The sequence below is a fragment of the Gracilinanus agilis genome, chromosome 2 (assembly GCF_016433145.1).
Source record: "Gracilinanus agilis isolate LMUSP501 chromosome 2, AgileGrace, whole genome shotgun sequence".
Lineage (NCBI taxonomy): Eukaryota > Metazoa > Chordata > Mammalia > Didelphimorphia > Didelphidae > Gracilinanus > Gracilinanus agilis.
In genome coordinates, this window is record NC_058131.1 from 277833973 (window position 1) to 277936128 (window position 102156).

The 102156-nt window shown below is 41.2% G+C and overlaps 3 protein-coding genes across 5 annotated transcripts in view; 1 reads left to right on the plus strand and 2 right to left on the minus strand.

The window, feature by feature from the left end:
• Positions 1–9942, plus strand: part of SLC2A6 (solute carrier family 2 member 6) — a 13765-nt gene extending 3823 nt beyond the window's left edge. The window contains exons 2-10 of one of the 2 annotated variants that reach the window (XM_044661290.1): positions 1225–1417; positions 2262–2468; positions 4183–4282; positions 5338–5549; positions 7047–7199; positions 7794–7902; positions 8007–8177; positions 8628–8773; positions 9787–9942. In XM_044661290.1, the coding sequence (XP_044517225.1) occupies positions 1225–1417; positions 2262–2468; positions 4183–4282; positions 5338–5549; positions 7047–7199; positions 7794–7902; positions 8007–8177; positions 8628–8773; positions 9787–9942 (1447 nt within the window). The remainder of the gene's footprint in view (positions 1–1224; positions 1418–2261; positions 2469–4182; positions 4283–5337; positions 5550–7046; positions 7200–7793; positions 7903–8006; positions 8178–8627; positions 8774–9786) is intronic. The other variant, XM_044661291.1, reaches the window with a different exon arrangement.
• A 7060-nt stretch (positions 9943–17002) lies between these two features.
• Positions 17003–34620, minus strand: CACFD1 (calcium channel flower domain containing 1). 2 transcript variants are annotated; one of them, XM_044661293.1, is made up of 5 exons: positions 34500–34620; positions 23584–23656; positions 21082–21207; positions 19903–20010; positions 17003–17093 (listed from the first exon to the last, which is right to left on the minus strand). In XM_044661293.1, the coding sequence occupies exons 1-5, from the start codon at positions 34618–34620 to the stop codon at positions 17003–17005; spliced, it is 519 nt and encodes a 172-aa protein (XP_044517228.1). The 2 variants fall into 2 exon arrangements, with proteins under 2 accessions (XP_044517228.1, XP_044517229.1); XM_044661294.1 differs by lacking the exon at positions 21082–21207.
• A 2993-nt stretch (positions 34621–37613) lies between these two features.
• ADAMTS13 (ADAM metallopeptidase with thrombospondin type 1 motif 13) lies at positions 37614–95130 on the minus strand. Its single transcript, XM_044661295.1, has 32 exons — positions 95056–95130; positions 94516–94582; positions 92373–92656; positions 90112–90253; positions 87116–87255; positions 84608–84691; positions 84353–84477; positions 83972–84118; positions 83342–83479; positions 82922–83072; positions 82304–82408; positions 77719–77870; positions 77518–77581; positions 76600–76726; positions 74861–75009; positions 74562–74682; positions 74323–74403; positions 73335–73516; positions 66227–66362; positions 65956–66085; positions 65180–65359; positions 63516–63705; positions 61996–62116; positions 58657–58786; positions 52537–52716; positions 50689–50868; positions 49033–49237; positions 47837–48158; positions 43719–43865; positions 43080–43256; positions 40596–40780; positions 37614–38488 (listed from the first exon to the last, which is right to left on the minus strand). Exons 1-32 carry the CDS (start codon positions 95128–95130, stop codon positions 38336–38338), a joined length of 4770 nt encoding a protein of 1589 aa, XP_044517230.1. The 3' UTR covers positions 37614–38335.
• Positions 95131–102156: the final 7026 nt, after the last annotated feature.

Here is a 102156-nt window from a genome sequence, read left to right on the forward strand (position 1 = left end):
GAAGGAAGGAAGGAAGGAAGGAAGGAAGGAAGGAAGGAAGGAAGGAAGGAAGGAAGGAAGGAACAAAGGAACAAAGGAAGGAACAAAGGAAGGAAGGAAAGAAAAAGAGAGAGGGGAGAAAGAGAGGAAGTAAATGGAGAGATTAGAAACCTTATCCCAAGCTTCTTTTTCAGCCTTTCCCCTCCTATAAAACTTTATCTGATGCATTTTCTGAATGAATAAGAATAGACATCTCTTTATGATAAATCTGTGATCTTTGTTGGCCTAAAAGTTGTTAAGAGAATTTCAGAATGGGGAGGAATGTCAGAGAGCATTCAACTTCTCTCCCAAAGTAAGAATGCCCCCCTTCAGCATCTCTGACAAGCTAGCCTTTGCTTGAACATTCCCAGGGACAAGGACCTCTCTATCTTATGAAGTATACCATCCCATTATTTAATTGTTTAAAAAAAAAGAAAGAAAGAAAAGAAAGTGCTTCCTTACATTGAACATTGAACTCTGCTTCTCAGCCAGAGAAGTGCCAACAAATATTTAATAACCAGCTCTCGAAAAAAGAAAAGTTCACCTTTTTAAATCTAATCTACATCAGTAACATTTTTCTCCATCGCTTTCTTAAATCTAGACAAAAACCCAAACAATAATAGCATTTGCCAATTTCCAGAGTGTAAATGTGCACACTGAAAATTTAACAATCAGCTCAGTCAGCAGTACAAGCTGAGTCCAGCTCATCCCAACAATGGTTCCAGTTCTATCCGTGCAGTAATAGTCTATTCCCTCTTCCTTATGACAACCGTTCAAATATTTGCAGACAGGGTCTATTGCCCTTCTCCCAGTCTTCTCTTCTCAAAACTAAACATCACCAATTCCTTCACCTGTTCTTTACATAAATCATTATACCAAGAACCATTATCACTTTGATCAACTTCTTTCCTCTGGACACATTCCAATTTGTTACAGTTTCTGTTAAACTGTGGTGGCCAGAACTGAAGCTGTGTGCCTTTGTCCAAGTCATTAACTTCTCTGAACCTCAGCTTTTCCATCTATAAAATGAAGGGATTAATCCAGAAGTTCTCAAAGATCCCTTCCAAGTCCAACATTCTGTGCCATGTTCTATATGTGAGCTATAAGTGTGGGAGGAGATGTTCAGAAAAGAATGAAACAGATAACTGGTTGGGGACACTGGGAGGAAGTGAAGTGGGAGGAAGTGAAGTGGGACTTTACAGGTAGCCCTCCTCCCACCCTTTCTTCCTTCCCTAGAACCCTGAAGAATAAGCGGCTGTTTCTGGCCACCTTTGCAGCAGTACTGGGAAATTTCAGCTTTGGCTATGCCCTGGTCTACACATCCCCAGTCATCCCAGCTCTTGAGAGATCCCCCAATCCAGCTTTAAGAATGAACAAGACGGAGTCTTCCTGGTTCGGGGTAAGGTTTCTGGAGGTCTGGTTCAGGATTTCTAAAGATAACCTCTTTTTTCCCCCAGCCCAGGGTTAACTGGTATGCTGAAGAGCCCAGGCAAACCTTACTCTTTACCCTTCAATACCTCCTTGCCCCAGAAAAGTCCCTGAGCTCTTGGGTTTTCCAGGACTTTCTTTGTACCCTACCCTTCGGGCCCCAACATATCTCTCAGAAAATTTTTGCAAAGAAATGAAAGTAGGAAATTTAAGCAAGCTGATTTACTGCTACTCTGTCCTGGATCATGCATGGTCAAGATCTAAAGGGGATAAATTTATTCTATTCCCACACCTTGGAGACTGGAGCCCAGGACAGAGCAGACACCCTCCCAGGGAAAGAGGAAGTCTTTGGGGCACCCATAGAGCCCAGGCTTGGGGGAGAGAGCCTTCCAAAGGGTAAGGACTTGCCCAGAAACTGTTCAAGTATATATGCCTGGCACACCTTGGGAAAGGGAGCATTGGGTATCCCAGCAGCTCTGTCCAATGACTACATCCCTTAGAGCAATGATGGGCAAACTATGACCCCCGGAGTCATAGCAGCCCTTCTTCATAATCTTTCAGTCATAAATAGGGCTTAGTATCACAAAAAATACAAGAATTTTGTAAAATATATCATTGTTATTTTTTAATAAATTATATTGGCCCATCTAAAGTTTTTTTTTCCTTTCCTTTCCTTTGGCCCCCTCTTTAAAAAGTTTGTCCATCACTGCCCTAGAGGAAAAGCATCTCTCCAGCCTCAGATGGGAGGAGTGGGTCCCTGTCCAAGGAAGTTAGGTCTGGATGTGGTCACCCTACCAGATCTCCTTTTTCCACAGTCTGTATTCACGTTGGGAGCAGCTGCTGGCGGCCTCAGTGCTATGGTACTCAACGACCTCCTGGGCAGGAAGCTCAGTATCATGTTCTCTGCTGTACCCTCAGTAATCGGCTACGCCCTCATGGCCGGCGCTCAGGGTCTGTGGATGCTCTTACTGGGAAGGACTTTGACCGGCTTTGCAGGAGGTCTCACCGCTGCCTGTATCCCAGTAAGGACAATTCCTAGAGTGATCCTTATATCTCCTTGGGATTTTGGGGGGAAGGAGGGGAAGAAGAATCAGCAACCACATGAATTGGGGTCCTATTTTCCCTTTTGTTGTCAAGGCTAATTACTGATTTGTTGCACTTCATAGCCAAGAGTATGTCAATGATAGCTTCTCTATTCCATTAACTTGCTATAGGGGGCAGATGGGTTGCTCAGTGGATTGACAGCCAGGCCTAGAAACGGGAGGCCCTAGGTTCAAATCTGGCCTCAGACACATCCCAGCTGTGTGACCCTGGGCAAGTCACTTGACCCCCCCCCCATTGCCTTCCCTTACCACTCTTCCACAAAGGAGCCAATACACAGTATTGACTCCAAGATGGAAAGTAAAGGTTTTAAAAAAAAACAAACTTGCTATATATGCCTTTGGATCCGATTTCCCATCTCTGAGCATCAGTTTCTCCATTCATAAAGTCGGTGGTTGAATTAGAGCACTAAAATCAGACTCGGAGAAGTTAGATTTAACAGCTTAGGTGAGTCACATACTAGAACTAGGTTTTTGTTCTCTCCTCTAAAAAATGAAAGGGTCAGAATAAATGATCTCTAAAGAGCTTCCCAGATCGAATAGGCCACAAATCGACTAATTTCTCAGAAAGATGTCTTCTAGGCACAGGGGTAAGGACTGCCCACCAACCTGGGTGACTCTCACAGCCTGGACACCATCTACTATCCAGGCCTGGCCAGTTCTCAACCAAAAATGGCTCCTGACCTCAAGGGTATTGCTCAATCAAAGAAAATCCACATTGAGCAAGGAGAGGAAGGAGAGAAGGTCCTCCCCTCCTCCCACAGCCCCGTCCCTAATCACTCTCCAGTAGGGCCTGCCTTTTGCTCCCTATGGGGCCTTCTCAGCTTCTCTGTCGCTCAGCACATCCTGACAGCTGCTAAAGAGACCCTTAAAGGTACTAGTGGAAGGCCAAGGGAGCAGTGATATCAGGAGAATCAGCATGGCTGACCAGACATCCCTCAGTAGCCTCTAAGCAGGCCTCTTTCGTAGACTTTCTCCACAAGGACAGCCCCTAACAAGTCTGAAACAGGCCCCAGGTATCTCCCAGGTGGGGAAAAAGAGGGGCAGGCGAGTCATCGGTCACCCAGAGTGAGTTCATGTCGAGTCAGTCCAACCAACATTTATTTGAAAGGCAAAGCAGAATGGCGGATTGACCTCTGGATTTGGAGTCAGGGAGAACTGAATCAAAATCCCAAATCCAATACTGACTAGTAGTATGACCCTGGGAAAGTCCCTTAACTAATCTGAGCCCTGGTTTCCTATAAAATGAAGGAATTATGGCCAGGGTCTCAAAGGACCTATCTAGTTCCAAATCCACAATCTTATTTGGTTTGAGAGTCTCGATGACTCTTGGTGACTCTCACAGCCTGGGACCCCCACTCCCATTCATGGGGAGCCCAAACTGGGGACCCAGCATTTCTCTGCCTCGAGGCCTAGACCCATTGTGGACTTGGAGTGACAGCAACAGAGACTCTTAGAGATGAAAGGGATTGGAGGACCGTCTAGCACAACCCCCTCACTTTGCAGAGGAGGAAAGAGAGACTCAGAAGGAAATCACTTACTCAATATCCTGTAGCCAATTAGTGGCGGGACCAAGACTAGAGCCGAGGTGCCCTGCCTTCTGCTTCTTTCCCCCATACCCTGATTTGTCTTACAGGTCTATGTGTCCGAGATCTCCCATCCTGGAGTTCGAGGGGCTCTAGGGGCTACGCCCCAGATCATGGCCGTCTTTGGGTCCCTCTTGCTTTATGCTCTGGGCAAGTATCTTTTCTGGAGCGGGGGGGTTGGATAAATCAATCAATCCTGACCCCCAGAACTTTTACTGAGTACAAAATACCTTCCAAGCCCTGTTCACTGCTGTGATTGCTTCGATGGGTCTCTAGCTTAACTGAACAAAGTGTTTGCTTTGTGAGCTCAGGGAGCTCATAGCTTAGTGGGGAGACGGGAAACACGAGAAGATAACTAATAATGCAGACTGGACTCAGAGTTCACCACCTGGGGTTATATGGTACCCCCAGGGGCAGCTAGAAGGCTGAACTTAAGAGTCAAGAAGACCTGGGTTCAAATTCTGCCTCAAATACTTTTTTGGTAAGTCGCTTAATCTCTCAGCCTCAGTTTTGTCATCTGTAAAATGAGGATAATAGCCCCTACCTCACAGCATTCTGAGGATTTAGGTGCTTTATAAGTTTTTAGGTTCTATATAAATGCTAGCTATTATTCTCATCAATAGGTATGGGAATATTTGGTCAATAGTTATATTCTGCTGAAATTTCCTAGGATTTATTTACTTTCATATTAAATGGGGGAACAGAAAAGTATAAGGAAAGCTAAGAGTACAGGGAACAGAAATTGTTGCTGATAGTGTATACAGTGATTTCCAAAGTGGGCGCCACCGCCCCCTGGTGGGTGCTACAGTGATCCAGGAAAGCTGTGATGGCCACAGGTGCATTTATCTTTCCTATTAATTGCTATAAAATTTTTTTTAATTAATTTCCAGAGGGCTAAGTAATATTTTTTCTGGAAAGGGGGCGGTAGGCCAAAAAAGTTTGGGAACCACTGGTGTATAATTAGGGCCATATGAGGAGTGCGAGCAGCAAGCACCAGAGAAGGAGAGGTCCCTGTGGCCTGAAGTGGTCAAAGAAGGCTTCTCCGAGGATTCTGCCTTGGAATCCCCAGCCTGGCGTTCCTGGGACCCCAGGGAGGTGTGGAGAGGGATAACACGGGCTGTGACTAGCGCCTCCTGTTCCCCCACACAAACCCCCCAGGCTTGTCCCAGCACCTCCTCTCACTTTCTTCTGCCCTCGCTCCCTAGGCTTGAAAGTGCCCTGGCGCTGGCTGGCAGTGGCTGGAGAGGTGCCCGTATTCGTCATGATGGTACTTCTGTGCTTTATGCCCAACTCCCCTCGATTCCTCCTCTCCCAGGGCAAGGAGGAGGAGGCCCTGGAAGCCCTGGCCTGGCTCCGAGGAAGGGACACAGACTTCCACAGAGAATTCCAGCAGATCCAGAACAGTGTCCAGCAGCAGGTAAGAAAACTAAGCACCAGCAGGAGGATCACGTGGGAAAGACCCGAATCCAAGCACTCTTTTTTTTAAGCCCTTCCCTTTCATCTCAGAATCAATACTAAGTATTGCTTCCTAGGCAGAAGAGTGGTCAGGGCTAGGCAATGGGGTTAATGACTTGCCCAGGGTCACATAGTAAGTTTTTGGTGTTAAATCTGAACCCAAGACCTCCTGCCTAGAGGCCTGGTTCTCTATCCACTGAGTCATATAGCTGCCCTAGTCCATGTGCTTTTTTTTTTTTTTTTAAACCTTTACCTTCCATCTTAGAATCAATACTTATAGTATATATTGGTTCCAAGGCAGAAGAGCAGTAAGGGCTAGGCATTGGGGGTCAAGTGACTTGCCCAGGGTCACACTGCTAGGACGTGTCTGAGTCCAGATTTGAACCTAGGACCTCCCATCTCTAGGCCTGGCTCTCAACCCACTGAGCTACCCAGATGCCCTCTCCCTGTCCTTTCAAAAAAAAATAATTTGATAACTATATTGCTATATAAATGGTTTTCCTTGTAGTCTTATGTATTTTATTCATTTAAAAACAATTCTATGGAAAGAAGTTTTGAATGATAACATGCATAACCCAGTGGAAAAGCTTGTCAGCTTTGGGAGGGGACAGGAAAGGGGGAAGGATCATGTAACCATGGAAAAATATCTTTAAAATAAAATAAAATAAACAAAAGCATAATTCTGAGAAAGGGTCCTCAGGTTTCCCCAAGCAGATGAAAAGTTGAGAAGCCCTAGACTAGAAGGACCAGGGGCTCCTGCTTCAATGGAAGCTACCAGCTGACCCATCTGAAGCCTTCTAAAATCTTGGTGTGGGGGCAGCTGTGGTAGCTAAGTGGATTGCGAATCAGGCCCAGAGACAGGAGGTCCTGGATATTTCTTAGCTGTGTGACCCTGGGCAAGTCATTTAACCCCATTGCCTAGCCCAGTGATTCCCAAAGTGGGTGCTACTGCCCCCCTGGTGGGTGCTGCAGCGATCCAGGGGGAGTGGTGATGGCCACAGGTGCATTTATCTTTCCTATTAATTCCTATTAAAATTTTAAAAAATTAATTTCCAGGGACACTAAGTAATATTTTTTCTGGAAAGGGGGCAGTAAGCCAAAAAAGTCTGGGAACCACTGATCTAGTCCTTACCACTCTTCTGCCTTGGAACCAATACTTAGTATTGAGTCTAAGGCAGAAGGTAAGGGTTTAATAAATAAAATAAAACCTCAGAGCTCCTCCTCATGGGCCTTCTTTCATCGGGCTGCCTGATTTGCACCTCAGTAGTATTTCCAATGCTCCCGTTCATCCCCCTTCGGAGAGGATGGCCAGAACTATAACTCACAATTCTGTGGGGTCGGGGGAGAGGGGGAGAAGGTAAGGACAGAGAGATGAGACGCTGGGACAGCCCGAGCGCGGTGCTGCGGGGGCTGCTGTTAGGGAAGAGAGCGCGCCTCAGCCCCTGCCCAATGTCTCCAGAGCAGCGGACTGTCGTGGGCGGAGCTGCGGGACCCTTTCATCTACAAGCCCATCGCCATCGCAGTCCTGATGCGGTTCCTGCAGCAGCTCACGGGGGTCACGCCCATCCTGGTGTACCTGCAGTCTATCTTCCACAGCACGGCAGTCCTGCTGGTGAGAGCGGTCCTGGCCCTGCCCCGTGCCACCTGCCCAGCATCCACCTATCCCTATGGCTAGAAGCCTGGGGGGAGGCTTGAAGGGGGCCACCAGGGCCTGAAACCCCACCACTGGAGGGGCTCCTCTGGGTTAAGGCTCTGTTTCCAGAAGGCCCCTGTGACCCTAAAGCCATTTCTTGGACGACAGGCACACTCACCCCCCAAACCAAGCAGCCTAGATTGAACCAGCGGCTGGGCTAGCAGAAGGAGAGCCCAAGGAAACGGGGCGTGGATCGGGATGGTTTGACGGGCAGGGGTCAGGCCAAGTGTAGCGCTTCCCCTTCTTCACAATTTGGCTGGGGAAGCCTGAATGCCCAGGCTCCGTCTCGGGCCACTCCACTGAAGCGGAGGATCCCAGATCAGAAATCCCCGAACAGCCCGAGTCCCCTCCCTGATCCCAGCGTTCCCTCGTCTCATCCTCCATGAGATTCGGAAGCCACGGACAGGCCGATGGCCTCCCTTAAATCCTGGGAAGCCCTAGCCTGGATCCTGAAAAGGCAGGAGAGGAGGCGGGGTCTGTGAGCTCCCATAACCCCGCTCCCGTGTGTCCCAGCCCCCAGAGGAGGACGCTGCCATTGTGGGGGCCGTGAGGCTTGTCTCGGTGCTCATCGCAGCCACCACCATGGACAAAGCAGGCCGGAAGATTCTTCTCTTTGTCTCAGGTATGACCACAGCTCCATTCCCTCCCTCCTGCCCCAGATAAGGGCACTCCCCTCTCCCACCCTCGTCCCCGGCTTTCACACCTCCTTGTCCTCTCGGTTTACAGCCTCCATTATGTTCGTGGCCAACCTGGTCCTGGGACTCTACGTCCACTTCAGTCCACAGCCGCCAGCCCCCAACACCACCGTGGATCTGAGCCATGGAGCCCTTGAGGCCTCGGGGTCAGGAAGCTACCTTATGCTGATTCCCCTCTTGGCCACCATGCTCTTCATCATGGGTATGGGCTTCCTAAACGTCCATGGCCGGGGAAGGGGCAGGAAGGAGGGGTGTCGAGGGTGGGAGCTCATCTCTCAGGACATCCCCTGGGCCTGGGGCAGTTCTGTGCTTAATGCCCTGCCTGGCACCCAAAAAAGTGAGTCTGGCATGAAAGCCCTATTTTGGAAGGCCCTGTGGTTGTGTAGATGCTGTGCATTTCTAAAGTGCACGTGTGAGTTTGTGAATGTCTACGTGGAACAGGGGCCTGGGGGCCTGGTCTGTGCATGCACACCTGTGGGGGGAGCTGGTACACATGGCATGGAGCCAGAAGGTAATAAGAAACCCTGCAGCTGGGGACCATGCGCTGACAGTACCAGGAGACCCGTCTGACTAGAAGGTTCCCAAGATGGAGGATAGGGAGCAGGGGGGGTTCTTTTCACAGAACTGGTCTCGCTCCCTCTCTTTCCATCAGGCTATGCCATGGGCTGGGGCCCCATCACATGGCTCCTCATGTCTGAGATCCTCCCACTGAAGGCCCGAGGGGTGGCCTCTGGGCTCTGTGTGTTGGTCAGCTGGCTCACGGCCTTCGTGCTCACCAAGTCCTTCCTCCTGGTGGTGGTGAGTCCCTCTGGCCTCAGTCACAAGCACAGAAATGGGAGGGAGAGGGAGAGAGCTCTTCAAAGGGATTCCATCCTGTTCTGTCAGGGGCTCCAGCCCCTAGTCAGACAGGTGAAACTTGTTCATTCATTCGTTCATTAGTACATTTGATCAAATAGCATTTGTTAAGGACTTGATATCCATAAGGCACTCTGCAGGGTGTTGGGGACCCAGTCTGCTCTTGTGGAGTTGAGTATCTTAAAAGCAGAGGGAAAGAGTTAAACAAATATAAGGCAAAATGTGATGCAGCAAAAGCACAAGTAAGGAGGGCAGCAATTTAGGAGTCACTCACTACTAGCCTCTCACTGCTAGCTGCCAGGGTAGATGGGAACTGAGGAATTTGCTCCCTCCAACCCAAATATCAAGTCTGAAGGACTTGCTGGTAAAGTGATGATCCCCTGGGCCTCTGTTCACCTGTGGTGGAGAAGGAACAATGTATGGTGAAGAAGGAAGAGTCCCTTATTGGTGGCAAGTGTCAGAGAAGCCACTTTTAGGAAGGAAGCAGCATTCAGGCCAGGCCTCAAAGAGAAGACTGCCTAGGTTACATGCTAAAAAGGGGAAAGTCAGGAGCAGTCAGAGAGGTAAGGAAACCTTGCTTGTAATAAACCTATGAAATGTTTATGAACTTGGGGAGTAAAAGTTTGTGGCAAATTGTATGAGCCATTTCACTGGTGCAGAGGGTCAAGTGAAATAGTGTGAGATAAGGTCAGAAAGGCAGGTTGGGCCTTGAAGGGCCAGGCTGAGCAGATGAGGTCTTGCCCATTAGGCAAGGGGGAGCCCGGGAATGTTTCTGTGTGAGGCCAGAATGTAAGGAAGGCAACCCTAAGCCTGCTTGTGAAGCAACAATTTCCGTACACTTTCATGACTAGTGCTTCCTGTGGTGGTAGGGAGGAAAGTCTGGCTCTACATGCAACAAATTGATACTATCTGGGCTCTTCTCATCCATTCCTTTTTCTGTCCCCTCTATTCTACAGAATGCTTTTGGCCTTCAGGTCCCATTTTACTTCTTTGCTGCCATCTGTCTGGTGAATCTGGTCTTCACAGGCTGCTGCGTGCCAGAAACCAGGCGGCGGTCCTTGGAACAAATCGAATCATTCTTCCGGACAGGGCAAAGGTCATTCCTGAGATAGGCAGGTGCTTCAGCCTCCCAGGCCAGGAGAAGGGATCAGGCTCTGGGACACGAGGGGTTCCTCAGAAGCAGGACTCGGGAGGTATTAGCAATGCCAGGTGGAATTGGGAAATACAGAGAGATCTACTACATTCTGGCCAAGAAGTGGTTCCCAGCTCTAAGTCACCAGAGATTCCTGGTCTTGGCCTCGTGTTACATATGGCAGATTTGAATGTGGTCCTTCCCCTCTACCTGGAGACCACAATGCCCCCAAATGGCTAGATTCTGTGGACCAAACAAGCATATCCCAGGAAGAAGTCCAGAGACAAGGGGCTAGCTCTTAACCAATCGGGATTAAGGAATCGAGATCAGAGAGAACATTGGAAAAGGAGTGAGAAGTACCAGATCGTAATCCTGGCTCTGCCACTGACCTTGGACAAGTAGCTTCACCCCTTTCTTACCCTGTACAATGGGCATCCTAATTCCTCCCTTGCCTGCTCCATTCACAACAGAGCAAGCCTGAGGATCAAAGAAAATAATGAATTTGGCTGTATTTTGGAAACCATGGAGACTTGCAATGCCACAAGAAATTTTTGTTAACGATTGGTATGTAACTTTAGGGGAATGAGTTCTGGGGGCTGGTGAAGCACGGACCTACTCACCAATACGTGGTCCATGAATGTTACCTGGGACGTTTCTCAAAGACCCCAGAGACCCAAAGGGGAAGCAGAACATGTTCAATACCTCCATCTAGAAACAGGCCCTATGAGCTTACAGTGGAGCTGTTGAACTTAAACCCGAGAATGGGTGGAAAGCTGTGTCCTAGCTCTATGAGTTTTTCCCCACTGACCTCACATTGGGAAGTAGAGGAGCTGGCCAGTCCACAGTCTCATTAGAGGGAACAAAGAGAATGAAAACACCCTCCCTGCTGCTCAAAACTCACACAAATTCCATAAGAAGTCCATGTCTAAAATCTTTTATAAATGATGTATTTTATGCATATTTTCACTGGGGTTGTGTCACAGTAAGGCTGAATTGTCCCAAGTCATCCACATCCATTTGCCCAAATGTCTCATGATTAATAAATTTTCAAAATAATTGTCTGGGATCAGAGTTCAATCTGTAGTCACAGAACAAAGCAAACTGCCTTTTCCTACTATGTAAAATTTCAGGATAACTTTGGACTAGATAATCCCTAAGGTCACTCCCAATCCTGACATGCTATGACTCTGGGAGTAAAGCTCCCTGGCCCACAAGATAGACTGAATCCATAACTTGATTTGTTTTGTACAGAATTGCATAACTAGCTGATTTGTCTACTTTGAAATGAAAACCAAAATAAAACTTTTCAGAGGGGACAGGTCAAATCACTGGAGAAAACTGGATTCCTCACAGATATCCTCGTCTAGTTCAGGCTTGGTTCACAGCATTTGTCAGTCTTGGAAGGACAATGATCATAAGAGTGGTCTAGTCTGGAAAACTTTCTTGTCTTTTTTTTTTAAAACCCTCATCTTCTATCTTGTAATCAAATCTAAGACATTAGACTGGCAAGGACAGAGTTAAGTGACTTGCTCAGGGTCACACAGCTACAAAGTGTATGAGGCCAGATTTAAAACCAGGTCCTCCCAACACTAGGCCTGGCACTATCCATTGTGCTACAGATTGCCATCCCCTCACTTAATATCACTATTAGAGATAGTTCCTCACTCCTACTCAGGAAAGTTAGGTTTTGGCAAATTTTGAAGCTTCTTTAGTAGCCTAGAAAAAGATTTGAAGGGGATGAGGAGAGGTGGTAGAGTTAGAGGATGCAACCATGGTTTCAAATATCTGAAGAGGGATTCGATTTGTTAAGCTGGTTCTAGAACTCAGGGCTAAACCAAATTACCAAGTGAAGGTTTAGCTCAACATAAAAATGAACTTTCACACAGAAATGAAACATAGAACAAGTGACACCAATTTGGTATGGTCACTGTCAATGGAAGTCCTCAGAGCCAGGTTAGTCATCTGTCAAATTTGCTACAGAAGTGATTCCTGGATGGGAAATGAAGTTGGACTAAAGAGCCATTAAGTTCCCATCCAACTCTAAAATTCTGTAACCTCTGAGCCCTGAATCATCCCTAAGATACTAGGATTCTGTAGGAGCCTAAGGCCCTAAGATTGCTCCCATGCTTCTACCATCAGGAAGAAATGAACATTTTGGTGTGTAAGGTACTAAAGTTTTGTGACAGCTCTCCCAGAATGCTTTACATTTTAAGAAAAGACTGAAAAGAGTGGGCTATGGTTAAAAAAAAAAGAATAGAACTTCAAGCTAGGTGGGCCTGAGTGATGAAACTATTTGGAAAGCTAAAAGTCTTTCTGGAGTCCTCTGATCTCCTTACTGCACATAGCAAGGCCCCTCTATGAAAGTCCTGCTTCTGAGATCTAATCTATTGATCTAATGGGGAAGAACTCTTGAGTTTCTTCATTTGTTTCATCTAAAAGCCTCTCAAGTCTTTATAAGGATTTTTTTAATATCTTAAGCTTGTAGGTCATCTCCAAAGGCAAAAACCTTGGTAGTCTCTATGATATGGTTAATGTAAGCCATCCCTGCTCCAAAATGAATGGTGGACAACCCATCTTACTTGCTTTCAGGCTCAGGAAATGAAAAGGAAAGCTTAAAAAAAAGTGATACTGACAAATGCCACATTTTATTGCTCAAAAATGCAGATTACGCTGGAAATCCAAGCAAGGAAAATCTAGATTAAGAAAATGTTCTAGAAGAGGAAATATTCTAGTTCAGAGGAAAACCCTCTGTAGCTCAAGAAAGATCTTCCTCCAACTCCTTCTGCTCCTTAGATTCCGGCTACTCTGTGATGCAATAGGAAGAATCAATACTGACCTGGGAGTCAGGAAACCCGGATCTTGTCTCTGTCAAGAGCTCTTTGTAACCTTTCCCCTCTCTAATGAGAATCATCTTCCCTGTCCAGGTCCCAGTTTCCTCATCTGTAAAAAAAAGTTCTGACTAGACGACCTCTACGGTTCCTTCTAATTCTATCATTTTGATTCTAAGCACCAATAAGCCAAAATCTCCTTCTGTCTGAAAAACAAACAGCCTTCCTTTCTAGGTTTAGGTCTGACACTCTCAGCAGCCCCAGAGGATGGTGTCTGCTCACTTTATGAAGGTTGCTTTCTCAGGGATTTTGGTATACACTAGCAAACCAGAACAAAGCACAGGAAAAAGGTGTCACTAACATCCAATCTAAACTTCACCTGAATTCCCTAAGTAACTGCCTGAGCTACAGTAAATATAGGTAGGTGAACAAGACAAGAGGCAAATGTAAGCCTGATGGGGGGAATTGCCACCACCAGATTCCTCTGTATACTGCAACTTTCCATAGCAGGTGGGGGTCCCTGCTGCTTAGGTTTTATTTGATTTTTTTAAAGCAAAAATAAATGTTTTTTTCAAAAGGTGAAAGACTGAGAAATCTCCACTTCACTCTAGGAGGTAGAATGGTCTTTTATTCACTGCATATACAAAAAGATGGGAAAATATTGCAAACACAGGAAAGTATTTGTTGTCCTGAACAAACGTAGCATTTTCAACACGTTCTTCCGATCCTGTGTGAGCCACTTATGGCTGAGAGTCACTGTAGTAATCGGTGAATTGAAAAATGGCCTCTCTAAGAGGAATAGGGCCTACTACCTCCTTGAAGCCACATCTGCCTTTCTCCAAAAAGTCAAATTCCATTTTATCCTTAAATACCTTACTGAGACTAAGCTTGTCTTGGCTCTACATACAATGATTGCTCCATACAAAAAAGCATGCCTGTTTCTGCAAAGTTAACCACACCATGACTATGATACTTGGGAGGTCTGGTGCCTCCTTCTAGAAAAGTATTAATGCCTCACTGAAAATAGTTTTCCACCTCTAGTGATACTATCCAGGATGCCTATAGCCCAATGAGGAGAGTTTGATATCAGTCCACTGCTTGGCCCCTCCTGGCGACATGGCTCCTGTGATTATGGCTAGTGTTATATCTAAGACAACATTACTCTTTATTGCTTGAGATGCACCAGTTCAGTAGTGTTCTTACTTATACAATCAATAGTGGGGCCTCTGAGAGCAGGCATAAAATATTACATAGGGATTAATCAATCAATCCCTTTGCACCCAGAGAGGGATAAGGCCTGGACCCCTGCAAGGACCTACATGAGTTCTTCTGAAATTTTTAACAGTGATAGGTCCTTGTTTCCCATAGAGACTAATAATGCTGATCAACTATTGCCACTATTGCCATCAGTGGCCTGGATGTCAGTTAAGGACACTGATGAGTGACAGTAAGGAGCCAACTAGGCCACAGGACACAAAGAGGCAGGGAGGTCAGTTAGATCATTGTTTTTAAAAAAATTACAAAACTGCAACATCAGCAACAAATCCCCAAAGGTTCCAAATGGTCAAAAACCCACAGGACAAGGTGAATTCAAGTGAGCAATGACCTTGCAAGTGGGGAAGTTTAGGGTACAAATTCTCCTAGAAACACACACACAATGGCTTAGTTTGAGAGTCCAGCTCCCAATGAGTTTATATTCTTACATGTTAAGTCCAAAGCCCTTGAGAGATGGAAGATGGCAGAGATAATCTGTTCTCAGCACATAACTCCCAGATCTACCTGGACTCAATAAGTAATTAAAATTGCAGCAAGGAGGAAGATAAACACCTTCCCACAAGGTAAAATCTTCTGAAATATTAGCAGAGGACTCAATAAAGAACCCATATCCTCACTCCCACCAAGCTCATCCAGTACAATTTACTGCATAAGTCTATCTTACACTTTGGTTGGGCTGGCCTCTAGCATGCTCCATGAACTCAGCAGCAACCCCAAAGTTTTTCAGGGCTACAAAGGCAGACCAGAGGGGGTTAGTCTTGTCCCAGCATAGGATAGGATCAAGTAAAACTCTTGCATCAGCTAAGATCAGACCACTGCATAAGATTGAATGATTGCTGTGGGTGATGTGTAGTTTGGAGATAGGTCTGAGAAGGAAAGGTGGTCAATGAGATTAGTGAGTAATCTAGGTAAACAGTTTGTGAGAGAAGAAATGTTTCTAGTCTGGTGTGTGCTTCCTCTCCCTGCTCAGATTTCAATCTGGGACAGATGTTAACGCCCCAATGCAGAGAGGCCTCAACCAGGCCAAAGCAAAGCATATCTGTCCTAAATTTGGGGCAGTACACCAACCACTGACCCATCTCACCCTGGAATCACTGCCAGACAGTAGCATCTCTCAGAAGATGATGCACCAGGTTTGAGGGCTTGGAGGAAGAGAAGATAGAGTAGGGGAAGTACTATTTGAATATGAGAAAGAAGAGCAAGTACACACATTTGAGAAAGAGTAGAAGTAGGGACTTTGGGTTTCAGAGATGGCTGGTGTGATTTCTACTCACATTCCCATAAGTCTGGCTGATAACAGTCATCTTGCTGAGGAATTATGTACTACCAAAGCCATAGCCAAAGAGTCCATTGGGAAAAGTTCAATTTTAGTCAGTTCTAAATTGACCTGAAATACCGTCCACAGAAATGGGTCTTGGGTCACTGAGGGAGCTGTGGGTTCTCCTATAGGAAGGCTCAGGAGTGCTTATCCTCTGTACATCTTAGCATCATGCACCTCCTGCTGACTGAAGGGTCTTGGCTACTCCCTGGCCCTGGAAGGCCAATGAGGGATCACCAAGTGACAGGTGGGATGGCATGGAGAGTGATTTGCATGAAATCTCATGGAAATCCAGAGGTAAGTACAGGGAATATTGCCGGGGCTGCTCCTCCTCCATCACTCCTGCAATGATTTCAGTTTACCCTCCCTCTTGTGTGAAACCTCTTGAGCTCATAGCACAGTGAGATCTGTGGGGAGCACAGTGGCATAACCAGTCATCCTATCCTTGAGCTCCAGCTGACCCCAGTACTACCAGGGTAGAGTCAAAGGAGCTTTTGGGAGGAGAGACATCTTAGATGTTAGTAAGACCTCAAGAATATCTTTTCACTCCAAAGCCTTTCATATCCCAACTGAGATATAAAGAAGAGATTGGAGAAATTGGAAGGTTTTTCCCAATAGCTTATAAGGATCCAGAGCTTTCCAAGTTCTATAACTTGATGCAGGGAATGGGGGAAATCAAAGGATAATAGGCAAAGAGGAAGAAATAGGATATTAAGCTATGCCCAAGACCAAGAAAAGTCCTCATTCCCACAGACAGTTCTGGCCCTGACCTCCTGGATCTGACTCCTAGCAAAGGGAGATCAAATTTAAACCCTGGCCACCTTAAAATGTAGCCCTTGCCATCACTGAACCTATACTTTGTGCCTGGTTCATAAATGGCCTTGAATGTCAGTTTGATAGCCATAATAGATGTTATGAGGTTGTTTTGCCCTGTCCTGTATAGCAAGGACAGAATCTAAGGTATCTCTCCTAAAGAACAGGGATGAAAACTTGTTTCAGGCTGGTAGTAGAAGGAAGTAGGTTTTACTTCCATGTCCCTCTACTGGGTCATTATATACTTTTCAAAATATATTAAGTATGAAAGTCAATCTGGCATCCAGCTACAACCAGTCTATGGATGCAGGAAACATGAAAGAAACCACCTGCTCTGCTCCATTTCCAACTGAAGAACTCACGGCCCAGAGATGCCAGGCAGCCATACTTCCGCCATAGGTCACTGTCTTCCAGACCTGTCTTGTGGTTCATGATTTCTGCTCCAATTCGCTGGAGTGCCTGCCTGCCACAGGCCTTGTCATCTCATCTTTAGCTGACCTGCAGGTCTGGTGGAAGTATGTCTTCAAGGGATAGGGTGAGAAAGATAGAGAGGCAGGAATACCTGTGTTGGTGTTTCCCAAGCACTCGCATCTTAGATGCTAGGCACTGTGCAAGAGTTCCTACTTCAATATTCTTCTCAACATTGCCATGTGCTGAAGCACAGTCCTTTGTCCACTCCAATCCACTGGGACCCAAGTGCCTGTCCTCCCACAGAAAGAGAAGGTGTGAGGGCCAGGCACTGGAATTAGAGAAGAAAGGGTCATTTTAAGGCGATAGGAGGAAGGCCCCGATCCTGGACCAGATGCTCACAGCTCCCCTTCAAGGGTTCCTGTCAGTTTTTCCTCATCTGCCTGCTGCTTCTGCTGCTGGATCCTTGCATAGGAAATTGCATCACCCCTACAAGGGGAAAAAGGAATCATGAAACCAATAGAGCAATGAGTAAGAAGCAAGAAGTAAACCACAGGTTTCCTTCTGTAGATTGAGGCTGAAGTCAGGACTGACTGAGCTCTAACAAAATTCTATAAGCATTTTTTGGTTCCAAGGAACTTGGTCTCTCACATCAATTTTGTTGGGGACATGTAGGGAGATGCTAACTATTCCTATCATAGGCTGTATTACCTGATTAAGTTTAAACCAAAAACAGATTGACTGACCCTATGCCCAACCTCTCCCATACATTGTTATATTCAAACTCTGTGAATCTCACCTTGATTGACAAGGGAGACAGCTGGAAGACTTTGGAATGTTCCCAGATGCCGTGAGGACAGGAGCAAAGGCAGTTGGCCTGAGGATAAAAATACCCTAACAGTAATCTGGGAAGGGTCTTTGGTTTTTGAGGCTCAGGTCTTAGGTCTTTGAGCTTTGACCACTGATCCTCTCTGAATCTCCCTAGATCTTTAGGCATTTGAATCATCATTAGCTATTAGGTATCTGGGCCTGGGAGGTGAAGAGAGGAAGGGAGATATAAGAAGAAGAAGAGGGTGGGGCTGACATCACAAATTGATACTAAGAAAGCTGAGAGAGGTCATTGGTATCCGTACCAACTGAGCAGATTGCCCTCTGGTTTGGCAGTGGCCAAGCTGAACCAGAGGAGTGTGAAACCACTAGCTCCAGCTTACTGAAACAACAGCCTACAGTCCTGAGGGATTATTGATCATAGCTATTAGTGACAGGGTCTCCTATCCCCAATCCATTCCTGTTTATTCCTTTCTCTATTTAACATCAATAGATAAAAGTTTTATTAAGTACCTTCCTGAGTGGTCATTATATCATGACCCTTGGGGAGGGAGCAACTCAGTCAGATATCCATCCACCAGACCACAAGGGTCCTGCCTGGGCACTGTTATATTTAGAAAGGGACTTATATCATCAAACTAAGGTGACTGTGTGGGTGTTCCCAGTCACCAGCTACCTAGGGGAATACAAGGCACAGCTTCCCAAACCAATATCCCCTAGGAGCATAGCAGCAGTATCACAAGAGTCCTATTTTTTCTTTATAACAGTTTTTGGCAAGCCAGCCAGGATGGTCTGGTGGATGGGTAACCCTTTCAGGTCCCACCTGGGATTGGATTAATTATTAATATTGGGCTCTAATTAGCCTTGGATCATGCTCCATCTGACTGAGTTGCTCCCTCCCCAAGGGTCATGACATAATGACCACTCAGGAAGGTACTTAATAAAACTTTCATCTATTGATGTTAAATAGAGAAAGGAATAAACAGGAACGGATTGGGGATAGGAGACCCTGTCACTAATAGCTATGATCAATAATCCCTCAGGACTGTAGGCTGTTGTTTCAGTAAGCTGGAGCTAGTGGTTTCACACTCCTCTGGTTCAGCTTGGCCACTGCCAAACCAGAGGGCAATCTGCTCAGTTGGTACGGATACCGATGACCTCTCTCAGCTTTCTTAGTATCAATTTGTGATGTCAGCCCCACCCTCTTCTTCTTCTATCTCTCTTCCTCCCTTCACTTCCCAGGCCCAGAATCCTAATAGCTAATGATGATTCAAATGAGCCTCAAAAACCAAAGACCCCCCCCAGATGACTGTTAGGGTATTTTTATCCTCAGGCCAACTGCCTTTGCTCCTGTCCTCACGGCATCTGGGAACATTCCAAAGTCTTCCAACTGTCTTTCTTGTCAATCAAGATGAAACTCAGACTTTGAATATAACAATTGTGATACTCCTATTGTGAAATGGGCCATTTGGATATCAGCTGTTCTATCTCACTGTTGACTCTCATTACTGTCCTTAGTCCCACGTAGCACCAATTCTTATCAAGACTAACCAGCTCAATGGATACAAAACCAGGCCTGAAGGCTAGAGGTCCTAGGTTCAAATCTAGCCTCAGACACTTCTTAGCTATGTGGCCCTGGGCAAGTCACTTAACCCCCATTGCCTAGCCTCTATAACTCTTCTCCCTTGGAACCAATACTTAGTATTGATTCTAAGATAGAAGGCAAGAGTTAAAAAAAAAAAAAAAAAAAAAAAAAAAGATTAACCACGCACTGATTTCCCACCAGTGGGGAGCTGGAAGGGATTTTAGATATCATCTAGTCCGACTCCCTCATTTTAAAGAGGTGGAAATGGAGGCCCAGAAAATGGAAGGGATTTCTTAAGATTCCTCATCTAGTTAGTGGCAGACCAAATCACAGGTCTGGTACTCTCTTTATAACACTGGAGCTTCCTGGTCTCATCTGGACTCTATACCTAAGCTCTAGGAGTTAGTAAAAAATACTCTGACAGTGAGTCAGAAAACCAGAGAGATCATCAGCCTCAGTGTTGCTGGTGCCCCATTTCCTACTCATACCTATTCTTTGGTTCTAGAATGTTGTCATACTCTTCCACTATAAAGAATTCCAAGATTCTTTGCACTTGACCCTCAACTGATCTAGTGACTAATCCTGCTCAGCCCTTTGGTTTTCCTGAGAAAGTTTCCAGTAGACTATTAGAGAAACCCAATGGAACTCTCCAGGTAGAGCATGACATGCAGGGAGCCCAGGGCATGTTTATCCTTGGAACCTTAAAGAGGATAGCAAGCCATTAGAAAAGTTGAACTTTTGATCTTGCTCAGCCATGGCATTCCTACACAGTCTCAAGTGCAAAATGGGAAGAACCTACAGATTTTCCTTAGTTATAGGTATCAGGACACTCAACAACAATAAATAGCTTTGCAATATCAAAATAAGCCAAAGATGCAGACATACTTTTTGCCAAGTGCAGAAAGTCCATAAAGCACACCAGTGGAGAAGGCAATGGCATTTCCCAGGAGGGTAGTCAGGGTCAGGCTGATGACAATGGGGAAAACTGCCATCCTATGGAGAAGCAGATAAGAGAACTAGAAATTGGGGGGGGGGGGAATGGTCCTTGGAGGTAGGCTCCTCTACGATATTTGCTGGCACAGCTGCCCTACTTTATTTCCAGACCAACTCCACCTCATTCTGATCTTCCATTTGGAGATCATCTAGTCCAACCCTCCCATGGGGAAATCAAGACCCAGGAAGAAAATATGAATCACCTAAAATTACATAGCAAATTAGTGGCAAATCTAAGTCCTGTACCTGGATCTCTTGATTCCCAGATCAATCCTCTTTCTACAATGAAGGATCTATTCCTGCCTGTATCCTATACCTAATCATAGTGATAATTTCAGGGTTTCATACTTTTCTGTACACCTCATAGCACTTAGCACAGAGTTAAACACCCCAAAGTCCTTCATTAAATATGCAATGGAACAGAGCAGCTAGGCAGCACAGTGGATGGAGTACCAAGCCCAGAGACAGGAGGTCGTGGGTTCAAATGTAGACTAAGATACTCCCTGAGCAAGTCACTTAACTTCCATTACCTAGCCCTTACTACTCTTCTGCCTTCAAATCAATACTTAGTATCAATTTTAAGGGCTTAAAAAAATGTAATAGAGCTACTGCTGGTAAGGCCTGTACTTGATCCTCTCAGCACTGAGGCACTCATCTGATTCTGTGCTTGGCCATAGTGTATCTCCATGGTTCTACATCATGGATACATTTTACATGTCTACCATGATTGTAAGCTTGAAAGTAGAGCCTATATCTCATATTCCTCCAACTCTCCACCCCCACCCACCTCCTGCCAGAGTACCTGGCACAGGCTGATCTAGGGCTGAGTTAAGTGCTTAGTGAATACTTAGTGAAGTAATTTCTGCAGAGCATGTATAGGCAAGGGTTAAACTCTTTAGTGAATTAGGGCAAATACTGTTTCAAAGTCACCCTTTAGTCTTCTCCTCTCCAGATTGATCAATCTCAGTTCCTATTCTCCTAGCAGGTAATTGTTTTAAATGGGAAAACTATGGATTTGAAAAAATGGATTTGAAAAGGGAAAAATGAAATTTTTATGGTCAAGCCTCTTACAGACAGTAGAAGATGGCCTTATGCCAAGGCCTCAACCGGTCAGCCTTGTCAGCAATTGTATTTGCAAACTCAATGAACTGGCAGCAGAAAGGTGCTTCACACAAAAAAAGAATGAAGGCATTTAACCTGGAGGAGAAAGAAAAGAAATCATGAAAGCTGAGTGGTAAGCCAATTAGACAGGTCAAAAAAACCCCACTCAATGACTGTCCCAAATTGATTAATCACTCACTCAAATCATAAATGTAAAGGTCTCTGGGAAGGATATGTATCCTCTTCAAAGTCTCTCAGCCATATATCTAATCCTACCTGACTGGCAAAGTGTAGTTCAAGTTTGGATTCCTCTGTGAAGTCTTCCTTGGCCATAAGATCACAAAGACCCCATCCTTCTCTAAATGCCTACTGCACAAAGCAACCCACAATTTAATGCTTATCTTTTAATTATTTTCTAGATTTCATTTTCTTTTCCCAACTGCCATGTAAATTTTTTGGGAAGAGACCCTGAAGCTTATACTTCTCCTATACTGTCTCCTTATTTCTCTCACAGTAACAAGTGTTTTACAGAAATTATCTGATTATTAAGAATGTGCCCTCTGACCAAGATGGTAGCTGGAAGGGGAAAAAGACAATTTCTATTAAGAGAAAAAAAATTTTTTTAAACAGGTTAGACTCAAGACCCTTGGTGTTGGAGGGGGCCCTAAAAGATCATATTATCCAGTCCACTCTGTCTCAGCAGGTTGTTCCACTGTTAACTCACCACATAATCTAGGCCAAAACACTGCCTTTCTGAGTTTTCAGCTGTTATACCCTTTAAAACGAGGAATCAATTACAGTTTCCAAAATCCCTTATAGAATCCCTGATAATTCTGCAATTCCATGAATATAAAAGCCAGTAGTAACAAACAGCTAGCTTTAAAATTCTCCAGGCATAAACTACTATTTCCCAACTCTTAGTTTTTAACAGGTTTATAACCTACGGCAATCGAGTTCTTATTCATGTCTAACCAAATTCCCTTTGCATGCAATTTAAAAAACTCCCCGAGATAGCCAAATCTAGTTAGCAACTCCCCACTTTCTCTTGTTTGATTTTCAGCGGAACTGCTCAATCTATTCCTTGCACTTACTTCTCAGCCACATGAGGAACATCGACCTTCTTCTTTTTTCCAGCTCTTGAAAAATGGTCTGTTTTCTATCTCTGTTGGAGTTCTTCTGGACCTTCTCCAGGGTTAGTATCTAGCTTTACCCAAAATCTCTGCCTCCCCCTGCAAGCCACATACCATCACTGACCTGCTTCTCCCACCCATGACCTCAGATCATCTATGATTAGGTACTAGTTTCCACTCCAGCAGGAATTATTATAAGCAGTGGGAAACAGAGGAGTAAGAAGTGGGAAAAAGGTCCAATTCTTCAGTATTCCTCTCAAAAACACCAAAAAGAAAAGTAATCACCAGAAACTCTGGAAAAATTACTTTTAAGAAAAAAAATTCAAAAACAAATAAAGAAGAGTTCCAACACAGTTAAGAGTAGATGAATTAATAGAAACAGAGGCAGAAACACCAGTAGGAAATATCTAAAAATCATCTGATTGAGACAGACCTTGCCTCAATATGAGGCAGACCCCAGGGTAATGATAGTTGGTACCTTGTACAGAACTTCCAATTTTCCTACCCCAACTTTATGCATCCCATTGATACATGCATATCCCTTTACTGCAGCCTGGTTCTCAGAGTCCTGGCATCCATCTGACATTCACAACTCTGCTGATGCCCACAGTTCCAACAAGTTATTTAGTTCTTCCAAAATCCTTTTACACTGTGAAAACTGAAGTCATGCATAATGCTCCAATAATAGTCTTGAGTATGAATCTCCCTATTTGAGTCTAGGGAAAGAGGAAAGGAGGAGGAAGGAAGAAAGGAAGTAAAGAAGAAAGGAAGGAAGGAAAAAAGGAAGGAAGGAAGGATTTATTAAGAACTTAGTAGGTGATGGCAGCTAGGTGGCTTAGGCGATAGAAAGTCAGGCTTGGAAACAGGAGTACTGGGTTCAAATCTGACACTTCTTAGCTGTGTGACCCTAGGCAAGTCATTTAACCCCACTGTCTAGCCGTTATTACTCTTCTGCCTTGGAACTAATACATGGTATTGATTCTAAGACAGAAGGTAAAAGTTAAAGAAAAGGAATCTATAGTAGTGGCCAGACACTGTGCTAAGCATTTCATAAATATTATCTCATTTTATCTTCACAACAACCTTGGAAGACAAGTACTATTATTATGCCCATTCTATAGTTGAAGAAACCAAGGCAAAAAGAGGTTAAGTGATTTGTCCAGGATCACAGTGGTAGTGTCTAAAGTCATATTTAAATTCAGGTCTTCCTAACTCTAGGCCCAGTGCACCACTACCCTCCCTCAACAGGAGGAGTAGAATATATGATGGTAAGAAAGAGAGTCCTGACCTGGAACCCACATCCACCCAATAGAGACAATATCTCTGGTGTTAATTTACTTACATCATCCACACACCGGCTGCAATGTTGAGTGGGTGAATGGTGATACAGTTGAAGAGGCCAGAAATTGCACAAGCTAGAAAACAAAAGACATTGACTAGAATCAGCAGCAAAAAAAGGGAACAAAGCCATGCAGAAAACCTGGCTGGAAATCTGCATCATTAAAAAAACCATAAACCCTTGGGTTTATCTTATAATTTATCCTTTTCAAAGTACTTTTATACAAATTCACTTATTTTAAGAAACAAGCTCAGAGAGGCAAGGTCCCACAGGGAATCTGAGGACAAGGTCAAGTTCAGTTCTCTTTACCCAACTCCATGCTGATACCACTACTGTCCAAGAAATTGGACTCCATGGTGGGCAGGAATATGTTCTATTAGTGTTCTCCCTGGAGTTTAGACCAGGGCTCTGAAATCAATGAGCTCTCAATACCAGACAGGGACAGAACAAGAAGAAAATCGGTCAATGCACATTTATTAAGTATTATGTGCTGACCTTTCACTACTACATCCTGGGGATTTTTATCCTCATTCTTTTGAGGAATACATGCAGATTTCTGAATACAACTAACAAGAGACAAAAGTGAAAAAGTGCCTATCCTCAAGAAACTTTCATTCTTGTTTTGCTCTGATAAATACATATATAACTCAACTTAGGGAGAGGGGAAGGGAAGGGAGAAAGGAGATATTTTGGAAAACTTAGTTGGAAATTTATTATTAAAAGAAATTGTTAAAAAATAAAGAGAAGATTTCATTCTATAGGGAGAGACGATACATATCCAGATAAGTAGATACTAGGTAATGTAAGGAGGAAGTGGGGAACTAACAGTGCAGGGTGATCAGGAAAGGCTCCACAAAGATGATGATGCTCGGCTTAGCTTGGAAAGAAACTAAATCTCTAAGAGGTGGAAGAAAGAAGGGCACACATTCCAGGTCTGGGGGACAAAGGCATGGAGATAGGTGATGCAGTACTGTATACAAGGAACAGCAAAAAGGCCAGTCCAGCTGGGCCACAGTGTATGAAGGGAAAAGAGGCATCAAAAGGCTAGAAAGGTAAGGTGAAGCCAGGCTGGGTATCACTTTAAATCTCAAATAGAGGAGCTAGTATTTTATTCTAAAGGTAAAGGGGAGCCATTAGAATTTACTGAGCAGGGGATGAAGAGTCCAGAACTTGTGCTTTGGGAAAGATGTGGTTAAAGAAGATGAATGAAACTGTAGCCAAATTTGCTTGACCATTCAAGGCCCAGAGAAGCTCTCTATGCAGAGAGAAAGGAAGATTCTGTCAGATACTAAGCCCAATTATGACAAGTAAGCAAAGAAAGAAGCCTGAAGCCTTCCAGCAAGGTTGGGGCAGTTATCAAACAGTTCATTAAACTTGCACCAGCTTCTCTGCACCTGATCTCCTGATCTGACTAACATGAACTGGATTTCTCCAGTGACATTTTATCTGGATGACAAGAGATAGGGGAAGAAAACGAATGAACCAAAGCCAAACCTAGCCATCCAGCTCCTCAGGAAAATGCCAGGATATAATCTTCCTTCTGGTGCTGATTTGGTATTGCTGCCTAAATTCTGTTAATTCAATTCAAGGAACATTTATTATTAAATGCCTCTTATACACAAGGCATTGTGCAGGATGTGGGGGGACAAAAAAAATCACAGAATTTCTACACTCAAGAAGTTGTCATTATATGTGGAGTATTAAACATGAGCTAATTTGAGGAAGGAGAATAAACTAACAATTCAGGAGGGGAATCTATCATCACAGAATTCTACAACTTTCCAGGTAGAAGGGACATCACAGACCAAACTCCTCATTTTATACAGAAGTCCAGCAAGAGGCAGTGACTTAGTCCAGGTAACAAAATAATGTGATGGCAGGAATAATGACTAAAACTAAACTTCTGACCCCCAGACCACTGTTCTTCCTAAGTGAAGGATTTGCTAACAAGTCAGTCAAGATAGGGAATACAAACAAAATGGAGAGCCTGAGAGAAAGGAATTTATTTGGAACTTATAGGAAGGAAAATAAGTGTTTTTTTCTAATGTTTTCTTTCCTTGTGAAAATTTAAAAGGTTTTTTGTTTTCTTTAATTGGGTTATATGGTAAAGAAAATACCAGTTGAAGACTTTATGCTTCAAAGAATTTTGCTAAGTGGACCTCAACATTGCCCACATTCCACTACTTTCTAGATTATTAAGGGGGGCGGGGAACAGGCTTGATACTGTGCAGACCTTCTTATGTCTCTACAGATTCACTACTCTTCATTGTTTCTTCATCTTTATCTCCTATTGAAATCCTACTGATCCATATTAAAATGTGAGCTCCCTTAGGGCAGGGCTGCTGATCTTGTCTTTTTTGTATCCTCCATGTTCAGCACAGAGCATGGCACAAAGCAAGAACTTAAATGTTTGTTTTTTGTTTAACTCAAGGCCCAGGTACCTCTTTTTTTTTTTTTAAACCCTTACCTCCCATCTTAGAATCAATACCATGTATTGGTTCAAAGGCAGAAGAGTGGTAAGGGATAGACAATGGGGGTTAAGTGACTTGCCCAGGGTCCCACAGCTAGTAAGTGTCTGAGGCCACATTTGAACCCAGGACCTCCTGTCTCTAAGGCTGGCTCTCTATCTCCTGAAACACCTGGCTGCCCTCCTCCATTCCCCATTTAATCATGAAGTCTTTGCTAAATCTTCCTGGTCAAAGATCAATTCATTCCTTTTCCCAAGTCCCCTAGCACTGTGTTACCTCTTTTAAATGCTTCTGGCAGGCATTCCAACTGGCATTAGACATCTTTATGTATATGTTTGATTTCCCCCTTTTAGACTGTCTTTTGTAACCTGAGTGTTTATTGACCTTAGCCTCAGGACTAAGCCCCTGAACATCTTGGCAGAGAGTGAGAAAAGCACTGGTTTTGGAGTCAGAAGAACTGGCTTTCAATTCTGCCTCTGAAACTTAACTACTCCAGTGACTCTAGACAAGCTGATTAATTTCTCTGGACCTCATTTTCCTCAAATGTAAAGTGAGAGGGTTGAACCAGATCACCTCTATCCCTCCAGCTCAAGACCTATGATCCTATGTCCAGTGCTTAACATGTACTTACAGAATTATATTGAATTCTAGGCTCCCTTGATTATTTCAAGGCCAGGGATAAGCAGGAACCCTGAAATTGCAGTGAAACTGCACTTAACTGTCATGGAAGAAAGAGCTATTCTCCACAAATATTCCAAATAACTGATGATTATTCCATATGAATAACAACAACAATAAAAATAATAGCTAACACTTATGTAGCACTTGGTATATGCCATATTGCTAAGCACCTGATAATAAGTATTTCATTTGATCTTCACCACAATCCTGTAAGATGGGTGCAAATATTTCCCCCATTTTACAAATGAGGAGATTGAGAATGACTCCTAGGGTCATGAAACTGCTAAGTGTCTGAGGTCAAATTTGAACTCTGGTCTTCCTGACTTCAAGCTAAGTACAATAAGCCACCTAGAAATTAGTCTTTTTAAAAAAATTTATTTTTACATGTTGATAATTTTTTTAAGCCCTTACCTTCCATCTTAGAATTAATACCGTGTATTGATTGCCCAGGGTCACACAGCTAAGAAGTGTCTGAGGCTACATTTGAACCTAGTACCTCCCAGTCTCTAGACATGGCTCTCAATCCACTGAGCCACCTACAATGTTTAATAATCATTTTCTGCCTTTTTGCAATGCATGTTCTCTCCCTCCCTCTCTTTCCTCCTCTCTCCCTGAGATGGCAAGTAATATGATATTAGTTATACATATGCCATCATCCAATACATATTTCCATATTAGTCATGTTGTGAAAGAAGACACATACTGCTCATACCAGAAAAATACTAACGAAGGAGACAAAGTGAAAAATCGGATGCTTCGATCTATATTCAGACTCCATTGATTCCTTCTATGATGGTGGATTAGCTATAAATCTTTTTAATGGCCAACCTCTGGTTCAGGACACTACCCTAATTTAAGCCCTCATCAACCCTGAACTGCCCCATAACAACAACCTCCTGATTGGTCTCTGTTTACAGTAGTTCCAGTCCCTAATCCATCCTCCACAAAACTGCCAAAAGTACATTCTCCTTCTCATCATTCCCCAGCTCAAAAGAACCTTTCGTGCTTCCCTTACTGTCTCCAAGATAAAATACAAACTTCTCAATTTAGTATTAAAGACTTTCAGCTTGGCTACAGCCTATCTTTCCAGGCTAATTTCACATGACTATCCTTTTCATTCAAATTGATCTATATTCTGTTCCTTTAACTCAGCATTCTACCTCTGGCATCAGATCGTGTGGCTTGCACATGTCTGAAATGTACCAGCCTCCCCCTTTTCTAAAGCTTTTATCATTTGTTTTTGTTATTCTGAATTTTAGAAACACCAATAAACAGAATCATTTCTATTGCAGTCAGGCAAAAAGCATTTATTAAGAGTTTATTATATGCTAAACACTGTGTTAAAGTGCTGAGAATTTAAAGAAAGACAAAAACAAAAAATCTGAGCTCCTCTAAGGGCTCAAATTCTAATGATGGAGACAATTTGCAAAATATCCTGTAGATAGGATAAATAGGCTATAAATGTAAAATAATCTCAGAGGGAAAACACTAGTAGTGGGGAGGGTCAGGAAAGGCTTACTGCAAAAGAGAAGATTTTAACAGTTTTAAAGTCAGGGAAGTAAAGAAACAAAAATTATCTACGAAACCACAGAACTCCATTACACATCATGTAAAAAAAAAAATCCTTACTTTCTATCTTAGAATGGATACGAAGGCAAAAGAGCAAGAAGGGCTAGGCAACTGGAGTTAAGTGACTTGCCCAAGGTCACACAACTAATACATGTCTGGGGTCAAATTTGAACCCAGGTCCTCCCAACTCCAGGCCTGGCACTCTATTCACTGTGCCACCCAGTTGCCCCTACACATCCCTTTTAAAAAACATAATAAATATAAGGATTTCAAAGCTATCCTATTGTCTGTGCCACTCTCTGAACTTCTTTCTGTTCCCTTTTATGCATTTTTTTTAAAAATGCTTCAATGACTCTACTTTCTTTTTTTGGTGGGGAAAGAATATCATTACTGGTCCCTTCTTACCAAATTTTTTTTAACCCTTACTTCCTCCTTAGAATCAATACTATGTATTGCTTCTAAGGGAAAAGAGTGGTAAGGGCTAGGCAATGGGGGTTAAGTGACTTTCCCAGAGTCACACAGCTAGGAAGTATCTAAGGCTAGATTGAACCTAGAACCTTCCATCTCTAGGCCTGACTCAATCCATTAAGCTGCCCCCTCCCAAATTGTTTTTTAACTCCCCCATGTTACAAATAAGCATTGTCAAACAAAACAAATGTAGATATTGGCAATCATCAAAAATGTCTGTCTGTCACCTTCTGTGTACCTCTAGTCTATCATTTCTGAGGAATTGGGCAGCATGCCTTACTTAGCCTTAAAGCTCTGAAGTCATGGCTGATCAGAGCTTAATTCATACCATCTTCACCTCCTCTCTTAGAAACTTTAGTTTTCTTCAAGACTCGAGTTAAGTTTAAGAATTTTTAATGAAAGAAATTCAAACTATCTATAACCATATGCTCCAAATCACTACTAATTAGAGAATTACAAATTAAAGTGATTCAGAGATTCCACCTTATACCCATCAAATTAGCAAACTGACAAAAAAAAGAAAAATAACAAATGTTGGAAGGGCTACAAGAAAACAGGAACATAGTTGGTGGAACTATAAACTGATTCGACTGTTATGGAAAGCAATTTGAAACTATGCCCCAAAATGACTAAACTGTGCAAATCCTTTGACCCATTACAACCTCTTCTTGGCCTATACCCCCCCCCCAAAATCAAAGAAAGTGGAGAAGTTCCAATATCTATAAAAATATTTATAGCTGTTCTTTTTATAGAGGCAAAGAACTAGAAGCTAATGGGGTGCCCATCCAGTGGGGGAATGGTTGAACAAATTATGACATATGAATGTAATAGAATTCCATTGTACAGTAAGAAAGAGATGGTTTTGTGGAAACTTGAGAAGAGTTGTATAAAATGATGCAGAATTAAGTAAATAAAACCTGAAGAACAATTTCTACTATAACATCATGATTACAAAAACAGTTTTGAATTCTGACCAACATAATGATCAATCATGATACTAGAGAACTTATGATGAAAAGTTACCCACTCATGACAGAGATGATAAGACTATTATGCAGAATGATACATATTTTTAAACACTGCCAACATGGGAATTCATTTTGCTTGACTATGCTTGTTATAAGGTTTTTGTTTTCTTTTGGGTGGGAGGAATAGATAAATGCTTGATAACTGGGGAGAAAAATTAATTTAAAAAAAAGACAATTCAGATGCTACTGAACAAAATAAACATGTGTTAAATTGAATTTAATGTATAACATACTCTTCTTGCCTCTTTAAAATTCAGATAAGTTAAAATTTTACTTAATGGAACAGTTATCATTAAAAATATCCATCACTGGACTAGAATGTCATCAAGGCCTGCTAAGATATATGGGACCCTTTGCCTCTACCCTGAACAAACCTAAGTGGCTGGACTTTTTTTGTCTCCTATATAACAACTATTTTAGGTACCCAGAGATTTCAGTCACTTCCCCAAATCCCTTCCCCCGATCCCTTTCTCTCTCTCTCTCTCTCNATTCATTTTGCTTGACTATGCTTGTTATAAGGTTTTTGTTTTCTTTTGGGTGGGAGGAATAGATAAATGCTTGATAACTGGGGAGAAAAATTAATTTAAAAAAAAGACAATTCAGATGCTACTGAACAAAATAAACATGTGTTAAATTGAATTTAATGTATAACATACTCTTCTTGCCTCTTTAAAATTCAGATAAGTTAAAATTTTACTTAATGGAACAGTTATCATTAAAAATATCCATCACTGGACTAGAATGTCATCAAGGCCTGCTAAGATATATGGGACCCTTTGCCTCTACCCTGAACAAACCTAAGTGGCTGGACTTTTTTTGTCTCCTATATAACAACTATTTTAGGTACCCAGAGATTTCAGTCACTTCCCCAAATCCCTTCCCCCGATCTCTCTCTCTCTCTCTCTCTCTCTCTCTCTCTCTCTCTCTCATTCATAATGCTTAGTACCAAAAAGAAAAACAGAAGAATGGCTAAGCAGATTATTATATACCCATATACATAAATATATGTATACACATACATGTAAATAAATATATGTGTATACACATACACATGTATAGTAGGCTTTGGAAAGCATTGATTGCTATTTTTAAAATATCATTTTCCTTCCTTTCTATATTTTCTCTTATATACCCCCACTACTCACTAGTCACATAGGACTCAGTATTACTTAACTCTCCATTTCTACCATCACTCAACAAATTTTCTTTCTCTGAGGTTCACACTATTAAATAACTAGTATTTAAAAATCACACTATAAATAACTCTAGATTCTAGTGGTCTTTATCAACCTCCGGAACAATTTCCTTTCCTCAATGAGTTCCATGTCCAACTCCTGCCCTCAAAATAGGAGACTTTGGTATACAAATTAATACTTCCTCAAATACCTAACTTCCTCATTCCTCAATTTACTTCTGACCTGCATTGGTAAAAGGGAGTATCCTCAAGTGGGAGCTTCCTAAAGCACTGAAATCCCAGGTCCACTCCCTATATCCCTAACCTTAACCAAGCACATACAACCAAATATAAGGAAGAACTAAAAGTGGTTAGGGTGACAAAAAGTCAACTGGGATCAAGCATTTATCAAAGAGCTGGGAGTTGAGAAAATTCTTGCCCAAGTATGTCAGGTCTGGCTGCCAAGGAAGAGGGTCCTACCTGACATTGACTTTCATCATCTCCTTCCCACCTGACCAAGAATGTTTAATATTTCTATAAATATCTGTTGTAGCTGTATTCTGTGATATCAGATCACCAGCCTTTTCTTTCCTAGCCATATCTTGGAGCCATGGTGGCAAACCTATGGCAAGCATTCTACAGATGGCACACAGAGCCCACTCTGTGGGCACATGTGCCACCACCTGCCAGAATTCATTACTAGAAAGGCAGAGGGATTCAGAGCTGAGCTGCTCCCTTCCCCCTCTCTACTGGGCCTGAGGACATTCCTTACTTCACCTGTTCCTCTGCCCAGTAGCCTAATGGGAGCACTACCTCCCTCTGCTGGGGGTGGGCATGGCATGGTACATGGTCTATAAAAAGTTACCCATCCAAAGAACTGGAAAAGGAGGGTATGCCCTTCAATTGGGGAATGGCTGAACAAACTGTGGTATATGCTGGTGATGGAATACTATTGTGCTAAAAGGAATAATAAACTAGAGGAGTTCCAGGTGAACTGGAAAGACCTCCAGGAATTGATGCAGAGTGAAAGGAGCAGAGCCAAAAGAACATTGTACACGGAGACTGATATACTGTGGTAAAATCGAATGTAATGGACTTCTGTACTAGCAGCAATGCAATGACACAGGACAATTCTGAGGGATTTATGGTAAAGAACGCTACCCACATTCAGAGGAAGAACTGCAGGAGTGGAAACACAGAAGAAAAACAACTGCTTGAACGCATGGGTTGAGGTGGACATGATTGGGGATGTAGACTCGAAACTACCACACCAATGCAACTATCAACAATTTGGAAATAGGTCTTGATCAATGACACATGTTAAAACCAGTGGAAATGTGCGTTAGCCATGGGTGGGGGGAGAGCAGGGAGGTGAAGGGGAAAGTAGGAGCATGAATCATGTAACCATGTTAAAAATGAATATTAATAAATGTTTAAAAAATTTAAAAAAAAAGTTAGCCATCACTGTCTTAGAAGTTCAGAACCCTCCAGACTAGAAAACAGTTGCTTAGCAACTCTTAAGCTGCAATGTTGGGCAAATGTTAGGAGTTCTACCGATATCACCCCCTATCCCCCCAGGCTTATCATACTTTTTCATCTAGATCCTATCTAGTAACATTTTCCTAGGGTGCCTATGTGGAACCTACATGCCTAAATCAAAAGCATCACTCTGGGAAACCCTACTAGAGAAAATATGTCCATTTATCTGCTAAGGTAGAAAAGGGCAAAAATGGGAATACCAAAACCTAGATGCTGTCTAATCTTGGTTCTTCCATTAACTTTGCATATGACCCTGGAAAAATTCCATCCTCTCAGAGCCAGGTTCCTCCTCTGTAGAATGACGAAGTTGTATTGGTAGGTTTCTAAGGTCCCTTCTAGTTCTGAGTTTCTTCATTTTCAAACTGACCTGTGATGAAAACCAAGAACCAGAGGGGAAAAAAAGGAAAGAAAATGCTCAGACACCAACACTAAGAGGCTTCAAAAGAGAAGAGAAATCTTCCATTTGGCCAGTGAAAGAACCCAATCCAGCTGCCCTCATCTAAGCCCACTAGCATCATATCTCTCAAAGTAACCCTCCTTTCCTTTCCTTTCCTTTCCTTTTTGGAAGCTAATAATTGGGCTGAAGAACGAAATAAAAATGGAAAATGTATCTTTTTTTCACATTGCATGAGAGATGGAGATTTTGAAAAGGCACTGGTCAGGGGACTTGGGGTCTGGCCCTGCCACTAACCCATTCTGAATTCTTTGGATTTCAAGTGTCTTCATTTTTAAAATGCTGAGTTTGGTCCTGATGATCTCTAGGACTGCTTCCAGCCCTGATATGCTTTGAGGGAATATGGTGCAGGTCACAATCAATGTTAACTTCAGAATCAAAGTCAGAGGCCTTAGGTTTAAATGCCACTTCTGCAAACCCTACAACCTGTATGAGCTTGGGTAACTTCCTTAATAATGTTTCCTCACCTTTAAGATGAGAAGGTTGATCTAGATCTGGGGTTCTTTTTTGTGTCCTGGACCCTTTTAGCAGTCTGGTGAAAACTATGGATCCCTTCTAAAAATATTTTTAAATACAGGGAATAAAAACACAGCATCACAAAGGAAACCAATTATACTGAAGTGCAGTCAGTATCAAACTATGTTTTAAAAAAAAGGTTCTAAGACCCCAGGTTAATCCTTGAAGTAAGAAGATCTGAATTCAAATCCAAAACTAGAACAAATCCAACACTAGAACTGGAACCCTGAACAAGTCACATCTGCCTCAGTTTCCTCATTTGCAGAATGACGATGATAATAGATTTTACAACCTCCCAGGGTTGTTAAGAAGATTAATTGAGATAACTCTAAATTTCTTAGTTCAGTGCCTGGCACACTGTAAGTGCAATATATGTGTTAACTATTATTATTAAAGTATCTCTATGCTCCCTTCCAGCTCAAATCTATGCTTCCATAATCTATGTGCTGGCATCTCTGAGGGCAGGATCAATTCTTCTGTTTTTGATTTGCACCATACACAGAACCTTGAACATAGATATTTAAATACTGAAATATCCCTCTAGAAAACCTTTCCTCCTTCCCTTGGCCCTGACATTCTGCTCAGGGTCAGGACAAATTTTTACAAGATTTTTTATTTACTTGTGTTTGTGTGTGACAGGGGAAGGGGAGCTGGTGATAAAAGGCAAAGCCAGTCTTTAGCTCGACAAAAGGCCTTTTCCAACAAACTGCTGCTGGGAATAAGGACAACGCTGTTGGGAGATTGGCAGAGAGGTGATGTCGGGATGGAAGATATGAATACTGTGCTTTTCTATAAGCCACATCTGCAGAACCAAGAGCCCCGCCAGTCCGGGCTCTGTCCCGGAAACTGGCATTTCACCGCAAGAAAGACTGGGGAGATGAAGGCAGATAGGGATGATTTACAAGAGGAGTGTAAATGAAGGGAGGGGGTAGCGCAGGACGACTCGCATGGGAAGCGCGCATGCGCGAGTCGAGCCGACGGGGTGGGGGGAAAAGATACCAGTGGGGGCGGGGAATACTCACAGATGCCCCCCATGACCCCTGCCAACCGGCACAGCCAACGGTACCACCACATCATGCCGTCGTCCTGCGGGGGCGGAGAGGAGGCGTCGCCCGACGAGGTCTCCCCTCCCAGAGAGCTCATTGTGCGTTCCTGGAGGGAGAAACGCTTCTCCGCCGATCCCGGGTCCCCTTCCTTGCCCGAGCTGTCACAATAGAGTACCCCCTCCCGCAAACGCCCTCCGCTCCACGTCGGCCGAAGACGCACTGCATTATGGGAGATGCAGCTCGGTAGTTAAGGAGCCACCCACCTCATTAGCATACTTGGGTGTGGCTTGTGGGGGCGGGAAAGGCGCAGGTGTGAGCCGCTTCGGGATCCGCCCGCCTAATTAACATGGGGAGGAGCTTTTTGAGGGCCGGGCCAATACTGTCTAAGTGCGGGATGAATTATCTTCTGTCTCTTGTAGTTAGTCTTTTGGAGATGCAAGTGGAACGTAGGCATTACAGACATTTAAAAAATGGGGAAACCAACACTAAGGTGAAGTGACTCCCCAAGATGACTCTGCAGATTAGTGATGGAAAGAGCATTAGACTTGAAGGCAAGGACAAGTGGTTGGGGCCCTGGCTCTGACCTTGGGCAAACCATCCATCTCTTAACTAGTCTACGAAATGATCTGACCCAGGGGAACCCGAAATCACATTACCACCAAGAATGACTCAGGTTTTGATACTCGATTCTTTCTCTACTCATTAAACTCTTCCCAATACTCTCTTTTATAAAAGTTCTTTGTAACTCCATTTTCCCACCAGCAGCAAAGCTTGGTATTTTTTGTTGTTCAGTGGAATCAGACTCTTCTTGCCAATAGGGATCGTAGCACACCAAGCCTTTCTGCCTTCTGAAGACTGTCCAAGCTCATATTCATTGTTTGTGTGACACTATCTACCATCTCATCCTCAGCCATCCCCTTCTCCTTTTGCCTCAATCTTTCCCAATATCGGGGTCTTTTCCAATGAGTCCTGTCTTTTTTTGTGTATCCAAAATTATTTTAGCTTCAGCTTCAGTATTTGTGCTTCCAATTGAATATTCTAAATTGCTTTAAGTATTGATTGACTTGATCTCCTTGCTGTCCAAGACTCTCAAGTCTTCTACAACACTACAATTTGAGAAAACATTGATTCTGGGGACTCAGCTTTCCTTATTGTTCAACTCTCAGTCATACATTACTACTGGAAAAAACATAGCTTTGACTGTATTGTGGACCTTTGTCGTCAAGGTAATATGCTTGTTAGCATGCTTTCCAGATTTGAAGTATCTTTCCTTCCAAGAAACAAGGATCGATCTTTTACTTCTGCAGTGATCTTTGAGCCCAAGAATATGAAATCTGGTAATGCTTCCATTTCTTCTTCCTCTCTTTGTCAGGAAGTGATGGGACCAGTTGCCATGATCTTAGTTTTTGTTTTTTATGTTAAGCTTCAAGCCAGCTTTTATACTCTCCTCTTTCACCCTCATCAAGAGGCTTCTTAATTCTTCTTCACTTTCTGCCATTAGAGTGGTATTGTCTGCACATCTGAGAGTGCTGATATTTCTCACAGAAATCTTAATTCTGGCTTTTGATTTATCCAGCCACCATTTCATAGAATGTGCTCTGCATGTGTTAGATAAATAGGGTGATGGTACATAGACTTATACTCCTTTCCCATTCTTAAACCAATCAATTGTTCCATGTTTGGTGCTAACTGTTGTTTCTTGACCCACATACAGGTTCCTCAAGAGACAAATAAGATGATCTGGTACTCTTATTTCTCTGAGGACATGTCACATTTTGTTGTGATCCACACAAAGTCTTTGGTGTAGTCAATGAAACAGAGGTAGATTTTTTTCTGGAACTTTCTTGCCTTCTTCCTAATCCAACAAATGTTGGCAATTTTATCTAGTTCCTCTACCTCTTTGAAAAGCTATCTGCACTTCTTGGCAATTCTCTGTTCACATATTTGTAGCTTTAGCCTCTTTGGCATCTGTGGTTGGAGCATAGATATGTATTACTGCAGTGTTGAATTGACTTTGCCTTGGTTTCACACAGATATTATTCTGTCATTTTTGAGATTAAATCCTAGTCCTACTTTTCACCCTCCTTTATTGAGTATGAGGATTACTCCATTTCCTCTAAGGCAGTGATGGGCAAACTATTCCCCGCGGGCCAGATCTAGGTTGTAGTTTGCCCATCACTGCTCTAAGGGATTCTTGCCTACAGCAGTATATATTACAATAACCTGAATTAAATTCACCCATTCCTGTCCATTTAAGTTCACTGACACCCAAAATGTCAACATTTAAGCTTAAACTTTACATCTACTGTTTGACCATATCCAGCTTACCTTGGTTCATAGATCTTATATTCCAGGTTTCTAAGTAATATTGATCTTTGCAACACTAGACTTTCCTTTTCCTAAACACATCCACAGCTAAACTTCCTTTCAGCTCTGGCCCAGCCACTTCATTCTTTCTGGAGTTACTTGTAGTTGGCCTTCACTCTTCCCCAATAATGAATTGAACACCTTCCAACCTGAGGGACTCATATTCCAATCTTATATCTTTTATCATTTTGATAATGTCCATGGAGTTTTCTGGGCAAAGATATTGGAGGTATTTGTCATTTCCTTCTCCTATGTATCACTTTTTGTCATAGTTCTCCACTATGCCCTATCCATCTTGGGTAAACCTGCATAGCATTTCCCATAGTTTCATTGAACTAGACAAAGCTGTCCACCATGGCAAGGAAGTGATCCAGAAGGGGGCTTGATTATTATTCCATGGAATAATATTTCTTGGCCTCTCCTGGCCTCTGGGTTTCCCTAGCAGCTTTTCAGCTTCTTTTTGCATAGTGTCCTCCTCCACTGGATTGTAAGTTCTGGGAGGCAATAACTATATTTTCTTTTTCTTATTTGTATCCCTAACACTAATTATACTACCTGCTTAACAGAACTGTTATGAGAAAAGCACTTAATAACCTAAGTAATGCACCCACGCTCATGAGTTGTTATTAATAGTTCTTCCAGCTCCTTAGACTTGCTTTTCTCCCTAAAGAGGAAATACTTTAGAAAGATAGTTTAGACAGAACTAAATGAAAGACTCCAAACTGAAGCTATTTTGCATATTTATTGATGTAGGTGGAGTGAGGTGGTACCTTGTATCTGTGCAAAGTCTCTTCTCAATTACTCAGATATCTCCCTGACTCATCCTTATCCCAGACACTATGAGAATCTAAAAAAGTATAGCCCTAGAATGTCAGTTAAAATGGGATTTCAGAGATCTAGTTGGACTCCCTCATTTTATAAAATGGAAATTTGAGGTTCAGAGAGACCAAAGGACACACAATAAGTGAGTGGTAGAATCAGAAACAGAGCCCAAGTCGTCTTGATTTTCAGTCTACTTCCCTCAGGAAAAGTGAGCCCCATCTACCTAAGGGCAGAAAAATTGGAGTACTTCCACCCCTAAACCACCTGTAAAAGGATCACCTATTAGCTTCTTAAAAAGCAGCTTCTCCAGACATTTCAGCCTTCCCCTCTAGGCATGTGATCCAGACAGGGAAGGAGATATGAATGATACCTGATAGTGGCAAAGATAGAAATAAGTTTAAAAAGTGAATAGCTTCTTTCAGGCCCATAATCTCAGAAGCCCTCCTTATATTTAATTCCTTAGTCTATTTCAGGGATTAGATTATTATCCCTAAAAAGCTGAGGTTCAGACATGAGATATGATTGGCAGAAAAGTCAAGAGCAAAGTTAAGAATAAGCTCTCAAAGGGGGTCAGAAGCCTATCTCATTCTAGATCATCTCCAGATGAAGATTTTCCCTTCATTCTATTTAAGGATCCAGTATTGACCCCGAAAATTAATGTTGTCCTCTTGGAAGCTTTCACTGAACTCAATTTCAGCCCGGCTACCCTCAGACTCCCAGTAAAATAATTGTTGTCCATGGAATGTTATCATCTTCATGTTGTGCATGTCACGGATCTAGAAGGAAAAAAGAATATGAATGTGTCAGCCCACATTGAAGCAGCTTTTAGTCAAGATCTCTTTATTCTGTAATCCATTTTAAAAAACCAATGTAACCAAGCTGTTGTGGGGCTACAAAGAATTCAAATCAAAGAGTTATAATAAAAATTCAAGGGTTTTTTTTTTTTACTTTTTCTCATGTTTAGAAAAGAGATGCTATGGTGTAGTGCTAGAGCAGCTAGGTGGCACAATGAATAGAATGCAAGGCTTAAAGTTAGGAAGACCTGAGTTCAAATTTTATCTCAAACACTTCATAGCTGTTGACCCTGGGCAAACCACTTAATCCAGTTTGGCTCAGTTTCCTCATCTGCAAAATGATCTAGAGAAGGAAATAGCAAACCACCCCAGTATCTTTGCTAAGAAAATCCCCAAAATGGCTAAACAAATTATAGTATATGATGGTGATGGAATACTACTATACTATAAGAAATGACGAACTGGAGGATTTCTATATGAACTGGAAGAACCTCCAGGAACTGATGCAGAGTGAAATGAGCAGAACCAGAAGAACATTATACACAGAAAGTGAAACATTGCGGAGCAATCCAATGTAATGGTCTTTGCTACTACAAGACAATCCAAAGGGACTTATGAGAAAGAACACTATCCATGTTGAGAGAAAGAACTGTGGGAGTAGAACCACAGAAGAAAAACAAATGACTTATCATGTGTTTATGTGGCTATATGATTTGGGTTTTTGGTTTTAAAAGATTGCTTTATTGCACAAATGAATACTATGGAAATAGGTATAAGTGATGAAATTTGTGTAACCCAGTAGAAGGGCTTATTGGCTCTGGGAGGAGGAAGGGAAAAGAGGAGGGAAAGAAAATGAATCATGTAAACATGGAAAGATATTTTTTAAATCAAAAAAATATATCCCCCAAAAGGTCACAAAGATTCAGATATAACTGAATGACTAAATAACATGATATAGTGCTAAAGAGCCAACCTCAAAGCTAAGACTATCTCAGTTAAGTCTTGCTTCTGACCCAATGGCGACTTTAGGAAAGTTATTTAACTTTTTAGTGCCTAGGCAATCTCTAAGACTACAAATTGCAGAGAAGTTATCAACCTACTTTGGTACAAGAAATTTCCTCACCTGTGAAATCACAGGTTCAGTCCCTCGTTCCTTAAATGTTAATTTGGAAATATATCCTAAAGCAGAAAGAGAAGTCCCTGGTCCCAAGAACAGCATTGCCAAACATAAACAAATTACTCCTTAATTTAAAAAAAAAAATACTTTGGGGGCAGCCAGGTGGCTCAGTAGTTTGAAAGCCAGGCTTAGAGACAAGAGGTCCCAGGTTCAAATCTGACCTCAGATACTAGCTAGCTGTATGACCCTGAACAAGTCATTTGCCTAGACCTTCTGCTCTTCTTCCTTAGAACCAATATGCAGTACTGATTCTAAGACAGAAGGTAAGAATTTAAAAAAAAAAAAAACACTTGCAAAGTTTACAAAATACCCCATTACAAAAAAATTCATAGTATCATGGGTATGAGTCAGACAATGTTCCTCTGAACAATCACATCTATCTCATAATAACAGAAAATGAAAAGTGTTTATGTTATCTTCATCCATTGATACAAAGTTAAACTAGGTTCAAATGTCTTTAAATTTTGCTAAAAACTGATTCTGATTTTTAAAAAAACATTTTCTATTTAACTCCTGTCTGAAATTCCTATCTTTCACTGTTCCATTGACTAGAATCAGTGCCCACAAGTGTTGAGCAAATAGTAAGCCTGTTGAATGAAGGATATTCATAGAATTTTAACACTATAAGTGACCTTAGAGATCATCTTCTCTAACCCTCTACTTTTGCAGTAAGAGAAAGTGCAATTATGGAGTTGGAATACCAAAGGAAGCTTTCCTAAGTGAGTAGGAGCTCTTTCAGTTTTTGTCTTTGTATCCCCAGTCCCTAACACAATGCCTGACATAGGATGCACTTAATAAATGCTTGTGGATTGATTGACTGATCTAGTCCAGCTTTTTAGACATAATACACTGGCTAAAACACTGAGGAGGATCAGAATTCACCCAGTCCTCCCCTCTTTCTCAGTTCCTCACCGAGATGTAGCTGTCAGAAGTCTGATTAGCGTCTGTCTCCAGATCAATGGCCAGAGCATGGATGGCTATCCGGGCTCCTGGAGCCACATTAATGAAGACTCGACATCCTCCTTGGTTCCTCATATTCTGGTCCCATGGAGGACTCACTATTTCCCCTCGAGGACCAAAGAGTTGCACATCACATTCTAGGAAAGAAAAAGTTGTGGGAGAGTAAACTAAGTATAGACAAACAAGTGCCTTAAGAATATGAAAGACACAATAGAAGGGGCTACTGTGGCCTGCAAAGTGGTGAGCTATATGACTTGTTCTGGTCCAACCTAACTTCTAGAGCCATTCTTTAAAAACAAAACAAAAAAACAAAAAAAAAACTTGCTTTTTCCAGAAAAAGAACTGTTGGAGTCATCTTTCATATCAGTGTATCTTTGGTTTTATTTGGGGGTTTTGGTTATGTAAGAGTATTCTCTGACAACAATGACCAATATAGAAGTGTGTTTTGCATGACAATAAAAAATGTGGAAAAAAACCCTTTGCTTTCTGTTTTTCCTAGGGTCACACAGCTAGGACGTGTCTAAAGTGAAATTTGAACCCAGATCTCCTGGCTCCAAGCCTGGTGCTCTAGCCACTGTGCTGCTACCTAGCTGCCTCTTCTAATACCAGTGTTAAGAGGAAGGATCATCAGTTTAACTAGTCAAAAAGTGAGGGAAAAATCCACTGATGGTCCTCTTAAATCCTTTCTGTGACCAACAACCATTTCTCCCTTGGATCTCATATATCACTTCTTTTTTGCTCCTCTCTTATAGACTTATCCTATAGTGTTGCATATTTGAGATGTCTACAAATGTATCATAAGAGGCCATCCAGCATAGTAGTTAAAAAGTTGGCTGTTCCATGGACAAGGTGCTCAGTTCCAGGCATTTTCTCTGGATGCCCCCCAGGCCTGAAACACTCTCCCTCCTCAACTCCACCTACTGACTTTCCTGCCTTCCTTTAAGTCCCAGCTACAATCCTATCTGCATTATTAACATTTCTCCATCCCTTCCTAAAATCTAGTCAATCAATGAACAATAAATAAATCAAGCCCTGACTTGTAAGAATTTGCTGATTTCTGACACATTGGCATTTTAACAACTGGCTCTCAAGTACCTATGAGAAAGAACGCTATTTACATCCAGAGAAAGAACTACTGTGGAAGTAGATACTGTAAGGATGGAGGCAAAGGGAAGATTGGGGGGGCGTGGAGGTGGGGCATGGGATGTTGCAAGAGGAGACCAAACGGCAGTTGAGAGAGCAGAAGGACTTCTGGGAAGGATTTTCCTAAGAACAGGATCTTTTGGGGGTAGGAGCAACATGAGGGAAGATGGAGAAACGAGCTCCGAGCAATCTGAAGGCCATCCTTGAGAGTTTCCTGATTTGATACAGAAGATCTGATACCTTGTTCACTGCCAACTGAGATATCTACACAGTCCAAGACCGTGCCAACCAGTCTTTGGGGATTTCTGGACTCCATCTGGGAGCAGATCCCTAATGCCCCAACTTTCCTTGAACCTTGCCTTATAGAGACCCTAATTGATTATATACAGACTGAACTGAGATATTAGGCATAGATTTAGCAGGAAGGGCAGGAGAAGTTTTGGGTTGAGACAGACTTGGTCTCCCCAAGGTGATGGACCTAAGGGGTTAAGCATTAGGGCAACCTGCATCCACTGACCACCACCTATTCCTTCACCTTCATTCATTACCCAGATAACTTCATTAAATACCTTAAAGTCAGATATCGTTATGAGTTATTAGAGAGACAGATAAGGGAAGGAGTGCTACAGCTTTGTCTGGCTGGGATCCATCTTTAAGCCAGACCCCTGTGGTGCAGATGCTGGATCAAGGCTGGGAAACTTGTGTGAGCCCCAGTTCAGAGCAGCAACGAACTGGAAACCGGGTCACCGCATCCCAGCTTGTGTGGAAGCCTTCCCTCTAACCTTTGAGGGGCAGCACACCTTCCTCGGGTAACCCATTTCCCAAGGGGAACCCTACTTAGTCTCATAGTATTAGTGGCTTCAACAGTGAGGAGGGGATTACTGCACAAACTCCATCTCTCTTCCTTTGCTGTATCCACCTCCACATAGCCACATAATACAAAACACAGAAGAAAAACAACTGCCTGATCACATGGGTCAAAGGGGATATGATTGGGAATGTAGACTCTAAACGATCACCCTAGTGCAAATATCAATAATATGGAAATAGGTCTTGATCAATGATGCATGTAAAACCCAGTGGAATTGTGCATCAGCTACAGGAAGGGGGGGGGAGGAGGGGAGGGAAACAACATGAATCATATAACCATGGAAAAATTTTCTTAATCAATAAAAAAATTCAAAAAATAAAATAATAAATAATAAAAAACAACTGGCTATCAAGCCTGAAGGGCTGGCTCCAATATGTCCCTGCTCTTCCCCCCTCCCCCCACCTTCCCATCTGCCCCAATACCTTTGTGATAATTTTCTGTGGCTACTTGACTCCAGTACTGTAGCACCACCCTACTCCCTGGGAGCACCACACGCTGTCTCACCACCAGAGTGTTGGTTTTGGAGATGAATGTCACACCTGCCAAATTCTTGCAGGTTTTTCTCCAGTTAAGCCGTCCCCAAAACAGCAGCATCTCCCCTAAAATAAGGCAGTGAAGCATGGTTCAAACATCATGAAGTCTTCATTTTAAGGCCTGGTTGAGGGCTGCTAAGTAAGAGACCTCACAGGCTCCAGCTCCAGCTTCTGGGCCACCCATCAGGACCACTGACATTTCAGCAGTAGTTCATTATAGGGTAGCACAGCTCTGTTTCCCTTCCTGTCTGACAGTGTAGTGGCAAAGGCATTGGTAAATGGCTCCTTTGTCACCAAGCCTAGCTCTGTCATTGTAGCATTCAATGATGGAATGGGAAAGAGCAGGGTAGAAAGAAAGCCATTTCCTTTAGAGGGACCCTCAGCCAGAATGCCCTGAGTTTGCCAAGCTAGAGCATAACTCCTTAAACGATTACAGACTCAAGGACCCTAAATTCCTGGAAGGGTATCTACAAGCACAAGCAAAGGAGAGAGAAGTAGAAGACAAGATAAATGGCCACCCAAACAAACCAACACTGCAGTTGAGGGAGCTCTCCAGGACTCGGAAGGCTACCACCTCCCCCAGAGGTCGACCAATGGCTACTACACACTTGGCCAATGGCATGCCAGTCATGTTGATGGTCCCTGTAGGCTCAAGGTATTGCTTTCCACAAGAACCTAGAAAGGGAGCAGAAATCCATAATGATCATGTATGCAGCTGAGAGACAAAGGGAGAAGGAGGGGGAATAGGGAAGTGAATGGCATTTGCCTGTACTCAGTGGTCAGAGGAGGTGTTGATATACCCCCCCAATATTCCTGGAAGTTTTTGTTTTCATAATTGGTAAATATACATTATAATAAAATTACTTTAATTGATATTCATTTATAACTTTGGACAGCTCAGATGGTGCAGTGGATAGAGCACCATGCCTGGAGTTAGGAAGACATCTGCTGTATGACCCTGGGCAAGACACTTAACCCTGGTGGTCAAGTTTCTTCGTCTATAAAATGAGCCAGAAAAGGAAATGGCGAACCACTCTAGTATGTCTGCCAAGAAAATTGCAAATAGGATCACAAAGAGTCTAACACAACTGGAATGACTGAACAACAACAATAAATAACATTACTTTAAAATCTCCTCCTGGACCTTATTCTTCCCTGATTTAAGTATTAGGACTTGTAACATTAATTTCTGATAAGAAAATGTAGACCAGGATGAGTGACAGCCAACAGTTTAGAATTTGGAGCTTACCCAGATGCCATGAGCCAAGGCCAAAGACCAAAACTAAATAAATCTAAAATGAGCACAAAAGAGGAGATCATAAAAATTAGTGGAGAAATAAGCTGAAAACCAGAAATACTACAGAAATGGCAAAAAAGACTAAAAGCTGGTTCTTTGGAAAGATTAACATTGCTGCCAGCACCACAAAAAGGCAGAAGCTGAATCAAGCTCTCTCTCAGTTGTGAGAAGGGGACCCCGGGTGGCTGAGTGGGTAGGCCAAGCAGCCTGCTCAAGTCATCTGTAGCCTGTTTTTAATCCTGTTCCATTGATTACAAATTATCAACTACTGAATAGAGCTGTAAGATATATACCAACTATCTGATCATCAAGAAGAACATCACCAAACTCACCAGGCTGATCAGGGCCCAGATGCAGGCCTGACCAGGGCCAAAGAGGGAGAGGAACCTCTCCAGTCAACAGAAGCTACCTGATTATCCATTGACCATCCAACTTGATAGTCTAGCATAGATTCCCAACACCTTCTTCCTCAACCCTGACCCTTCCCCTGAGTCTATTATAATTTAATTCTTAAAACTTATGTAGGTGAAGGCTGTTATTATCCTAAAGATCAGTCTAATAATCTTGCATCTAGAGGGGAAAGGGAATACTTTAGTTAAGTTGCAGTCATTCGCCTATTTATTATCAACATCAATCCTCATCATTACCATCTACCCATTAACTCAACCCCAAGACAAGTAAGTAAGATTTAGTTCACAGCTTCTCACATAGTCACTTAGTCTTGGGCACTATATGTGGGAACTGGTGCTCAGCTAAGCTGCAAATATTTGTGGGACCTGGTGTTCACTATCTCAGCCTTGGTGTTCACTTAGGCTTCCCATCCTTACTCAGCTTAGGTCCTTATACCATCTGAGGACCTTGGACCATCTATCAGGCCAGTCCAGAAGCACCGTACCGCCCATAACAGACTGTGTTTGTCTCATAAAAGGGATCTGCTCCTGAAGTCATTTTAAAAAATGCTTTCTTTCCCAATTTTTTTTAAACCCCTAACTTCTGTGTATTGGCTCCTTGGTGGAAGAGTGGTAAGGGTGGGCAATGGGGGTCAAGTGACTTGCCCAGGGTCACACAGCTGGGAAGTGTCTGAGGCCAGATTTGAACCTAGGACCTCCTGTCTCTAGGCCTGACTCTCAATCCACTGAGCTACCCAGCTGCCCCTTTTCTTTCCCAATTTTTAAGAATAATTTGTATAGTATTTGTACTATTTGTTCTTTACTGCTTGGTAAAATTTTTCTGTGAATCTATCAGAACAAGGCTTTTTTTTTCCATTAGTAGTTTCTTTATAGCTGCTTCTATTTCTTTTCCTAAGATTGAATTATTCAAGATCTCTGTTATTTTAGGTTATTTTATATTTTTTTAAGGTATTCCTTTATTTCTCTTGTGTTCTTGGTTTTGTTAGCATATGTAACTGTGCATAGAAGTTTCTGATCATTTTTTTTATTCTTCCTGTTATTGCTGTAACTTCATTTTGTTCAGTTGCCATTTTATTGATTTGATTTTCCTGGTCTTTTTCTTTTTAATCAGGTTGGCTAAAGATTTATCAATGTTAATCTTTCCAAAGAACCAGCTTTTAGTCTTATTTGCCATTTCTATAGTATTTCTGGTTTTCAACTTATTTCTCCACTAATTTTTATGATCTCCTCTTTTGTGCTCATTTTAGATTTATTTAGTTTTGGGCTTTAAAAAGTTTTTTTTTTAATACGTATTCAATTCACTCATCCTCTCCTTTTTTATTTTGTTAAATGTCTTTAGGGATATAATTTTTCTCTGAGTATTGTCAGTGTATTATTTCATCATTATCATTCTCTTTCACATAATTATTCATTGTTTTTATGATTTAACCTTCGACCAACTCATTATTTAGGATTTCATTAAGTCTCTATTTGGATTGACATTATGAGAAAAGAAGGAAGGAAGGAAAGAAACACTTATTAAGCACCTACTATGTGCCAGGAATTGTTAAGCACTTAACAGATATAATCTCATTAGGTCATTACAACTCTGGAAAGTAGGTGCTACTATTATCCTCTCTAGCAGTTGAGGAAGTTGAAGAAGAAATTCAGTAACTTGCCCAGAATCACACAGCCAAGCAAGTATCTGAGAATGGACTTTAACTCAGGCCTTCTTGACTTCAGAATCAATCTCCTAGATCAGTGATGGGCAAACTTTTTAAAGAGGGGGCCAAAGGAAAGGAAATGTTCATCTGTCAGTCTGTTTCTAAGGCAACTCTTTCAAAGTTTCATTGTATTGTATCCTACTCATTGTATTTGTCAGATTAGGAATAACGTCCGAGCTGCCGATTGAACGTTTCAGGGGGCTGCATCTGGCCCTCGGGCCATAGTTTGCCCATCACTGTCCTAGATAATTCTTTAATATCATCTAATATCACAACTTAAAGATCTATTAATAGATTAAGACCCATTGTATCATGGCTCTAGAGCTGGGAGGGCCCTTAGAAGTAATCTAGTCCAACCCCTTCACTTTTTTTTAAACCCTTACCTTCTATCTTGGATTCAATATTGGCTCCAAAGCAGAAGAGTGGTAAGGGCTAGGCAATGGGGGTCAAGTGACTTGCCCAGGGTCACACAGCTGGGAAGTGCCTGAGGCCAGATTTGAAACCAGGATCTCCCATCTCTAGACCTGGCTCTCCATACACTGAACTACCCAGCTACCCACCCCACCCCCAACCCCTTCATTTTAAAGAAATGGCAACTAAGGTCCAGACAGATTAGATGATTTCTTCAGGTTCACAACAGAACTAGAAATTCCTTTCAAGTTCTTTGACTTCAAGTTCAGTTCTCTCCCTTGGACTACACTGTAATATTACCATGCTTCCCAATTCCCTTGCAAAGTATAATTTGGAGCCTCTTTTTAGTTGAGAAGAAGATAGCTGCTACTGCCCCATTCCCATAACACTCCCTTCTTCCCTTTTCTCTCATCTTCTCCTAGATAACTCTTGGTTCTGAGAGAGCCATTTAAGAAAATAAGTAGCTTTCAAGCCTTCCCCTTAGACACAGAGGAATCAGTGTCTTCCTCTAGTGCAGGGGTCGGCGACGTATGGCTCTCCAGCCATATCTGGCTCTTTTGAGGGCCAGATATGGCTCTTTCTGCAGGAGCCATAAAGTCAATTTTTTTCAGGCGCTGTTACAGGAGCATGTACTGTGAGCACTGTACGGCTCTCACGAAATTACATTTTAAAAAATGTGGCGTTTATGGCTCTCATGGCCAAAAAGGTTGCCGACCCCTGATCTAGTGTATTGGGGTTTTTTCTGTCTCCCTTGTAAAGTCCATCATTCATCTGAATGGATTAGATTCCGTCTGATCAAAAAAGAAATAAAACATAACAACTTGCCAGTGTTCTCTTCCTGCCTCAAGGGTTCCTTGGGTTGAATAGATGAAAATTGGTTGTTAGGAACAGCCAGGGCTCTGTTCTGGGGACTCTCAAGTGTAAGAGCAGGAGCAGCTGTTGTTGGGCTTATGGTTGTAGTGGCTTCCTCCTGTGTCTTCAGTTTGGGGATCACCTGCCTCCCACAGGGTCCAGCTGAGCAGCCCCTCACAGTCACAGGCTTGGGAATGTGCTGACAGAAGATGGCAGGTACTGGCGTATGGGGCTGGTGGGGTTGGACACAGAAATCATGGCGGTGCTGGATTCCATTCCCACATGAGGCAGAACACTGTAGGGAAAGAGTGACTCAGTTGTGATATAGTGGCATATAGTTGTCTAAAGTGTAAAACTCACTCTACAGGGAAAGGGCCAGGGTATCATGACCTGCCTTTGCACATATCTCTATTTAACCTAAGGCCTTTTCCAGCAACCCACTTGTATCCCCAAACATTCAAATGGTTAAGCTGTGGGGCTGTCTTCTGCCCCAACAGGAAATATATCAGAAGCTTCATGGCTAAAATAGGAGATTGTTTCAGAATCAAGGTTCCTATGGGGCTGACCCCTGGTATGACTTCTCTTTCTGCTCTGCCTACTTTGGCTTTCTGTGGGTCTCTTAGAATCAATATTCATTATGTGTTCCAAGGCCAGGTGGTAAAGACTAGGCATTTAGGTTGTGACTTACCTAGGATCACAAGGCTAAGCAGTTTTTGAATTTGATTTTTTTTTATTTTTTTGAAATTTGAATCCACAACCTTCAATCTCTAGGCCCATTTCTCTACCCACTGAGCAACCCAGCTATTCCTTGCCCTACCTTTTAACTGGTTCATGGCACTACCTGATTCTCATCTGCCTGCCCACTTGCTTGCCCTGATCTAGGATTCATGTGTATTCTGGGAACCCTGAATACTACTGCTGGCCCACCAACCAGCACAACTAATCACAGCAAACTCTCCCTTTGCTCAATCTCAGTCTCTCAACCCAGTCCCCAGGCACCAATGCTGCTGAACCAAGTTCCAACAAAACATAGGTTATAAATTAGTTTGATTTTTCTTCACGTTCTTCCCAAGAGAATCAAAACAAATATTTAAAAGCTTCTGGATGGGAAAACACAAATACCCTTTCTTCTATCCAAGAAGCACTCCAAAGCTGGCCAAAATGAATACCTCTGTCCAGTCACTAAAATGCCATTGGTAGGTACAGTCTGCTATAATGCAAGGGATGCTAGCTGGGGGCCTCTCCAAGGTGGCACAGGCTTCCTCTTCCACCTCTGCCTCCTCTCCATGATCTAGCTGCACACAGATCATTGAGCGCATGGCTGTGCCCAGACCACAGCTAGCTGAGCATGAGCTGGTTGACGCTATTTTCCACCTACATCAAAGAGAAAGCATCATTGAGAGAGGCAGAGGATTTAGCTATCCCATTGTTCACAATGATGTGCTCAGAATCCTAGACTCTCAGAGCTGGAAGGAACCACAGCTATTACCTATGTCTGAAAAGAAATATTTTTACCATATCCCCAACAATATAGTCATGCAGCCCCTGCCTGAAGTCCTCCAGTGATGAGGATCTCACTACCTACTAGAAAAATAGTGGATAGTGACACTAACCCAATTGCTTCTGCAAAGCTCCACCCTTCTCATCCCTCTTTTAAAAAAAAATAAGAATGTGGGGGTTTTTGTCTGTTTGAAAAGTCCTTACCTTATGTCTTCAAATTGAAACTAAGTAGGATTCCCAGGCAGAAGAATGATAAGGAACTAGCAATTAGGATTAAATGACTCACTCAAGGTCATACAGCTAGGAAGTATCTGAGGCCAAATTTGAACCCAGGACCTCCCATCTCCAGACCTGACTCTCTATCCACTCAGCCACCCAGCTGCCCCTTACTAATATTTTTTTTTTTAAACCCTTGTACTTCGGTGTATTGTCTCATAGGTGGAAGAGTGGTAAGGGTGGGCAATGGGGGTCAAGCGACTTGCCCAGGGTCACACAGCTGGGAAGTGGCTGAGGCTGGGTTTGAATCTAGGACCTCCTGTCTCTAGGCCTGACTCTCACTCCACTGAGCTACCCAGCTGTCCCCACTAATATGTTTTTAAAAGATGTTTTATTGCTGAGTATCTTGGAACACCACCATGTAAGAAGAACCATATTTGCAAGTAATCCCAAGGACAACAGAAAGATGTACTATAGACATAAATTGTCTGTAATATACTTCCAAAATGCATTAGAAATGGCATAAAAAACACTCTCAGAGACATGTTTCCCTGGAGATGGTCTGGATGAAGAGTAAGAATGAGAGCTAATAGGTGGACTGGTCAGGTCTAACTTTTACCATCCACCAAAAAGTTTAAAAAAAAAAAAAAAGAGGAAGTTATCCAGTATATCATGGCAGTCCTCTATAGAGGACAGAGGATTAAAGAAAGATGTAAACAAGTAATACATAGGGTAGGGATGGAGTACCTGGGCCAATAACATAATGGATCCATTAATACAGAAATTCAATTATTAGAAAGTTGGTTCTTATCTTGAGCCAAAAATCTATTTCCATCTATTGTTCCCAGTTCTGCTCTCCATGGACAAGCAAAAAACAAGTTGAATCCTTCCCTAATAAAATACTTGAAGATAGCTATCATGTCCCCACCAAGTTTTCTCTACTCCAGGCTAATCAACTTGAGTTCCTTTGAAAAATACTCATATGACATGATTTCCAGGCCCCTTACTCTCCTGGTCACTCTCTTCAGGATATACTCCAGTTTGTCAGTGTAATTCCTGAATGTGGCACCTGGATTATTCTAACCCTTCTCCCTGTAGGAGCTGCTGACCTGGGTGGACAGGGGTCAAGGCTGCAGGGCTCCTGTTCCTCTGGGCGAGGTAGCTCCTGGCACTGGATGTCAGGCACAATCTCTTCTTCATTCTCCCCAAGAGCCCTGGCACAGTAGAGGATCCTTTGAACCACCCCTCCTCCACAGCTTACACTACAGGATGCCAGCTTGTGCCGCCACCTAGATGAAGCAAGGTGGGCAAAAAATATATCTTTGGTATTACAAAATTTCTTAACTCTCCATATTGAAACAGAATCCAAGATTTCCCCTAAATGCTAGGAAATCCAATTTATTCACCACAATGAAAAAGGCAAATAAAATAACGAGTATAAAGTTCTTTGCAAACCTTAAGCACCATAAAAATGTGATCTAATTTTATTATCAAGCAAGCCGGACCTTTTATTGCTGTTTTTTTTTTTTAAACCCTTACTGTTCTTTACCAGTGACAACTCTAAGACAGAAGAGCAAGGGCTAGGCAAACAGTGTTAAAATGACTTGCCCATGGTCCTTCAGCTAGGAAGTGTCTGAGGCCAAATTTGAACCCAGGACCTCCTCACTGCAGGCCTAGTGCTCTATCCAGTGTGCCACCCCACTACCCTCTTCTATTGCTTCTTCTTCTTTTTAAACCTTTACTTTCTGTCAAGGCAGAAGAATGGTAAGGACTAGACAATTGGGGTTAAGTGACTAGCCCAAGGTCACCCAGCTAGGAAATATCTGAGGCCAGATTTGTATCCAGGACCTCTCATCTCCAGATCTGGTTCTCTATCCACTGAGCTACCTACCTGTCTCTTCTATTGCTTCTTTACCCAGTCCCTCTGACTCATAAAGTCAATGAGGTCTTTGACTTAAGGTCAATGAGCCTCTCCCATTTTACAAAGAAAACAGAATTGCTAACAAAGGATAGTTCTATCTAAAGACATTTATCTATCAGGACCCTCCCACTCCAGTACAACTGTACCCACTAATTACTATTTATTAAGAAACAAACTGCTCCACAGTATATCATCTCTAAGAACATTAGTGACCACCAGACCAGCCAATGGGCAGCATTTTCATTCTGGAGAAGTTCCCTTAACTCAGTGATGGTGAATCTTTTAGAGACAGAATGCCAAAACCCCCCACCCCCAAGACAGAGTGCCATGCCCACCCCCCTACAGACCACCTGCTGTGCCCCTCCCTGCCCCCACATTCTGGGTGTGCCTTACCTGCTCCCCCCTTACCCCACACAGGGGAGGAAGGAAGTGTTCCCATTGGGCTGCTGGGCAGAGGGGCAGGAAAAGTGAGGAATGTCCTCAGAGGGTAGAGAGGGGGAGGGGAATGACCCAAGTGCTCTGCTCCCCTCCAGCTCTACGGTCCCCCTTACCCTCTGTCCACTCCCATTGGCTGCTGGGCAGAGGGGCAGGGGAAAGGGAGAGGGGAAAGTGAACAGCTCTGCCTGAGTCCCTCTGTCTTTCTAGTAAGGAACTCTGGAGTGCAAGGGGGCAGCCATATGCCCACAGAGAGCGCTCTGCATGCTGTCTTTGGCACCCATGCCATAGATTTGCCTTAACTCTTTCAGGAAGCCCTTTGATAAACCTGGTATTAGGACATAAGATTAGTGCTACCAGGATTAGCACTGATTAGTCTACAGATAAATATGTTATATGAAGGGGTTTTTTGCACACATCATTTACAGTTTCAGGTTTTTCTACTGCTAGATCCAAATCTAGATCCAAATTCTCATAGTTTATCACATACTTCCCAACCAGTTGTATGGCATTCCACCCCACCCCCACCCCCCGAATGCTGTCATTCCCTCTCAGTGGAAAGGATTAAACACAGAACATATGGACACAAGAGCATAGAGACCTGGCAGGACACGGCTCTGGACTGCAGTCCTGGTAGCTGCTGGGCCGGGGCATCCCCCCACACTTGGAATGAGGAAGATTGATGGTTAGGCCTTTGTCCTGCCTCACACAATGGACAGAAAGTGGTACTTTCCCCCCTCCACAGGTCACTGGACAAGGGGCCAGAACTTTGATCTCCCACCTAGAGGCAAAAGGAAAGAATGACTTTGTTAGACCCTACTAGGCTCTCTCTCTTCTTAGAGAATATGCTTCCTTACTAACCTGATTTGGAAGCTGATACTGAAAATGAGGGCAGCTAAGTGGTACCATAGTGCATGAAGCGCTGGGCCTGAAGTCAGGAAGACTGGCCTTCCTGAGTTCAAATCCAGCCTCCAATACTAGCTAGGTAACCCTGGGCAAGTCTTAACCCTGCTGGTCTCCATTTCCTCATCTATAAAATGAGCTGGAGAAGGAAATGGCAAACCATTCCAATATCTTTGTCAAAAAACAAACAAACAAACAAACAAACAAAAACAGGGTCGCGAAGAATCAGATACAACTGAAACAACTGAACAATAAATGAAAGTGAGCATTTTTAAAAATACAAGTTCCAATACTACATGACCTCTAGATCAAAATATAGTACTTCCTTATCATAAGAATCAGCTAATACTTTGTGACAGACCGCATTCATTGGCAAAACAGAGAGCATGCTGGTGTTAGAGTCAGAAGAGCCAAGTTCAAATCCCACCCTGTTTTGTGACCATGAGTGTCGACCTTAAAACCAAACGACATTTATGTTGCTCTAACAAACCAATAAGGCATAGAGCTCTGTAACAAAAGTGTTTATTTCCATTGAGAGAGTTCAAAAATGCACATGTGGGGTGTAAGATAAAATATAGGCAAGCACACAAATAAGGACAAGAACTAGAAAATAAAGGTTCAAAGTTGTTTCTAGATACTTTTGATAGATGTTATCAAAGTAAGTGAAGTAAAACTCAAAGATGAACTTCCCTTCAGGGCCAGGTGCAAGGAATGCTAAAGAAACTCGTTTATGAAAGATAAACTATTTATTTAAACATATATAAAGGAAAAAAGGATTTCTAATTCCAAGGGATTCTAACTCCACTCAAATAAACTCCCAGGTGCCGCAAGGAACCACTTCTCCTATGGTTCACAGCCTATGCTAATCCTCCCTGATGTAACTAAACAAACTTATACTATTCTAAATAGACCTAACCACTCTAATGCTTAACTTCCCCTTCAAGTTATAAAGATAGCCAAGGCTATCTTTGATTTGGTTGAGTCTCCACAAGAATCAGGTTAGGACTCTGAGCCTTAACAGATTCAGAGTCTAAACCAAAGACCAGGTTTTGTTTGGTCTTTTCACAGTTTAACCAATCTATAGACAGTAACAGATAAATGAATAGTGTTTCCCAAGTTGGAAAAGAAAACACTCCACTCCTTCAAGTCTTTCCCTCAGACTGAGTTAGAGAGAGGCAAAGATGTTACCTTCTCCAGCCCTGAGAGAGAAAGAAGCTGCGTGTGGCTCTGTTGACTGCCAAGAAGCCCCCTCCTGGAATGCCACACCCACAGAGTGTAATTGTCATAGAATAAGGTTATAACTGCCAACAGTTGAAATTAACACTCTCTCTCAGCTCTATTTTAACTCCAATTCTTCCTCAAGCCAGCTTCTCTGCTTCTTATGTTTAAACTAATAAAATAATATTTATCTTCTAATATCATCCTTATGGGGGTGGGGCAAGGGTGAATAGACCCAAGGTCTCCCCCAAAGAGTCTAAAGGAAAGTACAGGTGTAGATAGTGTTTCAAGAAAAAGGAGAGGGAGTGATTGGGCAACATGGGAAACTTCTGCCCAGCACAAGAAATATACGGTCAATCTTTTAGAATATACCAGGATGCAACTTGGATAAGAGAGAGGAAAGCATGGGCACTGTTCAGGGCACACTGACCTTGTCAGAACATTGCAAGGCTGCTTTCAGGCATACCTCACTATTCCAAAATCTTGATATTTCAAAACAAATATAAATATCACAAAAGCCATTAGAAACCTCTTAACCCTTGACATGAGCAAGTCACTTAACCTTCCTGAAACCTCACTTTCTCATCTGTAAAATGGGGATAATAATTTAATTTGTCACAGGGTTGTTGTGAGGAAAGTCCCTTGTAAATCTCTGTGGAATAGCCAGGCGGTACAGTGGATAGAACTTGGAGAAAGATGAGTTCAAATCCAGCTTCAAACACTATTAGCTGTGTGACCCTGGACAAATCACTTAACCCTTTTTGCCTCAAAAAAAAAAAAAAAGTTCTTTGTAACAAATAGTCAACTTAGGATGCCCATTAGGACATTGGGAATGGCTGAACAAGTTGTGGCATATGATTGTGATGGAATACTACTTCCTCACAAGAAATGATGAGCAGGTTAATTAAAAAAACAAACAAACATGGAAAGACCTAGATGAAATTATGGGAAATGGAACAAGTAGAACCAAAAGAACATTAAATACAACTCCAGAATTAATGTTTGAAAAATAATTTGTGAATGTCCACCTCCAGATAGACATTCTGTTAAAATTCAACTGTTAAAGAGAAATACAAAAGACATAGTTTATATATATATATATATATATATATATATTTGTTGTTGTTAAATGATGCCTTCTCTAGTGCAGGGAGGAAAAGAAGGAAGGGAAATATCTGGGAATTTTAATGTAACCAATAAATAAATAAACAAAATTCTCTAAACAGACAAAGAAAAGGATAATCTCAGCAATACCTGGAAGGATTTATATGCCCTAATGCCAATGAAAATGAGTAGAACCAGGGGAATGTCTCATGTGATATCTGCAGCAATAGGAAGGGACACAACCTTGAAAAGCTTCTGAGCATTGCACTGATGAATGCTCTGATCACTTGCAATTCCTTAACACTCGAGGTGAAGCACACCTCAGACCCTTGGACCTAAGAAGGGACCAAGTAGAGGTGATAGAGTAGAGATATAGAATAAGATGAACATTTTTAGGAATTGTCAATATATGGATGTTTTACTAGACTATATTTCTCTGTAAGAAACAAAGGTTTTGAGGACTTATATAGAAAAGGAAATTTTTTTGAAAAGAAAGGAAAAAACCAAGACCTTAAAAATCTGAAGAAACAAAAAAGAATTTCTTAGGGAGACCCAAAGAGGTCAAATGTGTTATTACCTTATTAAATTGAATAAGTACTTTATAAAAACAGCATGTCAAAAGTTCACAGATTCCTATACAATTTTCTTCATTCTATCCATTTTAAAATGGTTATTGGCTATTGAGTTCATAATTTTCAAAAATGTTTTAAAGGGAAAAAAGGGAGAGTGAAGCACAACTAGGTCGCACAGTGGATAGAGCACCAGTCAGGAGGGCCTGGGCTCAATCCTGATCTTAAGACTATTTTGATATGTGATCTTGGGCAAGTTACTTAAGCCCAATTGCCAAGTCCTTGCCACTCTTCTGTCTTAAAATTTATACTAAGACAGAAGGTGAGGATTTTTTAAAAGCATCAACTGGAGAAAAAAAAGCCTTTATGTCAAATATCTCTGATAAGGGATATCTACAGTATGTATTAATAGTCACTAGGATTTATGGTAAAGATGCTACCCACATTCAGAGGAGGGACTGCAGGAGAGGAAACATATAGGAAAAACAACTGCATGAACGCATGGGTCGGGGTGGACATGATTGAGGGTGTATTAATAGTCACTAAACATTATTAAGCACCTATTTTTTTTAAACCCTTACCTTTGGTCTTGGAGTCAATACTGTGTATTGGCTCCAAGGCAGAAGAGTGGTAAGGGTAGGCAATGGGGGTCAAGTGACTTGCCCAGAGTGTCACACAGCTGGGAAGTGTCTGAGATCAGATTTGAACCCAGGACCTCCCATCTCTAGGCCTGGCTCTCAATCCACTGAGCTACCCAGCTGCCCCCTTAAGCACCTATTATGTACCAGGCACTGTGCTAAGCACTGGGGTTGCAAATAAGAAATGGAAAGTCAGTTCCTACCCTGGAAGAACTTACAATCTAATGGGGGAAGACAATATAGAAAAGCTTCAAAGCTGAAAAAAGGGCCCTGAAGGGCATCAGGTGTGGGAGCATGATAGACAAGAGTGGCTGGTGGGATATGAAGAGATAATGGGAAAATCCTGAGCCCTCTAAAGAGGGAGGCTTTGGAAAGAGTTTATCATTCTATCCTCCAACCCTCTTATCACAGGAAAGAGGCAATGCAGGGCTCTAAGGTGGTATTGAGTAGTACAGCTGAAACAATCTCTGTGAAGATAAGATTTCAGAAGATGAGCTTATTTTGTTTGGGAGAGAGGGAAGGAATTGATGTATCCAAGTTATATAGACAACAGAAATATATGTGACCAAACGACAATCTCTAAAATATGAGAATATGAGCCAACAGTCTCAAAAAAATTATAAATGGGGCAGCTGGGTGGCTCAGTGGATAGAGAACCAGACTTGGACATAGGAGGTCCTCAGTTCATATTTGACCTCAGATACTTCCTTGCTGTGTGATCTTAGGCAAGTAATTTAACCCCATTTGCCTTGGAAGTGACACTTAGTATTGATTCAAAATCAGAAGGTAAGGATTTTAAAAAATTTTTAAAGAAATATAAATTATTAACGACCATGGAGGACTGGGTGAAATGCCCAAATAACTCTAAATAAGGGAAATTCAAATCAATGCAAACTTAAAGTTTCACCTCTTCTCCAGAAAATTGGAAAAGATACAAAAAATGTGAATATAATGAGAGGTTCTGGAAAGACAGGTATACTAATGAATTGTCAGTGAAACAGAGAATCGGTATAACCATCCTGAAAAGCAATTTGGAATTATGTAAATGAAGTGACTAAAATGTTGATACTCCTTGACCCAGATGTTGGCCCCCACCAATTGACCCCCAAGGAGGTCACTGACAAAAAAAAAGAAAAGGCTCTATATATACCAAAATGTTTAGCAGAGCGCAGCTAAGTGGCTCAGTGAATGCTGAACCTGGATTCAGAAAGATTCATCTTCCTGAGTTCAAATCTGGCATTAGACATTCACTAGCTGGGTAACCCTGAACAAGTCACTTAACTTTATTGACCACAGTTTCCTCATTTGTAAAAAATGAGATGGAGAAGGAAATGGCAAGCCACTCCAGTATCTTTGCAGAAAAAACCTCAAACAGGATCACAAAGAGTCAGATACAACTGAACAACAAACAAATTGTGATGTGTGAATGTGACAGAATATTATTGTGCTTTAAGAAATGATGAATGTGATGAATGAAGCATAAAAGGACTTATATGAACTGATGCAAATGAAGTAAAGTGAGACAGAAAAACAATATGCACAATGACTAAAGCAATGTTTTATCTAAGGAGAATAGTGGTAAGTAGAAGGAAAAATCATAAAACAAAGCAAAGCTGAATAGAGTGAAGTTAAAAAGAGTAAGTTTAGCCTCAAGAAAAAATTATGAGAAGACATATTCCTTCTTCTTTAGAAAGGTGGAGGACCAAGAGTGTGGAACACTGTACATAATGTCAAGATCTTTTTTTTTTTTTTTTTTTTGGTGTATTGATTGGTTTTGTTGAATTTTTTTCTCTTCTTCCTCCTTAAAAAAAAATTATAAGAGATGGCTTCTTTGGAGTATATACCATCTCAAGGGGAGTGGAGGGTTGGAAGAAAGGGAGGAAGGAGAGAATTCAAGACTCAATAAAATACTAGAAACTATTTTTATGTGTAATTTGGAGGTAAAATAAAATAAAATTTAATGAGAGAAAAAGAGAGAGAGGGAGAGAGAGAGAGCGCTCTCTAGAAAGGAATAGGCGAGAAAATGAGGAAATCTGGGTAGGGAAATACAGATGATATAAAAACAAAAGATAACACATCTATTTTTTAGAAGCTCCACACAGATATGACTTCTTGTTGGAAGCAGTTTTTTAGTAGTTGGTAATTAGTGGCATTAGTGGAATTACTGCTGATGATGGTAGTGCTACTAGTGGTATTAGTAGTGAAAAGGTATAGTGCCACCATCACCAGTGTAAAGGACAAACAACTCTAAAGGTGAGGAAAGGCAGCTGAAATGATTTCTTGCTTTACCTGGGTGGACAGGAAGCAGCATGGCAGATCATCATCTGTTTTGCTGGCTGGCTCACTGGGTTACACTTTACTTCCTGGACTTCTTTCCTGCTAGCAAAGTCCAAACAAACATATCGTAGCTCTCTTAAGCCTAGGTGGGGAGAATCAGAGAGTTCAGGGTTTTAAAGCCAAAAGGAACTTAGAATTCGTAGATCTAGAGTTGAAAGTCATGAGAAGTCATTTAATCTAGTCCCCTCATTTTTTTTTCAGATAAGTTGAGGCCTAAAGAGATGTATTAAAGATGTTTTTTGTTCTGGTCCCCTAACCACACACACACACACACACACACACACACACACACACTCTCTCCTAGCTAGTATAGTAAGTTTATGAGTAGTTATAAAGTAACCATAGAAGGAAGTAAGATGGCAAAAGGGAACCTAGACATTATATCTAAACCACCCCAAAGATCAAAGAAGCATAATGTACAAACTGCATCATATATTAACTAAAAATCACATCCTGAGTCTGTGCTAAATCAGGGGAAGCCATCTAGCCCTTTCTGTGAGGTCTTTTGGTCCTATGAAATATAAACCAGAAGAAATTAAAATTATTCTGTTTCATTTAATAATTGATTCTATCCTATAATTGACTCTATTCTATAACTGACTCTATCCTATAATTGACTTGCTCTCCCAATTTGTCAAGCCACACTTCTCTATTCTTGAGTTAAGCTCAGGAACACAACTTTCCCTTCAAGCTACTTTAAAAGTATAGTTGAAAGGAAAAGTTATTATTCATTCCATTAGCCCCTGAAACTTCTGCTTGTTGCCTATGAACCCCAATGGCTTAACCTGGTGCCACCCCCCCCAAAAGATATGTTGTCTGTCCTTGCCTCTCCTTGTGCAATTAGAGGAGATTTGATTTTCTAAGGGACAGTGAAGAAGCAAGGGAACTGATACTGGAACAGAGATTACAAGAGGCAGATGAGTTTCTTAAAACAATTAACATTCCTTTATTGTCAAAGAGGGGAAAGGATTGCCATACCTGAATGCCTACTCACTTCTCTTAATATAACCAATTGTAATGTTCTCCAACTACCCAAACTCCCCTCCTTTCCTGAGTGTCAATAAAGAGAGTCCCTCCTTTCCCACTGGAGCCATTGGCCTTACTGGGGTGGCCAGTCTGACTCATTTTGTTAAGAGTTATATGTGTTACTGTTAATAAATTGATTTTGCTTGGAGTATGCACCTTGATTTACCTTTATCAAATTTATTCATAATAAATCTCAGATAAGTTCTAGGAATCGACAGTAATTCCAGCTGGATGTTGCTGGTAACTAACTTTGAGATGATGTAGATGTTAATACACTAACTCCAAGGTGGCCCAGGTAAGTATCTGTCTGTCCCCCAGCACCCCAAATTCCTTCCCCCTCCACTCTTCCATCTCCATCTGAGTCCATTCTGCCTAGTGCTCCCAAGTATAATCCATGGTTACACAAGTGACTCTCTGTGTCTCTCCCCTACCCCATTCTCTTTCTCATTCTATCTGCCTTCCTCTGTCACCCCATGCCATTTGCCTCCATATCCCCTTTCATGCTGTTTGTCTCTATTTCCTGTGCTATTTGCCGCTCTACCCTCTGTTCCTTATTAAAATGTGATCAGAGTATTACTCCTATTGCTATCACGCCTGCCTCCATCTCATAATTCTATAAATTAGTTAGCAATTCGAGAGACCACATGATTTGTTTCAGGTCATGAAGTTGCAATCTGAATCCTGGTCTTCTGACTCCAAATCTGGATGCTCTTGCTACTACATTTTGCTTTCTCGTCATTGAAGACCACCCCAATCCAAGGACAGCAGAGACAACTCTTCTCATTGGTCTCAAACCCATCATACAAGAAGACATAGTTGCTGAGGCAAAGAGCATTCTTCCTTCTCTTTAACTACAAAGAAACCTAGCTATAGCAAAAACAGAATTTACCCTGGCTAGAAATCACTTTCTTCATGCCATTCCCCTGAACCCTCTCATCTAAAGGGGATTCCTGCTATCTGTGGATCAAATCCAGACCCCTTAACCTGACATTCAAGATATCTGAATCTGTGGTCTAAACTTACCCACCTAAACGTATTCCTTTTTTTTTTTTTTTTAAACTTTCTGTCTTAGTAACAACTCTGAAACAGAAAAGTAAGGGCTAGGCAATCAAGGTTAAGCGACTTACCCAGGGTCACATAGCTAGAAGTATCTGATGCCAGATTTGAATCCAGGTTCTCCTGACTCCAGGCCTGGAATTCTATCTACTCGGCTACCCAACACCCCACACACACACACCAAACCTTATTTCTCTTCAACTGCTTTCCAAACTAGACAGCTAGGTGTCTCCTTCACAACTGTCTCCTCCACAGGCCTTAGTCATCTCCATGCCCTCTACGTTCATGTTTTTCTTGCAATATGGTTGCACTGCTCCCCCCAGTTTTTCCTTTCCAAATCCTATTTTATCTTCAAGGCTCAGCTCTAGGTTTGATGACTCCATGAAGCCTTTTCTGATCCCATTCCATGATAAGCTTTGAATTCTCTATGCAATTGTGTATACAATAGATATCTGAAACTTGTTTATATCCTACCCTGACATTTCCTCTGGTTAATTCACATCTGTCTTCTCAATTACAGTGAAAATCTTTCAATTCCAAGAATCTTATTTTCCCTTTTTTAGTTCTCTTCTCCCAGCGTCCAGTACTTAATATTCTATTTAAGCAAACTGAATAGAACTGAATAACTTCCTGAGGAAGGCAAAACCCTTCTAAGGGAAGTGAAATCTTCCAGAGAGCAGGAAAAGTCCATGACAACCATGGCAGTGTCCTTGTGTTATGTCTGGAAGCAGATGGATATGGTCTGCCCTGTTTTGATTCATTTAGGAACTCTATCATATAATCATGTTTTTAAAACAGAATCTCATTAAAATCTGGCCTCAGACACTTCCTAGCTGTGTGACTCTGGGCAAGTCCCTTAACCCCCATTGCCTAGCCCTTACTACTCTTCTGCCTTGGAACCAATACATAGTATTGATTCTAAGACAGAAGGTAAGAGTTTAAAAATAAATCTCATTGAGTCCAACTCCTTTATTTTATAGATGAAGAAACTGAGATCCATAGAAGTAACTTGCCTAAGAACACAAAAATAGTAAGTGACAGAGCTGAGATTAGAACCCTGACAGGTCCTCTGACATCAAATCCAATCAAAGGGAAACTTTCAATTGATGGCCAACTTATTCTAATTCTCATAGGAACTCTGGTGACCAGAGAGATAAAAGGCTAACCATACTTCAACCCTTTGTTACCCATGTTCCCAAAGATCCTCACCTGTACCACAGGAAACTGAGCATTCCCCAATCAGAGGGCTCCACACGTACACTGTTAGATTCTCCTTCCAGGAAGCTCCCAATTGATCCAGAGCTTCTTCCAGGAAAGACCCAGGTTCTTGCTATGAGAAAATAAAACAACCCCCAGACCCACTACAAATAACATGCTGATGAACATGGGATAGACTCAGGAGACATCCTACTCTATTTGCCCAGTTTCTTAGAGAACATGAGGGAGACAGAGAAGGAGCAAGGGAAAGGGACAGAGCCAGAGATAGAAATGGAGAGAATGAGCTGGGTGGGAAAATGTGAGAGAATCCAGAAACTTTTAAACTAACTAAATCTCCTTCTTGGAATAGTTTACTTTCCTTAGCCCTGACCTCTCTAGTGATTGAGTATTCCACAAAGATGCCCTCACAAAGCCTTCCAAGGAAAAGGCATCTTTCCATATTGGCTCAGGCAATTTCGGGATACGTGGGGGATTGAAGTCCAATTATCACAATTTACATGGCAGGCTAGGTTTGCAAAGTGTTTTACTTATGTTAGCTCACTTGATCCTCAAAAGAAGCCTGTGAGGGAAATACTATTATTATCTCTACTTTATAGATAAGTAGGCTGAGATTCAGTGACTTGCCCAGGCTCATCCTGCTAAGAAGTGTCTGAGGCAGATTCAAACCCACATCTTCCTGACTCCAAGTACAATGTACTCTATCCCACTTCCTCTGAATCTCCACACCCAAGATGAGACCACCACAGGCAACTTGCCACTGGTATGAAAGTCATCCAGCCACCTACTTCTTGTATATAGTGGAGAAAACTTGCAACTTTTTTTAAACCCTTACCTTCTGTCTTAGAATAAATACTAAGTAGCAGTTCCTAGATATAAAAATGGTAAGGGCTAGGCAATGGGGGTTGAATGACTTGCCTAGGGTCACACAGCTAGGAAGTATCTGAGAGTCACATTTGAACCCAAGTTCTTGTCTTCAGGCCTCGAGCTCTATCCGCTGAACCACCTAGCCTAGGAACTCTTACTTATTTTTTATTTTGTTGTTGTTATTTTCCTTTGTTTAATTTTTTGGCTTTTTTCTCTATTTTTAAATTTTAAAATATCTTTCCATATTTACATGATTCGTTTTCTTTCCCTCCCCTCCTAGAAACTTTTAGAAAAAGAAGGTGATCCTCTATAAAATAGAAAAAGTAAGACTATCTTCATAAATTCTAATAAATGAATTCTCCTGAGGTATTCTGGTTTTTGTCTTCCATTTGGCCTGAAGCCACAAAACTGAAAGGAAAAGACTGACGAAACTTTTGGTTGGGCAATGGCAGAAAAGAAACCTTCAGGGATGACACTTTCCTATATAAGAGGGACAGATGAAGCCTTGTCACCTTCAGTCATCATCCTTTTAGCATGGATATAGGCAATACCCCTCTTTCTACCTCCCTCCCAAACACATTCTGAATTATTCCCTCCTTACTATGAATTTGTTTCTTGAAACTAAACAGGTAAAGGTGTACACTTACAGTCTTCCAGCCCAAGGGGCAGACAGTCACCACACATGGTACGAGGTGAGGAGGTTTTTCTTCCATAGAACATAGACTGTCATCCACCAGGCCTTCCAGACCAGTTCCTTCCTCCATGCATGTCACATTCCTCTGGGCTAGACCCAGACCACAGACTGAAGAGCAGGGACCAGGTTCAGACACCTTCCACCTGAAAACAGAATACTAGAGTCAGGAAATCCCATCCTTCTCTCTGAATGTTTCTGCTATGTGGCTTGAACAGAACTCCTAACCAAGATCATGAACCCCAAAGATAGAGAAAGTAGGAACAAAGAAACAAGAAGCCAGGACACCTCACAACTGACCTCAAAAGAGCCAGCATTCCTGAGAAGAAAGCTAATAATAATAAAAATAACAGGGATAGCTAGGCAGCCCAGTGGATAGAGTGCCAAGCCTAGAATTGAGAGGCCCTGGGTTCAAATGTGACCTCAGACACTTCCTAGCTAGATGACCCTGGGAAAGTAAATTACTTAATCCCAGTTGCCTAGCCCTTACCCTTCTCTCTTAGAGTTGTTAGTGGGATAGAAAGTAAGGGTTCAAGAAAAAAACAATAAAAATAATAGCTAGCACTTTAAGGTTTACAAAGCACCCTACATATGTGATGTCATTTAATTCTCACCTGTGAGGCAGGTGCTAGGATTATCCATCACTTACAGATGAGGAAACTAAGGGTAATTTGCCCAAGGTCAGACAGTAAGTATCTGAGATGGGATTCAAACTCAAGTCTTCCTGACTTAGGAGTCTCCATTCTAACACACTCTCCACTGTCCCCTAGAGGTGGCATGGAAGGTGAAAGGTCTCCTCCTACAGGTAATCTGTAAGGGCAGCACTGACAGAGAACCCCAAAAAACCATGGGCATGTCTGGTAAGGCTGACTCTATGGAAAACTCTGAGGAGAAGGTCTGTTTCCTCCTGATCTTTGAATCTCCTACACATAACAGGGTCTTTCAAATAACTGGTATTTAATTAACATCTGTGAATTAAATTGAAGTGGACTCAGTAGTGTGATTTGAAAGGTAGTCTCACTCCTGCTCCTAAGGAAGTGCCCTGAGGACATGCCTCCTGCACAGACATCTTCCTTCCCCACTGACCTGCCAAATGAATGACCTTTCCCACTCAGACCACCATTAGTGTCTCTTATAGAAGAGGCAATAAAAGCAGGGGGCTATGAAGCCAGATGATTATTGTTCAAATGATCATATATTACCTAATAATGTCTTACTAGTCCTTTCTGACTAGCACACTTAGTTTGGGGAAGAAGGAAGGGAGCTTGAACAAGTTAGCCGAATGACAGATACCTAAGAAAATGATTCAAGATGAGGACATTTTAGTTTTAGGCAAAGGAGCATAAGGGGAGAGAAAAGGAGAGCGGAGAAGAGCCCTTGATGGTTGGCAGCACTCTGGGCACATGGTTGGGGCTAAGGAGTCTGGACAAACACAATGCTTTTGGTGAGCTCCTGAGAGCAGAGAGGATATCAAAGATGGTAAAGAGAAATTAAAGGAAGGATCTGCTTAAAGGGGAGAAGGATTCCAAGTCAGAATCAGTCTGGGGAGTCCCCTAAGACAAACTTCACCCATTTCACAACACTGTCCCACCTAGGCCAGTGAGTACCCACCCCTGTTACCTGGTAAGGCAGGGCTGGGGATTGCAGGTCTCCATTGCAGTGGGCTGGAGAGAAGCTTTGCAGTAGGATTCTGGGAGTGTCAGGGTGAGGTTGCCCTCTACTTTCACACAGCTCACTGTCCGTTCTCTCACTCCTCCTCCACAGGTTGTGCTACAGGGACCAAAATCTCCTGCTGCCCAACTAGGAAGGGAGGGGAAGATGAGAGCCTGTCAGGTTTGACCTTGCCCTGAAAGGATTCCTGGAGCCAGGCTGGTTGGGGTGGACTCCCACACAGTTCTATTCCCACCAATCAGTCTGTAAACATTGAACCAGGTAAAATGGGTCCAGGTTAGACCTGGGGTCTAAGCTCCTCTCAACTTAAAAAAATGATTCTGACCCTTTTGTCTAACAACAGAGCTCCTGCTCTAAGGAGTGACATAATCAGGACAATTGCCACCAGCTCCATGCTGTAAAAGTCCCAGTCCTGTTCCAGGGAGGCAGACATGAGGAACTAGGTAGCAAAAAGAAGGAAACTGAGGCTAAAACAGACTTGAGGATCCTAAAGACATAGTTAAGGCACCAACTCTCTCTCATCTGTGATTTCTTTTCCCCTACAAAGCTTCCCCTAATTTCACCAGTGTGAATTTTTTTTGGAAATGAGAGAGGAAATATTTAGGACCATTTTGCCCCAGCCCAGTAACTCTTTAGGCATGACCCTCCTCAGCTGCCTTGACAGTCCTCAAATAACTCTTCTGCTAAGAGAATTATGAGATCAAAACCGTATCAACAGTACTCACTGTGGTGGGCATGGCCCAGGAACACAGAGCTCCTGCCACAACAGGGGCTGCACAGTCCCTCCACAGTAGATGTCATCAATCCATTTGTTCTGTTCTTGGTCAAAGCAGCTATAACTCACTTGGCGGACCCCTGGGAAGGAAAAGAGCACAGTGAAAGGGCTGGGATGTCCTGCCTGAGGGATTAGGGTAAGGTCCATCTCAACCCTTGGGGAAGAAGTAATAAGTCCTTTCTGCTGGTGAAGGAAGTAGAATACCAGCCTCCAAGCCTCACCTTCCCCACAGCTAACTGAGCAGGGCCCTCGTACCCCTGCCCACACCGGGCTCTGCTGCTGCTTAGGCTTAAAGTAGCTGAAAGTGATCTCAGGTCTGGTGAGGTTTCCATATTCATTCCCATACTTCCTGTAAACCTGAATTAGAAAAAAGAAGGAAGAAATTGGGAATCTGAGGTTAGGGATAATGAAGTATTCAGGCCCTATCTCTTCTTTTTAAAGGAAACTTTTTATGGATACCATTTGTTTTTTTTATTACCTTCATTTCTGAATATCCCTTTCCCCCTTCCCTACACAGAGGACCATCCCTTGTTGGGAGAAATACATTTGTTATATAATAAAAATAGAGGAGAATTTTTTTTAAAAAGGGAAAGAATTGTGTAACCTTGAAAAATGTATGGGTAAATTTGTTACTGTAATAAAATAAAGAAAAACATTTTTAAAATAAAAAAGGGAAGAAAAGCAATTTAGCAAAAAAAAACATTGACCAAGTCTGAAAATATAATTAAAGGTTGATATCCTTAGGCCCTCAACTCTGCAAAGAGGGAGGGAGGCAAATTTTCACACTTTTCCCCCAGGATTAAGTTTGATCATTATAGTCATACAATGTCCAGTCCTTTTGTGCTTTGATTTAGACACATTGCACGTCTGATTATGCTTACTTCACTCTGTAACAGTTCATAAGTCTTTCCATTCTTTTCTGAATTCTTTATATTTATCATATCTTCTGACACCATCATAGTCAGTTCTATTCACATACCACAATTTGTTTAGCTATTTGCCAATAGAAGAGCATCTGTTCTATTTCCAGCTCTTTGATACCATAAAAACAGGCTAATGTGGCTGTCTAAATATATATGAGACCTTTCTTTCTGTCTTTTTCCTCCTTAGGGTCTATACTTCCCAATAGGATAGCTAATAGCTCAAAGAGTCCAATCTCCTCTGTGACCTTCTGAACTACTCCAGCTAAAAATCACCATTTTCCTTTTCTAAATTCCTAACACTTTTGCAGTCTATAGCAGAGCTTATATGCTATCTTACATTGTTCTTTACATTTCACAAATATAAGTTTTGTCTCTTCAATTAAATTATAGCCTCCATGAAGAAAGACTTTAAGTTATATGCTTCTATGTAACCAAGAACAAAATAAATCTAACCACAAAATAAATGAGAAAAAAGTTGAATAGAATTTCAGAAAAGTTAGATATGATAGATCTCCAGAGGAAATTGAATGTGAATAGAAAGGAATATACCTTTTTCTCAACTATATATAGCACCTTCAAAAAAACTGACCATGTATTAGGGCATAAACTTCAGAAACAAATGCAAATGAATACTTTTCATATCATAATGCTATAAAAATTACATTCAATAAAAGGTCTTGGAAGCATAGCTATCTTTCAATATCATGTCCAGGTTCTTTTTTGATCATGGTTTTCATGAAACTTAATGATTCTTAGATGATCTCTCTTGGATCTATTTTCCAGGTCAGTTGTTTTTCCAGTAAGAAATTTCAAATTTCTACTATTTTTTTAATTGTTTTCTGCTATTTCATGAAGTCATTAGCTTCCATTTATCCAAGTCTAATTTTTTAGGGAGCCATTTTCTTCTTTGAGGCTTTGTAGTTCCTTTCTTAGGGAGCTATTTTCCTGTTTGAGCTATGTATTTACTTTTTTTTCTAAGCTGTTGATTTTTTTCTATCATTTTCTTTTCTAATTTTTTCTTAAGCTTATTATTTGTTTTTCTATCCTTTTTGGAACTCTTTCAGACACTCATTTTGGGTTTGACATCCTTTCATATTTTTCTTTGAGGCTTCACACATTTTCACTTTTTGTTTTGTTCTTTTCCGAGTTTGCATTTTGGTCACCTCCCTTGTTGAGATATTTTTCTAGTGTTGGGCTTTTTCTCTCTGCATTTAGAGGTTATTTTTTCTTATATGCTGAAACTTACTCCCATTCCTGGGATGGAGAGAGTACTATCCCACATTTATACTGTGTCTGAGGTTGGCTTAGCTCATGGTCTCAGATTGATCATTCTGCAGAGAAGGCCTGATTGGCCTGCTGTATGGAGGTTTGCAGTTGTTCAGTTCAACTGTTGGAGTTGGGTTGCTCATTGGTAGGCTGAACCAATATAATAAAAATGTCAATTCTACCTAAATTAATTTACTTATTTAGTGCCATACCAATCAAACTACCAAAAAGTTGTTTTATAGATCTAAAAAAAGTAACAACAAAATTCACCTGGAAGAACAAATGGTCAAGAATATCAACTGAATTAATGGAGAAAAAAAGGTAAAGTAAGGCAGCCTAGCAGAACCAGATTTGAAACTATATTACCAAGCAGTAATCATCAAAACAATCTGGTACTGGCTAAGCAAAAGAGTAGTATTCAATGAAATAGATTAGGTACACTACATACAGTAGTAAATAACTATAGTAATCTAGTATTTGATAAACCCAAAAGACCCAAGATTTGGGAGCAAGAACTCACCTTTGGCAAATATTCCTGGGAAAACTAGAAAACAGTTTGGAAGAAACTAGGCATAAAACAACATCTCATACCATATACCAAGATAAGGTCAAAATGGGTACATGATTGAGACATAAAGGGTGATATCATAAGCAAATTAAGGGAGCATGGCAAATTTTACCTGTCAAATCTATAAGGGAAGAGTTTATAACCAAAAAAGAGACAGGGATCACAGAAAATATAATGGATCATTTTGATTATATAAAATTAAAAAGTTTTATACAAACAAAACCAATGCAACCAAAATTAATAGAAAGCAGAAAACTGGAAAAAAGACTTTATAGCATGTTTCTCTAATACAGATCTTATTTCTCAAATATATAAGGAACCAAGTCAAATTTACAAAAATAAGGGTTATTCTCCAATTGATAAATTATCAAAGGCTATGAGCAGGTAGTTTTTAGAAGAAAAAATCAAAGACACATATGTACATATATATATTAACATGAAAAAATGTTTTTTAATCACCATTGATTAGAGAAATGCAAATTAAAACAACTTTGAGACACCATCTCACACCTATCAGATTGGCTATTATGAGAGAGAAGGAAAATGGCAAATGCTGAAAGAGATGTGGAAAAATAAAGACATTAAACGTACTGTTAGTGGACTTGTAGACTCATCTAACTATCTAGAGAACAATTTGGAGCAATGACCAAAGGATAGCAAATGTGCATATCCTTTAACCCAGCAATGCATCTACAAGGTCTGCATACCAAAGAGATCAAAGAAAAAGGGGAAAAATCTATATGTACAAAATAATTTATAGTACTTCCTTTAAAAGTAGCAAAGAATTGGAAATTGAGAGGATACCCATCAATTAAGGAATAGCTAAAAAAAATTATAATATAAAATTATGATGGAATACTATTGTGCTATAAGAAATGACAAGCGGTATGCCAAAAAACCTGGGAAGACCTACATGAATTGATGTAAAATGAAGTGAGGAGATCATTGTACATAGTAACAGCAATATTTTATGATGATCAACTGTGAAAGACTTCGCTGCCAAATCTAATCAAGATAATGAAAGAAATTTGCAGCATGTGATGAAAAATACTTTCCACTTCCAGGGGAAAAAAAATTGATGAAGTCCAAGTGCAAACTAAAGCATAATTTTTAAATTTTCTTTATTTTTCCTGATTTTTAATATTTTAATCTTTCCTAATTGCATGTAAAATCATATTTTTGCTTTTTTTGAGATGTGGCTAATATAGAAGTATGTTTTGCCTGATTTCACAGTTTCATATGTATAATGAGTATCATTCTGCTTGACTTCTCAATGGCCTGAAGGTGGGAGAGAACCCGGAGCTCAAAAACTTTTTAAAAGAATGTGCAAGGGGCAGGGGGTGGCTCAGTGGATTGAGAGACAGGTCCAGAGACAGGAGGTCCTAGGTTCAAATCTTACCTTAGACACTTCCCATCTGTATGACCCTGGGCAAGTCACTTGACTCCCATTGCCTAGCCCTTACCCCTCTTCTGCCTTGGAACCAATACAGAGTATTGATTCTAAGATGGAGAGTAAGGATTAAAAAAAAAGAATGTTCAAAAGAAATAAATATTTTTTAAAGAAAGGATAAACATAGACAATCACATAGATTCAGGACACTGTGATAAGTTCTGGAGAAATAAAAATAAAAAGGAAATTGTTCCTGACCTCAAAATGGTGGGAAGTGTGATATGGAGACACAACATGTGCAAAGATAAATAGATACAAGGAGAAGAGGATAGAAGTAGATATTTCAAATAAAATTTGAAGTAGAGAACATGAATGGGGACAGGGGATCTATAAGAGTTTCAAGTAGGATCATAGACTTAGAACTGGGAGGGATCTTAGAGGCTATCAAATCTAATCTCCTCATTTTATAGATGAGAAAGCCGAGGTCCAAAAACATTGAAGGACTTGCTTACTTACAGGTAGTAAACTTAAATCCAGCTTTCTTTGAACTGCATCATATTGAGATGGCACCTGAACTAAGCAACGAAGGGAGTTCAGATTCTAAGAGGTAGAAATAAGACAGAGAGAGGGGAGACAAACTGCTAAATTTGAAGAACAGCTAGTAAACCAGTTTGGCTGCAATGTAGAATGTGTAAAGGTAAAGAAAATGAAAAAGTCAGGAAAAGTAGGTTGGAGACAGATTGTAGAGAGCATTAAATGCCAAGACTTGAGGAATTTACATTTTATTTTAGAGGCAGTAGGGAGCCACTAAAGATTTTCTAGTAAAGGAGTAACCTACCTTAAAATGACCACTTTGGCAGGTTGTGGAGGCTAGACTGAAGAAGGAAAGCCTGGAAACAAGGTAACTGAGTCTGAGACTACTGCAGTGTCTAGGCCAGAGATTATAAAGGTAAGAACTAGGGTAGTGAACCATGTGAGAAGTGAAAGGAAGGAGAACATGATAAAGTGTTGTAGAAGTTGAATTAGCAAGACTTGGCAATTGATATGATAGTGAGTGAAAAAGAAGAGTAGTGGAGATGTTCAGTGGGTAACTGTTGATACAAGATGAGTTAAGAAGAGACATTTGGACTAGATTAGGCAGTTATCTTGTAGAGATGAATCCATAGAAACTGATTAAATCACCAAGAAAGAATTTAGGGAAAGAAGAGAAAGCTTCTAATAGCACCTTGGAGAACATCTGTGCTTAGGCAATAAGAGATAGATAAAAAACCATGGAAGGAAGGAAGGAATAAATGAATGAATGAACAAATGGATGAATGAAGGAATGAATGAAGGGAGGGATAGAAGAAGGGAGGTAGGAAGGAAGAAAGAAAGAAGGGAGGGAGGAAGGAAAGGAAGGGAGAGGAAGGAAGAAAGATAAAAGACATAAATGGAGGGAGGGAGTGGGAGAAAGAAAAAGTTAGGAAGGGAAGAAGGAAGGGAAGAAGAAAAAAGTAGGAAGGAAGGAAGAAAAGAGAAAGAAGGAAAGGAGGAAGGAAAGATTTTTCTCTTCTAGGGATAATAACTGACAGGAGTGGGTGCCCTTAACTTTTGCTATTCCATCAGTCATCTCCTCTCCCAACTGCCTTGAGCTCCATCATGTGGCCAGGAATAACTGTACATTTTCCTTCATCCATGATTTTTAGCATCATTGGATGGAACTCATCAGCTATAGGCATTTGAGTGAGAAAGAAAACCACCAACCCTTGCTCTGCACATTCTCTGCCCTTTCCACATGCCCTGCAAAGTCTGTCAGCCAATTAGCATTGATTGAGCACCTACTCTGTATAGTCACTAGGGATTTAAAGAAAGTGACCCTGTAACTATGCCCAGCAGATCCCTTGTCACTGTCATTTAATCTACTGATGCACCCAAAGCATTAGCATGTCTGGGTACCTGGGTTCCAGGAAGGATACCTGCCCCTCCATTGTATCCTTAGGATTTCTGGGTCTTTCCACGTACCCTGCAACTAAATTTATGTGTATTATCACCCTCAATCAGATGTGAGTTCCTTGAGGACAGAGACTCTTGTTTTTGCTAATTGCATCCCAAGCACTTAGCACAGTTTTTGGCAAATAACAAGTGATTGGTAAATGCATTTTTTCTTCTTTTCTTTCATTTCTTCATAATTATTTCTTATCAAAGACATATTACCACTTTAATGTGTGGAATTCCAAGCCATCTATGGCTTAGGAGCCTAACAAGTTGCCTCAGGCACATAGAGATTAAGTGACATGTCAAGAGTGAAATAATAAGTGTCAGAAATGAGACTGACTTGTAGTAGCTGGTAAGTGTCAGAGATGGGTTTGAACTCAAGTCTCCTTGATTCAGTACTCAGTCCACTCTGTCGTGAAACTTCTTTGCCATGATTAACAAAAACAAAAACAAAAACAAAAAACTTTACTTTCTGTCTTAGTATCAGTTCTAAAACAGAAGAGCAGCAAGCACAAAGCAATGGGGACTAAGTGCCTTGCCCAGGGCCACACAGCTAGGAAGTATCTGAAGCCAGAATTGACTGCAGGTCCTCCTGACTCCAGGCCTGGCTCTCAGTCCACTGGGCTACTAGCTGCCCCATGCAATGATTTTAGTATTCAATGAGTATAGCAGTGTTATCTCATGGGTTCTACTTCTCTCCCTTCTGCTGATATGCCTCATTTATCTTTGCTTCAAGTTCCCATTTCTAGGAAGACAGGGATAGAGAATATGAGCTTTATGAGCCCAAGTCACTTGTCTTTGCAAGAAACACCACCAACAAGGGGTATATTGAGAGCCAGGCCTACAGACAGGAGGTCCTAGATTCAGATATGGCCTCAGACACTTCCTAGCTGTGTGATCCTGGGCAAGCCACTTAACCCCCATTGCCTAGCCCCTACTGTATTGATTCTAAGATGGAAGGTATGGTTTTAAAAGAAAAGAAAAAAGAAGCACCACCAATACTCTTTAGTTTACCTCAGCACGTGTTATATCCAACATTTCAGATAACTACTACTGAAAATTACTTTCCCCAAAATATACTATTGATTTTATTTTTCTAGGGCCTGAAAGTCTCCATGTCTGGTTCAGAATAGCAACTGCGGGGGAGGCATAGTCCCAACTTTGATCAACTCACATCAGTCTTTAACAACCCCCCACTTTCTCATCACCTGTATTTCAATGTCCTCTTGGGTGGGTCCTCTGATGCGGATCTCCTCTAGATGGGGCATCTTTTCCTCGGTGAGAAACACTCTGTACTCAATCTGTTTGTCTTCCAGGACTGAGGGGTGGGTGATGTTTGAGGAGATGCGCCTCTTCCCAGACACCACATAGTGTCCTCTCACCTTCACAGCTATGGTCCAGAACAGTGTTAATATTAAGGGAAGCAGACCAGCCATCTGTTTTCACAGCCAGGGATGGATGCCGAAACCCCTGGACATCCAGGAAAGAGTCTTAGCCAGAGAGACTCAGGAAATGAGGTGGGAGATGTGAGTAGGATCATTGGGAGTGAAAAGGAAAAAATTACAAAGGAAATACTACAAGCAAGATAGCTGCTCAAAAGGCTGGCCACTGCCCCTGAGAATCAGCTGGAGGATTTTCTTTCTGTGAATCACACAGGCAGCATGATACAGTGCAAAAGATAATAGATTTGTGGCTAGAGAACCTTGAGTGAGAATTCTGGTTCTGCCTTTCTGGCTTGGGGAAATAACTTATTAACTCCTCTGGACCTCAGTTTGTTCATCTACAAAATGAAGGGAAGCTGTACCTATAATCCTTTGAAAGTGGAAATATTTTTACTGTAATCTGAAATATGCCAGTAATTGATACATAATAAATACTTAATAAATTCTTGTTTCATTCATACACTGCTCATAAAGAGTGAACTTTAACAGGTTCTTGTAGGTAATTTTTTTAACCATTTAGTATCAATTCTAAGACAGAAGAGTGGCAAAGGCTAGGCAACTGGGGTTAAGTGACTTGCCCACACATCTAAGAAGTATCTGAGGTCACATTTGAACCCACATCCTCTTGACTCCAAGCCTAGCTCTTTATCCACTGTGCCACCTAGCTGCCCCCTTATAGATATTCTAAGGCTAGTTGTGGGCAAGACCCAGATGGGGCTGACTGTGGTATTGCCTTTTCTTCCTGCCCACTTACCCAGGTGTGTGAAGAGAGGTTTCTGGTTGGTGATGTGCACAGTGGTAAAATTGGGAAGAATCATCAGGAATGTGACATATTCTAGGAGAAAATTCAAATAGGAGGCAGGTCATACCTCTTCATCAGAGTCCTATGGACCTAGCCTAAGTTTCTCTGTGTTTTCTCACCAGAGGTGCTAATGAAAAGGAAATTCCTGTTAAGGAAAACTTATCTACAAGCTGGAAAGGATTCTGCTGTACCTTGAGCCCTCCCTCCAGTGTAAGAGCCGCTCACTCTGCTGCACGTAGTGTTGTCTCCCCCACAGACCTGGCATACATCCTTCACGAGTCCAGAATCCATCCTGCCATCACATCCAAATGCCTGATTAAAAGAGAAAGCAAAAGATATAGAATTCTGGGGCAAAAACAGGACTAGGACCTGTCTTTCCCTTCTTTCTTCTTCCCAAGGCCATCTTAGACCCATCTAGGCTGGAAGGTGGGAAGACCCACCACCTCTGGGGTACACTCACACACACGCAGAGGGAAATAGCCTTACATACCCTGCATTTGCCCATCACGCAGAGGCTGATGGTCCCCACTGCCTGGTGATCTGAGGGCACACATCGAGTACCATCCAAGAAACTTTCACCGCGACTCACTATGAAATTCTTTCCAGCTGCCCAGCACAAGTGCTTGCACAGATCATTTCCTGAGAAGCAAAAGTGTGAAGGAACTCGGTGTTATACTACGGGATGCCTAAGAGGAAGGAATGGAGGGAGCAGGGACAGCCTGTTTAGACAGGTTTAGGGTCCTGTAGAGGGCGCTAACTTCTATCATCTGGCCCTAGGTCTAGCTCAAGGACTGCTGAATTAGGAGCTATTTTTTTTTAAGTTCCCATTCTTGTTTTGTGATAGAAGATACCCCAACAGGATGTTGACCTTAAATGATCACTCTATTGCAAATAGTAATAATACGGAAATAGGTTTTGAACAATGACACATGTAAAACCCAGTGGAATTGCTCACTGGCTCCAGGAAGGGGGAGGGAAAGAACAGGAATCATGTAACCATAGAAAAATATTCTTAATTAATTAATTGGTATTGGGGTTTTTTAAAGAAGATACCCCAATATAAAAAGTATAAGGCAAAATCCCTAAATGAATGTTCACTTGTTTATTATAACTCTAGAGTAGGCTCTAAAGTTTAGAGCTAGACTTGGAAGAAGTAAGAATTAAGGTATGTTCCCCCAGAGATAAGCAAAGAATATGAATAAATAGGTTCATAAAAGAAGAAATATAAACCATTAACAATCATAGGATATTCCTAAATAACTCATGACAAAAGAAATGCCACTCAAAATAACCCTGAGATTTCACTTCACTTCCAGAGAACTGGAAAAGATGACAAAACATGGGAGCAGTCAGTATTGGCGAAGCTGTTCACTTAGAGAGTACTCACTGCTAAATAATAGGGGAAATAGACAGGCAAACTGAATCCCAGTAACTCCTCTCCACCCCCAATACAGTTGCTGATAAGGGGTTCTACCCCAAATGAATCTAGGTTAGTCTATAATTCTATTCTTATCATTTCTCCTTTGGATATTAAAGGCTTTTACCATTAAGCATTTGGTTATGATCAGGGACATATCTCTAGGACAAGTGTCTGGGACAGAGTAGACATGTCACAAAGGCTTGTTGAGTAAATTGATCCTAGAGCTAGAAAATCTTGTGAACTGGAAGGGACTTCAGAAACTCTCTCATTGAATCCCCTAGTTTTAGATGAAAATTTTGTAGTTGTTAAGTCATTTTCATTTGCATCTCTTTATGACTCCATTTGGAGTTTCCTTGGCAAAGATACTAGATCAGCTTATCATTTCCTTCTCCAGCTCATTTTATGGATGAGGAAAATGAGACAAACAAGGTTAAGTGACTAGCCCAGGGTCATACAGCTAAGAAGTGTCTGAGGCTAGATAGGAACTCAGGACTTCCTGACTCCAGGCCCAACACTCTATCCACTGTGCCACCCAGCAGATGAAAAATATGAAACTCAGAAAGATTAAGTAATTTGATGAAAGTCACCCAGTAATAGGTGAAAGAGGTAGGATTTGAACCCTGTCCTTCTGACTCTAAAGCCAAGTCACTGCATCACAAAAGAATAAGACGCAGGATTTTGGGGATATAGAAAGGGATGGTAGAAGGACACCAAAGATAAATTCTAGCAGTACAGCTGCAATATTGTGAAAGCAACAGAAAGAGAGGTGGCCCCACTTCTCTCCTGGCATCCTCACTCCCTTTATCTACCTTGGTTATACTGAGCAGCTGACTTCCAGCTATAGAAAGTGGGAGTCCCCGGAGTGAGGTACAGTGGCTTCTGATCAGTCGCAGCACATTGCTCAGACATGAACTCTAGCTGGGTCTTCACACAGGCCTGTTGAAAAGAGGGAGAGAAGATAACCAGAGGAGAGAGAAAGTGAGCTCTGGCAGACAAAATTATTGAAAGGGTAGCTCTGTTTGTTTTAATTCAGTCAGAAAACTGTAGCTAGTCAGAAAGAATGAAGAGAAAATCCCCAAGGGAAGCTTTGTGTGCCTCAGCTTCTTTCATGAGGTCTTTCTAGGGCAAGACATGATGCCCCTAAAGGTAGCTTTTGACATACTCTGCTCCCTTAATGTCCTGGGAGCCAGAGATAATAATGGAAGAGATATGTCCTAGATAAGAACAGAGGCATAATAGACACCTGAAGGACTATCACATACTTATTTTGTGTAGTTCTGGAAAACAAAATTAAGATGCACAGATGGAAAACAGGAGGCAACTTGTAGCTCAACTCAAGAAAAAAACTTTCTATTGCCTTAAGTTGTGTCTTTATGAATGTTAGTAAAGTCCCTGCGACTGGCAGTACAAGTGTCCCTATGTCTCTCTACCAATCAGGGAGGATCAGATGTAGTCCTTTTGTATCTCTTTTTCAGTTCAAGAAGCTGAAAAACACTTAGGACATGGCCTGGTACAGAGCAGGCATGTCACAAAGGCTTATTGAGTAATTTATCCTAGAGCCAGGAAATCCTGTGAACCTGAAGGGACTTTAGAAACTCTCTCATGTAATCCTCTACTTTGTCCTCCAATTAGACACTATCTACAATGGTTTGGTTCCAACTGATCTTAGGACTCAGGGTCAACAGAGGTCTCTGCCCTGACAACTGGTTTAAAGGGAGCATCCCTACCTGAGTGTTGCACAGTTCAGCCTTGAGATCAGCTCCTGTACAGTCATGACCACCAAAAGCAGGTCTGAAAAGCACCATTGGGCAGTCAGGAGGGAGAGTGACATGGACAGCTTCCTTGTCACAAGGTATCTACAGCCTGACCCTGGATGAAGGAAGCTCCTGTGTCACCTTCTCACCCTCAGAAACTGATGTTCTGGGTACCTGGGGTTGTTGCACTGCCGTCTTCTAGTGATGACTCCTCCTCCACAGGTTCGAGAGCAAGTGCTAGGAAGGCCCCAACTAGACCATTGTCCATGCACCAAGGAGACTGGGGTCAACTCTTCCAGAGAACGACAGTGGCCCTTAGAGCACCACTAGAATAAAAAACATGTTGAAAATAAAGTGATTAAAATGTGCATCCCTTTGATCCAGGGATTCAACTGCTGAGAGAGAGAGAGAGAGAGAGAGAGAGAGAGAGAGAGAGAGAGAGAGAGAGAAATGTGTAACAATACCTTTCCATTGGAGATGAGCTAAACAAATTGTAATACACGAATATATTATATATTATTCTAAGAACAATGACTATGATGAACACAGAGAAGGCTGAAAAGACTTAAATGAATTGAAACAAAATGAAGCAAAGCCAGAAAAACAACATACAGAGACTACAACAAACAACACAACAAAATTAAGACTGAAAGCTGTAAAAATTATGAAGACCATGCTGGTCCCAAAGAAGGAAGTTAAGAAGACAATTCTACCCACTTCTTTGCAGAGACTATAAGTATGGAACATTGCATAAAATGTCAAACTTTTTCTATATGTTAGTTTTGCTGAATTTTTTTCCTCTTTGTTATTCTTTCTGTGATAATTAGATTAAGTCTACACTGCCCATCTTTAGATTTAATCAGCAAAGGTGAGAGCACCTCCAAATTCTGGGAGGTCCTTAACCCACAAGTGCTATAGTGGGTGACGAATCAGAATCAACTGACCACCCTCTAGGCATCCTAATAAGAAGTGTCCATTGTGATTAGACACGTAAAGTAGGAGGGAGGCACAGGAAGTGACGCATAAGTGACTCCTTTAAAAAGAGGGAGTTGAGTGAGTGAGAGGTCTTCTGTTGAAGAGGGTGGCTGGTGAAGGGGGTCTTCTAGTTTTCCTGGTTCGTGGAAGAGTGCTGGCTGGAACGCTGAGACCTTGGTGAGACAACCTTCAATATCTTCTTTAGAGGTCCACGTGGTGAGTTAAAAGACTGAACCTTCCTGAACTTCTCTTAAGGAACATCTTTAAATAGATTCTGTGAATAAAGCTTTGCTTCATTCACCTCCAGGCCTCTGGCCCTCTGACTCTCAGCAGAGGGTTAATTAGATCTACCTGGATTAATTAAAGGATCTTAGTAAATTACCTACTGTGTTAGATTCTTATTTTCTTATTTCCTCTCTCTCTTTTCAATTGTAAATAAACTTCCATAAAAGTCAATTTTCACTTGAGATTATTCTTAATTGAGGATTGATAATTGTTCAATCCTCTGGTGACCATCTTTTAATATATTGAACCCAAAAAAACTTTTTTTCCCCCCTTACATTTTTTATAAAGGATGGTTCTTTGGGAGGGAACAGGAAAAAGAATAAATTAAGAAACTTGGGTGATTTTTTTAAAAGCCATACTAATCAACCACCGTGAGCCAGTCTTTATAGAGATGAATTTTTTTAACTCTCATTTCTACAAGGAGGCAGATATTCAACACAAAAAAAGGTATTAAACTTGTTTGTCTTTCCACATACTCTATTATGGGATGAGGCCAGTCGCAGTGGCCTCCTTACTGTTCTTCCCACGAGACACTCTGTCCTCTGACTAGATGCCTTCTCTGACTGTCCCCATGCCTGCAGTGCTCTCCCTCTCCATCTCCATCTCCTAGCTTCTTGGGTTTCTTTCAAATCCCAACTAAACTCCTACCTTCTACCAAAAAAAAAAAAAAATGCTTTACCAATCCGTCTAAACCAGTGATTCCCAAAGTGGGTGCCACTGCCCCTTGGTGGGTGCTGCAGCGATCCAGGGGGGTGGTGATGGCCACAGGTGCATTTATCTTTCCTATTAATTGCTATTAAAATTTTTTTAAAATTAATTTCCAGGGGATTAAGTAATATTTTTTTCTGGAAAAGGGGCAGTAGGCCAAAAAAGTTTGGGAACCACTGCTCTAAATCATCCCCTCTTCCTAATTTCTCCATTCTTGTCAAGGGTATCACCATCCTCTCAGTTACCCTGGCTCTCAACCTAGTGTCATACTGAACTCTATGCTTTTCTATCTGCCCCCATTTAATCACTGGTCAAGTCTCTATTGTTTCCATATTACTAATATCTCTCATATCTACTCCCTTCTATCCTACGATACCTCATGCCTAGACTATCACAATAGCCTGTTGGTTAGTCTCCCTGACTCAAATCTTTCCCCACCCTAATCATTCTCCCCTCAGCTGTCAAAATGATCTTCCTAAAATGCAGATCTGAGCACATAACCACCAATCCCATTCAGTGAACTCCACTGGTTCCTATTACTTCCAGGAACAAATATAAATTCCTCTAATGTTCTTCCTAACCTTGCCCCTTCCTGGAAAACAACTGAACCACCACAAAATCTAGAAATTAGGGTTTGATTTACTATTTTTTTGGTTGTTTACACTTAAGAAAGTGAAGGAGAAAATGTTAATAAATGCAGATTAAACATAGGTGTGTTGTGCCTTTTCAGAGAACTGGTTATTAAACATTTACTAATACACCATCCAATGTACCCTACTCCAGTTTTCTTTGTATCATGATTGATACTTAACAAATATGTCTCCTAAGAGAGGTATGTTAACGATAATATTTTCTTCCTATTGATTGTTAGCTTTTGGTGTTATATTTATGTGAAGGTTGATTAAGTTAAAAAAAAAACATTTCAGCATCTATTTAAGAGAGTGTCTCCTACAGTACATTTGCATTAAAGTTTTCTTTAAAAGTATTTATGTTCCATAGGGTACTATTCTAAGATGAATATGAGTTCAATTTTGCCCTTTTCACTTTCTAATTTGTTATTTTATGTAGATGCTTATCCACCACTCTGCAGTAGAATGTAAGCCCTCTGAAGAGCAAAGGTTATGCTATTGCTTAATCTTTGTAGCATCAGTGTCTTGAGCATAATAGGTGGAAGATTTGTTGAATTGCTAAGCTCAGTGTAACTCAACTAATGTAAAGTCAGCTAATGAAATTAGACCTGATTATGTATAGTAGAAGAGCAATTGTTTGGAATGTTTCACCACACAAAAAAGGATAAGGTAAAACAGTAAGATGCTCATAATTCCTTGTAGGCACTAAAGACAGAGAAAAAAAAAAATCAACTGAGCATCAGAGCAACTCCCATTTTTCCAGATCCATGTTGTAAGGGTTAATATAGGTGTTTTGACAAAATAAGAGAGCAGCTTTCAATAATGTAAGTTTTAATGAGATTATAGTACAGTTGTAGATTAATATTATCCCCTTAAGCAGAGAAAAGAAAACTTCTAGCAGTTTTTAACAATTGACAATTTAGTTTAACATAGAAACAGTAAAAGAATATAGTAAAATGAATATAGTAAAGGAGAGAAATATAGGAAAGAGGTAGAGAAAGAAAATTTCATAATATCTATACTAGTTATCCTATAACTACCTATAATTACTACCTAAAACTGCCTATATTTACCTATAACTACCACTAATAACAACCACCCAACAAAGTTCCAATGCAATCCAGCCCAATCAAAACCAATCCAATCAGTGTTTAATCCAACCCCAATTAGTTCTGTCAACGAAGACTAGCCAAAAAGTTCAAGAAAGAAAAAACCTAACAGCCCAAACCAAAAACCAAAAACTCAAAAGCCAAAAAGCCCTCTAAAGGCTAAAGCCAAAAGCTCTCTCAGTAAGCTCAGGCCCTCCTTTATATTTCAGCAATGAAACACCAACCACCAACCCAATACACTCCCAGTAGCCAACTTCCCCACCACTGCCAAAACCTAAAGGTCAGCAACTGACAGCCAACTGTCAGCAACTGACCCACCTACCAATTGACACTGGTCCCTTTTAAATCCTTTTCCTATCTCACTTCCTGTCTCTATGGTTCCTCCTTCTTATCTCTATGGTTTCTTCTTCCTGTCTCTATGGTTTCTACTTCCTGTCACTTGAGGTGGATAATCCCTACATATCTCTATGGTAAGAGGACTCCAGGTCCCCAGTTAAATTACAAAAAGAATAAAGAATTGCTTTTTACTGTGCTTCCCAAGCCATCACTATGACTCCTGAGTGCACTTACTAACCAGGAAGGGTAGATCTTGTGAAAATGGCCAATCCTAGTTATTTTGACTGGTATAGATAGTTCACTGAAAATTACTAAATTGACCCTCTGACATATCAAATTCATTCCTTCTATAGTGAGCTAGTGCACCAGGTCCTGGTCATCCTTAGACATCCTAATAAAAATAAATTTCTGAACTGCAAAGCCAAAGATCTGACTCCAGTATTTGGTAGCTCTCCCTCCCCACAAAAATGTAGCATTTCTACAAATTCAGCCTAAAGCAGTGATCTACCTTTATCCCTACATTACAGCAGAACTCCCTCAATATGAGGGAGACATAGAACTAGGCAGAGAGAGATCCATCACTAAAAGCATGGTGGTATACCAATATTATCTTTTTCTCAAACTATTATCCCTCCTGCCTTTATCCTGCAAACCAAGTTAACTATGCCCAGCCAGAAGCATTATCTTTAAACATCCAATGCAAACCTTGCTTTTTACCTTATTAACTCCACATTCAGTTCCATCTAAGAGTGGGATAAGGATACGACTGCAGCTGGTTTGGTCCTGAGGGTCTGTATGGCAGGAGAGAACTTGGCACATATCCTGAGAAGGGATGCAAGAAGGCTGCAAGTTTGATACTAGGCCTGTAAAGTCCATTTTGTTGTGGGCTTCAGGGTCAGGATTCACTGCTGTAGACGCCATGAGATTGCTGATGCCAGACCACTTTGCAGTGGGGATGCTAATTCCACTGGAGAGACATCTGGGGAACTGGATACTACCAGAGAGGCAGTGTGATGTAGTAGCTAGGACATTAGGCTTGGAGACGGGAAGTCCTGGGCTTCGGTCCAACCCTTGGACATTCACTAGCTTTGTAACCCTGGTCACTTAAACTCTCTGTGTCTCAGTTTCTGCATGTGTAAAATGAGGGAGTTGGACTCAGTGACCTCATAAGATCCCTTTCAGTTCTAAATCTATACTACATGAACCAGAGGTTATTAGGGCAAGGACATTTGGGACCAGATGATGGAGAAGTATGGTGAATGGGAGAGGGAAGATTGGGAGCCAGTGCAGGGTAGGATAGGGGAGAGATCTGAACAGATATAAGGTTCTACCTACAACATCATCCCTGGAGAAGGTGCAGGCCACAGCAGCACTCCCAAAGGCAACTCTGCACTGCTCATCTGTCCCATAGTAGAGGCCAGGCTCTGCCCGGGGGATTGTTCCTTCCAAGTCAGGCAGATCATTCACACAGCTTGCCTTCCCTGTGCTGGCATAGGTCCCAGCAGACTTTACCTTCCCACTTATCCCAAGGTTCGCCAGGTCAACAGGCCCCCACACATCTCAGGGATGCAAGTCACCAAAACAGGGGCAGATTTACTTCAGGATCCTTATGGACCAGAACTCATTAAATATCAAACCAGAAGGTCCCTCTCCCTCCCACCTGTCTGCCTCTCCCTTGTCTCCTCTCCTCCCCCCACCCCCACTTCATTCACACAACACACCAGGGAGTAATGGAATGGACTCAGTTCTCATTACCTAACAAAGCGCAGAAACTGCTCTCGGCTGCACTCAGACCACGTGAGGCCAATGCTGTTTGGGGTGCCACCAGGGGCCATGATGTGGTCACTGCTGCTACAGCTGTTTTTCTCAGCCCCATCATGATCGATACCAAAGCTGCAGACAAGAACAGGGTAATTAGGGACTATTTGTTCTTTTTTCTAAGGGAAATTGTGTTGTATTTGCCTTCTTTAAAGGTGAACAACATCCTCTTTTCTCCTCCATTCCCATCTAGGACATGTTTTAAGACTAGTTGGAGATGCCAATTTTTCTTTGGTTTTACCATGCTCCAATGAGATATTTCTCCATCACTGAATCTAAAAAGTGTCCAACTTCCTATTCTCCTCATAAACATTCTCCCAAAACTTTCCTAATAAAATGTTTGCTTTCCCTTACTTTCCCTAATCACTGGGCCATGCAGTATATCTTCTCCTACCCAAGTAAAGGGGTTTGGGTACCTGGCAATTTTTTCTATGACCTGCTTCCAAAGTCTATCCAGTCTTAACTCTTTTGCCATATTTCCTTTCTGGAATCATTTCTGGCCTTCTAATAGATTTTACTTCCTGCTACTTCTCCTGCTTTACTAGGGGCTGGAGGAAGGTCACATACCTGTGTCCAATCTCATGAGCAATGGTGACCCCTAGATCAAATCCTGTATCTTCTGTGATGAGGCAGCTCCAGGAGGAGGAACAAGCACCCCCAAGCTGGGTCACCCCCCGTACCTGTTTGTTGCCATCTGCCAGCTCCAGATCAAACCTCCAAAAGAAAGACAGTACATGGGGCTAGGCCAAGAGGCACAGGTAAAGCAAAATGACTGGATAGATGCAAGCAAGAGTACTTGGAAATTTTTCAAACTTTTTCACTCCCCAAATTATTGCTACTGAAGCTTGTTTGAGTTGTGGTTAAAAGAGTAGGAGTGGGACCTAGGAAAAGCAGTCCCGTGCCAGATTTTTGACTCTCCAGGACATCCAGAATAGGGAACTCAGGTACCTTGTGATGTAGAGGACCAAGTCAGCATGGTGTGGATGGGTGTCATCTGGGGGATTGATTCTCTGGCTCCACTCACAAACGCTGAGCAGTGAGGAGGTGAGATTGGCAGTAATATTCAGATGAGCCTGAGGGAAGGAGTAGAAAGAAAGGAGGCCCTCTAAAGAATAGCCTCTGAAGCCAGCACATCTGGGCCACTGGCTAAGGGGTAGGCAGGAGGAGAAAGGGGATTTTCCCTGAATTCAATCTACTTCCTACCTCTGGCTCAGTCAGGATGATCATTTTTATCAGGTGAACTCGGAACTGGGCTCCTAGGGAAACATCTCTCAGTAGCTCTGCTCCCTATTAAGAAGTAAAGCAGCAGAGAGATGGAAGGAGTCAGTAGTAAAGAAACCCTGCCCTGATCAAAATCAGTCAGTTAACAAGTGTTCATTAAGAACCTCTTATGTACCAGAGCAGTAAAGTGCCAAAAATACATGTAAAAAAAAATAAAACGATCCCTGATCATAAGAAATTTTACATTCTAATGGAGGAAACAAGTAGCATATGTAAATATATATATATGCATATATATATTGCATAAATATAAAGTTAACAAATACATACATAAATATATATGTATACACACACAGTAGTTTAATCTAGGTACTATGAAAGGGAGTGTTGAAAGCTATCCAACAGCTCCAGGAATCTGATAAGGACAGCTTAGGTGAGAAAGGAGGAAGAGGGAATGTTGAAAGCTATCCAACAGCTCCAGGAATCTGATAAGGACAGCTTAGGTGAGAAAGGAGGAAGAGGGAGACCTCCTGTCTGTTGGCTCATGATTTCTCCAGCTGACAGGGAGCATGGAGTTTATTTATACAGATTTCAAGACTCATTTCACACAAAGAACACCAAGAAGCTTTGCAGTTGTGCAGAAATTACAAATTATATCATGTTAAAATACAAAGGAGCCGCTGTGTGACCCTGGGCAAGTCACTTGACCCCCATTGCCTACCCTTACCAATCTTCCACCTATAAGTCAATGCACAGAAGTTAAGGGTTTAAAATTAAAAAAAAAAATACAAAGGAGCCTCAGTGGCTTCAAGGTAAAGATAGGCCCAGAATAGAACAAGGTCCAAGGCTGAATTTTAGCCACCTTATTATCAGGAAGCTAATTCTGGTAATAGTTAAAGATATCCTAATAAATTGAATTTTATACTTTTCTTGGGAGCAAAGCACCTGCTTGATGAGGTCTTGTCTAATTTTTGTCCAGTTCTTGACCTTGGCTGTCTGGGAACAGATTCAGCTTAATTTTCTGCTTTTCTGTCTTGGAGGGAAACTGTTAACCTCTTAACTGCGGGTTTGATAAGAACTTAAAGTTTCCAATAAAACTATAATGTTTTCCAATAAGAAAAGGTATGGATCATAAAAGGAATCAAAGAGAGGAGTTTCAGATTTTTATCTTACATAGCCCATCCTGTCTGGCTCTGATTTGCATAGTAGGTCAAACCACAGCCTTGCTAGAATGCATTAATCTTTTGATGGGGTTCAGATAAAAATATCTGTTAGAGACTCTGTTTCTCTCAATGGCTTCCAACAAGGGAGGATACTAGTTGTTGGGGACTCAGGAAAAGCTTTATCCAGATGGCAGTGTATGAGCTACATCTTAAAGGAAGAGAGGATTCATATAACAATTATTATTAATAGAAATAATTAATAAAAAGTAGAAAAGTGAAGCATTTGCAACTTGGTGAGCTGAATCAGGAGACCTGAGCCTTAAGTCTGCTTTGTACTTATTAAGGGATCCTAGGCAAATCACCTAGAACCATGGCATGTAACAGCTAGAAGGGACTTTGGAGATTTTGCAGTTCATCACTCTTATTTTATAGAAGTAGAAATGGACAGCTAGGTGGCACAATGGATAGAGTGCAGGGCTTGGAATCAGGAAGATTTGAATTCAAATCAAGTTTCAGACACTACTAGCTATGTGACCTGGACAGGTCACGTAACCTTGTTTGCATTGTTTTTTCATCTGTAAAATCAGCTGGAGAAAGAAATAGCAAATCATTCCAGTATCTTTGCAAAAAAAATCCCAAATGGGGTAGCAAAGAGTCAGACACTACTGAAACAAATGAACGACAACAGAAACTAAGAAGCAACCTTTGTATACTACTGGCTGAGCCTTTATAAGATGAGATTTAAAATACCTGCCACTCTCATCTGAGCAGATTTTGGCTTAAACAATATAATAGAGATATGCAAAAGAATTGGGAAAGTGAAAAAGCCATAGAAATATGAAATATTATTGTACATCTTTCATTTGTTTTTGGATAGGACCTATGATTCCTTGGGATGTAGAATCCCAGACCAGGACTTGCTCTGTTAATTCAGATCAGCATGTGCTTAGCAACTTCTACTTGCCTAGGGCCACATGGCCAACTTATGTCAAAGGACATCAGTTATATGCATTGTTCCATAAAATCATGAATGAGTTGAGGAGAGTAAATCTCTATAGAGGATAAATCCAACTCACCACATTTCAGAATGTAAGAAATGGATGACTAGTCAATGATAAGTCAGGTAAATGGTTAGAGGGATAGACAGGACAACTCTCTCCCATAGTTACAAGGACAGCATTTAATTCTAAGGACTTGTTCAGCATTTCTCTGAAGTGTTTTCCACCAAAAGTCTTTTGAAGATAAATATTAAAGCACTGTATAATAGGAGTTGTTAGAATATTTCAAAGACAATGTGATCTAGGGCCCTGCTTTGGAAATCACTCACAATATTGAGGTTGGTGAGGATATATCGCTCTGTGTCTTCCTTGTGATGCTCATAGACATCATGGCCCACCACAACCAGTAGCTCCAGGTGTTTGACACTTCCTAGGGCCCTTTTGGAGATCCGAGCAGAAAGTCGGCGAGCTGCAGAGTGCCAGAGAATGTGAGCAAGAAAGAGCAAGAAGATAAATCAGAGTATTTTTCCCTCATAAAGATAGAGTCCCTCAAAGTCCCAAAGTTAGGAAAAAGGGTTTTTGTTTCCCCCACTTTCAATGATGCTACCCAGATCCAAAGTACCCTATAGGGCTTATTGACTTGGAATTGAGTAGGTGATGGGAAATTTGCAGATCACTCTATAAAAAGGGCAAGGTAAACCAAGGGACTCTCTTTGATCCAGTAGTGATTGTATCTGATCCCACAATAGGATTATGAACCATCTCTGCCCAGCCAGGTAGTGTTGTGGACCTGGACAAGTGAACTCCTCTCTCTGTACCTACTCTGAGAACTCTGAGTCTCTAGGTTACATATGTAAGAGAGGTCTGAATAAAAGGGACTACCCTAATTAGGCTCGTGAAAGACTCCATCAGAAGTTGGCAATACTAGAAGGATCCCTTTAGGGGTCCTTTCTTCTGCTGCTGTCAAAGACACCATCATCCTTCCAGTCACCCAGACTTGCAATCTGGGTGTCATTCTCAATTCCTCCCTCATTCTCTCTCTCTACCATAGTCAATCAGTTATTGAGACCTGTTTATTCTTCCTTTGAAACATTTCTCATATACTTCCCTCTTTCTCTTCTGATAATGACAATGCATCCTGGTACAGGTCCTCCTCACCTCAGGTCTGGACTATTTTAATAGTCCCCTGCATGCTTTCCCTGACTCAAATCTTTTCCCATTGAGTCTGTCTTCCAATTAGCTGTCAAAGTGTTTTGGCAGGTTTCGGGTCAGATCATGTTAAGTATGTTAATGGAAGAAAATAGAGGAGAATACTTAAGGGTTTTGCAGCAGGGGTGGAGAGGGGGTGGTCTGGGCCAAAAATTTCATCAGTATACCTATTCCTACTATGGAAACTTCCCCTACCAATATAATTTTTCTGTAATTTAAAGTCCTTTTTTTTAAACCCTTGCTTTCTATCTTAAAATCAATACTAAGTATTAGTTCCAAGGCAGAAGAACAGTAACAGCTAGGCAATGGGGGTTAAGTGACATGCCCAGGGTCACATAGCAAGGAAGTCTCTGAAGTTAGATTTGAACCCAAAACCTCCAGTCTCTAGGCCGGGCTGTTGATCCTTTGAACCACCTAGAAATCCCCAACTTAAAGTCTTAAAGAGTTGCCTGCAACCCAGAGAAGTTAATAAGTGTCAGGGGCAAATGAATATTAATAAATGTTAAAAAAAAAAAAAACACTATTTCCTGGCTCTGACTTCTCTTTTGCATTAGAATGGATATAAAGTATTGATTCCAAGACTGAAGATAAGGTTTTGTTTTGTTTTGTTTTGTTTTAAATAAAGAATGCTTGGAAGTTAAAAAAAAAAAAGTGTCGGGGGCAGAACTAGACCTAGGCCCTTTTGACTCCCAAATCAGTCTCTAATACCTATACCATGGTATGAAACCACTTGGGAATTCTTTATGCAGTCTTCTGAAAAAGACCCCCTTCTCATGTTGGACTTTGTTATTTAATCTATTAGTGCTATGGTGGTAGAGATTTCAGACCAGCAAGGAAAGAAAGATTGTGCCAGAATACATGTTGAATGGAGTGGCCAGCCTTTCCTTGCCCTTCAAACTACCTTGAATTAACAATCCCTATTCCACCCAAGGCCTGAACTGGACTTGTTCACATTTGTCTTGAATTCTAATCTCTAAAACCTGAGGCCACTTTGAAATAAGCATTGTTTCTTCTTGGGTTCAAAGCCTTCCTCTGCTTACTCTATCTAATTGAAAGACAACTTTTATTTTTATTTTTTATTTATTTATTTATTTTTTAATTTTAAACCCTTAACTTCTGTGTATTGACGTATAGGTGGAAGAGTGGTAAGGGTAGGCAATGGGGGTCAAGTGACTTGCCCAGGGTCACATGGCTGGGAAGTGTCTGAGGTCAGATTTGAACCTAGGACCTCCAGTCTCTAGGCCTGACTCTCAATCCACTGAGCTACCCAGCTGCCCCTATTTTTATTTTTTAATATCTTTAATGTCTTTGAATCAGGTATAAGACAAAAAAGAGGTCAGGGTTAGGAAATTGGGGTTAAGTGACTTGCCCAGGGTCACACAGCTAGGAAGTGTGTCAAAAACAAGTCTAAAACAAGATTTGAACCCAGGTCCTCCTGACTCTCTATCCATGGTGCTACCTAGTTGCCCCTAAGGCAACACCTTATACAGGAAGAGTTTCTTGATTCCTGTAGCTACTAGGCTTCTCCCCACCAAAAAAAAAAAAAAAAAAAAAAAAAAAAAAAAAAAAAGTTCACCTCATTTATTTTGTATATATTTATCTATATATTGTCTCACCAGATAGAAATAATCTCCTTGAAGTCAAAAACTGTCATTTTTGTCTTTGTATTCCTAGTGCCTACCCTAGTGCTAGCCACATAGTAGTTGCTCAATAATGCTTATTGGTTGATTAATCTAGGTTTGCTAGTATAATCCAATTAGCTAAGGTTTTATCTAGTTACATTTATGGTGATGTTGCTTACTGGTTTGGAGGGAATAGGACTGGATATAATTTCCTCTGAGATATTAGGGCTTAGAGTGAATAGTGTTAAGTGGATGACCCAGTAGGCTGCACCATCTAGGGAGAAATATTTCCCCTACCTCTCAGTACATTCCCTCAGAAGTCTTCATCCTAGAAGAAAAATGACTCTGCCTGGGATTCACAGGTATTTCAAATGATTCCCAAAAGTCTCAAATGACTATGGGAAGTTTTATAAAACTTATATACTTTATATAAGGTGCTTTGCCACATAACTTTCCTAGACGATATCCTTCTGCCTGAGGAAGGAGGCTGGTACCTTGTGAGGCCCCTGCTGCCCTCTGAGTAGCCTTATGAATAAGGTGGGGCTGGGCATGACAGCAGTCTGGCAACAGGTTCCAGTGCTCACTCTTCAGAGGTTGAATGTAAAGTTGTTCACCCTTCACTCTGACTTCCCCATGCTGATAAAAAGAAAAAAAGAGGGTGGGAGCAAAGAAAGAGGGGCCTTTATAAATCATTCCTCTCTTGAGGCAAGCGACTTCATTTTAGAATTATTCTTCATGTTAGCACAGATGGAACAAATTTTATGCTTAGATTTCCTCCCCACACTTCTGTTTGCAAGTCTTTTAATTATGTATTCTACCTTGTAGGGTCCTTCTCATAATGATGAATTCAGCCATAAGATAATGTAAATCTATATCTGCAAATCACTTATTCTGTTTTTTCTGTCTATGTATACTTTGTACTCAGCAAGTCTGCATTTTAGAGGGACTACCCTTGTTTCATTTTCCTCTCTTTAAACTCTGTGTAGTGAAAAGAACCTACTTGGGTTACAGAAGAATATAACAATAAGGGCTTTTCAATGACTTGTATCCAAACTTTGAGTGGATCTTTCTACCCTGATCTCCCTCTCCTACCCCAGGATTATCCCAGATAACTGCAATCCTGCTACAATGCTATTAGTGACCCCGCTACCCATAGAAGATATTCACTGAGTATATGTCTGACAGGGAATATGGATTAACACTAATTCACCTGCTTTCGCTTTTTCTTTCCTCTTATGAACACAAATGCATATTTGAAAGGTGTTTGAGGATGCCAGTTTTTATTCCTATCAAGCTAACTGGCCTATTGAGGGCCTGAAACCCATGGCTTTGACCTTAGTAAGATTATATTCTGAGCTCACAAACAACCATCTTCCAAATACAGTTCTTCAAAACTTTGCCTAATCACCCTTTGAGGTCAACAATATTTAGGCCTTAGAAGATTAGTGTGGAAGCCCCAAGGTAAAATCTTTTACTAGCTTAATGCTGTATAAAAGTCAGAAAAGACTCTCAGCCTTGGTACATAGTCCCAAACCCGTCACGGAAATGTATCAGAATCAAAGAATCTTTGAAATGGAAAAATATCTTTAAAATTATTTAGAGTCTGACCCTCTCATTTTAGAGGTGAGAAAACTGAATCCAAGAGAGGGAAAGCAAATTGGATAACACCACAGACCTGCTTAGAGGCACAACATAATACAGTGAAAAAAACACTATATTTGAAATCAGAAGACTTGGGTTTGAAAACCAACTTAACTACTTACTACCTGTGTGCCCCTGGGCAAGTGACTTAACAGAAGTTAAGGGTCTCATTTTCCTCATCTATAAATTGAGGGAATTGGACAATATAAGTTATAGAGGCAAGAAACTGGAAAATGAGGGGATGCCCTTCAATTGAGGAATGACTGAACAAATTGTGGTATCTTTTGGTGATGGAATACTATTGTGCTCAAAGGAATAATGAACTGGAAGAATTCCATGTGAACTGAAACAACCTCCAGGAATTGATGCAAAGTGAAAGGAGCAGAGCCAGAAGAACATTGTACACAGAGACTGATACACTGTGGTAAAATCAAATGTAATGGACTTCTCTACCAGCAGCAATGCAATGATCCAGGACAATTCTGAGGGACTTATGAGAAAGAACACTATCCACATTCAGAGAAAGAACTGTGGGAGTAGAAACAGAAGAAAAACAACTGCTTGAACACATGGGTTGATGGGGATATGATTTAGGATGTAGACTCTAAACGACCACCCCAGTGGAACTATCAGTAATATAGAAATAGGTCTTGATCAGTGACACAGTGGAAATGCGTGTTGGCTGCATGGGGGAGGTTTTGAGGGGAAGAGAAAGAATATGAACCATATAACCATGGAAAATTTTTCTAAAAAATAAAAAAAATTTTTTTTAATTAAAAAAAATCAAGAGATTCGTGAAAAAAAAAAAAAGATGGGCTATAAGGTCCTTTCTAGCTCTAAATCTGTGAATCTAAGAGCCTAAATCTCTTGACTACTATCTTCACCAACTTGGGAACTGGATATTTTTTTAAAGATATATTCAATAATAGAATTGGGGGAAAAGTAATGGTATACATTTTCACAGAACCTTCTTCCCATTCTTGTACTTTGTGTTCTAGTGGCTGTCACCCTCAACATCCCTCCCACCCTACCTCTCACCTACATCATTCTACCTAGCTACTTACTATATAATACTAATGAGATGAAGCCTTAAATAATTAAGATATTCACTCACCAACTGCCCAGCACAGTAAGTGATTTTAGCAGTTGCCCTAGAGGGCAGCAAGATCTTGCCTCCTGTAAAGCAGTTGTCTGGATATTGTCTCAGCAGCCAGAGAGAGGAGTTAATTACCCATCTGCTAGTAAAAGATGGGATCAGTAGGCTGAACTCTTCAGGAAACTCGAAAACATAGAGTTCTCCCAGGGCCTGGAAGGAGCAGCGCTGGGTCTTACAATGCATCCTGGAGATCTGGTGGTCTTCACAAAGGCAGCTGAGCTGAAGCACATCAAACTCTAGGGCTGAAGAAAACAAGATGGCCAGTGTGTATTTTAGAAAATCCTAGCTTAGCATTTCTACAGTTCTTTCCATATGAGAAAATGGGCAAAACTGAATTCCTTCCATTAATTTATTTGACAGGAAGAGCCTTCAAGGGATTACCTCCACCTTTCAAATTATCATCCTTTCTCCACTAATCTATGAGCTACTGACCATACCTGTGTAGAGTCCCAATTTAGTGCTCTCTTTTTCCTCTAATTATCTGATATTATATTTCTCTTTGTACATGTATTTTCCCCGGCCTCTGGCCTCTACCACTGAATTGAATATAAACTCCTTCAGGGCAGAGACTGTCATTCTTTATCTTTGTATCCCCAAAGCCTAACAGTGCCAAGCATATCCACTAATACCCCTAAAGATCTTTGATTTAGTCAGCAGTGCAAATTCCCAGTGTGGAGTCATCTAGTCAGATAAAAACACTTAAGACTTAGTGGGTAGGAAGCAGCTAGGTAGCACAGTGGATAGAGTGACAGGTCCGGAGTTAGGAGAACCTAGGTTCAAATCTGATATTAGACCTTTCATAACTGTGTGTTCCTGGGCAAGTCACATAAACCCAATTGCTTAGACTTTGATCTTCTGTCTTAGAATTGATACTAAGACAGAAGGAAAGGGTTAAAAAAAAAAAAAGAATTATTGGGTGAGCCCTGAGTCAATATAAGTGATATATTTGCCTAGGATCACATAGCTAGTATACCATAGAAGTCAGATTTGAACAAGGTCTTTTGTTGTTTATTGTGATTTAGTTGTTTCAGTTGTATCTTACTCTCCATGACCCAATTTGGAGTTTTCTTGGCAAAGATACTAGAGGGGTTTTCCATTTTCTTCTCCAGCTCATTTTACAGATGAGGAAACTAAGGCAAACAGGGTTAAGTGACTTGCCCACAGTCAAACAACTAGTAAGTATCTGAGGCCAGATTTGAACTCAGGAATAAAAGTCTTCCTAACTTCAGGCCAGGCATTCTATCTACTGCACCACCAAGCTGCCCTTGAACAAGGTCTTGCTGACTCTAAACCCAGCACTCCATCTACTATGCTATAATGCCTCTTGAACTTTGAACATTGTAAGTGCTGAATAAATGTACGCAGGCTTTAATTGAATATAAATTATGTGGAGCAAGGCTGCAAATAATAAGTGAGTCCATTTTGATAGTAAAAAGTCCCCTGATTCCCTATTCTTGACTAGGGATTTCATACAATGAGGAACTTTATCATGCTCCTAGACCCCCACTGATATGTGAGGGTGGAAAGTGTTTATACCAATTAAATCTCTTTGGCTAAAAAAGAAATTGAGGCAATGCCATTTATTATCATTTCCATAAAAGGGAATAAAGTCTAAGTTTCTACAAATAGAAATAATCCTTCCTAAATCACAGAATGTTTAAGTTAAAAAGATTTTAGAGAGCATCTATTCTAACGCATTTCTTGTATAGATGAGACAGAAACCTAGAAAAAGGAATTTACTTGCCCAAGCTAGTTAGCAGCAATTTGCTTTGAGATATTTTTTATAAATTCTTTTATAGAAAGTTCTGGAGTCAGACCTCTAGCTCTGTCCTGGAAACTACTCAGACCATGTTTCTATATATTTGTCAGTAAGATAACAGCAAGCATTTAATTAACAGGAAGATACTTGGTTCATGGAAGAGAAAGTAGCTTCCTCCTCACACACACTTCCAAGAAAAAGGTTCTTCCTTGTATCATGGTTCTTAGTCTAAAGTGGGGGATGTAAAAAAAGAAAATCAAAGACATATTGACTTAACAAATTACTAAGTAAGATAAATATAAGTAATGCTTCCCTTATTGAAAAGACATTTCAGAAGAATACCTTCTAGGGTGGAAACAGCACCAAAATAATGGAAAATATTCTCTGGATCCAAAGCCATCAGAAATCTCTGAAAGAGAAAGAAAGGAAGAAGCAACTAGATGTATTTTTCACCTTTGACTAAATGAAAATCAATGATCATAATAACAACATTCCTTCTGAAATAAATTAGCTTCAGTCCCCATTTTCTGAGTTCTAACTTTATGCCATACATTTGATGCCAAAGAATAGCTGTCTTTTTAATTTATAGCTCATAAAGAATTATACAACCATTATCTTATGTGAGCCTCATAACACTCCTAAAGTTGGAACTGGAGTTATTATCCTCATTTTACAGGTAAAGACACTAAGGCTCAGAGAGTTTTAAGAGACTTGAGCTCAGAGAGTTTTAAGAAACTTGCTGATAGTCGTATAGCTGGTAAGCATTAGAGTCCAGGTTGGAATCCATGCCTTCCTGTTTCCTTTGTGTACCAGAATGAAGGTCAATTTTAATCCATATCATCAGATTTTTCAAAGACCAGAGTTTCTAGGCATTAAACTCACCTCCTGGAAAGCTGGAAGCTGGAAAGATCCCAGTAGGAAGAAAGCAGAAGCAAAGATCACCCATGTGCTGACCATGGCCAGAGAAAAGGTAGCTCACACTATGCTGAAGATTTCCCTCTGTATTACTCAAAATCCAGTCTCAGGGAAAAGACAAATTCAGAACTTAAAGCAACTATGTAAGATGCTATATCGTGGGATGGAGAACCTAAGAGGGAAATCTGGTCAATGTCAACCGTGACAGCAACAGCTGGGAGGGAGCTATTAGGCAATGTTTACCCATTAGGAGACTTGCAAGATTAAGAGGTCTGAGATAGTTCATATTATACAACCAAACGAAGAGGAAGAAGTTAGGTAACGGACCATTTCTAAGAGCAAAAAGATTCAGCTTCACAATGGTGATTCTTATGCCACAGGACAGAAGGGATGGAAGTCTGGCTGAACTTTTAGTTCAATGTTTCAATTTTGCTCTGTGGGTCATGTGACTCTCCAGAGTGATTGATATACTTCTTGATATTGTTATTGGATTTGATCCCATTGTTTTGGCATTTCCCCAAAGTTTCATGTAATCATGGTTGCTTGCCTTGACAGAGTGAAGCATGGAAGAATGTGCTGGAAAATGTCAGTCTATGAATGGGATTAAGTCCTTCTCCCTTGGTATTTCAAAAAAACAGGGATGACTCCTCTGGAGCATCCTGAATCTATTAGTTTAACCAAATCAGTGGTCTCCAAAGTAAAGCACATGTATCCTGGGGGTTTGTAAGACAATAAATTGAGGTGCAGGAAGAAACTAACAGAATACATATTTATAATTTTCATGTAAGCAAATAAGAATTAATTTTACTAATACATTTTCATTTAAATTCTACTTTACTAATATTTAATAATTTTAATAGTTTATGAATATTTAATATTTAGCTTAAAGTTTTATTTTTACAAATATTGTGGGTTAACACTGGCTTTTGACTTGGTCTATATGTCAGATCATGTAAGTTCATGTAACATGACTTTTAAGTGCCAACTGAAATTCTGCTTTCTACAGGTAAGTTTTCCCAATCCTTAATTCTAGTCTTCCCTCTCTTAATTATTTCCTATTTCTCCTACATATAGCTTGCTTTGTATATATTTGTTTGCATGTCATCTCCACATTAGATTGTAAGCTCCTTGAGGGCAGGGAATGTCTTTTGCCTCTTTTTGTATCCCCAGTACTTAGCACATTGCTTGGCACTTTGTAGAGGCTTAATAAATGTTTACAGGTTAATTGATTGATGTAACATGTATGGTACACATTTCCTAAGGGAAATGTGGGGATTCTATAACATGGAGGCACTGGCAGTAATACTTTTACCTGTTTCACATGCTTTAAACATATTACAACAATGTTAATGTATACATGCTCAGTTTAAGTGACTTAAGATTCTTGAAAAGAAACAAGATTATACTAATATTGAGAATATAAGCAAACAATGAAATGGCAAAATTAGTCCTGTTTCTAGAACAAGCTTTTTGATAGCCACATTATGAGATTTTAAAAAATTATATGCTAATCATATCTAAAAAGATAGCCCCCTAAAGTCAAAATTATTATGAACATTTCACATGAATGTATTTCCACTATTATTAATGAACCTGATTCTCCATGTATATTGTGCCTTAGCTAATGATAATATTCTGATTTTATTTGTGACATTTAAAAACCAAGGCTTTAAAGCACAAAATGTGTGCCACCCATGAAAACTGTAGAATATTCCAAAATTTGGAAACAGAATTCTATCCCAGAAGTGCACAAGAATTCAACCAGTAGACCACAGGCTAAATAAGGAAAGGGGCTGTCTGCAAAGCCAGCATTAATGCCAGAGAAGGCAAATGGGAGGGCAGCCTCTCAGGGTTACCAGAGTCCTATGAAGGCTATAAACCTCTGTGTCTGGAAACAGTGAGAATGAAAGGCCCATCAGAAAATCCCTGAGAAGTGAGAAAGTCCCAGAGAAGTCACTGAATCTCAGAATGGAGACCTTGAAAGCCCTGGGGAGTAGTAGTGACCAGCATGGCATGGCAATGTTCAGTCTGAGATAGACAAGGTGTCCGGGATCTCCAAGATTCCTGAAATGACATAGAAAGACCTAAAGATCCTGCACTCTGAACTTCAAAGATCCAGAGGAGACTAACTCTGGTAGGTGGAAATTGGCACAGGAACCCAGGAAACCAAGGAATACACCAACTAAAACCAATCACTCCATCCTAAATTGAAAAAAGGGATAGAGTTTGGCCCAGGTACAAAGCCCCAGTTCAGGAATCAAAGCCAGAGAAATGAATAACCAAAGAAGGCATTAGCCAGTATAAATATAGGTCTAGTAGATATGGAGATTCTCCAAAAGGAGTGAATAACTGTAACAGCTCTAAGCAAAGATTCAGAGGGAGAAAATCTGTTCCACAAGAATTATATAAATACTTAGAAGAAATGAAGTGACAAAAATGAATGAAATAAAAGTTCCAGAGGAAAGAATTAGAAGGAGAATAAATAACTTAGGAGAAAACGTGATACATCTTTTTTTTCTTTTTACTCTTACCTTCTGTCTTAGAATCAATATTAAATATTGGTTCTGTGGCAGAAGAACAGTAAGGGTTAGGCAACTGGATTAAGTGACTTGCCCTTGGTTGCACAGCAAGGAAGTATCTGAAGCCACATTTGAACCCAGGACCTCTCATCTCCAAGTCTATCCACTGAGCCACCTAGCTTCCTCTAGAAAGTGATCACTTTTATCCAAATAACAGACTCCCTAAAAACTAGAATAGACTTAACAGAACAATGGCTCTATGAGAAAGCAAGAAACATTAGAATAAAATCAAACACCTGAAAAAATAGAGAAAATGTAATATATCTCATCTCAAAAAAATAACTAGTAAATAGAAAAATCACTGGCCTCTTTGAAAACTTTGATTTTTAAAAAACAAGTTTAGACAGCACATTTCAAAAAACCATAAAGGTCCAAAAAAAGGGGGAAAGACCTTCTTATACAAAAGTATCTTTACCAGCTCTTTTTTTTTTTAATATTTTATTCCACTCTAATTAATGTATTTTTTTTAAACCCTTAACTTCTGTGTATTGGCTCCTAGGTGGAAGAGTGGTAAGGGTGGGCAATGGGGGTCAAGTGACTTGCCCAGGGTCACACAGCTGGGAAGTGGCTGAGGCCGGATTTGAACCTAGGACCTCCCATCTCTAGGCCGGACTTTCAATCCACGGAGCTACCCAGCTGCCCCTACCAGCTCTTTTTATAGTGGCAAAGAATTGGAAACTGAGGGAATCCCCATCAACTGGGGAATGGTGAACAAATTGTGGTTTTGGGTTGTAATGGAAAGCAATTGTGCCATAAGAAATAATGAGTTGGTCGTTTGGGGGTTGGTGTGGAGATCTCTTTATCATCTCTGATAAGGACAGTTTAGTTGATAAGGAAATAAGGACAGAACAAGGGAAATGTCTTTTACTTCATGCTTCCAGCTCTGGCTCCAGGAACATGGAGTTTATTATATATATTTCAAGACTCATTTCACACAAAAGAACCCCCCCGAAACTTTGCAGATGTGCAGAAGTTACAAATTATGTCACATCAAAACACAAAACATTGGCTTCAGAATAGACCAAGGCCAAGGCTGAATTTTGACTGGCTTCTTATCAGAAAGCCAAGTTGGGGAGTATCTTGGCCTTGGCTATAACAGGCAGCAGCATTCCTTGCTGTGTTAACAGTGTTAACCCTTTAAATTCAGGTTTGATAGGAACTTAAAGCTTTTCAGTAAGGCCATAATACTTTTCAAGAAGAAATCACAAGGATCACAAAAGGGGTCAAAAGAGGAGTCTCAGATTTTTATCTATTCTCTTATTGGCTTCCCACAGGTTGGTTGCTAGTAGTATGGGTTGGCATTTAGTTGCTGGAATATAAAGGTGGGCCTGAGCTTACTGAGAGGGCTTTTGGCTTTAGCCTTTAAAGGGCTTTTTGTCTCTGAGATCTCTAGAGAACAGGAGGTCTGTCTCATAGGCAAGGATCTGCTGTCAGTTGGTTACTGATACTTTGGGCTTCTATAGAAAACTGATTGAAGGAATGAGTGAGTGCTAGCTGTCTTATTATTTTAGGGAGTTAGGTAGTTAGTGAATCATTTATAGGTAGTGTAGGTTAGATAGGCCTGATGTGCCAGGCAGAAGAACCTGAGAAGACAGAGACAGTTTTAGAAAATTTTAGGTAGTTATTGGAAATTTTAGGTATATTTTATAAGGTATAAGATTAATAATCTCTCTTTCCTCTTTTCTATCTTTCTCTCCTTTACTATATTCTTTTACTATCTCTATTTTAATTAAACTAAATTGTTAATTGTTAAAAACAGCTAGAAGTTTTCTTTTCTCTGGCTTAAAGGGATAATATTAATTTACAACTACTATATTCTCATTAAAACTTAAATTATTAAAAGCTGCTCTCTTATTTTGTCAAAGCCCCTATTTTAACCCTTACAATAGTTTGATTGCCATGGCACTGAATAAGTTAATTTAGTTAAAATTGTCATTTTTATTATATTACCTCAGCCTGACCATGAACAATTATTTTCCAGTTGTTTGGATCTAACTTTATTTGTGTGAAAAGCATTTTGTAATTATCTTCATGTAATTCCTGGGCTTGTCTCAGCAAGTAGATTCCCATGAATTTTATATTATCTAGAGTTATTTTAAATGGAATTTCTCTACCTCTTGCTGCTGAACTTTGTTGGTAATATATAGAAATGCTGATGATTTGTGTGGGTTTTTTGTATCCTGCAACTTTACTGAAGTTATTATTTCAACTAGTTTTTTTAATTGATTCGATAGGATTCTCTAAGTTTACCATCATATCACCTGCAAGGAGTGATAGTTTAATTTCCTCACTGTCAGGACCACTGGGGATCACCAGGTTGGAGGTTCCAAGGGTAAGAATGCAGATGGACTCAGGAGGGCTGATGGCTAGCAAGTGGCAAGTTTATTGGTCGCAGTTAGATATTTATAGAGGGTTGAATCAGACAGAGGGATTAGATCACTCACAATGAAAGTCAATGATTAACAGGATAGAAACAATGTATTTAAATTACCTAGGACATGGCTCTGAACAGAGTTTTCTATAGGTGTCAGTGTGTGACCCAGCTTCTCACAGAATTCCTGCAACAGCAATTTCTTGGAAGAACATGCAGTTTTTACAAAGTACAGCAGGGAGGAGTTAGGAACCTCAAATGAAGTCATGGGGCCATGTGTCTGATCCTTGCTAGGCTATGGCTTTGATTTTATTGGCATCCACTCTCACCACTGGGAGATACACCTCACTGCCTACTTTAATTCCTTCTACTTTGATTTCTTTTCTTATTGCTAAAGCTAGCGTTTCTAATACAATAATAGTGATTAATGAGCATCCTTGCTTCACTCCTGATATTATTGGGAAGGCTTCTAACTTATCAGTGTCCCCTTCTGTGTCTGTACCTTGCTCTTCTTTGTCTCCATAAACAATTTCTATGGTTAGGTGTTTTGTTTTTTAGTATTTGCTCATTTTCCCAGTCTTTTTCTTGACTTTTATCTTAAAGGTGGGCTCTGTTCTCAGGGTAGAGAGGCCACTTTCTTGAACTTCAGTTTTTCCTTGATGTTACCCTTAGTTCCGTTTCTGGATATATGAAAATTTCAGTATGATGGTCTTTGGCCTGGGAGCTCTGAAAGTCACCTCCCACTGCTGATTCAATCACCCATAAGACAACTGATGGATTGCAGAGCTCCCTGTGCTGGGGCTCAGGTTGTAGACTCAGGTTAGGGTTGAAGCTTTTAGTCTCACTCTTGGCCTGATCAGGTCAGGCATATTGTGGACTGCCTTGACCTGGGGCTTGTAACTTTGCCTTGAGTTTTGGTAGGGGCTAGCTTTTGGCCTCTATCTAGGCTTACACAGGCCAACACATTGCAAACTGTCTTTCACTGGAGTTCAAGTATTCACTACAAGCTTGGGCTGGGGCTCCCCACCTCACTTTGGGCTTGCACAAACAGGCATGCCACACAGACTGCCTGGAGCTGAGATTCTGGACCTTATTGTAGGTCTGGACTGGGAGTTGGAACTTTAAGGAATGTGTGGGGTTGCACTGCTATTACTTTAGGCAGAGTCTCAGGATCTGGATGTCAGTTTGGACCTAGGTTCAGAACCTGAAATTGTAGATGTGTGGTAGGGATGGGGAGCTTGCTCTTGGCTTACATCAGTACTCCTTGGTGTAGCCTCCAGCAGGCTGGGCTCCTCTCTCACCCCAGTGAATCAGACCCTCTCTGCCTACCTTTCAAGTTCTTCTCTGTATGAAAGTTGCTTCATTCCATCTCCTTGTTGGTTCTTTCACTCCAGTATTCCTTTTGAGGCATTAGTTTAAGGTTGGTTGGAGAGGATTCTCATAGTGGTTCAAGCTTTCCCTGTTTCTACTCTGCCATCAGGAAAATTCTTAATACGTAGGCAGAGGTTTAATTCTCTTCCTAGCCTTATATTTATACCACTCTAGTTAACCTATGGTAATGTCTGTGAACAGATAGCTATCAGAAGGGGAAGTTAGGGAACAAGCTGACCTTTTCTTATTGGGACTTCCCTTAGGCTGTGTACTGATCTCCAAAATGCATATAGAGACAATGACTCTCAGTGATGCCCTCCTTCTCTGTCTAAACTAAGTCTTCCCTTTGTTCCATGCTTGCACCTTTCTCTTAAATCCAGAAGCTCATAATCTTTTTCTCCATTTTGATATAACTTCTCCCTTTTAAACATATTGCTTGGGTTGTAATCCATACAATGGCTTTAACTGATTCAAAGAGGTATACAGAACCTGATCATATGAGTCTGATTGATTCAATCAAAAAGTGTTTTCATGGCACCTGAGCCAGAGGTGGCTTCAACACCATCTTTACACTGATGAAAAGCCAGAACTAAACAGAAACTTTGAAATACTAACATAAAGCAGCAGCTAGGTTGTACGATGGATAGAGAGGAAGGAAGGAAGGAAAGAAGGAAGGAAGGAAGGAAGGAAGGAAGGAAGGAAGGAAGGAAGGAAGGAAGGAAGGAAGGAAGGAAGGAAGGAAGGAAG

Excerpts from the sequence above, each read along its gene's own strand:
- ADAMTS13 (XM_044661295.1), bottom strand. The coding sequence starts at position 95,130 with ATGGTCAGCACATGGGTGATCTTTGCTTCTGCTTTCTTCCTACTGGGA. Across the intron at positions 77,871-82,303 it reads CTGAATGTGGAGTTAATAAG|TGGTGCTCTAAGGGCCACTG; the intron begins GTAAAAAGCAAG and ends TTTTTATTCTAG. Across the intron at positions 75,010-76,599 it reads AGCTGCTCAGTATAACCAAG|GAAATGATCTGTGCAAGCAC; the intron begins GTAGATAAAGGG and ends TTTGCTTCTCAG.
- CACFD1 (XM_044661293.1), bottom strand. The coding sequence starts at position 34,620 with ATGAGCTCTCTGGGAGGGGAGACCTCGTCGGGCGACGCCTCCTCTCCG. Across the intron at positions 23,657-34,499 it reads AGGGGTCATGGGGGGCATCT|CTTGTGCAATTTCTGGCCTC; the intron begins GTGAGTATTCCC and ends TTTGTTTTCTAG. Across the intron at positions 17,094-19,902 it reads CTTTCTGCACTTGGCAAAAA|GGGTGATGCAATTTCCTATG; the intron begins GTATGTCTGCAT and ends TTCCCCTTGTAG.